Source organism: Chamaea fasciata, unplaced genomic scaffold (genome assembly GCF_029207755.1).
Source record: "Chamaea fasciata isolate MVZ Bird 193981 ecotype frontalis unplaced genomic scaffold, bChaFas1.0.hap1 SCAF_9, whole genome shotgun sequence".
Classification (NCBI taxonomy): Eukaryota; Metazoa; Chordata; class Aves; order Passeriformes; family Sylviidae; genus Chamaea; species Chamaea fasciata.
The window spans coordinates 9,143,769-9,287,947 of NW_027094094.1; the positions used below are offsets into that span (position 1 = coordinate 9,143,769).

A 144,179-nucleotide genomic window follows, 5' to 3' on the forward strand; every position below is an offset into this window, starting at 1 on the left:
CCTAGATCAGCTGTGCAAACATCACCTATGTCCCAGTTCTGAAAATGAGGAGCTGAAGGCAGACCCACAAACACCGAGGTTTTTGGGGGTTTTTTTCATAAGATTGGAAAAAACCCTCAGGTAATGAAAATAATAATTTTTCCCCTCGAGACTTAGTTATTAAGCAAATGGATGACAAATGCCAGGATGAATTGTCTGTAGGTTAGCAGGGGTTCCATTAATTTTTCAGGCTAGTCATTTTTTGAAGTCTGAGCAGGTTGTGGCTCAATATTTACTCAAACTATTACTTTTTGACAGAAGCGTCTGCATGCATGGGGTTTTCAAGATGCTAAGAATATGATTTTTCCTTTGTTATTTTTTACAGGTGACAGAAAGCGTAATAGTTTCCCTCCTTTGTTTAGATCCACTTTCTGTGCTGATTTAAAGTATCACTGTTCAGATTAACACATCTTTCAAATGCAGTCATTTGCCCCTTGTGCAATCATTTGACTCTTGAATAATGAAGAAAGGGACCAAAAGGGAACAAAAGCAATTTAAAAAAATGTGTCTTCCAGCCTTGTTCAAGCTCCATTATTGAATGCAGTATTCAGAGGTGTATTTTAGACACCTGCCAATGACTATACAACTGTAGGATATCCCTGAATGCTGCTTAAAAGGTATTCTTACTGAGGTTGTGCAACCAGTCTGAGCTGTGAAAGAGTAGAGCTAAAGGTCATTACCATGCAAAGCTGGAGTTTAATCACTTCTAGGTACCATGGAAGAAGCCTTTATTTAAATTGGTCTTGTAAAATCAAATGCAACAGGCTGTTGAATGATAAACATGAGATAAACTCTAATCCTTCAGCCTAAATAGTTGTCCTGACATAGTAAAATTTGGTGGCAGGATATTACAAGTAATTTTTACTGTATTAAAACATCTGTGCGAAAGGCATAGATGTGTCATTGAACTGTTTTAACAATTAAGGAGACCACGTGTATTTGCAGTTGCTCTGTGGTGCCCAAGAACAGCTGCACACTACTTTGGTTGCAGGATGTGGCTGCTGTATAAAATTGAAGAATCTGAGTGAATTTGCTTCTTCTGTGTTACCATTGACAATCTTGCATTCTCCTCTCTTCATGCAAAATTGAGTGGTGTGTGTGCCTGTGTGTCTCTGGTTTTAAAACCAGACAAAACAGAATGTTGAGATAACTGTAGGTGTTAAATACATACAGGTATGAATTGGTACTCTGTGCCTTGCAGGGAAAGAAAGCATCTGATTTCTATCTTGACCTGCGTCTCTAAGTATAACAACTGGCAGATAATTCTACTGATTTGACTGGAAGCTTTTTAATACGTAATAGAGTGTATTTACATTGGTCTATTTGGGATCAGAATTTGTCCTCAAAAGACTAATTCGTCTGAGCTCTGACACAAAAGAAATATTTGGCATTGATCACTTCTGTTCAATCTGATAAGATGCATAGATGATCCAAAAACTGAAGCTACTGATTCATGTGCTCAGTAGTTTTCAAAGTCCAGTTCTCTTATTCCATTTACACATTTGCTTGAATATTTTGCTGTACTTAGCCTCCCCTACTGCCAGGATAAAATGTGGGCAGCATAAGCAGACATGAAAGTTTATGAACAAAGACTTTGACTCTTGACCATTCAAACTGGAAGTAGGTAGATGGAGCAAATCTTTCCTAGTGACTTTGGACTTTGGATTTTCATACTAATAAAAGCAAAAAGCTGATGTTCAAAGTGAGCAATACCTGACGTGTAATATTTAGATGAGGAAAGTTTAAAGACCACTTGGATTGCTTCTAAGTATTATCAGTGCTGTAATTTCATTAGGTGGATAAATTCTTATTGACACAGCTGAATTCCAATTTTTTTTTTTAACAAGCTTTTGATGTTGCAGTGGTAAATACAATGGTTTGCTAAGATGTCTGTTAAAGTCATCTCTGTGTTGTGTCTTGGACCTCATCTGTCCACCTGTGCTTAACAGAAAGGATAAGCCTTGGAGTTTAGCTCTTTTTCTGATATTCTGAGGAGACTTGAGATCCATCTGCAATTTAGAAACTCTCTAATACAGGGGCTCTTTTTTTCCTTTCCAGGCTGAAATAATGCCGTTGATGTTGATTACCAATAATTATAAACCAATATAGGTTCAGCCTTTAAAATACTGCAGATCTTCTACTTATAGATTGTTATAGAAACAATGCAGAATGCCTGTAATTTCTGAAATCATTTCCCTTGATCTGTGCTTTAGCTCAAGCCTTTACTGAGTCAGCTTTGCCCCAGTTAAAGACTAAGTTGTGAGATGAGATGTCCAATGCTTTCATTATTTAATTCTCTGATTTTCATTAGATACATAGATTTAAAAGACCAATGAATTATGCTGTTGCATGAGTACTGGCATGGTCTTTAATTTCCATATATGTATTTCTTTAAAAATCTGTGTAAACAGACCACTGCAGCTAAATTTTAGAAGGTTTTTGAGATCACTGTCACTCAAGATGACAAAAAGAAGCGTTGCTTTGAACTGAGAATTTAGATTTTAATTAAGCCTCTCTTGTTGAAGTTGCTTATGTAAGGATTAAATCACTTGTATTTTGGTGCCTAAAACTAGATTCAGAAATGCAGAGACTGTGTTTGAGGTAGTTTCAATAGCACATCTGGGTTTTCAGGGTTGTACAGATAAAGAATTTTCAAATTCAATTTTGTGCCATGGGAAGCTACTGACTTTGAAAAAGCCAATTGCTTGACTAAAAATACATAGCTGTATATTGCAGTTCAGGGGAAACATTGAGGAAAAAAGGTAGTGATATTCAAATTCAGGCAATCAGTACTTCCTGTGGCTAAACCGTAACCCCTGGGTCATGTTTAGTAAAGGTTTGGAGCAAGGTGAGTACATGACTTTGCATACCTGATTCAGTACAGTGTCATTCAGAACCAGTGTGTGATGTATGGGGTTGTAAATGCTCCAATGCCCTTCTAAGGCATTTCCTCTGCAGTCACAGCAACACACTTGCAAAAGGGAAGAATCTGATGCTTTTTAGTCGAGCTACAGCAGATATGATTATCAAAAGGTACTGTAGGAAGTCATGACAAATCACTAATCAGATGTGTCATGGTGAGCACTTAAGTACAGACATTTTAGTTGAATTTCCATTGTGTTCAGTGTGACTTCTCATGTATTTTAAAACTAGCATGTTTCTCAGATTTGTTTTGGACAGAAAGGATCTGCAATAAATATATAGCAAGAACAGGGATTTCTCTTGGGTTAGGATGGCAGCAGAAGTGTGTGCTTTTCTGTCCAGGAAGAGAATTTCTATCTGTGCTGTATAACACAGAATGTTACTTCTGGTTTAGATAGAGAGAGATGAACAGCACTACCACTGAGGCAATCTTGCACTTCACTGCTAGTGGTGCTTGTCTCATCCTCAATTACTCTTTTACTGTATCACATATACCCAGTTGTTTTCCTTCCAGCTGAAGTGTGATAAACAATACATGATAAGCTGTAAAATCTGATCTGCCCTGGGTCGAAATATCTATTGAGGTTGCCACTGAAACAATTAAACCAAAATGCTCTGATTAATTAAAATATTTAATTAATATCTGGTGACACATAAAGAAGTGGGACCCAGCAGAATACAAAATGGAATAAGAGGAAATTATAGAGTCTGAGGTACGGCTGTGCTGCCACTTGGTGACGGCACGTCTCACTGTGCCCTTCAGTGTCACTCCTGCCTGTCAGTGCTGCAGTAGCTCTTGCTCTGGCGAACCTTGCCAATGCTTTGGTCAATGTGCCAGACATCTTCGAGCTTGTTATGGCATCTCAAGCACCTCAAAATGCTTCCTACTCACATTGCAGCCAGAAACTGGGCTCAGCTCTCCAGATTGCTGTCAGCAGCCATTTCTGACCAGTCGCCCTGAGGTAACTTTAGCCCAGCTTTTGTTTATTCTGATTGTGTTTGCAATGCTAGGGAGTCTTCGGATGCCTTCACCTGTCAGGTTCAGCAGGAGAATGTTTCATCCCTTTTGGACCAGGTTGCTCAAAGGCTGAGGTGGAGTATCTGTTTCTGTGGTTTGCTTGCTTCACCCCCCAAGTCCTGTGATTCTGGGGTTTGGGTCTTTGAGAACAGTGCTTGGACCAATGTCTCTCCAGTATCAGTGGGAAGTGCTGGCTGGGGAGAAGGCTTTGTCTAATTTTTAACTCAGACTTGCATTCTGTCTTCTTTGATAAACCCCAGTTTGACTGATGCCTTCCCATAGATGCTGTGTTCCATTTCCAGGCTTTTCTGGAGGAGTCTTTGGCTTAAGACTCTGAGAAACCAGGAGGATTTTGTCAGGGGCTCTGTACCCTCTGGCTTTGTTACTTCTGCCTCTGAGCTCACAGGTTACTTCAGTGCATGGATCTCACTTTCTCCCTCAGTATAAAATTCTGAAATTCCTGTGATGACCCTGTGCTCCTGCCAGTAGTTGCTAAAATGACCTGAGACTTTGGACAACAAGCTGGGAAATTTGGCATGGGGAGGAGATTGAAAATTGCTGCCTCTCTGTAAGTCTTTTGTGTAAGTTAACATAGTGTTAACACTGTTTTCCTGTGGCTTCTCATCTGCTTCTGGTGAGAACTTCCTTTGATACAGATTGCTTTGTGCCGGTGCCAGATCTGGGAGCATATTCCTTCTGCTGTGAAGTTGGTACTTTCTGTAAGGAAATGGGATGGAAGGGGGGTTTTTTTGGTAATTATAACAAATGACAGAAGGGTAAGCACTTAACAGCAAACCCAGGCAAGTAGTGTTCTTCAGCTGTACTGAACTCTTGAGTCAGCTTTTTTTGCAGCCAGCTCTATCATTTTCTCTTATGAGTAGCTGATGTGTGTTCAGGCTCTTTCCCACATTCTAGAAGACCTCAGAGCTATTTAGGAAGGAGTTTTATTTGGTCTTTAGCAGTTTCAGAAAGATGAACCCTATTTTGCTTTGAGGATCTTTCAAACTTTAAAAAGCAAGAGAACAGTTTTAGCTGAACAGAATTGCATTATTTTTTTCTGAAATGCTGAAGCACAATGTCTTCACCTAATTTCCATCTGGGCTTGGATATTTTGCAATATGATTTGCTGCAGTTGATAGCAGCCTTGAGAAATACTTTAACTAGTCAGAAACAGACTGCATTTTTAGCCCCAGTCTTGTACATCCTGGGGTGGCACTCCAGGCACTGGCTCATGCTGCCTTGAGTACCTTTTAAGCCTGAGGCAGCACTGCCAGGATTAATCTCTGTACCATGGGATGTTACTGTACTTGAGGCTGCTTGGAGCTCCTGAGTGCTTCCTGTTCCTTGGCACACAGCCTGCTCCTTTCTCAACCTTTCAAACACAACACCCACCATGGTATAGTTTGCCCCAAAACTGTGCTTTGAGCTCCTCTGGCAGTCTGCCCATAGCTTTAGATCAATTTGCTATGACTGCAATCACAGCATTTTGACTCACTCTGTAGCAATCCAAAGAAGGTGCTTCCTGGTAGAGGTATGCAATGCAAACACTTGAAAATATTTCTGCAATACCACATCTCTGTTTATAACTTGGAAACATCCAACTTGAAATCTTCCTTGAGGAAATGATGGCATTTAAGCTGGGCTCATGTCTATAGCACATAAGGAAATCTGTCTCTCGGTTGGCAGGAGCATGCAATAAATACTGTAAATACTATAAATGTCAAATCAGCATCATCTGTGAGAAATGGATCATTAATTACATGAGCTTTAGGCAGCTGATTCTGAACAGCAGAGGAAGAGTGTTAAACTGTTCAGTCACTTTGTAAATACTAAAAACTGCTTGAATATATATAGAATATAGTATATCTGCTCCATATGCTGTGCATACACTCCACAAAAAAGACTCGTTCTGTGGTAACACCCTCTGTTCTCTTCTGGCTGCTGACATCCCGAGCTTACTCATGTTTCAGCCCATGGTGTGGAGTGCAGATTGTTGCAAGACTTCTTCCTGAGGTGCTGTCACATGCCACACTTCATTTCATACACCCACATACTGTAAAAGTGATATCATTAATTATTCCATACTAGAGTAATACATCCCAAATGCATTTTGTTGACCAAATGTCAAGGAAAGGTTCTCATGTTCCTATAGAGCAGGAGCTACTATAGAAAGTGTTTGATTTCAGCCTTCCAACACAGCTGGAGGACAACCCAAGGCTGTGGAGATTCTGACAAGTGCTGGAAATGATGAGTCCTTCTTTTCTTTCCTTTACTTCTCTTCTGTTTCATCCAAAAGTGGTGCACACAGGTGTTTTAAATTTTTTTTAATCAAGTTTTTGCAAGAAGACACATTAGGAAACACTTCTGTAACACCCAGATGGATTTCATCTCATTTGCATTCTCATCTCCAGATTTTGCAATCTGTGTTTGTTTAAAAAAATTAATAAAGAAAAGGGAAAAAAAAACCCCTTGTCTAAGAAGGTATATCCAGGCAATAGAGTTGATGGCTTCACTTAGCTCTGTGTAGTCACTGGAGTACTTAATATTCTGTAGTACTACTTCATTATTTGAAAAAATAGCATCCATGCTGTTGCTGAGATCCTCTTTTTTTATCTTGTGGGTTGAAGTGCTATTTGCTTTCTTCCAGTCTTGCAGTAATTCCACATGCTCTTCAAAAATACAGACCAGTATACATCGATTCATTATCTCACATATTTCCATGTATCAAATAGTTGTCATGGAAGTCAAGATTTTTGAATTTTTATTTCTCCTATCTTCATCCCCTTTTTTTTTTTTTTTTTTTTTTTCGGATCTCCATCCCAAACGTGCAAATGCACCAAGTGATCACACAGTAGCTGTTAGTCAAGACCAGTAAATGGAACTAGATGTCTCTAGAAGAGAGGATACTCCTCAGACATAAAACCATAAAAATCTCCTAGCATCGTTTAATGAGCTTACTATGAAAGATCAAAACATGCATTGTGACACAAGAGAGAGCTGAAGAGATCAACAATATCACTGAAGTCTTAACTCTGTGGCAACAGGGAGCTGTTAACTTCAGTTAAGCACCTTTGCCCAAAAAATGGACAAAGCAAGCAATTTTTTAAAAAAATTCTTTTTCCTTAAGTTATTTTTGTCTTAAATCACTTACCCTTTCAGTAGGATATCAGTTGTTCTCTCTGTAATCTCCTTAGCACTGTTGTTAGCTTCCTGCTCTTTGCTATTCGATCTGCTTACTCAACCATCTTTTATACTGTGACAGCTACACCCTCACGTAATAATAACTTGTTTTTATGCAGTGCATTCACCTCAGTGATTTATCCAGCCTACTCACAGCCTTACAAACCTGAAAACACTGTTTTAATGGGATACTGTCTACCCTCTAGTTGTCTAATCTATTAGTGGTATTTTTTTCTGTGATTTCAAGATCACTTCCCATGTGGCTTCAAGGATCCATAGCAAATGGCATAGATTTACTATAGATCAATATGGTAAAGAATTTCAGTCAGAGTTTGATTTTTCCCATTAAATTGAAATGATTCATAAAAGAACTTCCTCAATGAATCCACTTTGACAGCAGAATTTCCATATGCTTGTCAGACATTGAAACTTTTCTAATGGAGGTTCAGTGCCCAGACTGAACAGAGAGTTTAAAATGGAAGTAAATTACCTTTTCATCCAGAGTCCTTGTGATTGTTATTTCTAGTCATCTTAAGACAATGCATTTAAGTGACTGCCGGTTACATGGGCTTTTACCAGAGTTTGGGGGGAAGACCCTCTCGGTTCTTCCCCAGTTTGCATGGCCAGAAGCTGGAGCAGTTGCCTATCACTGTAGAGATTGTTATTCTCTAAAAAAAGTCTCTCAGAGAGATCTTGCTGTTGTATTTAATACCCTTTCAATGAAGCCCAGCTAGAGATAGTCCAAGAGCAGCTAATGCAGCTGTTCCTGCTCATGTGTGCCTCGCTGGGCTCCTCTCAGGGCAGGGAGTGATCAGCAGTTCTCTGTGCTGCCACAGGGCTGGTGTAAAGAGCACAATGAGCTTCTATAGAAAAGCGGTTAGCTTTCATATTGCAACATTTTTGTTTGCTCAATTAGTTTTTTCATTCCTTACTGACCTTTTCCCAAGTCAAAAGATTTTTTTTATTTTTTTATTTTTTTTTAATCAGAGACTTGAGAGCAAAACCTGTCATCCCCTGGATATAAATCTTGATGCAGACATCCATCATAGGGAAAAAAAAATGATTTTTGCTGATTGCCTAATAGTTACTTAGGTAACACCATGATCCCGTTTAGTTAATTCTATCCGCTGATTTGGATCACTGTCATCTGTTGCATCCTTTAACTCCCCTGCCAGCTCCTCAGTTTCAATATAGTCCTTTTCAGTGTGACTATCAGACCAAAAACATCGAAATTTTTTGTTTGATCTAGGTATTATGGTATTATAAATATCAGGCATGTTTTGATAGAGGAAGTTAGACAAATATATGTTAGTTAAAGATTTGGGAAAAACACATAACTAGCTTTTTCTGGAGGTGCTGTGTGAAAATCCTTCTGAAGCTATCATGGTAAGGAATGCATTACAGAGTACGATAAAATATGCAAAAAACTGAAATCTGTGGGACACCAATAAATCAAAACTGACCTAGAAGAAAAAAAGAAGTCAGTGGGAATTGGAGATGATAACCAATTCAGAGGTGCTGTACAGAATAACTTTTGCCTTTTTATTTTCTGGCACAAAATAAAAGGCTATCTTGTTGTGACCATTTTTAGAGCACTTTTTTTGGTCTTCTGACTGAAATATCCCTGTGTTTTGGTATGGTCAGACCGTAAAGCTGGACAATGTCCTTCTCTGACACTTCTGTCAAAATTGTGTCCCCTGTGTAATGAGTAGCACAAGTACTTTATAAACATTCTCTGATAGCACCTCTGCTGCATTAGCTATAAGCTCACCTGAGGTGCATATTTGGGTTTTAACAGTAAGTAAATGCTTCCTAGTTAGTTATAGCTAATATACAAGTGCAAACACTAGGTCAAAGGCAGTCTGTTTTTAAGGTCATATGTGGGTCCCAAACACAATAGTATTTCCAAATCTGTGTGGACTCTGTCCTTGCTTTTAGCTATTTAGAGGATGATTTATATTTCTTACTAGCCCTCGCAGAAAGCCTGTGAAGCTTTACAAACAGGAAACGTTCCTCTTGTGCTAGAAAGCAGCTGTTAATGAACACTGAAAATTGCTACTGTGACTAATACAGCAACCATCCTCTTTGCAATTTATTTTATGGCCTTCATTGTGTTACACACTTCCGTTGCACAGCGTTGAGAACACTCAACCAAGGATTGCTGCATGCCTAGCACTGGCACCGAGATAAATGCATCTCCATCTACAGTAGCCAGTATCTCAAAAACACAATTCATCCACACAGGGCAAAACTTTGCATCTAAATACATACCTGATCCAGTTGCTGGAAAATCTCTAATTCAGATGCGTGTACTCAGGATCATTTCATAGCAATCTGCATCTGAGCAGTCTGTAGCCATCGGCTGTGTGCATCTTGCATGAGCACAGTTTTTGGAAGCTGGCCTCACTGAAGGTACGCCTCTTAGGTATTTTCCAAACTCATTGATTTGTCATTTTAAAAACGCATATATATTATCTTCTGTCATGTAACTTAGATATATAATTCTGTATTGCAGCAATAGGCAGCCCAAGCACAGGCCACTGAGTCTAGCTGGGGAAGAGATGCACAAATAAATGAAGATTTGACAGACTTCTTGCTGGCATTGTACTTAGCCCCAGAACTGTGCTGATAGCATGTGCTGCTTTCCCCTTTGCATCCTAACTCTGCAGGAGGAGGACTTTGCTCTGCTTACTATAGATTCAGCATTTTGCTCTTACCTGGGAGGAGGGCACAGGTAAAGTGTTCTCATGTGACACTAGGAATAAAATAAACTCTGAACTAAGTCACTCCCACACATAACATTATGACCTTTATGGGTCTCATCCACCTTGAAATACTGCATAGTTCTATGTGACTGCCCATTTCAGAACTTCAACAGGGCAGTGCAAATCATCACTCAAAGAAATGCTTTTCATAGGGATTTTAATCGCTTGATTGTTTTGGTTTGATATTCTGGAAATTCTTTTTCTGTACAGCAAAGAGAAGCCTGTGGCTGACAATCCTCTTGCATAAAAAGCAACTGTTTCTTTATTACCTCCAGGCACTTTACTTTCAAGACTATTAAGGGATAAAACATTGGTGGCAATTTCCAGCTGCCACAAAGCATTTAATTTTCCACCACCATGAGATACTTAAATGATTATCAGCCAATTGATATTCAACAAGCCAGAGGTTTATCTGCTGAATTACAGCCCATTGGGCTGTTCAGGGACATGTCTGTGGTTAAACTCTGTACATAAGTGCTCACTATGTGGTGATAAATAATTAGTATTATATTAGTACTGATCAATAGCTCTGTTTGTTTTATGACAAATTGGAAGGGAAGAGGTTGTATGTGGCTCTTCACTTCCTCTTCAGCCTTGCAGTCATTCAGGTGTCAGTCAATTCTGCTTGAAGTTAAACAGCTCCACTAAATGGGAAACTTGTCTTTGCTGCCTCACAGTTTAATGTCACCAGCAATGCAGTCAGTTTAACTTAACTATTTGATTGTGTACTTGTTGGTCAATAGGACAAAATCAACAAATATCCAGTGCATACAGTTCTCATAATCCAGCAGTGAGCTGACCTTAATGTCTAGCCTTTTTCAGGGAATTCACTGGATTAAGTATTACTTTTTGAGTTAGCAATATCTGAGTTACTAACTGGATGCCAGAGAAGGGGCATAGTTTCTGCGCTGACACCAGCAGTGTTCTCCTGGTGTGCAGGATGGATTCCTGGTCACCCTCAGCCCTCCTGGGGAATCTCCTAGGTATTAATATTTTTTGGAAGAGAGCTAGGAAAGATTTGAAGGAACCTTTCACAGCTCCTTTTTCTTTAGCGAAAGAGGTTTGATATTGTATTCCCTGCTTACAAATGCTTGCCAAATATGATACTGTAATTAAGCTTCGTCCTTTTCCCAGTCTTTGATTTCCCCAGATTTGTATACTCAAATAAGTTTATCTCCAATCAAAATGCATCTGAGGCATCTTTGTGTGATTTTCAGTCCTCAAAGACTAAGAAATCCCAAATTCCATGTAAGAGTGATGTTCCTAGGTATGTTTTTATTTCTTCCTATTTGAAGAATGATACTAGTTAGTTCTAGATATGGATTGGCAATTAATTATTGTCAACTAAAATCACAGCTGCATTTGGGACAAAGCTGGAATGTATTTATTGGAAATGAAATGTACTTTTAGCTGAAAAGGATTTGTCAAGTTCCAAAGCCAGGCTCGAGACTGCTGTATTTTTGCTGCATTTTGGTTTAGATTTGTTGGTTAAAGTTTGTTACTTAAGAAGTGTTCTTATGTGGCCTATCTGCATGGTGCTGTCCTGCTGTATACTATACCTATGAAGAAAATGTTAAACCATAGGGCTATATCTGTTAAAAAAAAAATAGTTAAATAGGGAAAGACATCTGAGTGAAAAGCACTTACTGTGAATCTGAAACTGCAATGAAATCCCTTTGTACTGTAAGCATTCAATGAGGTGATTTTTATGGCTGTATACACTTGGAATTAACCAAGACGATGCTTCCCATCACAGCTTGTAGCTGGAGGCGTGGTTGCAGGACTTGTGAACATATACCAGCTACAGGTATATTTTGAGATGGTAGCTAAATGTTCTAAGTGTCACCAACAAGGTTGAGATCAATACCTCTAAATCAGATCCAGGCAGTTCTGACAAAATGGCCTGGTTACCTTAAACACTTCTCAGAATAACCTTTTGTTTTGCCTTTTAACTCCAGGGCATTACAAGATTGCTGGGTTAGGGAGAGGTGCTGCTGCTTGAGGATAGACAGGCAGCAAAAGCTGAGTAAAGTACAATGAGTTTATAATCTGACCGGCTGTGGCAGCAGCATGAATTACTGGCCTGGTGCCAGTCCTGTGTGGCTCAGGCAGTTCATCAGGCAATATTTGGGCTGTCCCCTGCCTGGCATTCTAGGAAAATGATTTTTGACTGCCTGTTGTCCTTCCCTCTACGAATAAGCAAAGAAAATTCAACAGGGATCTGTCTGTCCATCCTGGGACTTTTCCATTGATTTACAAACCTTGCCAGAAGGCTCTCAGCAGGTCTACAGTAGCTGGTGAAGAATGCCCTGATGTAGTCCAAAACTGGGAATAATAGTGAGGATATCATGCCTTATCCAAGGCCATTATCCCTGTTGCTCTGGAGGAAGAAAACACATTTAGAAAGGCTGCTGAGCAGATGGGAGAGATGCGGCACCAGAACAGGAGCTGTACATCCTAGGCAGCCTGCTTTTGGTGCTATTAATGGGTGTGAGGAGGAAACTTGTTTCCCCATTTGACAAATAAATTTGTGAAGTGGTTGAAAGTCTGTCCTAGGTGAAAACACTGAAAAAAAAATCAGTTTAGTCTGGTGAAGGACCACTGACACCGTAACTTCAAAATATTTGTTTGGGTTTTTTTCCCCTCTGCTTTTCTTTACATATTGGAAAATAATCACTTGCAGGATAGAGGATTTGGGTTTATTTGCATCACGCACCCCAAATCTCAGATATGGAATACAATAGTTGTGCTCCTTTTGTTGCTAAAGGTATAAACCACTGATGATGCTTATAGGTGCAGCCTACCCCATTCCCAGTGGGATCAGCAACACTGAATCTGTTATGTCTGTGAGGTCCCTGAGTGCTGTGATTCCTTTAGAGATAGGCGGTGTACCCAGACAGAAGCTGAAACCGCATTGTTGGCCTTCACACAAGTGAAGAGCCCAGGTTTGGCTGGCTGTGAGGGTCCAGGTAAGTCTTTACAATGGAAGGTAAGGACTGCCACTCACTGAGGCACAGTAGCACACCTAGCACAAGTGTGGGGAAAAAATTGTTGATGTAAGCTTCTTCCTAGGTTATTAACCTTTGAGTATTATTTTATGCTAGTTATGGACACTTGTGATTTGTTACTGTGTGTCACCAGGTACATAATAAAATATGTATCAGAACCCTTGAATTTATTGTATTGATTTTCTGCGTATGTTGAGTTTCTCTTTCCAATACAGATAAAATAAATGCAAAATGTGCAAGTTTTCTCAATTCACAACTCATTCTCAGAAGTTCTGAGAACTCAGATCCATCTACCTATTTTTCCTTGATTAATATTCTGTTGTTCCAGTCACAGTCCCCTCTACCGGGATGAGTGCCAATTTAATATGACCCCTAGCCATGACCTGCTCATGACATTCTTTACATGTCAGTTTTTCTCAGTTTGTAAAGGGAAGATTAAATCTTCCAGATGAATCAGTTACTGCTTAGAGTACTTCGAAGTATTCTCTATAAGGTGCTAGCACAGAAGTGTTGGACATGGAGACAGTGAGAAGTGCTCAGAATGTTCTTATCAGCGCTGATTAATCACCATGTAAATTTATAGTGCTGGGCAAACATTTCACGGTGATAAGACATCTGTTTTAGCATTAGACCTTTGCTTTAGCATTAGGCCTCAGCTTTAGTGGTCTCCAAGCTGTAGGATCTACATGCCCCACTTCCTGTCATGCCTTACTGCATCATTTGCACTTGGCAGAATGTGCTTATGGAAAAGCAGAATGAAATTTAAACCTGCAAGATCTTCTCAAAACACATTTCAGGGCCATATTATTGACAAGTCTGTGCTACCTATGGTGGATTGTCATTTTATGATAAAGTTAATTTAATATACACCCTGAATGTCTGTGTCTGAGGTGCATTGATGTGTTTGCTCCCAGAAGAAAAATGCTGATGTTATTTTTCTGTCAGGAGCAGGTGAGTGTCAGTGCAACAGGTTGGAACCCCTTCCAGTGGATGCTTTGTGTCACAGTGTGTAAATTCTCAGAGAGAGATGGTCTGTGGGAGGAGGGTGTTAATGTGGATGAGACCACATGCAGAGAAAATTTAGCAGAGGAGGGGGCACAGGTTGCCAAGAAGCAATCTGGGAAGGCTGGAGACTGGTTGCACCCCAGAGCAGCAGTTTGCTTTGCAGGTGGGCTTCATACCATGGAATCTCACAATGTTTCTCTTAGAACCTTATACCTAATAGGTTCTAATATATCTAATATGCTCTAATATATCAATTGGGTTCTAATACCTATAGAATCAGAGCATGTCTAAGATAATTGTTTTTAAAGAGGTATGTTCTAGGTTTTCCCTGTAACAACAAAGGGAAGAAAAATGTATTGGAAAGCAGGGCTGGTCTCTGCTTCTCAGTGCAATGTGGCTTCAGATAGAGCTCAGGACAATTTTCTCAGCCCTGTGTGCCTGACCGCCAGGCTGCAAGAATTAGTGTTTATTTCTCTGAAGCCACTGAACTTGACCTTTGTAGGGCTGCAGTGATATGCTACATGAAAGGGCCATGGGGTCCAATCAATCAATAGCTATTTTTTCCTCTGCACCTGTGAGCTGCCCTTTGGATGGGAATAACTTGAAAAGACTTGATCTTCAGTACAGAGTGAGAGGTTCACTCCTAATACAGACCATGTACATCTATGATGTGTTTTGTATGTAGTGAGTCATGATATTATTCTTTGGTAGGGTTTTTCCCTGTCCCTGACTTGGACATTTAAACAAAATTTCATGGATTTACAGAATAAAGAGATGAAGTTGGTATTTAAATGAGGATTAAGACTGGGGAGTTTCTATACGTGGCATGTGGATCTGGGACATTGCCTGGGTTTATATTGTGTAATGTATTGCCAATTCTGGCAGCACATGCAATGTTTACCTCAGTGTGCTACAGACTCGAGATCCCCCTACAGAAAGGCTTTCAGCCCTGATGTGCTTCAGTTCTTGCAGGGCTGCCCTACAGGGGTTGCACAAGGTGGGCATGTCAGGTCAGTCCCAGCCTGGCATCTCTGCAGCAGCATCATGTGCATGTCCCCCAGTAAACACCTACTGAGGCTTCATTCTAAAGTCTGCATTTGAAACTGTGAGATCCTAGCACAGGATATGAAGCATTAATGATTGACCATAATTAATTCTGACTTGACAGTCTTGGTACCTGCTCTTTCTTCTTCACTATTGGACATGGGGTGGCAGGACAGGAATCTCAGAGCCAACAGCACTGCTTGTTTGGGAATACTAAGGATAGATTGTCCACAATGGAAGGTACCAGCTTGCAATGTGGCATACTTGCTCTTTTTGTGTTAGATTTGACCCATTCTTTCACTGGAAGTTTTTGTTGGACCTCTTCTGAATTGTTATTTGCATCTACAGTGACTGTCAAATAAAGGCCACCCAGGCTAATGCTGTTTACCATTCGCAAGTGGGAAGTGAACCTATATTTAATGAACAAAATATTGTGTAAAGTGTGTCACTGTACTGGCAACATTGTGCTGCAACCTCTGCTGTTATCATCTTGACTGCCTGTATGTGTTCATTTCTCTCCTACTTCTTGTCATGACCTCTGTGACCTTTGTGCTTCAGCACTGCAGTGCCAGACTGTGGGAAGGAAAGCATGCAAAAATTTATGTCTCATTAGAGTTCATCCAAATGGAAGAAAGAACTGGGACAAAACCCAATTGGAATCCTTGTGGAGACAAATGTTGGGTTCTAAACAGATTATCTGTTGTCCCCTTTGAATAACCTTTCTGTCCCTTTGTTTCCATGGCCAGACTTGTGTTTGCCTTTCAGGTGCAGAGATCAAGGCAAGCAGCTTCATGCCCTGATAGCTGGAAAAGATCCATCATTTTAGTCCATCTGAAGTGATGAAGTCTATCAAACTTCATCTTGTGCTAAAATATTTAGCAATCATTGCATTTTCTGATACAGGCAACATAAACAGTAGAATAAGTAGTGATGAGCCATATCCAGGTTAGGAAAAAAGGTAGATATTTTTAATGCAAACTATTTAGGAAGGACGACTTTTGCTTTCTTAAGAAGCCGTACTTCTGGAGATGTTCATATGTTGCTGCCTCCTCCGGCAGATAGACCCTTTCCACAGTCACCCCTGGCAGCTGTTTGTCAGTTGTGTTTTGATTGTTTGTTTTTGGCAATAAACCGTTTCTGAGCTGCGGGGAGATAGTGACCCAGAGCGGGAGAGGCAGGAGGGCGGCTGAGCCCCACTCAGTGCGGGAATACGGGCAGGAATTTGTGTGCCACAGGCTCCATCCCACGGCCGGCGGCCTGGGAATTCACAGGAGCTCCTCACAGCTGCTGAAATCCTGCAAGGTTTGTTACAAAGCCGCACTTCTCGTATAACCAGAAAGGAATTAATCAACCTGCCAAGGAAACTGGGTTCAAGGCTTTCTGCACAAAATAGCCCCGATAGGAGTGCAGCGAAATGTTGTAAAAGCGAGGCAAAAGAAACAGGCTTTGGAGAAAGACAAAGGATCTGAAGAGATAAAGCCGCTTGGCAGGTGCTGAAAGTCAGGGTGTCAGTAGGAGAAGAGAAGAGGAAAGGGAGGCAATGCAGCAAAGGCGGGCGAAGAAGCCGCAGGGCGGTTGTCCCGGATCGGGATGTCCGGAGGGGCGGCAGACGCGGCGGAGCCCGGCCCGGGGCGATGCTGGCCCCGCAGCGCCCTCTGCTGTGCGCGGCGGGGAACAGCGCCGGCCCCCCGCGCCCTCCGCAGCTCGGCAGGAGCCGCGGCCTGAGACCGCACCTGCGGGAGGGACAGGGCCGGGGAAATGGGCCTCGGTGTGCCTGTGCTATCGCTGTGCTGGGATGGACCCGCGCTCCAGGAAATGGGCTTCGGTGTGCCTGTGCTATCGCTGTGCTGGGATGGACCCGTGCTCTAGGAAATGGGCTTCGGTGTGCTTGTGTTACCGCTGCGGTGTGCTGGATCCGTGCTCTGGGAAATGGGCTTCAATGTGCGGAGTGATGGATGCCTGTTCTAGCCCTGCATCCTCTTCATTACGATGAGCTTTTACCAAGAACAGGGAGCTGAAAATCCTTCACAGAATTATTCAGCAGGCTCCCTCTCTACAAACTATAGCAAAAATTCTGTAATGCGCTTATTCTTCAGTGTGTGCAAACACAGGTACACCCACCGTGTTCATTAAATGGAAGTGTAACAACTGTAGTCATTCTTCCCTCTTCCACATTTAGGATCTGGAAGTTTCACGGAAAAGTTCTAAGAATGTTTCTGACACTTTCAAGAGGTTTTTTTCAATATTGCTCTAGTAACTAATAGAAGGAACCTACTGTTATGCTTGTTGGGGAATTGTTTCATGTCCTGATATTTCTGCTTTTTATAAATCATTATTTCCCTTTTCAGTGCTTTTGTCTTGTTGTTGTTACTCAGTTACAGACCTAACACCTGGACCCTGCTGTGCCTGCCACTGGCTATGTCTTCAAGGAAGTGTAAAGCTCATTAGCTTGTTCTCCAGCCTCAGATGAGCTCAATATGAACCACACCATGTAACCACCCAGCACTGAGCCTGTTCGGTCAGCAGGACATCCTACTCCTACAGTGTGCTCTACTTAATCCAACCAATCGATACTGACAACGCCGAGAATCAGGAAAGAAATGTCAGGTAATTAACTCTGAGCACCTTCTAATTACTGCTACACAAAAAGCACCCTTTCCTTCCATCCTTGACATATTTGGTTGGTTTTCATTTTGTTCAAAGACTTCACAGAACAAACTGGGATTTTGCAAGACCAGGCCTGGAGGGGAGTTTGGTACCACACTGAGACTGACAGGGAAGAGGGACCCTGAAGGTAAATTTGGCATTGAAAAATGCTGAGTTTGCACATCTCTATATTCTCTTCAGAAACAAGTCCTGTTACCATCACAGCTTTTTAAAAGGAGGTGTTGGCAGGATTTATAACCCAAAGTTTTCACTCGTTTAAAATGCCAGCAGAGACTTGGGAGAAGCAAATCTGCTTTGGGATTTTCCAGTATTTGAGGCACAAAGCTCATAGAATGTTTTATTTATCTGGTAAAATGGTGCACAAGGATTTTTTTTGTGGCTTTCCTTTTTCCTCTGTAAAATAAACATTTTTAGTAGAGAAGTCCAGGTCCAGATAGGACTGGGGAAAGTTATGAAGTACAGCTGGGCTGCATTTTATAATAAAACAGCACAAAATCCAATCACAAAGAGCAGGTGGAAGGTGATATCTGCAAGACAAACACAGGCTATATGTGAGCACTTCCCTGTCAGCTCCCTTTCACCTCCTCTTCCCACCCTGCTCAATAAAACTGCATACCCTAATGTGGCTCTGTCAACATATCAAATGTTAACAAGTAACATTTCAAAAGTGTGTTTCAAGCCCTTTCCAATCAGAAATGCTTTTAGACACTCCTGTGAACCCAGTAAAACACGATTGTTCCTTTTTGGGAAGAGGGTGTGACAATTAGAGAAAACATTGTTCAGTATTGCTGAAGTCATTGCTATGATTTTATGGCCCAGTGTGAGGGATGGACCAAAAGAAGGAAAACAAAATATATAACAGTGGGAAATAAAATCTGATTTTGAAATGTTCACTCTTCTGTCAAATTTACTGATATTTCAGGTTTTTTTCTTTGAGCTATGGATTTTATGTTGACAAAGACACTCAAAATCCATATTTATTATCCAGGACACTTTCATTGTCATACTTTGCTGTTTACCTGAGAGGGTGTAAAATCTGGATAAACCTTTGCCTGTATAAAAGAGGAGGAAAAAGATTACATCAGGATGATGTTTAAAATAGGGCAAAGTGCACCAGTGTGCTTTGTAAAAGCAGAAGAGAAAACATTTGTCATATTTTGAAATTCTGAATATTTCTTCCTCTCGGATTTACTGTTTGAAGTTATAAAAGGATCGTCAGTTGTTTTACCTTCTAACATCGATGGGGGTTTACTGGTGCAACATAATGGAATGTAATAATTCTACTCTATGTGTGTTTGTAATTTTAAATTGGCTTTCAGATTGGTGTGGATGCAGTCGATAAACGAGTATAAAGGGCTCTAAGTGAAAAACATTGTTCCAAGGACTTGTCTCAAAAGATGAACCAGTTCAGAGAGAAATCCCTGGTGCCTGCAGGAGGCAGCAGTTGGAGGGAGCAGTTGTTCTACAATGGGGAAAGGCGATGGCAGTGCTATCAGCGTGTCAGGAGGGATAGGCACAAAGCATCCCCACAACACATGAAGTTGGTGTGGATATGCTGAAGTACGGACCCACAGAGTAAAGAAAAACTTTCCTGCTGCTCCTGACCTCTCCCCCACTCCCGTGCAACCTGTCAGAGCGTGTCTGAGCTGCTGCTGAGGTCACAGGCAGTTGAGCAGAGCTTTCACTGCCAGCTCAGTGTCAGTGGTTTGGCCTTTTATCATAAATGCCAAAGGGGTGCCTTGACTCACTTGGCAAGTGAAGAGAATTCCACTGAGCTCTTCTGCCAGACTTGGAGGGGACCAACTTCTGTTCTAGACTCCCGCTGCCCCAGGGAAAAGGGGTCTGGCAGAAGGCTTTGGTTCCCTCTGCTTGCTCCTATGCTGCCAGATTCCTTGCTTCCCCAAAGGAGGAGCACCCCAAGAGCCCAACCACTTACTGCGCACAGTGATCTCCGCCACCAAAACGCCTCCGGTTTGTTCCGCGCGCTGCTTGCGTTTGTCACATGTCTCAAGAGAGCAGAGAGAAAGCCATTAACACCAAAAGAATTTAACATTATATATATATATATATATAAAAACACGTGGGCACAATTCTTATGTTTCCAAGCAAGAAAATTGCTGCATATTTTCTGGGGACTTTTTTTTTTTTCTGCCTGTCACTATTGGGGGTTTTAGCACGGGATAGATATAAGGAGAGTCTCTACAGTTCATTTTCTGAAGATTTTGGTGGGCTGCCTTTCCCACCCTGCCTTAAACAAAACTCCTGTCAAGAAGGGGGAAACTGAGCTCTATCTCTTTAACCCCTGACCTCTGCGAAGGCTTCTGTGGTTGTTTATTCCTAATAATTGTTGCCCATTAGGTAGAACCAGGAAGCACAAATCCTTTCCATATAGATCAGCGCATGTCCAGCACTAATGATGCCTGTCACAGCTGACAAGGTCTGTATTGGAGGCAGTGCTCTGCAGATTAAAGGTCCTTGTGCATCTCCTGACCTTTGCAGATCCCCAGCTGTGGGCATTTTTATTACAAACTCAGCATGTGGTAATTCTGGTTATGAGTTGCTTGTAAGCACAGACCACCAGCTTGGTTCAACCTTAATTGCAAGAGACCACCAGCTGCATTTTTGAGTGGGAAGTGGATTTGAGGGATGTCCCCTGATCGAGCAATTATCCTGCACTGAAGGGTGAGGTGGGAATTCCACACAGTGCCTGAAAGGATGATGTAGGTGTTTGACAGTTCTGCCAGAGGGGCACGTATGAAGTAATGGGTTTGTGTTTTCTTTTAACTCTGATCTGTGGTTGGATAAAAAGTTGAAGAATTCTTGAAAAACAAACAACAAAATCTACGAGTTTTTTCTGTTGCCTTTGAAACTTTCAATTTCTAATAATGCGTTTTTGTCAAACATGCAAATTTTGCACAAGTCAGTTCCCCCTGCTTAGCACTAAGGCTGTATAATACAAAATGCTGCCTTAAATGCTCCATGACTCAGAAAGGGGTTAGAAAGAAGAACTGGGCTCACCAGGAGTGATGCTTTCTGTCCTCAAGAAACATTTGTTGTTGAAATGACAGCATGTTGGCCAAGGAATATTTTGGACTTTTATTTCATGTTGAATAAAATTCTATTTCATTGCATGAGAGAAAGAATGGCAAAGCTCTGACTTGGTGAAGGGTGGAGAGAGAAGTCTTTAAAGAAAGACATTTTATGGGTACCAGCCCATGTTAAATTATGTGACTGTATAGCACCCTCACCATACTCCTGTCTGAGGATACAGGAATCCACTCTTCTACCTCAGTTCCTGCTCCAGAGACAATTTGTGTATTTGAGGCAGAGTGGAAGGTCTGAAAGAGCAAAAACTTACTGCAGCATGGCAGGGAGCACTTTTCTTGGGAAGGGGGACCGAGAGTTTGAGACAGGGAATCCCACTGCCCCCAAGGGTGCTCTTAGCACCAAAGTTACTTGGTAAAATGGAAAAAGCTCAACTTTCTCCTTTTTTCCGGGCTTGGTTTAACTGCAGCTGTTTGTCAGACAGGACTGTAGTCTGGGCTATCGACAGGAGCTGAGTTTTTCAATGGCTACCTTATTTCTCAATACATTTAAACAAGTTTCCCAACGTTTCCTGTGGCATGACAGGGGTCAGGGTGCACAGCTGGGCCACTCAGGGTCACACAGTGCCGTGCCTCCACCTGCTGAGAGCCCCGGTGCTGGCTCTGCGCCTGGCACACCCCTGGGGAGGGCTGGCCATCCTCTGTCTGAACGTGGCACCGTGTGTTTGGCCAGCAGGGAGGCCTTACCACGGGGCAGGAGAACTTCTCGCTGTCGCAGATGTGCGTCTCGCAGTGCAGCCAGACCTTGGACAGCTTGGGGATGTTGCGGAAGCGGAAGGCGTTGAACTGGAACGTGGCCCGGTTCGTCTTCCCGTTCTCGTGCACCAGGATGGAGTAGTCCGTGGCACACCTGTGTTGTGTGTGGAGAAGCAGTGTCAGAGCCCCCATGGCTTCAGTGAAACATCTCCTGAGGTGACAGTCTGATGAAAGCATTTGCCCTGCTGTGGGCCAGCTTTTCCTTTACTCCCTTATACCCCACAACCAGCTGAGTAGAGCTGCTCCCCTGGGTCCCACCAGCACCTACCCCTTGGTGATCAAAGGCCAGTGGATCTGGTAAAAATACTCTGAGGAGGGAGTTGCCCAGCAGTTGTTGAGAACAACTTTAAACCTGGGGAGATACAAACCCCAGATTAGCAAGGAATGTCCCAACTGCCAACTTATTACTCATTCCGCCTTCCGTTGCCTACCTGTCACTTAAGCCCTTGGCTTCCACTCCAGCAAATATGTCAGAACCAATTTCTGATGTTTCAACAACAAAGGGGGCTTCCTTTATACTTGAGAACTTGGCATTCTTTGAAAGACAAAGACAAAAGCATCATACATTACTCGTAACATGCAAAGCAAGGCGTGATTCAACTTCAGACACCACTGGAGAGATTGACGCCAGAAATATGGGTTCTTATAATCTGCAACCTCCTTTGCACTGGTAGTAGGACTATTGCAAACCCAAGATGATGTTTAAAAATCTTTTTGTTAATATTTGGCATATAATGGTGATCAGTGATAGAACTTGATGCTCTTTGGGTTATAGCATGTATTATATCACAGCATGGGTGGGAAGCAAGCTTACTGCTGCTGCTTCTGGTGGTGGAGAAAGCTGGTGGGAGTGAGAGAGTGGAGATGAGTGTGTAGAATGGGAATGGAGTTAGGACATGGCCACCTGTTGGAGAAAAGGAATGAAAACAAGCAGAAATCACAAGAAAAAATGTCTGCTGAGCATGGAGCAGTGTGGTGCTCAAGTGAAAAGTTTTTGTTACAAATACACTGAAATGTCTACTTTAAATCCCAGTGCTTCTTGTTGGGTAAGATGGTAACAAGGCTAGCACCAGAATTATACAAAGAATATCAGGTTAAGTCCTCGCATTATTTTACCTAGTGGTAAATACTCCTTTTATCTGGCCTATAATTTTATCACAGTATGTTCCTAGTTGTGTTTTTTCTAGCTGTGCTAAAATAGAGAGGCTGTTTTGGTGCTTTTGACTGTGCTTTTGTGGAGAAAAGATTCCATGATTAGGAGCTGGCTGCTCCAGGAGTGCAGTGGAGCCACTGAGAGGAGAGGAGTGCTTCAAAAGATCTGCCTGATATCAAGGGACAATATTTTGTTGGCAACAAAATTTCAGCATGACCTAAAGATCTGAGGGGTACATGAAATATCTGTCAGGTGAGAGGACCAGGCAAAAAGCTGCAAGAGAAATGCAAGGAGCTTTTCTGTGTCTATAGAGGCCATGTAAGGCCAGGCGTACATGCAGATTCATGCTGCTCTTGCAGTGGGACTACAAACAAGTTTTGATTTTTCTTATAAAAACGTGTCAGCAGGTTAGAAATGTACCTCTCAGCAGAAAAATCTGCCTGATTTTGAGGGATTAAAAGAACAGTTGGCATGTGTCTGCTCTGTTCACTTTAAGTATATCCCTGTTAATCAGCAGAAAGAAGAACCCCTGCCAATCCCACTGCAATTATCTGTTCCAGACTCGTAATGTGCTCCATGACATATAAAAGTCAGGAGCAGCAGCCCTGTTTTTTCCAGCTCTTTGGCTGAAGCCTTTGTAAGGCAAAGGTGAAGGTGTGAGTGGCAAGGAGCACTTACAGAGTAGAAGTTGAGGGACAGTTGGCTTTCAAATGAGCCGGAGCTCCCGTTCTTCACATGGACAGTGGCCACCCTGGGGACAGGACAAAATTCTGCATTAGTGAGGCATGGTGGTGAGGACAGGGTGAGACACACTCCCACAAGAGGATGTACCTTTGGTCAAAGGCAGCCTGATTCACCAGGTAGTTGGCATTGTATGTGCAGGTGAACGAGTAATTCACTGGCTGGCTCTTCACAATCACTGAGGAGTCATTGGAGACGATGGAGTTGTAGAAGTGATACATGGGATTCTTGAACTGTGGATGGTGAGACAGAGAAATGTGGGCAGTACTGAGTCTTTGAGGCATTAGAAATGTACTTTGAAACATGAAGACTCTGGTGTCAAAACGTCCCCCCCAGGAAACACAGTTTGGTAGCGTTTTATATGCTGTGCTGCCTATTCATATGCCTTACTAAGTTCTGTGTAATACAGGTGCAAGTGAACAGCAGACTAACATCACTAAGCCTGTGAGTATTTTGCCTGGAACTGCAAAGCACAGCTGTGTGATTCTTCCTTCTCCTTGATACTGCAATTTGTTTCTTTCTTCCATCTAAAGCTTACTTCAAGCTGAAGAGGACAGGACTCTCTCAAGCGAGCCCAGCCATTTCCTGAGCCAGAAATGCTGATCTTCATAGTCTTACCTCTGACTGTGTCCCACAGTAGGATTTGTTTTTAGGTGACAGGTCTGGGATTGTGAACTGGTAATATCCTGAATCGTGGATCCCATTGTAGCAAATGCCTCCAAGTGCCAGCTGATTAACCTCCCATCCATAAGGACACTCTGGAATTCTGGTAATGATGGTTTTAGGATAGCAGTATACGAGAATTACATCTGGAGGGAAAATGATACAACAAGAATTATTCAGTGGTAATATCCTTTCAAAGAAGTGAGTATGTCCACTTACTTTTCCATTTGGACTTAACCTTCTGTGAACAGGGGTGTGTGCTGGAAGGTCCCCTAATGAGAGCAGCTACACAAAACTGACCTTTAGGTTGTTAAATTCTGTCCTCTTTGGAAGAGTTTGGCCTTTGCCTTCTAACCAATGCAGAACTTAGTGTAAATTTTTTATCTTTCTGGAATAGCTGACTGAAAAGCAGAGACACTGCTGAGAAACCTGAATTAAAAAAGGTCTGCACTGAAAATTTTTCATTAACTTATGCTGCAAAGATGACTTCTGTAACACCACTGACTCTGTAAAAATAATATTGGTGAGGTTGTTTGGTAGGCTTTGGAGATCTGCACTATCTTGTACTCGTATATAGATCTTGGCCACAATGGAAATCCTGCCTTTTCTCTTCTTGGACTGGCACTGTAGTGCCAGCACAAACTGAATTTTTCCAATTGTCAAGTCAAAAGCCAAGATCTAAAAATGAACTGAAGAACCTAGGCCTGCTAACAGCTATAGGAAATTAGCCAAACTCCCAGCCCTGTTAACAGCAGTGCTGTGTGTTTCCAAACATGGTGATTGCTAACACAGACATGAATGTTGAACATCATGACAGACTGATTACTTCATGATAGCAGAATTGGATATTTTTTACAGGCAGAGCTAATTTGAACATCTGATGTAAATTTTAAGGGCAAATATTAACTAACCATTAGTGACCTGAAAATTGAGAAAGACTTCCAATTATTACAGTGAGAAAAAAAGGCACCCTCTCTGTAATTATTCAATTATTTCTTTTAAAGCCCTTGCCACTCTCATTTTTTTAATGCTAAAAGCCTCATTTTGCAGCATTTCCATGTCTGCTAGAGAATAATCTGGGAAAGTCAACTAGAGACCTTAACAATTTGCTTTTTTTTCTGATTAACAAACCTTCAGCACATGCAAACTGATTCTGCTTGTGTTAATGCTCAGCTTTATAACTGGCAACTTTGCAGCTATGAAAATTCCTGCAGTTAAGAGAAATTGCTTGTGCAAATAAAGGTACTGAAATAAATGACTAGAGGGCCAAATACTTTAGATATACCATGAAATGACTGACAGTAATCTGACAGCAGTCATGCACTAAAAAGCAAACACTAAACTGAGGCATATTCCAACACATTTCTAGAGCACATTTTGTAATTGTAGTGAAATTTACATTACAGGTCTTTCTGGCACCAGATCACTTCAGTTTCTAGGCAATAATCAGTGTGCAGTTCGAGCCTCACCTTCAGTGATTTTTGTATTTTTCTTGCTTTAAAATAACAGCGTGGTTCAGGAGTTCAGCCCAACACATTCAGTCACCACTGGCTACACAACTGTAGTCCGTGGGACTAAAGCCCAGTTTGGGCAGCAAAGATCTGCTGCATCTAGCTTGTGCTATTACAGAAAACTTCTATTTGTTTTTGTTTTCATTGTTATTTTATGCTTTTGTGATTAACTTTCTTGCACTATGGTTATTGCACAGAGTTAACTATATGCCTAATTCTTTGTGGGGCTAGGACTTGAATGGTACGTTCTTGACTGTGATAGCTCAAAGCAGATCAATAAAAGAAATGTAAGGATTAGCTCTACAGAATCCACAGTTTAACTTTCTGAAGGAAAACCTTTTGATTTTGAATGAGAAAACCCTTTGGTAGCTTAATTATAGGAGATCTTAGGAGATCTTAAGTTATTTTACCTGCTTTATTTGGGCTGCAAGGCCCCCCAAGAGCTCGAGCCAAGATGACCAGCAGATAAATAGCAAGAGTCACCATTTCTTGCAATGATCTGAGAACACAGGGAAAAAAAGCTGAAAATGTCTTTAAAAGTGGAAATAAAAACAATGCATTGTCTGCAATCCTGAACTTTTAGTAGCTACTGTTAAAATGTCCTTTTTGCAGAGAGAAAAAAGATAACATTACTGATATCCTGTCACCCAATGTAATTGCAGCTACAGGGTAAATCTTTCAAAGACCATTGTTATAACTGTGTCACTATTGTGACAATTTTACTATTTCAGTTTAGAAGTGGCTTTTAATTATTTTATTTTGATTTCTTGCAAAGAGTCTAAACCTAAAGTGTTAATATAACCAAATGAAACTGAAACCTTTTTGTTTCAAATCCAAAAGGATTTGAAAAAAGAGGGAATGGAAATTACTAGAAGAAATATGACAGAAGAACATATATAATATACTTTAAATTTAGTGCTGAAACTATTCTCTGTGGTGATGGCTATTCTGATGTATATAATCTTAACTTCACGTAGCTCAGTTTTGGTGAATTACACATTTTTCTCTTTTGCTGCTAAATATTGAATGTCTAGGAAAACATCCATAGAAGTTATTTACATTTACATATCAGGCCTCAAACCTGAAAGCTGTTTCCCACAAGGGAAAAACATACACAGCCTGTGGGACTGGGACTGCAGTTCTCGTATTTTCCCTTTGTAGACACTCTTCAGTATCAGCCCTCATACATAAATCACTAAGCAGACTAAGTCAGAAGTAAGAAATATAATTTATGGAAAAAAAAAATCATTTCAATTCATAGTTCTAACAAAACAAATCAATTTCAACATTTTCACTCAGCCTCTATTTAAAAATACATATTTATAAAAGAGTCTTAAAGTACATATCAGAGACAATTCCTTCTAATTATAATACTATGCATTCTACAAGAAATTAAGGGCTATACCTACGAGACAGGAAGGAGCTAATTATTTCAGATTTTCATTCCAGTCTTATTCCAAAAGCAGCGCTGTCAGCTCTTTCCAAGATGTCCTCTTTCAAATGAACCCAGCTGGTGTTATCTTCGCTTTATATAAGCAATCTTGTAAAAGGAGCCCATCTCTGGTTAAATCTCAACCCGCCAGTATTGTCCAGTGTGAGAGGAAAAAAAAAGGAGTTATAGAAAAGCAGTTCTCTTCTCCTAGATGGGTCTGCATTGCTGCTATTTGATTTTTACAAATCTTTCTACAGTGTTTTTTTACAGGTCGTGCAAACAAGTGAACAGAAACCTGCTGAAGGTACAAATTTTTTTTTGGTTTGTGAGTTTATTAGGAAAATGTAAAATTTCTGGAGGGGTGAAACTACAAGTGCCTGCTAGAATTCAGTGCAAATGTATTTATAGGAATTAGCTGCTTGTCTTAAATGGCTTATTGAGAATGTCAAGCTTTTGTGTCATACAAGTGGACAAAAGTAATGGCACCAGATCATATACTACTTTTGGAGATTTTTTTTTTTTTAGTTATTTTTTTCTAAAAGACCACAGGCAGGTAATCTGAATTTAGGTAGGCTCTTCCATGAGCCTAAGCATTATGCCACATAATAATAGTTTATAATACTAAATGCATGTAAGATGGTGTAATATACATTGAATATTAAACTATAGATTGTGTAAAATTTACCATTGCACAGAAAACTGAAACAAATTTACTTTTTTTACGACCATCAGTCATGAAGTTGCCTATGAAAGTTGGCTATGAAGTTGGCTACCTGGTAGGATTTTCTGGTGACCCATTACACCTTGTTTGTGTCAGCTTTTAGTGAAAGGCCTAGAAGTAGTGGGTACCCTACAGCTATTTTATACACCTGCTTAAAGAACATGGGCTTTAAACAGTCTTGCCATGTAAAGTGGCCCAGTCTCAGCTTTGGCACTGTGAACCCACCCAGTTCTGTGTGCTGTTGAACCACTTACGCTCTGATACCTGTCATGAGTCACTAAACACAGAGGATCTCACTGGCCTTGCCTGTGGGACCCAGCCCTGTGGGGCTCCTCACACATGGTCTGGTATCTCCTCTTGTGCAGAGCCTCATTCTGCCCCATCCATGGCACGACTTTGGGGTGGATCTGCTTTCTCTCAAGCAGGTTTTGTCATATAGGGAGGCCCAGTAATAAAGCTGTACCAGTTGTCAATAGTCTGAGGTTTTTGAAGGAGAAAGTTGAGTGGAAGCGCACAGTGGCCCTGACCTAAACCTGAAATGCTCAATAAGGAGTTTTTAGGTGTCCTGTGAGTGAGATTTATAGGAGCACCTTGAGCATAGCATTCACTACAAGAAGTGGCTCAAGCCAGAAGACCTGAGCAAAGCAGGGCCATGAGAGCACCTGCATTGTGAGGGCTGCTTGGCCATAGTTGTGTGCAGGTAAATCTGCAATGACATGAAGAATTAAGTAATCAGGGAGACTTCTGGCAAACTGATCCAAAGCCCTAAACAAAGGTTGAAAAGCCTATACATGTTGGTGCTTAATTTCAAATATCAAGTCTGAACCAAGATTGAAGCTTTGTAAGGAGTTGCTCTCACTCTTCTTGTGAGCCTGCAAGCCGTCACATTCTGATTCAAATGAGATTACTTAAAGATGACACATTGATAAAATCCTCTGGCCAGGGTTTGTTGTTATTTTAATTGAATTAAAGAATAATCCATTGAACAAGAACCAGAAGCTCATTAATCATTTGGTGTGATCTCTCTAACTAGAGATTATCCTCATCAGAAGTCCTAAAACAAGGAGGATTTAACTCCAGCTGTCTGTTTTATAGCCTCATCCCAAATCCTCCAGGGATTCAGGCCTAATTTTGATTTCCTAAGGATAAATCTAAATATACACTGTATCAACATGCACTCATCTTTTTGTCTTTCAGTGTGTGAGCGTGTATTTGGTCTGGAAGAAGAAACCAGGGTTTCTTGTGAGACTTTATGATCAACCCTGTTGTCAAGAATAGCCCAAAAACAAGGGGAGGCTTGCAGGAGAAAGCTTGTGACTTTGGGCATGAGAAAGGACTCATGGCTGTGTACAAGTTCATTCTTCAAACTCAGAGGATCAGATTTAGTTCTGGGGTTGGACTTGGCCTATCAGGCCTGCCCACACAGGGTTGATTTGGAGCATAAGATATTTGGCTAACCTTGATTAGGCATAGTGTAAATGCCTTGCTAAAAATTATGTAAGTGATCCACCTCACCATAACATTAACAAAGCTCTTGAAACACAGATTAACTTTTTACTGATGATTTTTAGCAAGTACTCACATTATCATTGGTATAATACTACAGGTTTCAGTGGAATTACTCCAGAATGGATCTAATCCAATAATTTTAAGAGAAAATAAATCTCTCACTATCTTCTCACAGAAAACTAATCTTCATGTACATAATACTCCTTTTTAGGCGAAAGGTAGAAAACAGAATGAAAACCATGAAACAAATTTGGCAGTGGTGCCAGCTGGTGTAAAGTAGTTTGCATTTGCATAAGAAACAAGCACAAAATGTACCTAAGTCAACGAGCATTTGATACCTGCACTGATCAAAAGTGAAGGCTTGGGGAAGGGTTAGGTTTCTCTCACTAAGTGCACACACGGAAAAAGGGAAGCCATTAACTTGCAAAGCAGACCATTGAGGATTGTTGCAGTTCCCTGAGTGCTTCCAAGCCCATTGAATAATCTCAGCAACCTAAGTATTTGTAAAGATTTCATCCAAGAGCAAATGAAGGCCTTATTGTGGATTTCACCTACAAGGGCAGCTTGTGTCTCCAGCCTTGTTCCTCACATTGTGATGGAAAGCTGTGTGAGTATCAACTGTCTGGTTCTTACATGAAGCAAATGAGGTTCTGCTGTTTGAACCTTCAAGGGATACTGCAACATCCAATTTCCACTGGTTTTGGACAAAACAATAAACCTGGAGAGTTCATTAGCTATATGGAAGGACTTATGGGATAATGAGGATCAAGGGAGACAGGCAGCTGAATCCAGGGGAAGGCAGATCAACTGACACTCATCTAGAGGTTGCAATGTATAAATGATGGTGTTTCCACACACCAAAACCTGACATACTCAATTTTGTCTGAGATAAGGGTTGTATTTATCCCACAAGCATAGAGAAATCCATGCTGGGTCTGGAAGCATAGCAACTGTATTTAAATTTGGCCTGATCTGAGTGGATCCTCTTGGAAGTGCAGCACTGTGTTGATACAATCAAATTTTCCTGAAGCCTAATTGAGCTATGCTGTGTAGACTTATTCCCTCAAGTCAGAAATACCTTACGGATTTAGGATTGTTTTGCCTTTTACAGTGTAAATACCTTTCCAGTCGTTTATTACTCATGGCACGTGGTTGGTCACTCAATCCAGCACATGACTGAGTCACCATCCCTGGAGGTACGTGCAGATGTGGCACTAAAGGACATGGTTAGTGGTGGACTAGGCAGTTTGGACAGTTGGATTTGAAGATCTTAAAGGTTTTTTCCAACCTAAATGATTCTGTGGTTCTGTTCTGTGGATGTTTTAGCCTTGTGAGCAGATTATAGAACAATTCATGCATGTACAGAGAGCCTGGGACCCACAGATCTCCTGCACCCCAAGTCCCCAAGTGGATGATATTCTTCAGTAACTGCACAAGGCCTATCAGGAGAAGGGGAAATCAGAGGAAATTGTCATGGTGGAAGAGTCACATAAAAATCAGAGGTGGACGTTCAGACCACTGGAAGAGAGAGTCTTCTGCTCTTGACTTCCTTGTGCATTAGCTCACTGTCTGTGCAACTACGCCAACACTGAATCATAATTTTTCAGCAATCACCTGCAGCCATGGGCTTGGTGAGACAATGCTGCTGCTGGTACAGGCACTCCTGGGATGTGAGAGAGGACAGTTTCTCAGCTGAAGAAGCATTCCCTTGATAATTCTGCTGCTCAAGACAGATATTTACAACAGCAAATCTTGCTGAACACAAAATTGTGGCTGAAGTAAATAATCATATTTCATTTCATTTGAATGCCTGATCCTTTTGCTGTTTAGCTTTGCCAGCATATTTAATGTACTTTGGATGCTTCTCCAGTAAAGTCCTGCCTGTTTTGCAGTTTGCTACTGCTGTAACAGAACATCAGTTTCCAGCTGAGTTTCCTTGAAGCCCTTGTGTGGGTAAGTGCTTTTTTTGGTGAATTTTTAGGGGATGTCTCGGAGCTAACTAGTTATGAAGAGTAAGAATTTGGAGCTTGATTTAGTAAGCACATGGTGCTTGATTTAATGAATGTATGAGACATGTAAAACAGATCCTGCAAGACCAGAACTGATGACTTACACTGGTCATGTGAGACCTCACTAGTCATTGGACTGCCTCTAGCTGAAGATGACTGAACTTGCCATGTACTTAATTAGTTTGTCTAAACAGGCATGTATTGCGTTAACAGGTGCTGTAAGGTGGCCTAGATACCTGCACAGATATCTGTAAGGTGCCCAAGATACCCTGTGACACAGGACCTCTAGGACACTTGGGCACTTTTGGAGTGGGAACTGGAAGCCAGGCAGGATAGTCAAGGACATCTTAAATGACACTGGATGTCTGTGTTGTGGGCATGTGAGTGGAGACCAGCCAGACACACTGCTCTGGTTGGCTTGACATTCATTTCTGCATGCCTTGGGAGCCTGAGCAGCCCTGCACACTCAGCAGCTCACATGCCCGAGCCTGCTCCAGCACCCTCCGATTACTCACTGAGTGCCCACGGACAGCTTCCAGGCAGAAGCTGGAGCATTTCTGGGGAAAGATAACTTTGATCTCAACAAGCAAGTAAGAATTGCATCTGGGTCTCCTGTAATCCTGGGCAAGGGCTCTGACCACCAGTCTGCTTCAGCTGCTCTTTGAAGAGGGTGTGGTTGTGGCTCCTGGGCTCCACCGTGTCCTGAGCTGCTGTCCCATCTGGTCAGAGCAGAACTGCAAGGATTTTCTGTTGAGAACACAGGGATTAAGTATTTTGTAATGGCCGGTTATTGCTGTGGAATAGCATTCTGTAATCTGAATGTGGCCCAAATGGCTTCTGAGGTACATGAGTGCTTTTTTGGATCTCAGTCATGCAGTCCTGTATAACACCTTGTAAACCCTTTCGTTCTAGTTATCTCAACAACAGGTCTTGATCTCTTGGCAGTGTGGGTGAGGATCTCACCTCAGTGTGGGGGAGGATTTTAAGAGGAAGGTGAGAAAAAAAGGAAGAATGGACTCGTTGTGTCATTCATTAGTTTTATCTTCTCAGTTTGGCAGCTGGCTCTGACACAGTGACCATTCTCTTCTTGCTCCAGTAATGCTCTCTTTTCTGGGCAGTATCCCACTGGTGCTGGGAAGGTTGCTTAAATATGATGTTTCTCAGTTTGGGTTGGGGTATGTCACCACAACTTTAAAAGAGTCTGCAGCAGATGTCTGATCTTCTGCCTGATTCCTGGCTCTGTGTGTTGGCCATAAATAATGCTGCTCACCCAGTCTGCGTGCTTTGCTACTGAAAACCTGTCAAAAAACAGGACTGCAGTGCAGTGAAACATAAAAAGTACACGGAAGGCAAATTTATCCTCTGGGGTCCGTCAATGGCAATTCCATTGACCGCTGAGAAACTGATCCTAAATGTATGCTGCTCATTTTAAAAATATGGTTTAAGAACAAAAAAACAAAGCCAAGAAAAACTGATAAAGAAATTTTAGAAGCAAAAGGAATGCTGAATTACATTAAAGGACTTGATTGCCACATAACTTGGAAGTGCCTCATATTCCCAAGCCCAGAAACTTTTCCTCAGACTTGCAATTTGTATTGCTCTGGGAGCCTGGAGTGCTCCTGCTCCCTCTTTAACACCTCTACCCTTACCTGAGCTACACAGCCCTTCTCCAGCTTCCTTATTTCCCCATAGTCTGATCCAGCTGAATTACAGACCTGCTCTGTGGGATCCAGATAGGAATGCACACATGAAGGACTTGTAAAAATCTTGTTCTTGAAATGCTCACCATAATTCCTATCCTTTGAAGAGTTAAGATCTATTTGTTTTCCCTATGAAATAAGTATCTGTAGTGCTGCAGTCTCAAATCAAACACAAACCTTTGCACTTCTATCAGTGGCAGCTGCTGATTAAAATCACAGTTTTGGTTTCCCAAGCTACATAATCCTGCTAGTTCATTCTTAGACCTACTTAGCACACTGTATCCATTATACCAGTGTTGTCCCCATTTTTGAAAGTTTGTGATTTTTTGGCAGTCTGATAGCATCATCCTTGGAGACAGTCTCTTTTGCTGTGAAAGGGATCTGTTTGTTGTAGAGAGTTATATGGCTCTGAGAGCTACAAGTATCAAACTTAGCTGCATTAATTAGCTGGTGCTGTGCTTGTAAACTGATCATAATAATGCTTATCACAACCTTAGTACCATTATCTCTGTTTTGCAGATAATGGAACTGAGCAACAGATTGGCAAAGCCCAGTGTAGGGCTCTTGAGCTGCCCATCCTGCTCTTACTTCTCCCTTACCACCGAAAGAGTAAGCAGGTTGGGGCAGGCAGTGTTCAAACAAACTCTGGATGGGTTTGTCTGTGAATGAGAAAAGCTTTCTGCGAAGCTGTGGAACGATTGCTTGGAGTGCCAGGCCATGTCTTCTGGAACAGAGGACTCACATCTCAGAGGCTCTTTTGCCACCTAAGGTAGTGGCAACTCCTCCGTGCTTGTAAGTTTACCATTCCCACTGGCCTTTATGGCTTTTTGACAACGATTTGTTGACTCACAGTTGATTACCAGTGGAGTGTCTCAGTGGATTTGCCTCTTCTGATGCCATAAACAAAGCTTCTCTTCTCACTTTTTCAGGACACATTCTTTAGCATTCAGCCTCCAGAAAGGTCACTTTCTGAGACTTCCCACAGATAACAGACCAATTTTCAGATCAGTTAAAGGTATTGTTTTCTTCAAATTGCACCAATACACTATTGATGACATCCACTGGGGTGGTTCTTTCCATTCACCACGTTTCATGGCAGTAGAGAAATGTAACAGCTTCATGCAATGGAATGGAGCAGAGCAATTGATCTAAAGGTTTCAGGCACTCAGTTGGGTTTTCATTTCCTTGTTGCATTATAACACACTCAACCAATACCAAATAAAATCCAGATCTTACTTTTTTAATTAGCTGGAGATACTATTTCTTATAGAATTCACTTAAACACCAAATGCAGGAGGTGGCTGTGGTACTGCCCATGTACAGCTCTTCAGAGATTTTCATGGGCTCCCTCTGATAGGTTTGAGAAAGCTGACACCTTTGTATTTTCTTCTGCTGAGCTGTAGCTGGTGTTGCACTGATCACTCAAAATCAATTCAACCATCCTGGGCAAAAGTACTATTTGCTAGCTTTTATAATGAGAGTTTCTTCTGATGTAGCTTACACTAATGTAATTGGAGGAAATACACAGTCTGCAGCAAACCATCATTTTGATCTAAGCTGGCTGAACAGAGCATTGTGGTCCTCTGAAAAATGTTTGCAATTATGATATACCAATGGCATTCATGTAGTATTTCCTACAAGCTATTCCAGAAAGTATGACACTGTAGTTCCCTTTTATGAAAATCCCTCAGGAATACAATAATTTGATTACCTTCCACAGGATTCATAGAGTTGTTCTCCTCAGTAACCCACTACAGCTCCAAGTACTCAATCCTCCAGGACAGATTGTGCTCAAGACTCTAGATTGATTATGCTGTTAATGACGCAGGAAGCTCTGCTGTTGTTTGTTTATTCTGAGATTAGCTAAAATTAGAAGCTGATCTTATGTTCCTGAATTAATTTAAAGACAAAAATTCAAGTTACTGATTCAGATGATTTCTTTTCTGGAAATATGATCTTGCAAGCCAAAGCTCCTTGAGCTGTGAGTCGGTTCTTAAGTGATTTTGAAATGAAAGGTGTCTGGCCCAATTGATATATAGGAGCAGTAAACCCTAAGCAATCTCCAAGGCAATGCCTTTATACATGCAACACTGGGCATCTACAGATATGTAAGATTTTGAAAGATCAAGATGTCAAATCCTTGTTTTAAATGCTTAAAAACAGCTGGATAAATTCAGTAAATAGACAGACCTTGATCTGTTGACTGCTTGGATATACCAAAAGCACATGAAGTTGAAGAGTTACTCTTTGCATCTCTGGATGGTACTGATACCTTAAAAAAAAAAAAAAAAAAAAGAACAGGGAATACTGAATCTTTTACAGCAATAGGTTGGGAAGATACATTATTGATGTTCCAGAAAGTGCATAGGTCTTAAAGTGCTGAACTTGAAACACAGGGGAAGGGTCTGTTTTCACAAGGTTTTTCTTAATATCAGTTTTGGCTTTTCTCCGCAGGCTCCAAAACAAAGTGTACCCAAATCAATAGTCAGTTCTGAAAATGTAAGTTGATTTGAGAGTATTCTGATACATCTTCCTGGAAACCCTTTGGAAAAAAAAAATGTAACTGGAATGCCCACAGTCTACATCTAATTCTGGAGATGGGTATGGTATTATTTTGGCAGAGGTGAACTCAGTAGATATGAATGTAGAGAAGATATGGCAACAATGGTATTTTCTATGTTTGCAATACCATTAATTTCAGGCTCTCTGAGACCTTTATAAAGATTTTAGTCCAGACACCAACTGGCCAGGAGATGGTGTTAGTGGTGTACTATAAACAGACACACGTGGCACAGAAAGCCGAAGTGACTCATGAAATCTGGTGAAGACATCTCACCCTCCTCTGAATGGTGCTCCATCTTTTGGACCCTTCCTTGGCCTGTTCTGATTATTTTCATTATCTATAGTAATTATTATTTAGTGTTGCTATTTCAATATGGCAAGATTTGAAGAAAAACATAATTTTCTTGTATCTTTGTCAATACATTCATTAACTAATAATGTAGATAATTTATTAACAGGTAAGTAAAATTAGAACAGATCAAAGCCTACATCACTCAGGAATAGCAGATGTGAGTGAAATAAGTTCAGTCATCCAGACCTTTTTTACTTCTCTTCCACGCCTTAATCTTGTGGCTAGTAACAAGTACTTTGGAAAGATATCCCTCTCTAGGACAACAAATGCCATATGTTCCTTTCCTTCTGCACCTCCTGTCAGGAGCCAACTCAGCTGAGATTCCCAGTTGCAGGGTGACCTCAAGCCTTTCAGTCAGCTTTGTGAATTCCTATACCAGCTCATTTCTCCACTTCTCAGTCTTCATGTTCCTCATGTAGTTGCAACCCTTACAGTCTGTCCAATATGCCACTAAACCCACAATGTCTGAAGGTGTTACTACGTAATGTCACCTTCACACCTCCTTCCATGTTTCCTGCCCCACCACCTCTCTGTGCAGTTACCCCTTCCACTGAGCTCAGCAAACACTGCTGCTCCATCAATCTCCTCCATTTCATGACTTTGCCCATGCTACTTAAATATGCTTGTGTGTGAAATTTCAGTTGTAAATCTTTCCTTCCAAGTGCTTCACTTCGTGCAGGGTTTCTGTGGGGGTTTCCTGATGGCTTTTTCACCTCTGCTCCTCTCACCAGCAGAATGACATCAGCCAGAATGGCTCTGCAGGCAGGAGATGGTGTTGGGCAGACAGTGGTGGTCAGCTAACCTGATTCCTTGGCAGCAGGCTGTTGCTGTGATGTCAGGTTATACATGCATGGATTTGCACTTTTAAAAGCTATTTTAATCAAGACTATCCAAAGAGAAGGAAATAAAGACTCTTGTGCTTCCTGTGTTACTGTGCAGTCACAGCCAGCTGTTACCCTTTAGTCTTAGTCTAACCACACTCTCTTGAAGTGAAGTGAGGAGGCCAGGTAAAGCCTGGCCCCAGGAGCTCAAAGCACGAAGAGGGAAACTGTACCTTGATATCTCATTTCTCTGCCTTCCTCAGGGAGGTTTCTGAAGCTCACGGTGCAAAGGGAACCTACCCCTGCCTTCCCTGAGGCGTGCCCTTGCCTCTCAAGTTGCACACAGGAGGGCCAGTTCCTCTGCCTCTCTTATCTCTTATTTGCCTCTCCGTGCCAAAGTTGGGGGCATCCTGACTAGTGGGCAATGTAGCTGAGGTGCAGGGACAAGCCCTGCTATTTGTATCTAAATGCTGTATATAGCCATCTTATCTACAATGACTACTATCCTTTAGATGTAACATACCGGACAGAGTGTCCTGGATGGCTTGGGAAAAGAGCCATTGGGATTAAAGGTCACTGAGATCAATCATGTTGATGATTTATTTAAGTGCTTGACTATTGTGAATTTTCTGCTTGGCCAGTATGCTAGGTTTTTTTGGTTTTGTTTTGGTTTTTTTTTATTATGTGATATTCTATGCAAAACTTTCTTTTTATGTGCAAATATTTTAAGTCTAGGGGGCTTGGCACCTAAGTACCTTTTAAAAATTGACCTATAGGATTAGATGCCTAACTCATATTTTTTAAAAGAAGTTAGTTAGGAATCTGAATCTAGTTATTTTTAGGATCGCAAAACTGATGGACTTTCCCCCAGTACCATCAGCACTGAAAAGGCTTCTTCCTTTATATTTGCCAAATGTGCCTATTGAATTTTGAGTTTCATTCACAAAAGCCTTTTAAAAATTAACTCCTATCTTTCACCAAGTACCTTTTCCAATGTAGCTACTTTGTCTGCAGTGACATTACTTTACAAGGAGGCTGTTGAGCCCACCATGTACTCTTTGGATTGGTCTTTATCCTGCAAGTACAGGAGCCTCTAGCACCACTGAGGGCAGCTTAGAGTTACTGCCCTGAGAATACTGGAAGAGAGGGCCATTTGGAAAAGCAGTGTTCACTCTGAAAAGGGTCTGTTGCCCTTAAGTTATTTAAAAATGAGAACTGGTAAGGAGATAATGTTGCATCCCATCAGGAAAGATATATCTTTAGGATATATCCATATTTCCATAGAATTCATTATTCCAATTTTTCAACCAAGTTCTACAAAGAATTAATGTGGAAATATTGCAGTGCTCTTCAGGATTGAAAGTTTGGTATTTGATCAGTTGTACTTATGAATCTGAAAGCACTTCTTATTTGGAAAATTTTCTCTGTCACAGAATTCTATGAAGCAGAAGCCTTTTCTCCCAAGAGTGATATAGACTGAATTTTTTACTAAGGAAAAAACCATTTATTTAGTGCATTTCTTTTTAAAGTTTGCTCTTTAAGAAATTGAAAATGCCTGAGAGAGAGAAAGAGAGAGAAAGAGAGAGAAAAAGAGAGAGAGAGAGAGAGAGAGAGAGAGAGAGAGAGTGTAAAATGGTGTTTGAATACAAAGGACTGGTTAATGCAAAGTGAATACAAAACTGGAAATTTGTGTATGAGAATGTAAAGAAGCAGAAAATAGGCAAATGTGGTCAGGGTACACAAATATGTGGAATCCTAAGGAAAACAGCAGTAGAATTCAGGAAATATTTAATCAGTGGTTTGACCATACCTTTGGCTCAAGCTTGGTAAATATGTGACTACTCAAGGTAAGGATGCCAGAACAAGAATATTTTTAACAGGTCACTGACTGTTATTTTAAATGGACTTGTAGCTTCATGTCTCTCTTAGATATAATGTTAAGAAATTCCTTGTGTGGAATGGCATCCTGTTCTGTTGAAATATTTTATTTTTACCAGGCTGAGAAATCTTTTGATTGCAATTTAATTTAATATAATTTAATTGTCAGGAGTAAGATACCCTTCAGGAGCCTACCATGCTCACTCTAGCTGGAATTTCTGTTGCTGTAGTGATGATGTTTTCCAAACATTGTTTTGGAAAAATAAATCTAGGGTTATCATTAATATATAATTATGATAATGAATTACGATAGCTTCAGTTTGCCTTCCTGTAACACTGTGTGCATAGCTACAATAAGATAAGAGTCTTTAAGTAGCATTTACATTGATTATATTAATTAGAGAGTTGTTAGGGTAGTATTACTACTTTATAGCCCTTGTACTGACTATTTTGATAGTCCACGTGCAAGGACACTGCTTCCTCTAATTTTGGTGAATAAGGACAATCACAGTTACCCAGGAAGAGGACTGCGAGTGCACCTATGGCTGTGCAGCAGAGGATCCCATGTCCAGTCATCCAAAATGACCGGTTTCAGGGCATGGCAGCCTTTATTTTCTTCCGCAAACATAATGAATGTGAAATATATTTCTGAGAAACTGGAAGAAATTCAAGAAATAAAAAAAATTGCGTGGCCAAAAAACATTTAATTGCATAAGACCCCAAGTGAGACTGTGCTTGTGCTTTGCAATTGTGACTTTTCTCATTTTGCTTTTTACCGTTTATCTTTTAGTGCTCATACTTATTGAACTTGAGAATGTTAACTGCATCCATTCAGACAGAAATTAAAGTGAAGAGTCCTCTTGTTTTTCTATTTTATGGGTAAATTGTCACAGTGATGTAGGGTACACATCTACATGCAGAATACATTACAATTTTGGAAGATGGAATTAGTCCATTACTTTATTCAACTCCCTCTTATTGACAGTGTTAAAAACACTGCAGGATCAGCACCAACATTACAGTTGATTGAATGGCCTTGGTGACACTTCAATCACAGTTAAAATAGATTCTGTTTCATGAAAGGCCAAGGAAAGGAAATTACAGAGCCTGGTACAGTGAAGGATTTAAGGGTGATACATGTCTGCATGTATCACCCTTATGAAGAACTAGGGTGCCAAAGCAAGCTGGAGAATTCTGGAGTGGTCTGGTAAGCTCCAAGACAGAACTGAATTCAGTGGTTGTGTGCAGATTCTAATAGCTCAAAAAATACCATTTTTAAAATTATACAAAAGAAGTGTGGTTCCTTTAATCATTGTAGAAGGCTCCGAGAGGAAGAGGTAAAGGAGAAAGGGGCAGGCTGATCAGCCAAGGCACTAATTAGGGCCAAGGTCTCTTTTGGAAGTTAATGAGTGTCTAAATAGCTAACGAGTAGCTGATAGGGATCGGAAGAACACTCAGCCTCTGCATCCTGCTTTTATTTCTGCCCTAAAATGAGAGATACCTTTAGGAGATACAGACGGTGTTTTGTGGTCAAAATATAGAAATACCTCTATAGAAATACCTGCTTCTCAGGTGAAAATCCTTTTCTTACACAATGCAAAGGAAAATTTAAATGTATTTCTAGTCTCCTGAGATTTGGAATGATTTACATGAATATTTCTTGAGCCTTACTGCAGTGCTCAGGATAAGACTTGAGTGATTTTAACTGTTCTGGTCTCTGACCCTGCCTTAAGCTATGCTTCCGAAAGTGTCTGACATAACTGCTGTTGTTTGCACTTCTCCCTCACCCTCGTATGCCAGAGAGATTTTGCCATTTTCCTGACCTTGCTGAGTAGACATTGCACTGACACAGCTTTTGCACAGCATTCATTTGAGTTTGAAAAACATCGAAAGGCAAAAGAAATGCAACCAGATAAGTGAATGAGGGAAGAGAAATAAGATGGGAGGCCAAGCGAGCACAAAGCAGGGGGGGGTTCTGCTCTTAGGGCAGACCAGAGAGGGGGGTATGGGCACTTCTTCAGTGTGTGCATGGCTGTGGCAGACACATTACCCTGAGCCAAGCCAGAGGTGCAGCCTGGCATGTGTGTGTGTTGAGCTGTGGGTGTGATACAGCCTTAGGTAAGCACCCACCTGTGGATACAGGAATCAACCATGCAGAGACAGTGGGGATTTACTCGCTCCAGTTCTCAGCTTAGAAGGGTCTGGTCTTCCTGAACCACTTGCATGGCAGATCTGACTTCATCAATTTTTCGCCCCACAAGATTTTCTGCTGCTCATGTCTTAATAGGTATTTAATAACATGAACGAGTTAAGTAGAATATTCTTTTATCTGCTGTAAGATTTCCTTTTATTTTCACCACCTTACTACTTGGTGGATCTGCATCAGGAAAGACCAGTGCATTTCTTTCCCGTTTGAAATACTTGTCATTCCTGTGGTGGCTCTTTTCTGAGTCACAGCTTTTCTAATTAATATAGAACTAACATTAATATAGCAACAAGTAATTAAAAAAACCCCTGGAATCTATTTGGCTCACACTGCAATTGAGTATGATTCCACAGGTGTAATTAACTAGGCAGTGTCTGGAAGTGTGTTGCATCCATCACCTGCCTCCTCTGTGCTAAATTTCTACTCCCGGTGTTGTTCTTACAAAGAGTAATGAAAAGCAAGGCTCAGAACAGAGACATTTCTTGATTGAATGTTAGTCCAGGAATCCTCCTGTGGTATGTTGGAATGTCTTGTGCTGTTCTTCAAACAACCCACAGTGGTGGCTTAAGTCTTAGGATCTTCACACTGAGGGCATTCAGCCTTTCCAAAACAAATTGCCTGCCACCTTCTTTTTGGAAAAAATTAATACTCCCCCACCTGTAAACAGGTAGCTGTTAATTCACCTAAAGGTTATAGTCTGCTTTTATGTGATGACTGTTTTTCTTAGATGTAATAGCCTAAAGATATGGTTTTAAGTATGGCATGCTCATCCTTCTCTGGTAACTGCTTTTGGTTAATAATCTTTGGCTCAAGACTCCAGTTAGTAGACAATACACCTCACAGCCAACACCTATATAAACTGGTTATCTGAACAGGATGTAGATGTCTGTATGGGCAGAATGTGATGAACTTCTATATCATTCCCTTTAAATTGGCATGTGAAAGGGAATTGCCAATGAGTCATGTGCTATTTGCAGATTAGTACTATCCAAAACCTGGTGCCAAAGAAACTGATTTATTCTCTGTCATTACTTTGCTATTCCTTACATTGTGCAATACATCAATTGCAAACATAAATACACTCTGCAGTCCATGGATAGGAATAAATCTTGTTACGTTCAAGTACATACATGCTAGGTGCTAGCCCTGGCACAGGGAATCACATCAATTGTGCAGTTGCCTTGGATTTTTCATATTCTGTTACTAGTACATTGAGGGTTTGGTTTGGCATTTTTGTTTGGTTTGTTTGTTTTTTTTTTCATTTGGCTGCTTCATTTTTGATCCTAACTTTGAAGAAATAACTTGAATGAAATATTTTGGACTTTTTTCTGAAGCTCACAGTGCTCACTGAGAGTCTCTCGTGTATTTACAACCTCTGGGTATCTTTGACAGTTGCAAAAATTTTTGGGAGGACATAATTTCCCCTTGACTTTCCCACCACGGTTCTTCAGCTAAGGTACGTTTGCTTGTATTGTTTTTTGTATTGGTTAAGTTTTGTTAGGTGTGGAAGACAGAAAGACTTTGATATATTATGTAGAACATATTTCTGTTTTTTACATCTCCTTGTGTTCAGACTGGAAACACTTGGGGAACTTTGGGGTAGTACAAAGCCCCTTTCCAGATCTGTGTGTACAGCTCAGGAAGGACTGGTGCTTTTCCTTGGATTTCTCCTAAGGCTCACTCCTGATTTGTGCAATGGTTTCTGTAAAACAGCTTTCTGATCCAATTGGAGACTGCTCCTAATCCACTCCCACTGCTGGTTCCATTAGTCCTTGGTCGGTGCTGGTGGGATCAGTCATTTAGCAGCAGATTCTGCCAGCTGTGCCCTTGCACTGATGGTGAACTTTGGCTTCATGTTACCTTAGGACAGTGAAAGACATCATTCCATGCAAACTTTTCTTTCCCTACAACCTCTGAGGCTTTTTTCATTTTTACTGTCACACTCTGGGATGTATTGAAGCAGTGCTGTGGGGACAGAGAACAGGCCCTGGGCAAAGGCCAGCTGTATGACCACAGACATGGAATATCACCCCTGCTTTGGCTGCCCTTCAAGCCTCTGCCTTATATTTTTAGCTTTCAGTCTCCTTGCCTAGAGAATTGTCTCTTCTTACAATATTTGTAGCACACTGGGTAGATTAGCAGTTCTGCTCACTCCTCCTCTGGTCTCTAGTAAAAAGGAAATATTCAAAAATTATTTCTTAATTTTGATTAAGGAAGAATTGTATTTCCTAACACTACATGACAAAGCATCCTTGTTTAAAGGACTTTGTTTGAACTGACACCTAAGCTTGGATGTCTCTGTCACACAGCAGGTGCTTTAGATCACTAATCTCCTGCAGTCCACACTCCTGTTTATTCCTGTCCACTCTCAGATCCTTTTGCTTGGCGTAGCAAAGCATACCATGGATCCCACAAATTGTGCTGGTGAGCATATTTAATTGTGCATCAGCAGATTACCTATAATTAGCTCCATCACAGTGAGATCCTTGGAGATCCTCAGTGAGAGGATTAATGTCTTCTCTAAGGACAGAAGCAACCCTGCAGGGAAGATGGAGCTGCAAAGTTCTGCTGGAGGAGATTTGAGCTGGTTAAAGCCTTTGATGATCAATCTGAAGTTGTTTACATTTCAAAGTCCAGGTTTTGACTTCCTTGAGCTGTAGCACTGGGTAACTACAAATATCTCAGGGTTTCCTATCAGTCCTGTGCATCTAGATAAACTCTTTATTGATTTGCTTTAATACCAGACTGTCAAGGTTTTCAGCTGGGATGGGGTTTGGCATGACCAGAAGTCAATGGTTTGTCTGTATTTGGAATAGTCAATTTAAATTTTATATTCACTGCAGAGAAACGGGGTCCTTCAAAGCCTGTTCAGAGTGATGCAGCTGGATGCTTGAAGCATCTGCTCTGGGATCAGAAGGACTATGCCCTAGAAATGAATGTTTCTTCCTAGTGTGAGAGACAGATGTAAATATCTAGGCTTAGCTGGGTGAAGCTCATCCAGTGGGTTGGTCCATCAGTCCAGTTCATCTTTTTCTTAGCCTCCCAGTAGTCTCTCAGTATTAGTAGGACTCAGCAGGACTTAGGACATTTTTTTTTCTAGGTTGTAGAAGGCACAGATAAAGCAGATGGAAGAGCAAATCATTGTGTGTGGAAAATCATTTATATAACTTGTTCAGACCTCAAAGTCCATTCCAGTTTTGTGCTAATAATGCTTAAAAAAAAACCAAACCCACTCAAAATTATCACCCCGACTTGACTGTACTAGAGCACCACCTGCTACCTTGCAGACCCAGGGAGGCAGAATCACAGCTCCTCTCAGGCTGGGGCTACAATTGTGGTCACAAGGTATGCAATATTGCCCCAGATGGTTAACTCCTCTAGATTAGTAACCCACAGTGGTTTTCTGTGTTGCTATTTCAGACTTTCCCTCCTGATTAGCACCATGTCTGTTTTCACTCATCTGAATATCTACCAGATCTATCAGCAACTGGGCTTTCCTATACAATAATCTAATTTCTTATAGGGATACATTTAAGAAGACTGAATAATAAATCTTCTGATTTAGAGTGAGCTATGTCTCTCCTTCTATCTTGTCTTTTAATGCCGTTGCATCTTCAAACTTATTCTTTCCAAAATGAGTATTGAGGGGTTGAAATGGAAATTTCAAAGGTGTGTTTTGAACACTTAGGCATGCTGATGTAAAAATGTGAGCTTTCATTCCGGCCTGTTTCCTCTGCATGAAAAGTGCTGCTGGTTTGAAGTATACCACAGCAGCAGCCCCAGCTCATGCCAGTTGCTGTGGAGAGGTGTTTGCTGCACTACATTGCTGTTACACTGCTGCTGAATGGCTGTAGGCTTTTGTTACCCCACCTGCTCTATAGCTAAAATGTGTCTATCTGTGTGAACCTGCCATTAGGACAGCTGAAACCACACACACATAATGAGCCGAAGGTGGATTTCCAGTCTTGCACCATGGCTCCTGTGAGTAATACACATCACAGGCCTCTTCAGCATCACTGAAATTCCTCTCCTGAGAGGGAACAATTCAGCTCAACAAGTGTTTGAGAGCCAGACCTTTAATTTGTATTAATATTAGTTCTTTTCTGCCTCAAACTGCCCTGCATGTCCAAACTTATTGGAAATATTGCCCTGTGCATGTGCAATGCTGTGTATGTAAATAGAATAAAGAAAAGTTAGTCTGATCACAGATTCATCCAGAGATTTTAAAGAGAGAAAAATGAAAAGCTTTTCTATTCAAAAATGTCCCTACAGAGACCTGGGGAGATGCATTTAGGTGCATGGACTCCTATCTCAGACAAAATCTCTCAAGGTGCATTATTCCAGGGCACATGTTGCAGAACATGTAATCTTGACAAGGATCCTGGCATGGAGAGGAGAATGAAGGCAGGAAGTTGCCTTTGCACTGCATCTCTCCTGAAACACAACAATATTGTTGATATTAAGCTATCACTATTAAACTGTGAGCTCATCCTCTTTCTCCATAAGTGTTGAAGTATTTATGAGCTGACATCTTCATTTTTCAGCAAGTGATTGGGACAAAATTGCTCTTATTTTTAGATTAAATGAGAGATGATTAACAACAAAAATTCCCCATAAAGATTAACTTTATGTAATAATTCCATCCATTCTTTCATGCAAAAATATCCAATCAGCTCTAGTGCAAGACACTATTAAAGCCTCTTAAAACACTTGATTTGGTTGGCGCCTACATCTGCACCATATTAAGGTTAATGCATTAAATTAGTCTTAAAGCTGAAATTGGTTACAGCAGAAATAGCCAAGATATTTCAGCACGATGATATGAAAGGTCGAACGTATAACTTTCCAAAGTCACCTGAGCAGATGCATTGTGTGAAACTCTCTAGCATTGTTGAAATCAGTTCCAGTCCAACCCCTCTGATTTTTATTAACCTCGAATTGTCACCAGTAAAAGTTAAAATGTATTAAATACATGCTGAAAACATCCTTCACTACATTGCTGCAACAGTGCTGCTTCAGAATGTGTCTTTGGCACACTTGGTGCTCTGGAACTTCCTGACATTTGTTCTTGTACGCTTTTTCCTTGGTACCTTTATTGGTTGCAGGTTTTCTGTCATGAAGATTTTGTCTAGGTAGCTACAACATATCCTTGTGGCTTTAGAATCAAGAATAAAAAAATAGAAGTTGTCTTAGTGAAATTATTTTAAAAACATTATCATGAAGTCTGAAGCAAACTACTGCTGCCTAAGCTTATTGAGCATGAGCTTGAATTGGTATCAGTAAAATCATTGAATCAGAGAATAGTTTGGGTTGGAAGGGGGACCTTTAGAGGTCAGCTAGTCCAGCTTCCAAAAGATGGGCAATACTGAAATCCATTGTGTTAGAAAGATGGTACTGGATGAGAAATGTTTAGATGAAACTGTAAAATTAGGTACTTTCATGGAAAATAAGTCAACATACAGAACACATTACTTTTCATTGACAGGTGTTATCCAAACCTATTATTAATTGGGCAATCCAGCCTAGCTTGTTTCTTGCTGTAAAGGCTGCAGAGGTGATGACATAGGTCTGTGTTAATCAAGTGTCAGTGGATCACATATTTCTCTCTCTTGCAGGACTTAATATTCATCAAAGAGCATCTCCAAATAACAGTTAATTATCTTACCCAATATCCTACCAGACTGGTAAGTATTCTGCAACTTTACAGATAAAGATAATTATAAAAAACCTAAAAATTTCTGACTGGGAATCATAAACAATTGCATAAAGAACATAATTCCTCCACTTGTGGTAAAGCACATGTATAGGATTTATAGACTACTGTGTTACTTAGCCCAGCAGCAATAGGTACCTCTACAGGAGAAGCTACCAGGTGACATCCAGTCATCAAATTCAAGTTACATCACTCAGAGTAGATGATAATATCTGTCCCACACAGAAATGTCACTGCTGGCTTCAGTAAATTATCAAGATCATATTCATATATTTATAGTTTGGGGATAACTTCTTCATTCATGTAAACAGGGATGTTTTGATTCCAAATTAGTTTCAGGTATAATGTTACATTAAAGCATGATCTGTTAGTCAAACTGTGAAAACCTAGAGGCATGAGTAGCTTAACAACATCTTCATGTAATAGAAATTAACTCAGTTTTATGACCACATGGACAATGGGGGAAATACAGCCTTCCTCATCACTGTATGATTAAAATGATTGACTGAAATTGACATTTAGAAGCCTTGTTATGGAATATATTTATCTTGACAACCATAGCAGAAGAGCAGTTGTCCTGCACTGAAAGAAGTTGCTACAAGTCATTTCAGCCATTGGTTCATGTCCAGTAACATTTCCAAGATGGGACTTCTGGACCATTTTAGCATGAAAGCTTGAGAAACACTTGGATGCTTTGGGAATGAGGTTAGGTGGTGATTTATATAGGAACGGTCAATAAACACCGTCTACCCATCAAGAGCATGTGAAGCTTGTGCAATGATCTTCTTCAAAGTTCTGACCCAGGATAACCCATGTAATATGTCCACCCCATTTGAGTGTTGTAAGAACAGCTGCATGTCCTTATATATTCTGGCATCACAGTAATGGGAGCTGTAAATGCCTCAGCAAGACAGATAAAATAGCAGGGGACAGAGATCATCCCTTGCACCTCTCCTGGGTACCTCCTCTCTAGGCACGAATTATTCTTTATCCAGGTAGATTTTTTTTTATGTCCCCTCTCATGACCACATACGTGGCAGGATTGGCAGGCCATGGTAATGCACTGGTTATTTTGCCATATTTTTTACATAAAAGAAAATACAATTAGAGGTGTCCATACAGTGCTCAGGATACTTGCAGGCTGGAAAATAAATCTTTCTCAGGTGTCTTAGGATGGAGCAATATGTGAAGCAGAGCAGCTAAATTTCTTTCAGAATCACTGCCTGTTTTACAGTTATCTTTTTACGTGCTCCTTTTTTGCAATTTTTTAATTGAGCACAAGAAATCCCTGATTAAAAGTAAGTCTGTGGAATGATGTTTGTATGTACCTGTTAGTTAAAACAATACAATTAGGATGTTGTACATGACAGTTCCAGACAGTTCTGGAATAACCAGTACAAAGAAACATTAAAAAAAAAAATTAGATATGAAGGTCAGAAGAGGATACATAAGTGCTTAATCACATTTCCCAGAATTTTTTCTGTACTCATAGATCCTTTAGTTTGTAAGTAGAGGTTTAACTGGGCATATAGAGATAAAATGGCAGTTTGCCAATAGTAGGCAAGGAAAGAAGACATCCTACATGGCAGCACACTGGTTTCCAAACTGTAGGTGGTAGAAACCACTTTGGAAACCTATTTCATTAGGGAAAGAAAGATGTTCCTGTCCAACACAATTACAGTGCTCTCAAGCATGGCTGAATTGGATGTACCTTGTAGCAATACCTCAGGAAAACACCTTGATCAAGAAAAGAATGCTTTGGTGATTAATCCCATTGACATTACTGTGGCCTAAAGCGTTCTGACAAATGCAATGTAGTTTCAATTAGGGAACTAATACAAATATATTTTGGTAAATTGAATTGTTGGCATGCAAACAAACTGGATTTCTTTATTTATTTTTCTTTAACTGGGAATTTAAATGAGAGAAAAGATATGTTATTAGTATTTAAGCTATTTTCCTTTTTTTTATTCCCAGAAAACAAAACTAAGCCCTAATCTGGATAATCATGTAAAATATGTACTTTTTAAAGCCACAATTTGACATCATTCTCCATGAAATCTGTTTTCATTCTGGGGCTCTCCCTCTCCCATGTTTACCCTCTCCTTCAATAACAGGAAACAGTGCCACTCCTCACAAGCAATGAGATGTGACTGTCTGAGCACAGCTCCCCAGACACTTCTTCTAATGGCTCTGCTACTCTGCACAGCTCCTGCCCCTCCCTCAGTTATTCCTCACACCCTTCCACTGCCACTACAGTTAGACCAGTGTGATGGTTGATGAGGACTTATTTTTCAGGTGGATCATTTCCCCTCTCTAGATCACTGCACACCTCCCTGATGAGGGATATATTTTGCCACTAGCATGTTTTAACCAAAAAATCTCAAAGGAATAATGGGTTTTCTTTCTGTTGAGAGAGGCGGGAATAAAATGGAAAAGGTGAACAAGGAAGACTCAGGTCTTCAGGTGACTCCTAAACCTGGTCTTTGGGCTTTGTTGGCTAGGCTTTTCAGGGACTGAATGTATTTATTTCAGCATTTCCAAGTTATTGTGTTTGGAGAGATATAACACTAAAACAGGATACACGACAGGGAAAATAGACTGGTGGGTTAGAGGGAAAGTTGGATGGGTGGATTTTTATCAGGCTGTGAAAAAGGTAAACCCCAAACTTCTTTCAGCACTCCTACTCCCCTTAATGCAGCCCAATCCTGCCTGTCTAAGTTACCCAGTATTACTATTTTATTGCTGTTTAAATATATTTGATTCAAAAACATTTCCTCTTTATCCATTAGGAGCACATCAGTCAAGGAAGCAAGCAATGCCATAGACTAAAAATCATCACCTGTGTCTTATCTGAGGCCTGATGATGTTTTAAATATTTGAGTGTTTTCTAAAGATATCATCCAGTTAAACTGTGATAAACTACTCATCTTTCAAAGACATCTTGTTATGTCTTGCCATCCTTGTTCTTGTTGGCTGAGGAAAAAAAGACCTACTTTGTTATACCATAGGTAATCTGGAGCCATCCCAATCTCTATTGATGTAAAATGGACCAGAGTCTGTCTCATATAATACTTTGTATAGCACTTTAACTTCTGCAATAAGAAGTATCTAAAGTGGGACTTGGAATGCTCCTTTCATTAAAAATGAAACATATTTATCAAGAAATTACATCAACTTTAGAAAATATTCTGAAGGTAGTGCAAAGATAACAGATACCATTTCTTAGCTTAGAATAGAGCTGTGGATAGCCAAAACTGCCTGACTTTAGGCATACCCTGTGACCTAAGTTAACCTCTGAGATTAAAGTATTGCCTGAATTCACAGTTTTAATGAAAGGACACTAATAAACTTTGTGCACTAAAAAATGGAGTATGTTCTACCTCTGTACTAAATTTGAGAAAGTTGCAGTGCCCTGGCATCATGAAGACATGCTCAGACATCAAATTCTAAGTGTCTGAACAGTGAGTGAAAATGGAACGACAGGAGGAGAGAGGCCCAAGTAACCTCAGTGCACAAAAGTATCTGTTTGCTAATCACCTGTTTGCTTTAGATCAAAAGTTTATTATTGCAGTCAGTAAAGATATGAGTTGAATTGCACACACATTTTCTGGCAGCGTTGGTCAAAGTTTGTATTAACAGGTTTTGAAGAATAAAAACTTCACAGTGAAAATCCACTTTGTGACAGACTATTAAGACTACCAGCACCAGAACTACAGAGCATCCCAGGAAATGAATTTAACACAAAAAAAAGTTTTCTGCAGGTAGAATTTGCTTTCTGGCACTGCTTTGATGATTACTCAAGATCCTGTCTGTGCCGTGGATTTTCATCTGCCGGTGGTGTTTGCATTAAGTTGTGTAACTGCTTCTTAATGCCTGTTACGTAAGGATGCATAGATTGCAGCTCATGAGGTGTCCTGCACAAATCACAGCTGATAGTGTGAGCATGGTTTCAAAGGTTACTCTCGGCTGAATAAATTTTACATTAATTAAGTCCTCCTTGCCTAAGTTAAGTGCTTGGTTAATACAGAAGTGTGGAGTATAAGCTCAAGTAGGGCTCAGAAAGTGCCTGTAGTTGTCCTGTAATAGAATGTATAAGTTTTGTGATATTTGTACCATCCACCACTGTGATGCAGCTTTCCCGGTCAGGAGAAGATCTGCCATTGGCTTTTGCCATGCTATGGTTTTACCCCAAGGATCTCAGGCTATATGAGCTGAAGTACAAATAACATGTGGATAGAGAAGAGATCAGAAGACATAATCAACATTCAAAAGAGGGGTATTTATTTTATTTTTAACTAAGTTTACTGTTTTAGCCCTGTTTCTTGTATTTAATTTTAATTAGGCTAAATCGGGATCTGTACTGAGGAAAAAGAGTCTAAAGATATCTTGGACACTGCACTAAATACAGAACGTAGCATAAAAAGGAGAAATTGAAGAGAATGGAGATGAGAAAAGGAATCTCAATTTAGCAAAAATGAAAGTTTAAGTCTAAATCATAAGGACTGTAGGCACAGTTGGAATTTAAAATGTTTTGCCTATTACATTACCTCCTTTCCTTCTCTATCCTTAATTTAACACCTTTCTAAATGATTCATTTGAATTCCCATAGCAAACACAAGTTACATTTAAGGCATTTCTTCACTGGAGGGCTCCACCAGGATGTATTTTCTAGTGTGGTCCTCTGAAAATGCATACCTTACTTTGTATGGAGCCTCTTAAAATTCTGAATATTAACTGGCCACAGGGATATCATATATATCTATGGTCAGGAAACATCTTACATAGAGTCCCCAGAGGAATAGAAAAAGCAGAGAAGCAAAGACAGAGTGGATCATGCTACTGACCACAAAGTTGCGAAATGGCACACAAACTCTTTAATTGTGCACTGTTCTGCTTCCAAATATTTTAAGTACAGACATGGATTACTTTTTCTCCACATCTGCCTTTTTATGAGAATCAAACATGCCCAGATTAGAAAATAAATAATATTTCAAAATATATTTGCTCTTATTTTGAGGGCTGATCAGAAGCAGATAAGATATCTATGCCAGTCCTTAAAGTATTAGTTAAAATATAGTAACCAAGTTATTTTTAGTAGCAGGTATTGCTTGAGTAAACAAGGTATGAAATTTTGCTCCATGTTTCATCATACTGGTGGCCCATATATACTAAAGATCTACCAGAGGAGCTAAAACTGAATGAGGAATGGTCAAAAATGTCAGATGATGGCATGATGTAGGTGGGACTTGGGGCTGGTATTTGCAACATAATTCTCTTGGAATACTGTTCCAGAAATTACTTGTTAAGTGCACAGGAGCCTTCTCCAGTTTCCGATCTGGCCGGTGCTTTTCTGAGTATTTTTTATGCAATAACTTAATTAGAATATTCTAAACATGTGTCATGGAAGAAATACTAAACACTTAACTATCCGCAAAAATATATCTGAAAAATGTCACAGGTGAAAATGCACAGAAAGTTCTTTTGTGAAAAAGTCTGGTGGGGAAACACAACCGGGGAAGCTCAGTTTGACCCTGCAGTAGCTCAGGACAAGAAGAAAACTTTTGCAAGGAAGACGCAGATGCATGCCCAGATTTCTGAATGCACATTCAAAGTGCACTGGTCTGCTCATTACCTTTTGTATTTTATAATATAAATATAACATTTATTATCATCATCATCACCATCATCTTTACACACTGAAAGAGGAGAAACTTTGGCTAGATATTAGGAAAAAGTTCCTCATTGTGAGGGTGGTGAGATACTGGAACAGGATGCTAAGGGAGGTCTGTGGATGTCCCAATCCTGGAAGTGTTCAAGGCCAGGTTGGATAAAGCCTTGAGCAATTTGGTCTACTGGGACGTGTCCCTGCCAGTGGCAAGGGGACTTGGGACTAGATAACCTTTAAGGTTCCATCCTAACCCTTAAGATTCTATGATAAAATTACATCAGTATAGTCAGTCCATAATGTTCATTTAAAATTTCAGTCACAAAATGCAGAGGTGGTTATCTGCAGTTTGCTAATGTTTTTCCTCAGAAGAAATAAGACATTGTGGCTGCAGGAGGTTCCTCTTCTTGTCTTTCAACCTGAGTTCTATTGCCTATTAACACCAATTGTAGTTGACCTGAACTACTGTGATGCTTTCAGTAAATTATGCTGATAAACAGGTGCTCAAATTTGCTCAATTTTTTTATGCTGGATGAAATGTTTTTTTCTTTGTAACTTTGTGTTTCTGAAAGACAGGGCTTTTAAAGCCAAAATCTGATATAATCTTCACTTCTACCTCAGATTAAGCTGATGGCAAAGGCGCCAGTCACTTCTCTCCCTCAAAAGACTTGGCTCAGAACATCCCTGTCCTACAGCCTAGGGTACTTTGCTGCAGGAAATATTTAGTCTCTATCTGCAGGTAGAGGTAAAATAAACAAGAACCCTCCAGAAACCACTCTTGCTTTATTCATCCTGTGGAAATAATGAAAGGGGAAAGTGTAGTAAGAATAAAGTAGGCATGTATGACCCTTCATCATCCTAAATCTGAAAGAGCTGTGGGGTGACTTAGCTCACAAGCTGCTTTATAAGTCCAACCTGTCATGCTGTGACCCAGGTAATTTTCCTGAAGCAATGGCTGGTCATGTGTGAAATCCCAAGTTAGAATACGTTCTGTTGTTTTATAAAGGGGAAAGACAGGACCTGCAAAAACATCATCTCCTAGGAAGAGATGATACCCTTTTCAAGGCCTCTGCCACTTCAGGTGAATATCCCACAATAATTAGGCAATTTAAGAGTTTAGGGTATACAAATAAAAAGATTTCTGTTCTCATGAAGGTATAAGGTGCTTAGGAAAGTATTAGGTTATGCTTCAAACAGTGAAAAAAAAAAACCTGTGTAAGATTTTATCATGATATGAGTTGAATATCTGTAATTTAGTAACTGAAAAAGTATGTTTTTGCTGGGTCAATTGGTATCATTTTGGTCAAATGATCACCACCGTTATTGAAATCTAGCACTGCAATACAAGTTCAATGGTTGGCTGGGTCTTAGGATTTAAGGACATTTTTCTGCAGTTCCCAGATGCAAGAGACACATAAGTGGGAGTGGGAAAAATGCCTTTGTTTGGGAAACACACTGTGGGAAAATTGCTCAACATGATTTGAGTGTCAGAATTGGAATGTAACAACTGGTGTAGCCAGATTAGTGCAGAGAGAAAGCCAAAAGCAAAAAACTGTTTTTTGTCAGGGTTCTCAGTTAGTTTTGTCATGCTGAGACAACATTTACAGTTTACTTTTTATGGATTGTGTTCATAGATAAAATTTCAGTTACATAAAATTAATTCTATATACCTATGGTAAACTGAAGCCTGAAGACCTACTTTTTAGCGAGACTGACTCACAAATAGGAAATATATCTAGACATCTATGGGGAATTTTAATTCCTTTGTGCTTTTTGCAAAGCCCAAAATCAACAAATCCAATTTGTTTGCTTGGATAAATTGGGGAGCAGGGAGTGTTGCCCTTTGGAGGTGTCTCTCTGTTCATGTATAAGAGATAATCATATAAAGGACTGGAAAATATTTGGAGTGTAAATCCTTCATTGGAATATATGGCAGACTGCATGAGGACCGTTGCATCAGAGCAGAACTGATGCCCAGGCACTTTCATAACTCACCCAAGTTGTTTCAGGAGATGTCTCCAAAATTCCATGAAAATTTCCCAACCATCAGGTCTTGTGTCTTTCACAGCAAAAGCATTAAGACTCTTCCAGTGTCCCACCCAGCAGTGCCTTGATTATGGCCCCAAATAGCTGAAAATGAGAGGTGGGATATCATGTGATTCAACACCTGGGTCACACAATCTCTTGCAAAGCCTCTTGTGCACTGTTGTTGAAAGAGCTGTCTGTGATCCCAACCTCCCATATCTACAATACTTTACAAGATGTGACAAGTCCTTCTAAAGCCAGCAGCTGCACAACAGAGTGAACCTGAGCAGTGAAAAGTGCCTCCTTTTGCCATCCTTACTGATGAAACGCTTGCCTAGAACCTCATAATAATTAGGGGTTGTGTTATTCTAGAACAATTCAGTTCTATGACTCAAGGATGAATCACATAAGCAAATTTGATAAGATCACGATTTTGTGATTTTTTCTATGAGATGCCATTTTTTTCAGAATGGCCCATAATGCCCTTAGTTCTTAGATTTCCCTGTTTTCTGTTATATTCCTTGGTTTCTTGTTTGGAAGGGCAGAAAGCAGTTCTGGATTCCTGGAGAGGGAACTAGATGAGAAGAAAGTCTTTACTTTTTGCAGAGAAGTGGACAAGTACAAATGTATTGGGCCTGACAATAAAGTTATTAGTGAAACTTGAAATACCTGCAAATGCAATGTATCCTATAAACACCAGAGTCCCCCACACATACCAATTCTTAATGATTTACAAATGGATAATAATTTGGAATATCCAACAGTATTTAGGGCCTACATGCAGTGAATTAGTTGCTTCATCTGTTGTTTTTTCACATAAAATCAGCTCTTGGATAGAATGTCAACTTTGCAAATATCCTCAAGAAACAAAACTGGAAAAGTGTAACCAGCCTTATAACACATCCCCCTTGCTCACAGCAGGCAGGGGGAAGCCTGCATTGTTATGGCAGATAATTGCTCAAGGCAGGAGTATGGCAGAATCTTGTTCCAAATTCTGCAATTCTGCATTGCTAAATTTAAAATGCTGGAAAATACCTTTGGATAGTTAGGATTTTCTGATTTGTCCAAAACACAGCTGTGAGTGTAATTTTTTGATAGAAAAATGATGGTAAGTTTGAAAGTGTAAAAGTTAGTTATACTGGTTTTAACCTAGTTAATTATACTGGATCTTTCTGTCAGAACAAAAGCCTTTTTTGTTCTAATGTGAGTAACAAGTTCAAGAGAAAAGCTAGGAGCAGCTTGGGCTAAAATGCCCTTATCTTTTAAAATATTACAGAAACACAATATAATACATAGGAGAGAGTCACTGTACTCTTAATGAATTTTTATCTGTTCTCAAGATAAGGGGGATGAAATAGAAAAGAAAAAAAAATCATTTGTCTTGAAAGGCAATATAAAGTATACCCAAACCATTTTTACATACAATCTTATCGGCCCACTTCGTGGCCACTTGCCACCCTCAAATGCTCTTAATATATTGTATACCAAAGGCAATACTGCTGAGACTGAGTTCTGCCACTGCCAAACCGCATATTCATTATTGTTCATAGTCATGTGAGGTCAAGTTCGGTCACCGCAAACAAAGAACCTTTGTCTCGATCTTTACTCCCTCCTCACACAGTTTTTGGTTTCCTAACTTTTGTAACGCTCCCCAAGTTGAAAGTTTCTTTTTAAAGAGGATGCTGTGTACTCTTTTGTAAACATGTCTCCATTACTAAAAGTGACATCATGGGAATCGCTAGAAATGAGCTCAGAGAACAGACCCAGGGTAGAGCCGATGTAAAAAGAAGCCCCCTTGTCCCTGCTCCCTCCTCCTCTGCACAGAATTGTCCAGCAAACAGGTACTTTGTTGAACTCCACTGGAAGCTTCATGAGGAATTTAAACATAGGAAGGACTAATCATTATTTCAGAAAAAAAGAGTCCTGCCAGCTCTTTCTCCTCTGCGGGCTGCTATGCACGAATGTGGTCAGCAGCTTATTCACACAAAGCCGGGGTTCTGCTCATTTGCCATCGTATGCAAATCACTTCCCCGGACTCATTGGCACGGCAAACACTTCAGTTTGAGGACTTTAAAAAGATGGATTGCAAAACTCAGGCATGCTCCTGCTCCTACTGAGATCAGTGGCAAGCCTCCCATTGGCTTCAATGGAAGCAGGATAGAATCTCCCTTTTCTGGAAGTGAAACTCAGCGGTATTTGGGCTTTTTGGAGCACATGCAGCTCTGAAAGTCTGTTCCTTCAGGGCATTCCAAAATTTTTCCTATTTGCTTGATTCCATGGCAACACAACATCACCATCAGGCTTTCAATACTGAAATGAGATTTTACTACTGAGCCTGAGGATTTATACAAGTGTAAAAAAGATCTTGCTAAGCTACAATTCCCATTAGACTAATTCAGGATCCTTTACAAATGAGTGATGAAATTACCTCTGGATTTATTTTACAATAAGCCAAGAATGTTTTAAGGCTAGAAAAATGGGGAAACTGCTCTACAGTCATACAGGAAACATTCTTTCATTATTACACAGAACCACTACCTTTAAGTAAAACACTGTATCTATTTACTATCCCTTTCAAAACAATACCTAACAGTATTATAACAGTTATAAAGTTACAGTTATGAAACCATAGCCTAATAAGTTTTCTTATAAATGATACTAAAATCAGACCCTAGAGACTGCACAAAATTATGATAAAGCCACTGAAGCTTTTCTTCTAATTTTTGTGTTACTTATATCACAGAAATAACTCTTTTGCAACCAGAAAAAATATACCAGTATAAAAGTGTACAATGAAAAAACACGTCCAAAGCTCCATGTTAGGTTTTAAGTGTACTATAGTTCATCTTTTATAGTGGGAAGCAAAGCAGACAAGCTGGCTTTACACTCAGGGGCTGAGAGTTTGCTCTGAGTTACACCATAGCACACTGAAAACAAGTGCCCTCTTTGATCTCCTATTTTTATAAATGGAAGGGGGAAAAAAAGAAAATCAGTGTGATTCCACACCTAGAGAAGGTTAAATTGTGTGTAACAGTATTGAGGGTCTTTTATACAGTGCCTCCTAAGAAGTTCCCAAATAACACAAATGCAGTGAATTAATTAAATTATTTGACATTAGTAAGAATTTTAATGCCCTTATGTTTCCTGCATTTTCTTAAACTCGATATATAAGCATTCATTGCCATTTCTGCCATATTCAGTTTTCATGCAATCCAGCTCTTGAATCATCTCCTCCAATGTGATTTCTAAGATGATTCAAGCTCTAACTTCCCTCATAGACTCATGCTGGAAGCAATGATCAGGATGTGGGCTGCAGCATTTTATTGGGACTTTGCTTCTGTGATCAACTCCTTATACAAAGGGAGTTACAAAAACACGGGATGTAACACTGGATTTCACTTTCCTGATGCTTCCAACACCCCTGGGTCAAACACCACGCAACCCGGAGTGTGGGATGTGGCCCTGCTGCTGGTCACCAGATCAAAGAAGGCGTTTCCTTCTCTGGCTTCCTCTAAGGCAATGAGATGCTCACCGAGCAAGCAAAGCCGAGGGGAGGGTGTAGGGACAGGGAGCACAGAGGTGACAGTAGCACTGTGACTGTCGGTGAAACATTTACGGCCTCTTGGCTTGGCTCTGATTAGCGAAGCAGCTACAAATCTGCTCTTAGCTGCAGCAGAGACAGCTGAAAGCAGAATCTGCTCCCTCTTTCCCAACTGACCTCCAACAAATCACTCCAAGAAAAAGTTGAGGTCAAGTCAAAAGCTTTGTTATAAAGCTGGACAGCTAAGGGCTTGTATTTTAGAAGTGGCCAGACATTCTGGGTATGTTCCTTTGCAAGACCAAAACTAGAAAGTGGGTGTTTGGCACTACTTCACCTGCTTCTCCTTCACCAGAATTGACAAATTTGAAATTCGTGCCCCAGATTATGAGAAAACTGGATGAAAACTTTAGTACGTGAATGTGGTCTAAGAAATACAATTACAGATTGTCCTTTCCTTATACAAAAGGTGACGTTTTAGAAAACTCTTTGATATGCACAAATACTGGACTGCTTATTGCACAGAAATACAAACTTTATATGAGTTGTACATTTCACTAGCTCATATCTTGTATTTTTTAATTTGAAAATTAGGTGTCTTTTATTCCAACATCCACGTTGCAACGCAATATTTTTTTTTCCTTGCTAAAGGAGGGAAATTCATACTCAAAATCCCTTCTGACCCATAAACTGCAAAATGCTCTCTGTAAACTACCAGCTCTAATACTCCAGTGGTATTCCCTGGAGGCACTCCGTTGTGGGAACTAGGGCAGTTCCCCTATGCATGCAGCAGTTATGTTTCTGTCTATCACGTCTCATGCATTTTCTTTTATGTGTGAAAGGCAGTTTTAATTCTTACTTTACAATTCTCATCTGTAATAATTTCAAAACAACATCTAGAAGGAAGGCCTTAAGGGGAAAACTAACACCTTGCGCCACTTAAATCTCTAAGCAGAGTATTTGCATTAATATAAGCGGTATATTTTATTTTGTCCCTTTATTCCTGTATTGCACTGCTCTGATTTGGACTTTCAAAGAAGAAATGTAGGCACGAGCCTTCCTGATGGGCTGTAACTCAAGCCACAGAGAAACTGTCTTTAAATAGCCCAAGAATGCCAAAGCCAAAAGATATTCTCGCCCTTGTTTGGTTATGTGCAGCAATCTCAATCAACATTTACTTTTGCGCTCAGTAGAAGGCAAACTGGCACTGCTGCAAGGCCGGGCAGGCAGATCGATACCTGTCCCGAAATTTCCGCAATTGTTCTCTGCGGCAACTCTTGAGTCGCTGCAAACCCATTAACACACAATTTCAAATCACTTTTTCAGCGTTTTGGTGTTTCGCAGCTCAGATTTGAGAGCTAAAGAGCCGTGAGTCGCTGCTCTTTCTGGGCTGGGGAGAGGGGCGGTGGAAGGGGCTGTTGAACCACGCGGCGGCCGCAGCAGCGCCGGGGCGGCTCCGGGCAGGGCCGGGCACGGGCCCCGCGGCGGTGCGAGGGCTGCGAGGGCGGGAGGGCAGCGCCGGGGCCGGGCATGGCCGGGCGCTCAGGAAGTCGCGTCAGGCGCGGCGCCGCCGCGGGCCCGGCGGGAGGGCTGGGGCAGCAGCGGAGCCGCGGCGAGTGCGGGCCCGGGCCCCGGCAGGGAGCACAGAGACGCGCCGCGGAGCGGAGCGGGCAGCGCCCGCGGGGCAGGCGGCGGGCGGCGGCGGCGCGGGCCGGGCCGCGCGGGCGGTGCTGCCCCCGGCGGCGGGGCGGGGCAGCGCAGCGGCTGCCGCGTGGCGGGAGGGGCGGTGGGGCCCCGGCAGCGCGGGCGGCCGGCGGGGCAGCGGCGGCGGCGGCGGCGCGGGGGGCACGGGCCGGCTGAGGGGCGTCGCGGGCCAGGCGGCGGGCGCGGGGCCAGGTGGGGCAGGGGAGCCTCGGCCGTCCCCGCGGGGCTCCGGTGCCGGTGGCTGCCCGCGGCCGGCGCCCGCCCCTCGCGGCGGCCGGGGAGGCGCGGGGCGGCCCCTTGGCATCGGCGGTGCCCGGGGCGCTGCGCACCCCCACCGCGCTCAGCGCCGCGGTTTTATTTATAGCAGGTCTGGTGAGCGGCGGGGCTGGAGCCGGGAGCGCTGCCGAGAGAGCCCTGGTGAGCCCGGAGCGCTGCTGGAGCCCGCGGGGATGGCGGTGGCCGGCAGGTGAACAGCGCCAGCGCCGCAGCGGGGAGCGGGCGCTCGGGGGGCGGGTTGGCTCACAGGTAGGTATGCGGCTGCTGCTGCTGCTGCTGCTCAAACGGGCTTTTAATTGCGTGTTTTTAAAAGTTCATCTTTGGTGTATACTTGGTGCAGCCAAGGTCACCTTGAGCACGAGGGGGACGCATTTCGGTTCCAGCGTTTGAGGTTTCTAGGCTGGTTTTTTTTGTATTTATTGGGAGGGTTAGATAGTAATTTGCCTGAGGACTGATTTAAATAAAAGGCGGATTGAATGTAGGAGCCAGCAAAGATAAAGGGATGACTTAGGTACTTAGGCTGTGCAAGGATATCCATGGTCTGCATGGTTATACTGGCTCGGGCTCCAGTTTGTAGCGGGTGGGAGCTCTCTGCGTGCGGGTATTACGGGATGGGTTTGTGGCAGCTTGGGGAAGGCACTAAAAAAGGCAAAAACGTTGGACTAAAGTTTTAGGTCTTGCTGTTGCAGATGTTAGCTTAGCATGCTGGATGGGAACAGTCTCATTCTTGATGGCCCACAGCTTGGCCATGATAGAAGTTTCCTTGCAGTGACAGATGGAAGAGGAGGAATTGCCTCCTTACAGTTTCTCTTGGTTAAAGTGGTGGGATTCCTATTCCAGTGGCTTTCAATAACAAAGCAATTTAATTTGTAGTCTTTTTAAATACACTGTACAACACTAAATTGTTTTAGTATGTTTGCCCTTCCTTTTGTCTTTGGCCAAGGGAGAATTATTTACTGTGCTCATTATATAAGCAACAAAACTTCCATTTCGAAGTAATAATTCAAGTTTGGATTTCTTTGCTGCTCTTTTATCCCACAAGACCGAAATATCACTTGCCAGCAGTGTGTTCACATTTAGAGGTGTGCTTTTTTATAGAGCACTCCTTCTTCCCAAGGAATTTGCAAACTGGTTGGACTACAGCTAGACCAGACACATAAAATATACTGTGAGATAGGATTAGGTGGGGACATTAATGACAGTTTTTGTAGATCATAGGTGTCCTTGAGAAGCAAATTATGAAAGACCAAAGTCACAGAGTGCAAGAGAATAGTAAACTTATGGTAGTGCCAGACGTGTATCTTTACGGCTGCAGCGTTTAAACCATGCAGTAAAGAAGAGTGGAAAATTACAAAGGGACTGTAGTGACCTGTTACGGGAAGAAGAGCAGGGAGAGAAGAGCATGCACGAAGCTGATTGGTGTGCTGTGTTTATGGAAGTCTGATGTGCTGGGGGTTTTTAGCATATTAAAATCATGCTGGTTTTTAGCTGTGAGGAAGTGTCTTTGGAACTGAACTTTTACTGAAGGGTGAAAAAATACCGGTTTGCTAATTTATTGTTAGATGCCCATTACTGAAATTAGGTGTGTGTTTCTGTGCATGCATATAAATGTTGCATCCATGTAAATAAATGAATATACGGATAAAAGGAATATATATGCACATGTTATTATTTTTGCAGTTTGTGATCTTTAGTTCAATTCCTGTGTCATGGATGAAACTGCTTTGTCCCTTGGAACAATAGATGTTTCCTATTTGTCCACCTCAGCAGATTGCAGCATCAGTAGGTGTAAGCATTCCAGTGAAGAGTGGGTAAGTAAAAATGGGGAATACTACTGTCTGTATTTATCTTACTATTTCTTCAAGTTGAAGGTGGACTTTTTATTGTTGTGAAGAATGAAGATAAGGAATTATATCTCTCCTGCATGATACAGTTTGGTTTAAATTTATTTTGCAATGTAAGGGGGCAACAGCAGTTCAATTCTGTCCTGAAAAATAATGTTGCTTGAAAAGAAAAATCCTGTCAAAATCTATTGATAGTCTTACAGTCTTCTGGAGTGATGTTGCTAATCATTTTATATAGCAGTAAATGTACAGAATCCCGTTCTGGAGTAGCCAAACAGAAAGTCAAATAGGAAGCTTGTTGCTCTGCTGGGTGATGTAGTTTGAAGCGTGCAGGTGAAAAGGAGCTTGATGCTGAAGTTGCACAGTCACAAAGGCATTGGAGCTGGAGCTTTCTATGCAGTCCAGGAAGCAGAAAAAAATTGGTGGATATAAATAAGGAGCCTATTAAAAGTCTGTGTCCTCCATTGAGTGAGTCTTGGGATTTGGAGGGGACAAAGGAGGCACTGAACAGAGTGGTCTGGGTGGAGCCAAAAGAGCCACATGGGGCCTGGAGTGGTGGTTTAGCAGCTTAGGTCAGGAGGAGTTAGACATGGATCTGGAGAGGAGGGGTTTGAACTTGATACAGGAGAAGAATTGGAAACATGGTCAGAGTTGAGGGAAAGGGCAGATGTCTTGGCAGCTGGGATTTCTATCTAGCTAGATCAAAGTTCCATGGAACAGCAAGCTGCAGTAACCATGAGGTCTTCAAGAAAGTGGAATAAGGGCAGGCAAGTCAGAAGAGATAGAAAGGAGGTTTTGTAAGAAAATGCTGGAGTGGTACATCAGGGGTTGGACGCAAGCAGAAGGGAGAAGGCATTTTTACAAAGTTGGTTTGTTCTGGAGTTAACATTAAAGAAGGTGATAAAAGAGGGATTATGGCCGGCTTAGCATCTTGATACCTGTTTATTTCAGATGGAAGATTTAACCTTGGAATATTTGCCAGTTCATGCTGCTTGCCAAATGTGATACATGTACAATTTAGTTCTTAAGCACGTTCAGCATTGCTTTTGACTTTCTGGGAGTTTCTCACTGGGCTGAGTATGTGATGATCTGTATTTGTGTCTTCCAATCTTGGTTCTACCCTGCTGCTCTTCCACTTAAAGAGTTCTATTTCAAACAACATTTTGGGTTTGGTTTGTTTCTGTAACTTCTGTTTTAATACTGGGAAGTAACTTCGAGTAAAATTTATGGTTTAAAAATGGCAACCCAGTTCTCATTCTCAGATAAGCAGTAATTCAGTAGACTTTATTGGAAGCAATCAAGGTCTTTGAAAATACACTTAACTACAATTTTTGCATTATGTCCTAACATAGAGAATGAGTTCTGTGAATGCAGTCATGCTGGATTTTTTTGTTCTGTAATCTTCAGATAGACAGAAGGCACAGGGGTTCCTTTTTCATATCACTCTGCATGAAACTGCTGAAAGTGCCTACAGAGTCCATGGAGTTAATATTTTGGATACATTGAGTCTTCTTGCAATTTTACAGGGTGATATTCAGTTGAATCTTAAAATACATTGCTCATATTGCAAGCACCCTTACATTATTGAGAATGTGCTGTGAAATTCCATCAGTTTTCTCAGCTGGCAGTTTCTTTGGTGTTTCTTAATTACAGTTATCATTCCTTTTAAAATTTTGTGTGTCAGCCCATGCAGCAGTGCTTACATATGTAAGTACAACACTGAGATTTTGCTTTATGTCTTTTTAAACTTCAGAAAAACGTTGGGAAAATTTGTGCTCTAGGTAACTGAGGGGTCTTTTTTTTTGTGTGTGTCTGGCAACTCCTCTTCCTCAAAGCTTTCACATACACAGCAGAACACGTATTTGTGCCTATTTACACAGTGATCTTTTGTTCTGCAGGGGGAGTGTAACTCTCGTCCCACGCTGTTCCGATCGGCCACTCTAAGATGGAAGGAGGCTCTGCTGAGCAGGAAAAGGCCGTTTGTGGGACGATGCTGCTATGTATGCACTCCCCAGAGCCGGGTAAGAAGATTATGGGATGGATTATGTTTGACAATAATGCATAGTTGCAGCCTAATGAAGTTGCAGTAGTTTCCTGACTTTCAGAATTAAGGTCACAATGTTTTTACATCATCAAGTGCTGTGGTTTTTTGCTGTTGTTTGCGGTTATGTTTAATTTGTCGTGGAATTAAAGGATGGCACACACCTGTTTTGATGCTTAGTCTCACACCTCTCATCAGTGCGGACTTCTTCCATGCACAAAACTCTCCAGCTCCTCAGAATTATTACTGGGAAATGGGATAGCAAAGTTATCTGATGTGTTAGACTGATAATGGGAATTTGGAGCATATCAAAGTGTGAAAGTTTACTTTTAGGACACTTTAATTCTCTAGCCACAGGACAGATAAGCAATATGCTTCCTTTGCAACTTGCTCAGTCCTGTACTTGAGAAAACAAGTTAATTTTCTACACCTGGCTAATGCCTTACCTCTGCCCAGCCTGGAAACAAGGACTGCCAGTTGTGATAGTGGGGATATTTGTCTGCTGGGAACAGTGTCAAGATGGTGGCTCTAGAGAGGTTGTGCAAGCTGATTTAAAATGTGAACTTTATTAAACTGCATTGGGCAGTCTTTCTGTAAGCTCAAGATGCAAAATGGCACAAAACAGTTTGCAAACAGTTCGTCATGTAATTTGGCTGTGTGTACACCCCGGGCTTTCGATTGCATTCAGTTACACCTTCATTGGCTGGGCTAGAGGGAAAATTTGCTTCTCTCTTTGACCAAAAAGAAGTTGTTATTTCACTTTGTTCCTGTGCCAGAACAGAAAATTGCAGCAATGACATACAAATGTGGTATAGAAATCCAGATGTACTGTGAAGGCTGTGTATGATCTGGGCAACAAGACAAACAATTAGATAAACTGAGACAGTTTCAGACAGACAAGTCAAGCATTTTGACTTATGGAAAGGTGCGTGTGAATCCTCAGCTTAGGGCTTTATACATTTAGTAATTAGCCTGTTAGTAATTAGGCTCAAAATGGGAATTATGCTTTAAAAATAAAAATTTTGTTCTGTATTTTGTCCGTTTGATAAGAGACTAATTAACTATCCTGAGATCCCACTTAAGAAAGGGGCATGACCTATTAAGCTCTTCGTTGTCTTCTGTAAGGAAAAGAATACCATCCTTGCACAGACAGTAACAAAGATAATCCTCTCTTTAGATTCCAAATACTTTTTTTGGAGCTGCCTTTTTCATTATTTTTCTTAAGGAAAAGGAATGAATGAGGCAAATTTCCTGTGTGCTGATCAAATTAACAACTTGCCGATGCTGAGAGTGGGAAGTCTTGCTTCTTCCTCTCGTTTTCCTTCCTGCTCTCCTGAGGACTGATCAAGTTCACTAACCAAGCAGAAAACTACCTGCTTTATTAGTTTAGGTTTTTTGTCTTGTCTTCATGAAGTTGGGACATTAAAGGGTGTAATGAATGCTAGAGGTGCTGTAAGTTTGTAAGTAATTTTGCTTCTCTTTGGCAGTGCATGTCATCAGCTTATAAGATCCACAAAAAATCACCAGTTTGTAATCAAATAAGTTAGTGTAACATTGAAGTTTTCTCTTAAGACCTTAGAGCAACAACTGGTTGATTGTACAGCACAGTTGTGCTTTAGCAGGGAGCAGAAGACTCTCTGCTCTCACTGTAGCACATAATTTCTACCCGATTTGCAAATTACATAGGACAGTCATATATTTTAATTTTGTGGCAAATGGTGTGTCCTAAACAAAATACAAACAAATTACTCTTACCTGACTCCCATTGCAGAATTGGTTGTGAGGCTGTTCTGCAGCTCTGCTGTTGCTGGTGACAGTCTTTCTTCTTTGCTGTTCTTTTTTTGTCTTCTTTGACATGTACAGTCCCAGTAGTTTTAGCTGTAGTTCACTGCTGGCAAGGTACCAGTTTTATAACTGTGTATCGTTTGGGTAGAAAGAAATCAGCCTTTTGATCAAGGTATTCACTTGGACTATGGAAGAGTAGAATTTAGGTCTCCTGCTAAGGAATATTTGTTGTGGAAGTGCTCCTAAACTCATCCCAGTTAATGCCTTGGCATGTGGAGTCTGTAACAAGGCTCTACAGGGCTGGACTGATTTTGTTGTTCAGGCAGTGCAGGAATGTGGAGATTTGCCTCCTAACTGGATGGATATCCTGACCCTTGAGCTGTTGTTACATGATGCTTGATCTGCTGGCAAACTGGATGCTACAGACTGGGCGTCAAGTTCTCGTGGTTACACTTATGCCCAGTGTGGCTTCATAAAGTTCTGTCTTGAAGAGGAGTTCTCTATTATGACAAATCCTATTTTATATTACGTGAGAATCTGATGAAATGTTGTGGCTTGAAGAGTGTAACCAGTACAATCACACAGTAAAGCCTAGAGAATGCTTTGAAAGTATTGGACTTGGGAATAGTGATTGGAATTCCATTTTCAGTTTAGAAGTTTGTGTACTGTATAGGCAGGTTCAACACTTCTCTGGTTTTGGCTTCGAATAGAGTACAAATGAAAAACATTGCATTATTGTATATGTTATGATGAATGTAACAGACAGAGCAATTTTTGTGTAATGAAACAGTCCTTCAGTCTTTTTTTTTCCTTGGTTTTACAGGATAACTTCTTCAATTCTAGTATTCCTTCTTTGGGTCTACGTAATGTCATATACATCAATGAAACACATACAAGGTAATGTAGCAAGTGTTTCTATTGCTTTTAAAATTCAAACAGTTCTGATTTTATGACAGAGAAATCTCTATTATGGTCTGGACTGAGTTGATATATATTGGGGTTCTAAAATGCAGAAATTTGGTGCTGACTTCAGTAATGTGCTTGTTAAATTTGGCTGTGTGTATTTGGGAATTGAGTAAAGTCCTTTGGGGTTATAGACAAGGAGTGTAGGTGTCAAACCTGTAGCACAAAAAACCTGGAATTTTTTCACAAAAAAAATTCTTTCTCCTTTTGTGCAAGTGGCAGCATCTGTAGCATAATATTGAGGGGACCCGATTTATTCCCTTATGCAGAATGACTTCAGGCTGCACTTGAATTCACTGAGCATATCTGGCTCATAATTTAGATGTTGACTATTACCACTTAGAGCAATTAAGCCTGAATATTTCTTATAAATCTGTCTCTTCTCTGCCTCAGCAGCAGAGTGCGGCTTATGAAAAGTGTAGTATAAGTGAAAAAAAAATCTAAAAAATGAAGATGTGATTTTGTACAATTGGAATCATATCTTGTGTTCTGGGATGAAGATACTTGATTTGAACAAAAATATTCTGTTCTTTGGAAAGTTAATAATGCTTGCTAGGTTTTTTTTACAGTAATTATTAGCATAAGCATGTCCTGCAGTGTTTGTTGAAGAGTCAGAGCAAACAAAGAGAGGCCAGCAGCCTGACAGAAATGAGCCAAAGTGTCTGAGTAGAAGAAAGGCAGCATTGTGTGTGCTTGAGAGGGAGAAAGCTAATGTTCGAGGCTGTTCTTTATTAAATTTGAAGTAATTGTGGGGTTTTTAAGAGTTGAGCTTGTATTTTGGAGTACAGAAAAATAACAGTAAAACCGTTTAACTTTTTTGAAATTAGTTTCAAAAGTCTGATGCCTGAATGGTCGAAGTTACTTGAACTGGAAATATAAGAAGAAAAAAATATGGGTTAATGGATTATTCTGAAATAAACACATCTAGCTCAGAATAATGAGAAATATAGTGTCATTATAGTGTGAAAACTGTGTCATTATAGTGTGAAAATGGACAACTTTAATGGAGTTCTGAGGTCTCATGAGGCTACATAGTCACAGTTTCCTGCTCTTACTAAGCAAGAGGGGTTCTCTTTAACTGCCAGCATGCTGTAACTGTATTGACAGCCTTTATCTGAGGTACCACTGCCAGTTTACAGTGTCTCTTGACTGGTCCATTCTCTGTAGTTTCTGTCTTTTCCCATTGCTACGTGATCAGAAAACAGATTTTTTCCAATTAAACTACATTATGTCTAAGCTGTAAAACGAATGTAGAAGCCTTCATACCTTGACAGATCCCTGCAAATAGCTGTGTGCTGTTCTGATATGTTCACAGTTACCAAAAAATATTGTCAGAAAGAAGCATCTTTGCTTTCTAGAACAGTCAGTAATTCTCTCAGAGTCCAAAGAGAAGGGGGATAAAGGAAAGAAAAAAACAATTAAAACAGAGTCACCAGTCGTCTTCTCTGACAGCACAAATAGTTGGTCTGAATATTTGTGTAATTATTCTGTGCCACTCTGTGCCCATGGCTCGTGCATGTGCACCCATCTTAATTACAGTGTACTCAAGGGCTTTGGCCTTTTGCAGTGTAAAAGTTCTGTCTCATCTTTCCTTGCTGTTTTTAACCCATGTATAAATGTACTGAAATGGGGTAGAGAGGTTTAACAGCCAAGATCAGTAACTTGAGTGATGACAACGGGCGAGACATTGGCGGGGCTCCAGCATGGAAACCACCACTACCTTTGTCACCCACGGTTCAGTTTGGGATACTCACTGGAGCAGCAGCCAGGCAGTGCACCAGCAGGCCTCAGGACAGGGGTTTTGCATAAAACTTACTGCTCTGGCCTTCGGAATTGCCAGAATTTAATTTTTCATCCAGGTGTTAATTCTGCCCCATCACATGAGCTTTGCTGTTTGGGGGTCGCAGGTGTTTGGTTTGTGTAAGTGGTGGCTTGTCCACTGCTGAGCTGGTAAATGAGGGAGGTGAGGAATAGTGATGAATGTCCACTGTGGGGGATGGATGGGGTGTAAGCCATTATTCCTTGTCACATGCATCTTCTGTGATGTTTGATATTCCAAATAACAATTTCTCAGGTGATTTCTGCTTGTATGATTGAGAGAGTAGAGGACAGGGTTAATTTGAAAAGAAGAGACTGTCTTTGTAAGTTACCTTAAACACTTGAATTTGTAGTGAGATTTACTGATTATTTTGTGGTTATACTCTTGCTGAAACTTTGCTAGGAGAAGGTGTGAAGAAGACACATAGGACTGGGTGTTTGAAAACAAGGAAGAAGAGCTAACTAAAATAGTGGGTTTAGTTTTGATGGCTAATGCAAACATATTTTCAGAAGTGTTTGAGAGTTTACCCTGCGCTTACGTGAGCAGCTTTCCCAAGAGGACTTGGTGTTCCTTGAAGTTGACAAACCTCTTAGCTGGGCATTTACTTTCCTCAGTGGAAAGGGGCACCAAATTGGAAACCAACACTATCACTTCTTTTGGCCTCGCTGAACTGGCGAGTTCGTTCCAGGGGACAGACAAAATGTATATCCTGGTTTGTTCACTACATTCCTGTGATCTGTGGGTGTTTTAAGGCCATTGTCACCCTGAATTGAGGGGATGCAGACCCCAGATATTTTGTGCTATGCATCGGTTGTTTCATCCATAACACGAAGATACTGCCAATTTACTAGAAGATACAGATGCTTTTAGGCAGCCATTCATAAAATTTTACTTACTTTTGCCTCTTAATTGTATTTTTAATTGTTTTTAATGCTATTTTTTTGGCAGAAAAATATTTCGAAGATCACACTGAAATACCCTTCATGTTTTTGTAGGTACAGAGGGTGGCTTGCGAGACGCTTTTGTTATGTCCTTTTTGTGCAAGAGAGGGATGTTCATAAGGGTATGTTTGCCAAGAATCTGACAGAAAATGTGCTGAATAGCAGCAGGTAAGATGACACAAAATTAACTATTTTTTAAATTATTAGTACATTAAAATATGCCTTAATTTAGAAACTGCAAATTTTGAAAATCAGACTGTTTAAAATACTAGAAGATGCAGTATCTTTAGCACAGCCTTTCTGGAATGTAGCTTGCAATTTCTGCTGGAATAGTAAAAGAGGGAGTTTAAGGATTGCAAGTCTCTAAATGAATGGTGTGTAGTGGGGGAACAGCAGACAGTACACAGAAAAATAAATTGCTACACAAGAGCTCTTCAAACTTCTGTTTATCTAATTCATGTAAATCATTACCACTGAAGTAATTCTGCAGTCATCGAAATTGTCAATGTTTCAGAAATAATAGGAAAGCAGCATTTTGGAGTACCCTGAGTGTACACCTAGAGAGTGCAGCAAAAAATGGAAAAAGGCTGTAGAATTGAGTACCCAGCCTTAACTTTGTGGAGCTTGTTTTCTGTTTCATATGCCTCATTTTAAATGGCATCTTGAGTCCCTGATCAGCTGTTCACGTATCAATTTTCCATGGACACAGAGAAATTCAACCACATGATTGCTCCTTGAGGCTGCTTTTGTCAGAGGGCACACACTGCCTACATTAACATTCCTAATTCTCTTGAATTTTTAAAGCTTGAGTCCCATCTGAAGATGATAGTGTTGCCTTTGAAAAGTAAAGCAGACTGCATTGTGCTACAGTCGTGGTGTATTAAAGCCACTTACTGTCTCTTGGGTATGTTTTAAAGGGGGAAAATAGCCCTTATAAAATTTTGTTAGGCTTGGTAAAACTGAGAATTCAAGGGCAGTAATAAACTAGAAGTTCAAAATAGCAACTGCATAAATCTATCTAATGAGGTAAGTGAAATTGCTGTGGCAGGAAAAAGAAAACATTCACAAAAATGACATTGCACTTGTTCCCCTGAATTTTCAACTGTATTAACCATTTCAGAAAATTGGCACTTAATATTAGTACCTGTGAATTGTGTACATACTGTTTCATGTAGTCACCTTTGAGCCCATTCAATCACCACCTGCCTCTTAAATTAGAGCTTATAAAACTGAATTAAATTTAATGCATTTGGAACACACAGTAGTTCAGCATGGGTGCTTTTTATGTTTGCAAGTTACTCCTGTAGTAACACGCAGCTCATTCCAAGCTCTTTTTTCTATCTCTTTGACTCCTCTGTTGTGGGGCTGTCTCATAAACTTTACTTTTTTAATGTTAGAGTCCAGAAGGCCATTGTCGATGAAGCTTCTGAACCAAGTACTCCAGGTAGTTTTGTTCAGACGGATCCTAAAGCTATCAACAAAGTGAAGAAAAAAGCCAGGAAAATTCTCCAGGAAATGGTAGCAAATGTGTCACCTGCTTTAATCAGGTAAGAGAAATGTCTCATTGATACTGTCAGTGAGTGGAAGGATGGACAAGTTCTTTCTGCGAAATACCAACAGAGCTTGTAACACATGATGCAGAAATAATAATTATTCTAAAAATACATTTTTCATAAAAATCCCCTTTTTAATGCTAGCTAATAAAATAGTAGTTATTCTTCATTTGCAGATGCAGCAGAAACCCTCTGCCTTTCCAAGGAGTATATCTTATAATAAGTTTCAATACAAATTTTTCCTTTTCTCCCAAAACTAGTTTTGGTGCTAGCGCTTAGGCCAGCATTGGCATCATTTGTTGTTTCAGGCTCATGTGGGCGAGAGCAGCTATCTGCAGTATCATAGACTGAAAGATAATTTTTCCATTAGCCTATTCAATATCATAATTTGTAGATATAAATATCTCAGGGAGATAAGCAAAACATTGCTTAGCAACTGGATTTTATAGTAATTTTATTTGAATATAAGTTATCAGATGAACTGGCTTTGCCTTTAGTTGTACAGAAGCAATATAAAACAGAGGCAGAAATAAATGGAACTTTTTGAGTTGTGTTTGTTTTTCCTTAGGTTGACTGGCTGGGTGTTACTGAAGTTGTTTAACAGCTTCTTCTGGAATATCCAGATTCACCGAGGTCAAATAGAAATGGTCAAAGCAGCAACAGAGGTAAGTGAGGGTGGGAAAATACACTAAGATTTCTGAAGGAGTTTCTAATGATGTGAGAGTTCTACTTAGTCTGTATGAAATGCAATTGTAGGTAGAGCAGTTTTGTATCTGAAGTACAAAAAGAACACTGTGAAATAGTGTTCTTGATTAAATATATGCTCCCAGAGTTGTGTAACCTAAAATACTATGTGAACTCTGGGTTTACCTTTGATTCAGGATCAAATTTTAACTATCAGGCTGAATTATTATCTCAGATAACCTACATCCAACATCATTGCTGGGTTTTTGAGTTGAGGCAGCCAGCAATAAATCAGTAGATCTAGTCAAGATTTTTCACTTTTACTTTCGTTTGGATTAAAACCTTTTGTATTTCTTACTAGCAATCTGTTTCCAGTTTTTCAATATTTATTGAAATTGGTCAAACAAACGCCTAAATGCTACCATTTTTTAAACATCCGAATTAATTAACTCTTCTTGCAGAATTTACCTTAGAAATATTGATTAGATAAATTCAACAAATAAAAAAGTTCCTGTTCTTTTCTGGGTTTTTTTTTTTGAATACTGTGTTTGGGAAACCCACTATTCATAAATCCTTGCTAATATCTAATAGAAATACCAGCATTTTGGTGACAGTGAGGATTTTTCCACATCCCTTTAATTGTTTGTTTAACACTGGGAAATACAGAAACTGGGAGTACTAATCATTATTTCTGTAATGGATACTATTGAAAACTACTGTCCATGAAAACTGAGACTACGGACAAGTTGACTAAAATGTTCTCTCAATTGTCCCAGCTGAAGAAAAACCAGGAGTAAACAAATTCAATTATGGTAACTGAAAAATACCATCAGTTCAGATAAGATGATGCTAGCAATCTCAACAGTGGATTTAAGAAAATGAATAATATTCCGTGTTTCTTGCCAACTGACTTGTTTCTTTTTCCTTCTCTCCCCACCATAGATGAATTTGCCTCTTATCTTTTTGCCTGTTCACAAATCCCACATTGACTACCTGCTTCTTACATTCATTCTTTTCTGCCATAACATCAAAGCACCCTACATAGCTGCAGGGAACAATCTCAACATCCCCATCTTCAGGTAATAACCTCTCCTTATTTGAAAAAAGATTGAGGTGGTGGGATCTGACCTATTGCACAGAATGTCCAAGTGTAAAATTATCTGGCTATTATTGGGCCAGAACTTCTTTGGTTCCTATGACATGTTCAGAGAGGGAGCATCACAACATCCTTCTGAGAAGCTCTGTTACAACCTTAGTAGGGTAAGGAGAAAGGATATTGACACTTTTTTTGCAGTGTCAAAGTGGGTAGGTGACTTCAGGAAATATGATGTGGGTGAAAGAGTTGTGAATGGACAGCTCTTCATGCAGTTTAGTGAGCTGGCTCATGAGCAGCAAGAGCACTGGGTGAATAATACTTTGTGGAAAGTATTCCATTTGAGTCTGTGTTGAAATTATATTTCTGGTGGCTGAAGAACCTGAGGTATTCTAGATAATATTTTGCCATTGAGACAGAATTTGGGCGTATTTGATACCTAAAAAGCAGATATTCCTAGATCTTATAGGAAATTATGAGGAAGGAATACCTTGACTTTGAGGGTGTTTTACACCAGTAGGTGCTGGTCTGTAATAATCCCAGTGAAAAAGGCATCCATATAAATTATCAATTAAAATGCTAGTTCTTAGGGCCAGCAGAATAGAGTTTAGCATAGACGATCTAACATTACTTTAGGCACTGGGCACCCTGACTTCTGTAGCATTCAGCAGGCCCATGTCCCACACGTAGCACCCTGTCTGCCGAAAGGGGTACTCCTGTTTGGCTTTTTGAGCCAGTAAAGGATTTTCTTGCTAGAAAACAGCCCTATTTATCATTGCTTCTGTCATGCAGAAGGGATGTCCTCATGAGAACTTCTTCCTACTATGAGATAAATGCAGAACCATGCAGGTGGTGTAATTGCTGGTGCCAAGTGGGAGCTGCCTGCTGTTTGCTCTGTTAAAATCAGCTGGCTGAGCTGGTTCTGCAGCTGAGGGGAGTGTGCAGCACACCATGGTCATGCTGGCCGTGCAACCTGCAGCACAGACTGGGGCCAGCTCAGGTTAACTTATATGGGTCACCAGCATCTCAGTGTGTAAGAATCTCCTGGTCAGTGGCCTGTCAAGGCAGTGAAATGAAGCAAGACAGTGTAAAGAAGCTTGTTCATAAGAGAAATAGAGTCCCATCATGTGCAAGTAGTGTAATACAGTTTAGTCTTCAAGAATTTCAGTTATTTGAACCCCTGTTGTGTGCAAGGAATTATTTGTTGGAGGTGTAGTAGTTCCCTGCAAACTGCAATCAATGAGTATAATCCTCCTTTGGTGTGCAGCACATTGATCCGCAAGCTGGGAGGATTTTTCATCCGTCGGAAGCTGGATCAGAACCCTGACGGCCGTAAGGATTTCCTGTACAGAGCTTTGCTCTACGTGGTGGGTATTTCTTGTCTGCCTTTCTTGTAGCCTTTCACTTGGGTGGCAAGTGGGGAAGTGACTTCCATCACTCTGGAGATGTATTTATTGCTTTGAATTTGTCTTGAATTTCATGCTGCAAAAAGGGGATTTGTTTTTTTTTATGAAGGTTTGAATTTATAAAATGAAGAAAATTGCATGCTCGGGCCCTTTGAGGATTAGCAGATACCCACCTTGCATAATCCTTTATTAAAGAATGTGGAGTTAATACTCTCTGAGTTAACTTACGCTTGTTTCACTGATGTCTTTTGTTGTGAGGCATCTCTACACTGATTCACTTAACACAATGGAAGTCTCTGTTCATGGTGGGTTGATGTAATCATTTGTGCCATTCAGTGTAGTAGCTATTTTTGCGTCTTGGAAGATGGGATGTGCTGGGGAACCAGAAGGAAAGATGAATGTGTATCAACTGCATCAACCATGGCTAGAGATGCTTTTTCAACAAATGTCATTATACTGCTTGTTTATTCAGGCAAATTCAGTTCCACATAGGTCTGGGATTGTGTCAGGCATTAATTAATTACTGTTTTTTTTTTCTCACAAGTACTCATGCCAAGTCATGATCTTCCAATGCTTTTAAAAGGAAATGGTTGCCAACAATATATTTGAAATATAATTGTATGTTGTTGTACATATGTCTGCCAATATAATTAGATACTTATTTGTTCTCTTTTCCAATCTTTTTGTATTTAGCACATAGAAGAATTGTTGAGACAGCAGCAATTTCTAGAAATATTCTTGGAAGGCACACGGTCTCGAAGTGGAAAGACATCTGGAGCTAGAGCAGGTCTTCTGTCTGTGGTCGTGGATGCTCTCTTCTCCAATGCTACTCCTGATGTCCTAATTATACCTGTGGGAATCTCCTATGATCGCATAATTGAAGGTCACTATAACAGTGAGCAGCTGGTAAGAGCAATCCAACAACTTGTTTTGCCTAGGGGATTTTCTGCTTATGTGCAGGGGAACGTGTTACATAGTGAAAGGTTCTGCTAATCCTCTGTTCCATGGACACAGGGTTTGTGTTGAGCTATGAATCACAAAATGTCTCTGATGGGGAGAGCCAAGGTGCAGGTGACACACTTCTAAATGCAAATTCATGACATAGCAAGTAATATGTTCAAGGGGATATCTATGGAGAAAAATAACTCTAGATTTACTTGAAGTTACAAGGTGTGTCAAAAGCTTTGGCCTTGCTTTGTCTGCTGTTGCATGCACTTTAATTTTGAACATAACCTTTTAATTGCAAAGTGGAAGAAAAGCAAAACAACCACCTGTGTTTTCTAGGGCAAGCCTAAGAAGAATGAAAGTCTTTGGAGTATAGCTAGAGGAGTCTTCAGAATGCTGCGGAAGAATTATGGGTGTGTCAGAGTAGATTTTGCACAACCATTTTCCTTAAAAGTAAGTTTGGTATCTTGAAGGTCTTTTTGAAGGTTTTGACATTTTTGGTCTTTCAGTAGTGGGACGCATTTATTTTGATTTTCTCTTTGTGGGTTATCATCACTAGCATTATCTGCTGCAGTCCATTCTGGCAGGACAAAAGTATCCCTGTTTTTGATGAATGTATGAGTCTTTGGACACATTTGTATTAAGCTGAAATAGTCTCAGAGTGGATATATGAATTTTGAAATGGTCTAAGTATTCATACTGGTGGGGTTCTTTGTTTTACAAGCAATCTTTAAAATGATCCTTATACTATCTAGTAATTCTTTGCTTTGTAGAGACATTTGGAGTTGAAGGAAGTTGAATGCTGTTTTCCAGTTTAATTTAATGACATCTGCAATAGTTGAGGAAGGGCATTTTTCTTGCTGGATTTTTAAAATTGCTGAGCAAATTAGTAGCTATAAAAGTGTCATGGGTTATATATCATAAAAATCTGTACTTTGAAAGTCATCATTCATTATTAGTTCACAACTGTTACCTACAGTATTTCACCATATACTGTTCTGTAGTTTCCCAGGGAATGGGGTAGTGTGGTAGTATCTGCCTTTACTCTAAATTTTCTCTGATCTCTTTGCAGAATCTGCTGGTACTAATCTACATTTCACTAATCTGTATTCTGCCACAGTATACCTTATTTTTAGTGTGACTTTAATAAGATTAAGCACTGCACCAGCAACTTACTAGAACATTATTCAAATTAATTAGGTGTTCTTCTTTCTGCCCTACTTCTCTCAGAAAAAGCAGTAGGGTTGGAGAGCTTTGGAGGGTTCAGTTACCACAGCATGAAATTATTGTGACCGGCTGCACTGCATTATAATTAGTGGAGTAGGGATAGATACTAATTCACTTCCAAAGGAGAAGGCTTGGGCTATTCTTGGTAGGGAGTTAACAACTCTTCTTGGATCAGTGTAAGGAAAAGAGGGTTATCTGCCCTCTTAATCTAGTGAAATGCTAATCACTCTGTACCTTCCCAGCAGCCTCTGTCAGGTCTCATTTGTACCTGTGTTCCTTATTGTGTGAACGGTGATAAATGATATAAATTGTTGAAGTGTGCCTTAGCTCTGATTTGCAGAAGTGTAACTGTAGTTGTGTCACTGCAGGTTTTTCTAAAGCCGAGGAGCTTTGGGGGTTAATTCTGGGCATCTGCAGTTCTATGAGCACAGGCTTGGAAGCAGAAGAGAGTGTGAGAGGCTGTGGAAGTCTTTTAAGCAGCTTTCCTGGGAGGGAACTGTTTTCCTGACCAGCAGGTTAAGTGGCTCTTTAGTTTCCCATTCTTTACAGAAACTGAGGGAACACAGTGTCCTGAAAACAGAACAGTGTAAATTTTAACCTGTAGGGAGTGGAGTCTGGCTTTTGAGAAATTTTGAGGGATTCAGGAATTCCAAGCATGCAGTACCCTGCCTGCTTCCTGGGGGCTTTAATTTGTGTCTTGCAACTGGAGCAACTGGAGTTTTGTACACTACTGTTTTCCCTAGGAGAAGTTCTCTATCCTGGCATTTGAGTAAGGCAGGAGTAAGCAATAATTACAGTCTCCATGTTGGTTCTGAATGGGTGCTAAGCTTTGCGCTCACTCATGTTAATGAGGCAGTTCTCATTAATTTAATTGTAGAACTCATCTCAAAGGAGTTGTTCACAGCAGGGTGCTGACAGAGGTTATGTGTTGTTTTCATTGCAAGTTTTTTTATGAAGTACAGATTCCTTGCTGTGGGAAGTCTGCTTTTTGCATAAAACAAAGTCAAAAGGGAATAAGCTGTTGAAAACTTTTAATATCTCTGACCTTGTTACTGCTTTTTTAGTGTGAGCTATTTTTAATCAGTTGCATTTTTGAATAATTGCCTTTTTCCTGCAATAGTATTATCAGTTGAATGCAAGAATAAGGTGGCAAAAGTACAAAAAATAACCAGTCTTTTTTTAACAGGAATATGTTAACAGCCAAAGCCAAAAACCTGTGCCTGCTCCTCTTTCTTTGGAACAAGCTTTGTTACCAGCTATACTTCCATCAAGGTAGAGATCTTTTGGGGGTGCTGCTGAAAGGGAGGACAGGTTGGGATTTGTTTGTTTGTTTATCTTTTTAGTGTTCTACATTACATTCCATGCAGTGCTTGAACTCTCCATGGATAATCTAATTGTTTATAGGAAAGTGCAAAACTTAGGCAATTACAACTGTGCAATTTATTATAAGAGTTACAGTCTTCCTGATGAGCTCTGTTCAAATAAATTCAAGTAGACTTTTTTTCTTTATTTTAGTAACCTCTGTTGGTTTGTAAATAAGTTTTATGGAATAATTTAGGGAGAAAAATTACATGCTTAGTGAAAAGTAAAGGATTTGCTTTGACCCTCACAAACATTTCACAAGATTTTTTGGAATAATTCCAAAGCAAATGGGACCTGTGAGTGAGTCCTCCTTGTTTTTAAGAAGGTGACTGTCAGAACTGCAGAACTGCTCAAGAGTTAGTTCTGCGTTTGTTGCATAGATACACATTTTAGTTGGTTTTTTCAGGACTTAAACAAACCTGGGTGGTCCTGGTGGGGGCAGAGTCAGTCCTGTACCTTTAGAAAGTTGTAAGTCCATACAAAAGACTATTTCTAGTTTGTAAAGAGACTGGGCTCTGTCTTCTAGGCAAATTCAGTTTTTCTGCTGTTGTCCATATTTGTTGAAGGAAAAAGAGCAATTGGTGTTACAGCAAAGTTGTGAGTCTTATCATGGATAAGATTACCAAAAGAAAAATGTTGTGCAGTGCAAAGAAATAATCAGGAAAAGTTGGTAGAGCTTTTTGCTGATAACATTTTCTGCCCTTACCAGACTGTAATTGTACTGTGGTTCAGTTAGGGTGTATATATATTAAAAAAAAAGTTTATATTATTTTACATTTTGATCAGAATCTAAATGTCATCATGTTAATTTTTATTCTGTATTCAGACCTAATGATGCTGTGGATGAAGGTGCAGAGGCCTCACTGCCCAACTCCAGGGATATCACCAGCGAACCCTTCAGAAGAGAGCTGATATCCAACTTGGCTGAGCACATTTTGTTCAGTAAGTGTTGAAGGGTATCACTACCACAGAATCATAGATTGGTGTGGATAGGAAGGGACCTTAAAGATCATCTCATTTCAACCCCCTTGCCATGGGCAGGGACACCTTCTATTGGAGCAGGTTGTTGTCAGCTGCCTGTTTGGTTTTGCTGACAGCATGCGTTTTCTGTGTGGTAATGTCACACTTCCTAATTGTCTCCATTCAGGTGATCATTTCATGACTTACGTAATCTTGACAATTCTCAATCCTTTTTCTCCCTCCTTCCTCTTCAAAGTTTAATAAACTTTTTCTGATCAAGTAGAAGATTGTTGTTCTGTTTGTTGGACTAGAACACTAAACTTTCTGTGCTCTGAAGTGCTTGCTTGTCATGTTGATACACTCATTGCCTGTCTCTTCGTGTAATGAGCTATTGGAGTGTCTTAATGGCATCATTTAAGGTCATACATGAACTCATCTAGCTGCATGGACCAGTGTTGCCTGGTTTTATAGGTATATGCTTCAGTCAATAGATCTGTGGTTTGTGGTACCAGAGATACACAGAAAACAGTACTTACCTTAGTAAATAAGCTTTATTCGGCCTTCTTAGTCCAAGTTACTTTGATTACTTTAATCTTGTTTCTAGACAGACATAATACACTTTGTATTTCATTCCATGGGTACAGTTCTGTGCCCCACATAACTGTTACTATTTTTTAAATAGTGGGCACTCTTTCATTTGTAATGGTGTTCTGAATGTCTCAGGTTCTTCACAAATTTATCTTGTTCACCTCTAGCTGCTGACAAGTCCTGTGCTGTGATGTCTACCCACATTGTTGCCTGTTTGTTGCTGTACAGACACAGGCAGGTAAGGCTTCTGTGCTGCTTAAATAGCAAAACATTGCTTTGGTCTTGTTAACTTATTAAAAAAAAATTTAATGGATTTTAATATTGCATGGTACTGATAAAAAAAAAGAAAGATGCATTTAAATTAAAGTGGATTTCAGACAGTCTGAGTGCTGATGTTTTAGTTAGCAGTGGATGCTTGAACACAAGCCATTATTGATGGGATGATAATAAATGCTTATGTGGAAATAGATCTTTGTAATTCAAAATGTTATGCTTTTTTAAAGATTACATGGGTTTCATTTACTGTGTTAGGGTTGGTTTTTAGATCTCAAAACACACTCACTATCGAATACTCTAGAAACTGTTCCATTAATTTCCGAATTGATTTTACTGTTTCTCATTTCTAAAATACTTCATCACAATGGCAGAATGATACTAATGTTTACCTGAAGTCTTGTGCATGAGAGTTGGAAGAATTTTTTTTCTCCTGCAAGTTTGTTTTGCATTTTTTCTAAAATTCCTTCAAGTCCAAAGCTTTTATTGCAAGTAAATGGAGAAAAAAATGGAAAAATATTGCTCAGTCGTATAATCATCCTTGTGGAGGAAGTGTCACCATTCTCATCAGCCCAGCCTTTCCAATTTCCTAACACAGTGGAATCAAAGAAGCATTTTACGATGTAATCTGACTCCATCTTGATGGAAAACAAGAAAAGGAGGTGCCTGAGGGAAGGGTTTTCCTCATGTTCCAAACCAATTGTTGAGTTCTGTTAATTGCAATATTCCCAGGTAATTGAACATTCACTTTATAGCATAGGTAATGGAAATGTGATACCTCTGACGTGTTCTCGAGGTATCTAGGTCTCTGCAGGCTGTGAAATAAACCAAGAAACAAAGAAAAACCTTGCATTCTCAAATCGTTCCCTGGCTGTAAAATATAATTGCATGTAATTAAAAACATGTGGATCTACTTCATCAAAACCTCAGTGAAAATCAGTTTTTCTGATACGACTGTTGTGCTTTGGATTATTGACAGTTAGTGTATTGTGTTTGATATATACCTGATTGTTTGGTTTGCTGATAGACTCCTGTGCAGAAAAATAGTTTACTGTGTGATTCTGTGTTTATTTCTAGGGAACTGATCTTTCCAGACTGGTAGAAGATTTCTTCTCCATGAAGGAGGAGGTCCTAGCCCGTGACTTTGACTTGGGATTTTCAGGGAACTCAGATGATGTTGTCATGCATGCCATCCACTTGTTGGGGAACTGTGTAAATATCACAAACACGAGCAGGAACAATGAGTTCTTTGTCACTCCCAGCATCACAATACCTGCTGTCTTTGAACTCAGCTTCTACAGCAATGGAATACTTCATGTATTCATTAAAGAGGCTGTTATTGGTATGTTTTGGGGTTTATCAAGGAAAGACTTTCTTGTAACCCTTGAAGTCAAAGTATCTGCATATACCTCCCCATCAGTTTCTTGTGTTATTTACTTTAATATATTTTTTGCTTCCTATTTCAATCCCCATTTACGTTAACAAACAGTTTTAAAGCGAACTTGTATTTTCTTTGAAGAATGTTTCCATTCTTTTTTCCCCTCATCCTTTGTCTTTCTTGGAAGTGTTTGTGTACTGGTCACTGCCTTAGGCAAGGCACTATCAGAGTTCTGAGCCAACATGGCAAAACCTGTGCTTTGGTGTGTTTTAATGAGATTTTATTTTGATCTAACGTTACTGGACACAAAATAGTTGTTAAGTCTCTCTTTATTCTTGAATGGCATGTGTAACATTTGGCTGCTTTTAGCCCCAGAAGTGGACAAAACAGAAGTTTGATGTTTCTTTTGCCATAAAGCTCTTTGGAAAATGAAACTTTGCCTGTGTTTGTTTCTGCTGCAGCCTGCAGTCTTCATGCAATTCACAGCAGGAGGTACAGAAATGGTGCCAGTGGTGCTTGTCATGGTTTAATCAGTCAAGAACACCTGGTCCGAAAAGCTGCCAGCTTGTGCTACTTGCTTTCTAATGAATTCACTGTATCTTTGGTAAGTAATTGCATTAATTGTCCAGTTTTTGTTCTGCTTGTTACTTTAAGGTTACAGGATGCTTTCTAGTGTCACACCTCTGATCCATTCACTGTCAGTGATGGTGGTGGGTATCAGTGGCTCACACATTGAGTGCCACCTGCTGCTCCTGCAAGTGCTGAAGTGGGTGATGCTGGGCTGGCCCTGGGACATTTCTGCTGTGTTTTAGGCCTTTACTGAGAAAGGCAGCATTAAGAAGCCCACCTCGAGTTGTGGGAAGCTGAGAGAGCAGCTTCTCTAATATATTTTGTCACTCTTGTCATTAGATCATCACAGCTGTATTTGCATTCTGCCCAAACTATTTTTTTTTTTTTAACCTAAAGAAACAGAAGTCTTTGTGAGTACCCAGCTCCTATGAATTTGCACAGGTGATTGAAACTATGTTGGGAAGTAAGGTTCCATATTCTAAAGACATCTCTTATTTGCATAGGAGTGCAGTACTCACGTTGTGCCACACCTAGTACTTAGTGGCAATTTTAAACATGGCCTGACTTCAGTTTTTGTTGTTACAAAACACTGACAAGAGCTGATGTTATCTCACTTTTCAGACACTGCATACTTTTCGGTTTTAAGTCCTAGATGTTCTTTTGTCTTATGTGTAGAAGTTACTTAAAATTCTAAAGATTCTTGAATTAGTTCTTAGAGTTGTCGTCATATTTGATTTGTGCGTTTTTACAGAAGCATAAGCCAAATTTAGTATTTTTTTCTGGGTAGTGACATTAGCTCATATACTGGAGTTCTTTAGTAATATTATCCTTCTGGTTTCAGAGTTAGTAATTGATTATTATTTTTTTAACTAAGAAAATACTTCCTAAATGATTATGAATAATGTAAAAGAGGTTGGGGTTTTTTTAATTCAGCTTCAAAATATGTAAGAGAATTTCTTGAAATTGTAGTTTCCTTTAAATTCCAAATAGATCACTGTTATGAGTTTCAATAACTTTAATTTTATGATGATTTTATTCCACAATTGTTAGCAAACTAAAATTTGGTTAGAGGCTTTTGAAAAGGGAGAATATTTAATGTGGCTTTCTACCAGTGGCAGTGCATTTTGGAAAAATCTTGGACATGTTTTAAATATCCTATTTCACTATAATTTTTTTTTAATGTCTGCCAAGATAAACACAAGAGTGGTGCGTGGGGATTCGCTGATAAAAGTTTAACGGTTTGCATAAAAGAAATAATATTGCTGTATCTAAAACATTCATACTGAACAGGGAATGATGGTGCTGTAATGGGTGTAATGGATGTGACTTTTTCATTGCATTCCTTTTATGTTGTGCAGCCTTGCCAGATGATCTATCAAGTTTGCCATGAGTCTGTGGAACGGCTGATCCAGTATGGCATTCTCCTGGTGGCTGAGGTAAAGTGGCAGAGATACTGTGGGAGTAGTGTGCTGTACTATAGGTGGTTTATGCTCCTTAGTTGTGAGACTTGTTCTAAGTATATGTTGTTACTGAAAGCTTGTAACAATGTGCCCAGGACTGAGACTGCTTCATTCCTCTGTTCATAAGTGTCAGACAGTTGGGTTCAGTCAGCCTGTGATGCTTCATGACTCTGTGTGTAATTTCATTTTACCTGTAAGGCTACTAAGGAAGACACCTGTTTTTCTACTGTCATGAAACTTGTGATTTATTTTATTATTGGAGCCCTTTCCAATGTAGCATGGCTAAATGGGTTTTTACTTTCTACTCTACAGGAGTCAGGAGTCTAGACCTTTTGTCATTCTTCAATTCCTTTGCATTGATCTCAGAATTACTGTAAAACTCCTCAGCTTGCAGTTTCAGGGCTGTGGGAGAGTCGCTATGTGGTGCAGTTTGCCAGAGGTGCACAGTGCAAAGAAAGCCTTAGGAGTAGAGGCAGCTGATTCAGCATATCTTTGCTTCATGAGCTTCTTTTTGTGCACAGTAAACAAACCTTAGCACCCAGGAGGAAGCAAGGAAGAAACCCAATCTTTTTCACCAAATGTCTCTTCTCTCTCCTTTTCTCGATGCCTATAATTGACTCTCACTTGCTTCCATTAAATACTGGTTAATAAATGCATTGATTAAGTCAGATGAGGTTATAAAATGTATCTATTGCTTGCCTGGATTTGGAGTTTTACCTATTTACCACCTTGTTTTTGAAATTTAAGCAGGATGATCAGGAGGATGTTAGCCCCAGTCTTACAGAACAGCAGTGGAATAAAAAACTCCCTGAGCCATTATCTTGGAGAAGTGATGAAGAAGATGAAGACAGTGATTTTGGAGAGGAGCAGAGAGATTGCTACCTGAAGGTAATATTTGCCTTAGGCTACTGATGCTGAACCCTCTTGTGAGAGATAGAAATTACTTTGCTTATTCAGGACAAGTACTGATAATTTTGGGGGTGGGGTTTTTGATTTGCAGTGTTAGTATTTTTGTACAGTCCATTTGCCTCCTTAACATGAGGAAAACAGCTGAAGAAACATAATCTTTACAGGGAGGTGGAAGAGCAATGGTTAGAGTCCTGAAAACTGTAACCATAAAGAGTTGATAAAGACTCAAGTGTCTTGGTTTTATTCTTTACATGCAGTCTAAAAAGGACACATCCAGGTGTTATTTATATTCAGCCTATATTTCGCTTCATAGATTGCTTATGTTGAATTTAGATATATTACTAGTTTTCTCAGAGCTGTCACAAAACACTCCTTAGGATATCTTGTTAGCACTTGAAAACTTCTGTCCCTCTGTGAATGCAGGGCAGCCCTTCTGTTGGCTGCAGATCAGTGTGATGTCTTTAATTTTATCTTGGGAAAATAGTAATACTCTGGAGAAGGAAAAAATAGCATTGATCTGTTGTTCAGTGCCTGTTTTGTCCCTCATGATAAACCTCTTTTTGCTATGGTCCCATACTGTGCTGTGCCCCCACACTTGTTTCTTTACAAGTTTTTGTGCTTCTGTTTTTATTTTGGTTGCTGTTTCACCATGTTATGCCTTGCAGGTTGTTTCAAGTTTCCACCGGTCTCTGTCACTGAACCTTTTGTTGCCTTTTCTTAGGTGAGCCAGTCTCAAGAGCACCAGCAGTACATCACTTTCCTGCAGAGGTTACTGGGACCGTTGCTGGAGGCATACAGCTCTGCTGTCATCTTTGTGCACAATTTTAGTGGTCCTGTTTTAGAGTCTGAATATATTCAGAAGCTACACAGGCATTTAATAAGCAGGACGGAGAAGAATGTTGCTGTGTATGGTATGTTAAACTGGTTTTGGAACTGAGTTTGATAGATTCTGTTTTTTCTACCACAAGGTAGGCCAAATTGAGCTTCAGTTTGTTTATCTCTGGGTTCTTCTCTCTTGCAGCTGAGAGTGCTACCTACAGTCATGTGAAAAATGCAGTGAAAGTCTTCAAGGAAATTGGAGTAAGTGTTTGGTGCTCAGAGCTGGTGACTGTCAAGTTTCACATCAATAATGAGCACAGTTTGGACATTTCAAGGAATCTGTTTAGTGTCAGTTTAAAATCAGGGAATGTGTCTGTGGAAATGTATTGTGGGTTTGGAGCATTTTGGTTTCCTTCAGGCTGAGGGCTGTAACAGAGAGCACAAGCTGCAGAACAGGGCACTTCTTGCCCCTGGGGAGGCCTGTCTCCATGGCTGGGTGACTGGACGTTTTTATTCACAGCACATGAAGTTCCTCTGTTCTACTCCATTTCTCTATTGAACAATACTGAAAGGCTTGAGAGCATGTTCTGTGCTCAGTAACAGCTAAATTTACTTCTGAAGTCTACTTAAATCTTTAAGAAAGCATTAGTTATTGAATTTTGGCTTAGCGGTGATTGATGCTCCAGAAGAACCATCCTTATACACCTTCAGTGTTCACGAGGACACAGGTGTTCTTTAGGATAAACATTCAATTTCGTACTTTACCACTAGTATTTTGAATTATAAATCACCCATCTAGATTTTGCAAGTGAAGTGTTTTTCTTTCATCAGACTGGCATGGCTTCCTGAATGCCAGATAAGATACAGCATTATAATTTTGAAAGTATTGACATTTAGGCAAAACATTGCTGGGTTTGGGTTTTGAAGTCTTTGCCTTTAAATTCTGATGTACTGAATAATCCAACAACAGTTGGCCTAGTAAAGGTGCCTTTCTGTAGAATCTGAATAGCTGTGAGGAAAGCACATACTGAATCTCATTTTCCAACAGCAGGATAAACTAGAATGAAGAGTGGGACTAGGTAATGTTTGCTGAGCATCTGTTACAGCATCGCTTCCGAATTCTTGTTTTTAGTGCTTACACTTTCAATTGGATGCCTTTGTTTGCTTGTTTTGTCCCTCACTGTTAAGATCTGGCTATTTATCACGTACTGTACTTATTTTTCAATTTCTTCTCTTGTATAACCCCTGAAGGGCTTCCACACTGAGTGAATTCTAACAATACCTAAAGGCATTGCCATCTAAGCCTTCAAGAAATGAGAAGAAAAAAGTCTTGTAAATGAGGGAAAACATAGTACAGACCATAACATTTAAATCTCAGAAGAAAGGCGATTCCTTTAACACAGTGATGCTTACATATGTTCATGCTGTGCCCCAGGTTTTCAAGCAGACTAAGCAAAGGAAAGACGTCATTTTGGAACTCGGCACTACGTTCCTACCTCAGAGCAACCGGCAGAAACTACTGGAATTTGTCATGAGCTTCATGGTGTTATAGACCACACACAGCACCTTTGTCCAGGGACACGAGGACAGGTTTTGAGACTGTGGCAAAGCCTGGGGACTTTTGCTAATCCTTCTAAGTGTAAGGTGCCACTGTCTGGGTAAGGCCTTCTCTGACTTGAACTACTGGAAGACAAGTGCCTTCTTACATGTGCATTTATGGATTTCTTACAGTCCCAGTCCTGTTGTAATACAGCGATACTCAGATGACACTTTCGATACAAGTAATCAAATATGTTGCAAAAAATAAGATGAATTATTAGAATTAGAGGTAAAAAAAAACTTTTATCAGTGTTACATTTTAAATGAACTTTTAAAGACTGTAACAGATGCACAAGTACACATATTGGTGTTCTGTAGCTAACCCTGAGATCTTGAGTTTAGTGGCAACACAGCTTATGGCTTAACCAAGTAATTTTCATTCCAATTCAGTTTTATTGTTCTAAATAAATGGTTTAAAATTTTTGCTTAGGTAGGCTATATACTTTATGGATAAAGCCATAGTTTTTCATAAGTGTTAACATAAATGCCAAAATTCTAATGAAAATTACAGGTACAGGCATCTGAGAATAATGATCATGTAGCAGGTGATTGTGAGAAATGTCAGCAGGCATACCTTGCACTATTAAAACTGTAGTGCAGTGGTAAATTGCACTAATCACTGCTGTCAGGAAGAATGTGAGAGTAGTGTTCTTGTTTTTATTGTGGCATCTGTCAGATGAGTCAGGAGACAGTTGCCTGAATGTGAATGTCTTGTAAAAATCTTAGGTTATTATTTAATTGAAAAAAAAAAACCCTGATAAGTTCGGGAGTTTCTTTTTTTTTGTTTTGTTTTGTTTTCTTGTTTTTTTTTTTTTTTTAATTAATAGGACGTCAGATTTTTTTTAAGTGGAGTAAAGACTTGATTTGGTGAAATAAGTTTTAATTTTGGCCCTAAAAATTTCAGCAATAATTTTGTCAGTTTTTTGGAAACAAGTGTTCATATTATATTCTGTTGTTGAGCAGACCTAAATTGGCATGAAGTAGTACCTCTGGAAACGCAGAAATGTAAACAATGTACTTTTGACTGTGATCTAACTGACCTACAAAAAAATTAATTCATAGGTAAAACTGAATGATGCATAAATTCTGTCCTATGAAACAGGACGCTGGTGTTGCAATTTGATCCTTTTTCATGGAGGACTTGCACTGTAGATTTCACCTTCTCTTCATGTGAGGGCAGATAAGATTGCAACCTGTAGTCCTGTATTTTAGTACAGCTGATATAGCTGAAGCAATAACTTGGTGGTATGTGAGGCTGCTTTGCTTGTGAAATGTGTTTTCTCTCCTTTATGCCTTCTAGATGAGGGAAATACAGCATTTCCTTTGCTGCATTGCTTTGCTTGATTCTCACATCCTGGCCTTGTGAGCAGAAAATCCCCCAAACATCATCATGTAGTCTCTGTTGCTTAACACAAACATGGAAAAGCATACTTGAATCCCAGCACTTGCACTGTTATGCCAGCACAAAACTGATGCACACAATTAGAGGTTGTGGCCAAGGAGCTTGCATTTGTACCGCACATTTGTCAACAAGAATATTTCTGTAAATTTTTTTATTAAATGCTATTAATATTTGAAAGCTGCAGTTTATAGTTTATTAGCATTATACTGTTAGCACTGTGAGATGCATGTGTTTTGTCACTAAACCAGGTGCTCTACAACACTTAAAGAATTTCTGAACCAAAGCTACATTAATATGGATAAACACTGACCCTTGAGTCGCTTGTGTTATGTCCTTCTGCTGTCTCAGCAGGACTGACTGCATCACACATAATTTGTTTTGTGAAGGCTACCAGCTGTTCAGAAAACAGTTTCATCTCATACTGACTGATGTGCACTGTTCGTTCACCTGATGAATTCTCCATACAATGTTTGTTGCTGATGGCTTCCGTTTAATATCAAAAAAAGTCTAGGTGCTTCTGAATAACGAGCTCTCATAGTTTACTGCACTTCAGCAAATCTGAAGTGTACTAACAGCAAAGACTGTACACAAAAAAAAAAAAAATTAAAAATGAAGCAATATGAAGCAAAAAAAACTTGAGTAATTTTATTAAGAATGTTTTGCCAACGGAGGTATTAGTTACCATAAAACCCAGGTGTACTGTGGTCACTGGAGTGTTCTGGCTAGGTGTTGCAACTAAAATAATTTATGGCTTACATTTAAAAAAAAAAAATTAAAAAAATAAATCTGGTTAACATAAATCAATGAGTGGGTAATAATGCATGTGAATACACATTAATGGATACTTATGTATGCAGGGGGAGGGGCACCTCTAAAACTGTTTTGGTTTTGTATGGAAAAAAACCCAACCTGCATGTGATAGATTGGTACTATGAATCAAATGCCACTGGAAGCCCTTGCATTCTGCAGCAAGTGTGTATGTATACATGTATATATGCTAGTGTGTATGTTCTGACATACATCTCTGCTTTTCCCTGAAATTAAAGCACAGAATGTAAAATTATCAGGCTGTAACAGTCAAAAAGACTAAAACCAACACTTGCACTGTATTTACACCTTCAGTGTCTTCTGATTTTATTAACTTTTCATGTTTGCTTTGCTGTTAGAATTCCAGGTCGAGTTGATTTCAGTAAAGTTAACCAGTAAAAGAGAAAGGACTGGCCCTGAATTACCACAACTGTATTTTAAGACTTTATAAAAGACTTACACGAGTCTCGTAATTCTTATGAGCATAATACTCAGGTGTGCAAACCTTTTTGGGCCAGTGTCTTTCATGCTGTGAGAAACTTCCCCCCTCCACACCCATGCTGTGGGTAGAGTCCTTTTGGTAGAGTGATGGAAGTGTGGAAAGGCGCTCCCGGTGCGGCCGCAGCGATCCGTGTGTTTCCTGGGCAGCACAGGGCTGCACTCAGCACCTCTGATCAGGAATCACACACACGCCTGCATTCAGCTGCCTGCCTGCCTGCTCCTCAGAGAAGTGCCCCAAGCACCGCCTGGAAGAAGGTTGAGCTGGGAGGTGATGTAAGAAACTGTTGTTTTCGTGTTTCTGGGGAACTGCTGACTGGAGGATGTTACTGTGTTTTACCTGTTATGTGTAATGCGTGTCTGTTGTAGAAGCACAGAGGTGTACTGGAGTCATTTTAATAAATTAAACTGTTTGCTAATATGACATTTAACAAGCTCTTCTAGTGTTCTTTTGATTTATTTTTGTTGTTGTGGTTTTTTTTAAATAACTCGCTGAGATAATTCATTCAACAACTTTGTCCCACTGCAGGTAGTTTCTGAAATTAAACCATTAAAATTTCTCATTGTAGATGTATCTCTACCAGTGTATAAGCTGGAGCAGAGACACTTAAAAAGCAGGTTGAGGTGACATCCCAGCTCCTGAGACACTGTTTTGTTGCAAAGTGGAGGTGCCATTTTGCCTCTCCCCCCATACCCACAAGGTTGTTTTGCAGTTCCTCTCTCCTCATGGGGGTGTTTGTGTGTCATTCAGGAGCCTAGGGTGGTTCTGATGCTGCAGACTTCCCTTCTTACAGTGATTTCAAACTGACCTGGAGTGTAATAAACACCTGTCAGCAATTGTGACAGCATCTGGCAAATGTGAATTAATTGGAATGGCGCTTTAATATAATAAAACCTGCACAGATGATCATTACCTAAATTGAGAAGGAGGGTTGCTGCTTCACTCTTCAGGAAAAAAAAAGTTATAATCAGCTGATTCTGTAAGAGGCCTCTAGCAATGTTCACATGCAAGCAAGGCTCAATTAATTGACAACTCTAGGCTGAAGCAGGAAACTTAGAATTCAATTATTGTCAGTAGCTTGAATTAAACCCAATTCTTGTTGGTGATGACCTTACATGTTTTTTCTGTAAGTGTCTTCCTATTTCTCAGTCTTTTGAAATCCCAAATGTCAGATAAACACTTATCTCTAGTTTTTGCTTAATTCAGTTTTTATATAATAAAAGCTTGTCAGGCTAATGTAGAAGGATCATTTGAGCTCTCTGCTTTGTTCTCTTATGGTACACCATGTTTTCAGTAGTCCTATGTTTTCAAGGTAAGATCCGCATTGATCTGAGTTGCTGCTTGAAACATTTTCTTTTCAGTCTTTATTTATAGATGTTCCCTGTGTTTTGCAGTGCTGGGTGAGATTTATTGTCCTTATTTATTCTCCTCTAAGTTGGCCAACCTGTTAATGTAATTATCCAAAAGGCATTATCATAGTTGATGCTATCTTTAGAATAAGGGACTTGCTGTCTTTTCTGAAGAAACGTGTAGGAAATGTTCATCACTGTGTTGTGCCAGAGTTCAGGCCTGAGAGACCATAAACCCCAAAAAATTTTCAGTTTTCATCTGTCACAAAGCATTGGCAGTTAGGGAAACAAAAGCTATGTAATTAATTCCTGAATAACTACTATACAAATCTATTTGCATGTAATTATGCAGTGCAAAATTTCAGTAAAAGACACATAGCATAATTGCTGTGAGCAATTTGCCTGAAAAGGTGCTTCTCCAGCACAGTAATAATGTTGGTTGTTAAACTGATAGTATTTGCAATGTCTTGGTCTCAAATGTTTTTCCAAAGAGTGACAGTCCCTGAAAGGTGAGGAAACTCAGATATGGAGATCAGATTATGGAAATTAGGCTCAAAGATTCACTGAACCATGCATGGTCTTAAGACATGTCACTTCTGACAGTAGTTTTCTGTTTTCATTAGCAAGTAATTTGAGGAACTGCAGGTGTACGGTGAATGTGAATGTGAATGTATGAAGTGGATTTTTTTCCTCTCCTTGAAACACAAGTCACAGCCAGAATGAAAGAACTTTGGAGTTGAAGGATTACAATTAGGAATGGGCAGGATTTTAGATCTGTTCTGAGTCTTGTCTGTTTAGTATCTTCATTAGTGACCTTGGGAATGGAAGAGAATTTGCTCCTTTACATTTGTAGGTAACAAGATCTGGGACAGCCAGGTAGTCCAGTGGAGGATATCATAATCCCAGGGGTAATGATACGTATAAGAAAGATCTGAAAGGCAAAAACAGGAAGGCCATTCCAACCCGGAGAGTGCAGTGCTTTATGTCTGAGAGAAGACCAACTGATGTACAGGCACAGGAGAGGAAATAAACCAGCTGTGCAGCAATTCTTTGGAGAAAACTCCAAGTTACTGGCAGACCACAAGTAGAACGTGGTTTAGAAAGGTCCTGCTGCCCTAAGGGAAGGGCAGGTGTCATGTAATGATCCCCTTACTCCTGCACATGAATGACAAACACAGGGCAATACTTTGCAGTCCATAAGGTCTTAGCTGGGATACCGTGTTCTTTTTGAGTTCTGTTTGAAGTATGCTGCACGATGGAAGGGGAGAAGAAGTTTGAAGGCACGATGGAAGGGGAAAAGAAGACTTCTCCTCAGCCCTGTGTATGGAGAAGAAAATCTGGATTATCCCCTGGCTATGGGAGTACCCAGATTGGATAAAAGCAGTGAATTTAGTCTTCAGTTGCACTGAAAAGAACCAGGATAGATTATGTAAACATTTTTTACTGTGTGCAAAGAGAAGTACTGAGATAGATGGCCTGGGAGGGCTGTTGTTTCCTTTTCCTAGGAAACAGTGCTTCCCTGTCCCTGTTGGTTGGACCTTGCTGTGTGGTGTGAGCAGAACAGGCAGGTGAAGCTCTGCCCTCCTGGTCTGGGCATCATTCCTAAGCAAAGTAGAAATGGGTACAGAAACAGCTTGGTCTGGCTGCTTTGGCTGGTGGTCTGCCTGATTCTTTGTTTGAGATCAGGAGTGGCTGTAGTATGAATTACGCTTCTTGTCCCTGTATTTGTTGAGGAATAAAAGATATGAGGGTTTTGTTAAGGTTGTTCTTAAAAATGTTTTCTTAGCGTTTTTGCTGGTCAAAAAACTTATGGAGTGCCAGCAGGAAGCAGGAAAGGACTGGGGAAGAAATCAGACATGACATTGTCTTACTGTGTTGTGTGAGCCTTTCAGAGAGAGAGGTGTAGGAGTCTCCTACCTCTGCCAGCAGTAAAATCCCTGGTGACTGGAAAAAGGGTGAGGAATCCTGCCCCTGGCATCTTCCAGAGTGTTCCTGGCTAATAATAATAAATTACAAATTAACTCTGAAATCTGTTAACAGTTTACAGTTTAACTCTGGCGCTGCTTTGTAAATACCAAAAGCCTAGTGATACTTCCTGAGCTTTGGGTTTACTGCTGGCTTGACTATTGCATTGTCTCAGGAGTTCAGGCTCCAGTGATTGTATCTACACAAAGAAAACGTTTATAAATGCCACAGAATTGACAGTGGCACTCTTTAAATGCATTTCCATTGGAACAGTTTCCAGGATCCACCCAAAAGTACAGCCTCTTTGGGAGAGCTCTGTGCTGGGTGAGGGCTGCTGTGCCACTGGTACCTGGGATGGTTTGTTATCTGCTCACTGTGGCCTGTCTGTAAAACCAGTGTCACACCTTTGATTTGGTGTCCCTCTTCAGATGAGGCTGAGGAAGGGCTGAGGTTTTGTTCCCAGTTAAACATTTTGCATATCTGTGGGAAGTTTCAGGGGCTCACGTTATGGCCATGTTAATGTACTTGTTTTAAATTTAGCTGAAGCCTAATTTTAACCATGCTGTTCAGCTCTTTTTAAATCAGACTTCCTCTTGTCTCTGCAGGATGGGGAAGGCAAATTAAACTACCACCTGTCAGAAGGCAGTAAGAGTCTTTTTCTGTGTTTATATTTCCCCTTCATTAAACTAAATTACCATAGTTCAGAACCTTTGCCTGCAAATCTCTCCCTTTGTCTCGCTGGCTGGCTGGCCATTAATAGCCTCCAGTTTCCTTAGTTTATCTTTGAAAAAATGCTTTTTAATCCCCCAAAAGAAATCATTGCGTGTAATAAAATAAATCTTCCCTTTTCTAGGAGATGAGGAAGTTTAAACACGTTTTGTTGTTTACATTTTTGTAGTAGTTAGATATGATATGAGTTAATTCTGGTACTGGGCTTTAAAACTCCAGGTTATTCCCTCAAACCTACAGATTCTGCCCCTTTTACCCCAAAATGAATGTTTCTTCTTGTCCAAGAGTCTAGGAAAACTGATTTAGATATTAGAAGAGTTCTGTCCCTTTACCAGCTGTAATCATTAACCCAAGTTGTCGTTTACAGAAGTCTAGAAGAAATATTCTAATATTCTAGAAGAAATATTTCTAATAGACATATTAGAAACTGGTATTTCTGGATATACTCCCGAGAGCTGGGAGAGCAAACCGGGGCAGGAGGTTGGGTGTGTGTGTTTTTGTCTTTTAATTGGTTTATATGAAGTTACCCCTCTGTCAACACAGAAGGCAGTAAAAATGAAAAATGTTGGAATCAGTGACACATGCAGTTAATTTTCTGAACTAAATAAATTAAGTATGAATCGGTTACTTATAATTCAAAGGAAAATGCTAGATAAGGAATTGGAGCACCTTTTCTATCACTTTCAACCTTTAAAAGATTAGCCTGAGCACAGCAGTCCAAAGCTCCCTTATCTCTAATTAAAGCCTCAATTCTTCATCTATTAAAGAATCAGATCTAAATGATGCAGCAGGCCTGAGATGCTGCTGCTGCAGTAACCAGGTGTGTTGTGCTGGGCTGCAGATTCAACTGAGCTGGAAGCTGAGCTTGTGCAGGAAATTCTGGGTATGCAGGACCTCCTGAAGGTAACTGGCACACAGTGACACTCCTGGTCCAACTAGCTAAGGGTGATTTCTTTTTCAGCACAGTCTCTTTCTTTCTTCAGTTCTCCCTGTTGCTGCTGTGTGGCCACAGCAATGTCCTCTGTCCTCCCTGGTACGCTGATTTCTTTCTCCCAACTCATTCTCACACAAGGGGTTAACCCAGAGTCTGGCTGCTCACTGCTGTGTAAAGAGCATAAAGGGGTTCTCTTTAAATTGCCTAAGAAAACACTCCTTCCCCACTGTTTGCCTGCTTTAACATTCAGGCTGTACTTTCACAAATTGTGTCTCAGATCTCTCACAGCTACCATAAAATTAAATAAACCGACTATCCAAAGGAGATACTTAGTTGCCACTTATGTCGACGGGTAGAAAAATTTCCTGATGCCTGTAAAACGGGATTAAGGACTTTGCATTTTAAACTTCTTTTCTTCAGAGAAGTATTGTCATTTTGCTCATAGCAAGACACAGATGAGCCCAGCTCCATCCCCAGTGTGTCCAGCAGATGGTGGTGGAGTTTCATCTACAGCTGCAGCTCCCTCTCAGGGACCGGGCACCACCGTTCCCGAACCTCAGTTCCCGGACTGTCCATTAGAAACAAAACATAATTTTTGGCAGCCAGCTGAAGTATTTGCTAGACATAGGAAGCACTTCATTTACAGTTGGTTTTACCTGCTGCTGTGTTTGATTTTTATAGTTTCAGGAGCTGGGCTGTGTTTGACACCTGACACAAACACCACCTTGAAATATTGTGTGGAGATTACTCGTCTTCAAGTGAAAATGTACATTAGGAGAGCAGCTCTTCACCCATCTTCCTGCATTCTGTGGTGGATACAGGCACTGTAAAGAAATGAAACCATCACTGCAAGACCAGACCTGAGCTTGGCTCAAGTTTGAAAGTATCCCAAATGCAAGACCAGAGTTCTGGGTTGAAGATCTGTATCAGACCCCCTCCCCTTACACCATGTAAACAAACAGCCCTTACAGCTGTGGGAGGCAGAGAACTGGATCTTCTGCAAGGCAGGTGGAAAGGAGAGGGATTGGCCAGGCTGCCAGCTCAGCTTATCCCCCTTTAGATATAAACCTTCCTCTGATGCTGCAGGGCAACTCCAAGACTTTGTCTGAGTATGGGTGCAAGGTGTTATGACAGTATCACATCATCTTCATAAACATTCTGCAAAGCATTACAAACACTAATTTAATTTTAAAGTATTCTGCAGGCTTTTCCTAGTGAAGATAACCTTCTTGATCTCAAGCATCCCAGAAAGAAGTCATTAAAACACCAGTAAGCATGCTAATTCATCAGCACACAGAGGTTTTTTATTTAAAAAAACCTCCTCATGGCCCCTCTAGTGCAAAGCAGATTTGAACCTGCCCTAAATAAGAACTGAGGAGCCTACTGAGCTTAAGAAATCCTTCAGGTGGGGGGGTTAGTGCTGTTCACTGCTGCACAGCTCCCAGGTGTGGGGCTGGACAGGGAGACAGCTTGGGCCCTGCTGAGCATCTTTGTCCCGGTGTGCAGGTGGCTTTGTGCATCTCAGGAGATGTCACTCACGTGCATGTCTTGACAAGACTGTTGATCCCAACAAATCCTGCTCTTTCCCCTACCCTCTCCCTTCTTAGTTCCTCCCCAGTGCTGTGTCCCCTGTTCCTAGGTAGCTAACTTGAGGTTTCGCACAGCTGAATGAAATTCTGCACCTTCACCCCCTCCATCTCTTTTTCTTTCTGATTGTTTTTCAGGCACATCAAAGTCCCAGCTCAGCTCCCTGCAAAGAACTACTGGTCACTGTCAGGATGTCTGTGGGACAGAAACCTGCTGGAGCTAGCACCAGGGGAGGAAAGTGAAGGCAAGGTGGGCCCACCTGTGTCCCACACTTCAATCAGAGTGTGCTGCCGAGGCACCATGGTTTGGGAGCTTGGTCCAGTGATCCCTTGACTTGGGGCAGAGCAGGGACAAGATCATTTGAATGTCTGCAGGAAGCATTGTACGTCAAGAAATAAACCAAGTTCCACCTTTCTGTCTTAGAAGCAGCTCATGCCACCTCTCATCTCCTCACGAGGCTTGGGAGCAGCACTTGGATCAAGCAACAGCAGGTGGCTGTGGGGACAAGCAGCCACATCCCAAGGAGCCCTGAGGAGCCTCAGGAAGCCTTTCCTGAGGGGCTGGAGGATGTCAGCAGAGGCTGCCTATGGGAGCAAGAAAGCCTCAGGTTACTTGCTAAATTATGCCACATGCCATTTAATCATTTCACATTAGACAACTCCCTGGGCTTGTTGATTTCCCTTTTTCAGCACAGCCGAGTGGAGATGCAAACACACAGAACACATTCTCTTCCTCTATAATTTTCCTCTGTGTGATAGATGTGATCTGAAAAAATAAACACATTTCCCTGTGGGCTGTGATGTTTCCCTGACTGGTGATTGTTTGCCAGCTGTAACACGTCTCTTCCAGTCCAGTGCCTTTGCTGTTGTCGCTGTGATCCCCACTGCATCTCTTTGGTGGCGCCCTGCAGCAGGGTGGGACAGTTTCCACTCTGCTCCAGCCTCAGTTAAACAATGCTTTATTCCTCTGCTGGCACCAAGGGCTGTTTGTAAGTGAGGCAGAGGTAGAAGCCTGACATCATTGAGAGGCCTCAAGAGCCTCAGTCTGGTCTGATCTGCTTGTGGCTGTGCTTGGCAATTTTAAGAAATTAGGTTCTTCAGACAGCTGGGATGTCTGTCTCTTTTTCCAGACAATCTTCAACCAACTCTCACAAGCCAGGGTGATTGCAGATGTTCTGAGGAGCTCTCCTGCCATCACGATGCTGTTCAGCTTGGTCACCCTCTCCAGATGCAGCAGTCAGTGGCTGAACTGCCCACACTGCCCTTGGATCAGCCCTTGCCTGAACCTCCCTGTGCCTGTGGCAGACCTCAGAGGGCTGTGGGAAGATGTCTGATGAGGTGGTGGTTAGAGGAGACAGAGCACGGATTCACAGGAAACAACATTTCATTGGTTTTGCTGTTCATGCCCTGCCACCCCTTACAAGTATAAAGAGGTTATCCACTCTTTAAATTCCCTGTGTTACTGGCTTCTGGGCATTGGCTGTATCCACACAACCCATAGGGGACACAATTGCTGCTGGAAAATGAAGGGGAAAAATGAGTCTTTAATTTGACCTGCAACATCAGAGAATTTGAAAAATTGTGAGTGTTTTTATAGAGCTTTTATATCATCACCCTTTTCAACTGAGCATCCTGAATGCTTTATAAATATTAATTAAGTCCCATGTGGCTCCTCTGAATTACGTAAAGACAGAATTGCCTCATCCATCAGAAGAGAGGATTCAGAAACTGCTTAACAATTTGAGACACCATTAACTGACACCAGTTCAGTGAATAAGAACCTAACACACACTTGAAACTTCTGAGTTGGAGAGAAAATGAGGCAACAGGACTATATCTTTCCACCCTTGCAAAAAAGTAGTGTTGGGGCATGACGATCTTTCTTCCTCCTCTTCTCTCCTTCTTTGTGGAAAAACCTTGTCTCCCTGGGTAAACTTCATCTAAGAGTAGGGTTTCAGAAAGGAAGGAACCCAAAGGGAAAATACTCGTAAAATCCTCATCCCTTCTCTCTCTCCTAGGATGCTATTGATGGCTGCCACCAGGAGCTGCTGGAAGAGAGGGCTGGTTCAGGAGGGTGGAGATGTAGTAGTTCAGGAGTTAAGGGAACTCCATGGAGCAGTGTGGAGCTGGGAGCAGGATGGTGAGGCCAGGCATGGTGTGCGAACCTCCTCAGGCAGCAGAACAGAGGGGTTTAAAGAGCTGCCAGCACAGTGATATCAAGTATGCTGGGGATGCTGCTTCTTTGGGAAGGAATTTCAAGATTATTCCTCAGACTCACAGAGACTCACCCAAAGAGATGAGCTAAGAGCAAACTGCAGGCCAATTACATACCATGTGTTAGATAAATCACTTACCACGGCCAGCTGAAGAACTTGGTCTTGACCTCTGAGTAATTAAAACACTTAACTCATAGTACAGACTGGCATTTAATGAATTCAGAGGGGCATCAGATATTTAGTCAAATTTCTCTTATTCTACTGCAATTATTCTCACTTTCTTTCTCAAATGCCTGAGAAAGGTACTGGATTTCTGGATTTCACATCTGGACTTCTCCAGCTGTGTCTTCTAAAGCCACTTTGGATAAATGCTTTCTAAGAAGACAACAACAGACCAGGGTAAAAGTGTAAAATAATGTATTGGAAAATCCAGGGAATTATTTTTTATGGTATGCCAGATACACCAAGACAACCTTGAAAGGTTCTAAAATTTCAGTGGGTACAGAGGCAGCAGACACAAGCTGCAAGGAGGAAAATTCCTGTCAGATACCAGGGAAAACATCCCCAGTGAGGGCAGTGAAATCCTGCAGCAAGGGCACAGAGAGGCTGGTGAATCTCTGCCTGTGGAGGGGTCAAACACCAGACTGGACAAGGTCTGAGCAGCCTGGACTAAGCTGGTCCTCTGTCGAGGCAGGTGGGGAGTGTTGGATTACCTGACTTCCACTGGTCCCACTCAACGGAAATGATTCCAATATTTTGCTCCTGTTGGGAACTGGAACAGACCTGTGGAGTCTCTGTTTTAGATCTCCAGGCCATCGTCAGACAAATTAAGAGACATGGGCAGCCTTTGAGACACTTAGTTTTGTGTTGGTGTGAGAATTATGATCACTGTAAGGTCGTGATTGCTCTGCGTTTTTAAAAATGTAAAACTGCAACCAGTTTTCTTATTGTATTTCCTTTCTTCACCACATATGAATTCACCCCTGCTGAGTTTTAATCTACTATGAATTTTCCGGCTTTGTTTCTTTTGAAGAGCCCTTGTAAAAAATTGCATGGACTTTGAATGGAAATGAGAAGTAATTCGAGGCATAGATCTGTTAATCCTGAGAGCCTCTGTGCTACTTCTTCATACACATCGGGAAAATATGCAAAGTTTCAGCAATCAGTTACAGCATGGCTGCAATGAATCTGTTATTACCTCATGCAAGGCACAATACATGAAGACTGATACAGGAGGAAGGAGGTGAAAGTGATGGTTTTTTATTTAAATGGTCCCAGTTCAATCAATTCTCTGTCTTCTTGGCACGATAACCCAGTCGTGGTTGTCTCTGTGAAACAAGAGGATTGACACCATTTTCATGTATTTCATTTTACAGCAGTTGTTTTCCACGACATAAAATTCATAAAGAAAAACTAACAAAACTTCATTAAATAAATGAAAATAAGGTTAATTATTAGGTAGATTGCTCTGTCTTCCTCCTCTATAGCAGTTGTATGCCTTTTTTGGCTTTTGCATTGTTTTTAATTTTTACTTTTTAAAGAAATGCTACAATATAATGCTGAAATAAATAACATCTAATGAGCACCACTCTCTTGCCTTTCCAATCAGGAAAAAAAGGAGTGTGTCAGTGCATTGCAAAGAAACAAATGGTAACAACAGTGTGCTGGGAGCAGCACAGTCAGGTTATAACTTTGTCCTCATCCAAAGGAGGTTGAGAAGAGCACTATAAATTTCCAGTGACATGAAGGAGGATTTTGCCAATGACTTACCATTTGTCTTTGTTTCAATTAATGGTTTGGCTGCCAGGTAAAATAACAGAAAACACAGATGTACTCAGAGTACCCCAGAAATTCTTTTATTTCTTTCCCCTCTTCCTTTTTTAAATCTTGAGCATCACATATAGTTAACAATGTGTCAACACTGCCTTTAAAAACCTCTGGTTCTGTTTTTATATATGTGAACTGTAAAAAAATTTGCTTCGGGCTCCAAATTTGCAGAGTCTTGCTCATGAGATCCTGTAAAACATTTTATGAATTCATAAAATTGTGTTAGATTCTGCTCCAGCTCTTGGATTCAGTCTCTTGAATCTTTACCACAAAACTTTAATAACGTGTTTTCAATGCACTTTTATTAGTGAATTTCTTACAGAACCTATCATAAAATTGTGATCAGTTTCCTTATAGCTTTGTTTCTTCTTATCACAAATTAAAAAGCAAGCTTGCTGTTTCTGCTGTGTTAGAAATTGATTCTTGACTCAGGTAATCACCACTCTCTTTTTCTCTCAGAAATGTTGTCACATACTTGCACACTTGCACAACTCTCATATTTCCCTCACTTCAACCTCTCCACTCCGCTTGTTTTAAATAGTTGCAGAAGGATTTTGGATGGCATGGGCAGCCTGGTAGTGATCTTTAAGCACTGTTACTGTACTTACAAAGTCTCCCTGGGGAGGATTTTAATTCAGCAGAGTACCTCTCCAAAGTACTTGAGGGAATTAGGTTTCCAGAAGGGAAGAACCCAGGATTTCCATTTGCTCAGCAGAGCTGAAATAAAGTGAATTATCTGTGATATTGTAGAGTTAATAAACGGAACCCTTAACATGACTCTTTTCTTTCTGTGGGGTGTCAAAATGCAGGATTTGTCCTGCTGTGAGAAAACCATGTCTGTGTCATCCTGCCCCTGACAGCAGCTTGGGGCATGGGCTAAGACATACATCAAAAAAACCCTCACAGTTAAATAACTTCCCTCACAAATTAATTTCCAGATCTCCAAGTTCATGCCTGAGAACACGGACTGAAATGCAGGATAGCTTTTATTGTGTGATCTGTACCCCTCAGTGGTGCAGCATCAATGAGTTTCAAAGGCTCATTAGTGTTTGCATTAATTGCTCCTGCACGGTGAGGCATTTCCTCTGACCAGGGTTGCAGAGGGTTTCCAATCCACATTAACTAGATTGTCTCTTTCCTTTCAGAAGGATACATGCAGAAGAGCTCTATTTCTATGTCCCACTTGATATTTTACAACTGTATCTCCCCCTCTTCTCTTTTAACTGCTATTCCTGCTCTGCAGCTGCTGGTTTGGATTAGATGCTGGGGTGTCCATCAGTGTATGTGAAAGAGATATTCAGTGTGGACTAGGCCTTTTAGTGGTCTATGTAGAGGTGAAATTTATTATTTATTGTTTCTGATACCGAATTATGTTGTAAAGGTTATTTTTTCTGATGGTCAGTTCTGCTCACAGGCTGCCTTTTAGTTGGGGGGCACTGCATCACACTCTGGATAATTTTTAATTCTCCTGATTAATCACAATCAGGATAATTTTTCCTGCAGTGGGATAATTTTTAAGCAAATGTCAGTATTATCCCTCACTTCTACCACAGAGAAGGATATAAGGAGTGGCAGGCAGTGAAACTCAGCCAATCAAAGAAAACATAACAGGAATCAGCTCCTGCTCCATGGTGAGGTTTGGGGAGTGTGGATGCGCCCCGCATGTGGAATCTGTGTGTGTGCAGGAACAGAGAGGCCCTCCTAACCCCTCCTTGGCAGGGTGTACTCTGACCCCGTGCACTTGGGCTATGTTACACTTTTGCTTTCATAAAGCTGCTGCCAGATTCGGGGAAGAAATTAGGACTTTCAAAATGAGGACTTTTCCTTCAAAAATTGAAGTTGAAATTCAGAAACAGGTTGTTGTTTCATCCTTTTATTTCCCTCTGTCCTAACAGGCTGCAGAAGTGCCTGTCCTCCTTCCCAAGAGCAGATTGTCAGTGTGGGTTCCAGGGTCCTGTCTCTGCCTGGTGTCCGGCCAGGCACTGAGTGCATCCCTCCTGCTGATCTTAGCACTGTCCTAAAAGCCTAGAAGAGACTTTTCTCCTTACTCATTCAGGAATTAGGCTCTTGGGTTGCTTCATGGCTTGACCACTGAACTGGCATGTACAATGACTGTAATTTTTCATGTGGAGAGCTGTGAAAACCACCCAGGGCACTGAAGGTGCCTTGAACCTTTTTTCCTGAGAAAGAGCTTGTGTGGCAGAAAGATGGAGTTTTCTTGTTACTTTGTTCTGTAGTAAATCCGTCCGCAGATGTTTTAAGAAAGGATTTTCACTTTTTTTTTTTCTTTCAATATTGCTCATGTATGAAACTGTCTGAAAGCAGCAAGGAAAATGACCCTGAGAAGAAAGACATGGGAGCAGATTTCTTGTCACCTGGATAAGGAAGGTGACAGGAGGGCGTTACTGCCCTTTCAATATCCGTCTGCTAAGGTTAACAAGTGCTCCAAATCACATCCCAAGTTTGGTCTCCTGTAGAATATTAAAAACCACTTAACTGAATCCTGCAGAAGCTGTGTTCTTTAGCAAGCTCTGTGGCTGCTGGCACCAAAAATGTGCTCTATCCCTGCAGGCAGAGGGAAGATTACCCTGGAGAGGGACCACAGGGTTGGAGGGGATGCAGAGCACTGGTGAACAGAGCTTTGGACTTCAGAATTCTTTGTGCAGACCTGTACTACAGGAGCCCTCCAGTGAGTCTCTGTAGTGTGCCAGACTGCGCAGCAATTCAGAAAGATCTGCTTTATGTAGGAGTCATCTCTCTGCATCTGCACTGGGACAGACAAAAGTATCACAGACTGAATTCCTGTGAAATCTCCTACGACTGACTTGGCAAATGATGTTTACCTGGCTAATCCCCATCTTTAGAACAAGCTGAAATAAAATCTGAGGTTTGAACACGTTCCTTGAATCATCAGGATAAACATCTGAAGGTTGTAGTGGCACCTTGGGTCCATCAGTAATAAAATATGTGTGTGAGCTTGTGCTGTCATTTATCTCATTTCTAGTAGCACTTTCCCTGGTAGAAGCAAGCAGAGTGACAGAATGGCCAGGAGTGATAAACTGCTGTGTCAGAGAATCAGTAAACCTTAGCCACAGAGTCCTTCTGCTTGTCATAAGCAAGTGATTTAAACTTTTATGCCTTAGCTTCTGCCAGCACATTTTGCACAGATTGTCTTTCTTCACCCCACCTTGCAGCTGTCACCTCCAACGGAGAGCTTAGAAGTGATAAAAAAAAATCACCTCTACAAACAGGACTAAGAAACCACGAAGAAAACTCATTAACTCATTGCTTGTTGTAATCAGTTCAGCAAGAGCTGCAAATCAGTGCTTTCCCCGTGGCATCTCTTACCAAAAGCTTTCCTTTAAAGGAAATCTGAGACATGAAAATGAGGGTAAAATGCTTGATGGTCCCTAAGGTTTTGGAGCACTCAGTTCCTTCTACAATTAACGGAATTTGGGCCTGTAAATGCCTTATGTGGCTTTGAACATCCTGCTTGACTGATATTGAAACTGCCAGAGCTCATCACAAGCTCCCGGGGGTGAGCACTGGCAGGGCCTCCCAGGAGAGGAGAATTCCAGCAGCCAGCAAGGAGGAGGAGGTGCTCCTTCATGTGGATACGAAACGCTTTGCTTTCATAGCTGCGAAGACACAGCACTTACAGATCTTCAGTGGAGCCTTCAAGTCTTTAATTTCATGTCTTCACATGTTCCAGAAGTCTTCAATTAATTAATTAGTCAATTATCTTTTAATAGCTCTTTTCTGCTGCTCTGGGCTACACATGTCCCTTTGGTTAGCTGCTATGTGATTTTATCCAAGGACCAAACATTCTGTTTCTAACTTTAGCTGTGCTCAGAGACCTCCTTTGGCCCAAGACCACCTTGTCTGCAGTGCTGGCTGCGTCTACACAGGGCAAAAAGTGGCGTTTGTGGGGGTAACTGTGATCTGCAAGGTCTGGCCCCAGCTGGGGAAATCAGTGGGCACCACTGCCATAAAAAGCAGTGGGGCAATTATTCGGGTCACATTTCATGTAAGCTTTGGAATGAGAGCTCATATTGGGGGTATTTAGGTACCTACTGGCAACTCTCTTGTAGCTTTCATGAAATCTACTTAAATGCCCACAGTAATGGTTATTAAAATGCTCCAGCTCATTCCACGTGAAGTGGGAATATTGCATGTTTGTTGTGATTCCTGCTCTGAAGATGTGTCTTGTCTGGTTCCCACTGGTGGAGGCTGCTGCAAAGAGAAATGTGATGCTCAGAATCGCTCGTTGCCCAATGCGAACTGCAGAATAAATCCCGGGAAAACTTGGCAAAAATAATGGACTTTATTCTCCAAGCTGAAATGTGTTTGTTTTAATAGCTGATCTGGGAGGCACACTTTGAACTTCTTCTGATAAAAAGCTTTTTTTTCAAAATTGTGAAAGACTCTACCTCTGCAGATTTCATATTGATCTTCTGTCATTTGAGGGTTTAAAAATAGAATTGTTTCTTTTTGCTAGTTATAAAAACTAAAGATTTTCTACTTCCAGAAAATCCAGGAGCAGAAAAAATCAACAGCCCTAGCATGGATCATGCCACCAATGGCAGACTCAAAATAGGACATTTTAAAAAGTGAGTTGTTTGGATGCATGAAATTTATCTGCTCACACCAAAGAGAATTTTCTTTGGTGCAGCTCTCTTTTAGGAAATCTTACAGTATTAAACCCACAGTGATAGACAGGAATTTTTTCCATCCAAACACTGATGGAAATTTTGAAAAAAGCAAACAGACTGTGATGAACTGTACAAAATCATCCCTGTAGCTGCCAACTTTCTTTTTTGCAGAAGAATAGGACTATTAGAACTGAATAATAATATTTTCCCATTTAATTGGTATATCTCAGGTTTGAAAAATGTTCTACAGGTCTTTGCAAAATGTTGCTAAATCTCTTTTTCCCATGTGATGGGAAATGAATATGAGTGGCAAATGTAACCCCACGTGACTGGTAAATGAAGTCAGTGATTTGAGGGATAGTAGAGAGGCCTGAGGATGCCTGGAAAGTCAGAGGCAAAGAATGAAATCCAGCTTCTAACCTCTGGCTCATACAGGTCTGCCAGCTCTCAGGAAATCTTTGTAAATCTTAAAGAAGTTTTTGGCTAGAACCCTGATCTAAGAAAGGGGAAAAGAAAATCAGCGTAATTTGGATTGACCTTCCAGTTCTGAGAGAAAGCTTTAAAGGTGTCAGGGATCTAATTATTCCTTAATTACCTGTATAATGGGACACAGTTACTTTGGAATATGCATTTCAGTCCAGCTAGGGGTTGTAAGAAGCCATGTAAATTATGCAAACCCTATAAAAGAGGGTAGAATAAAGCATTTCTGTGGGTCCAATTCTCTGATGTTTTACAATTTAAGATCAAGAGATTTCTGTACAATGATTCAAACAGCTCAAAATACCTCACAAGACATAATTCATCCAAAAGGACTTACAAGCAATAATTGAGTCAGCTGATGAATTGAGTGCTAACGATGAGCAAGGAAGACTTCCAGCATTTGAGAACTGTTAGCTGGATCACCTAATCTGGTACTGAAGATAATTGCCTAGCAATATTTTTGAAAAAAAAAAAAACCAAACTGAAAAAAGTTTAATCCCAGCAAGTTTTCATGTAGCTGAAGGAGTGCCCAGAAAGCTGCTGAGATCGTAAGACTGAAGTTTATTTTTTGTTGGCTTTTCTACTGCAGTTAACATTTGCCAATGTAATCCCTCAAATGCAGGATGGGTCACACTGGCAGCCCCGGAGGGCATTAATGGCCCTTTGTGTCCCTGCCCAGCTGCTCCCACACCTGCCCACGGTCCTGGAGACCAACACCAGCTCAGGCAGGGCTGTGACTGTGACCCTGGCTCCTGGCTGCACCTGGACTTCCCTGTAAGGAGCCTGTCTCCCAGGTCGAACTCTTGGAAATATCTCCTAGCTTTGTCTCCAGTCCAGTCTTTCTGAAATGCCCTTTTCTGCCATATCCCAGATGTGAAGTCATCCACTAAACAGTATCTCCAGTGTTTTCTTGGACGGTTGGCTGCTTCTGCTCGTTTTTCACTTTTTGGGCTGAGATGCTGTGGAGTGAGTGCTCCTGAGTACTGTGGAAGGAAAGGCAGCAACCAACACCCAGCCCTCACTGTTGGTTTGCTGTGTATCCCTCGGAACGGGAAACAGTGGGTCAGCTGAGAATCAGGAATAAAGAAAGAGATATTCTCAAGGTTTCCAAACTCTGGGGAAATAAATCAGTTGCTGAACATTCCTTAGCCAAAGAAACACACACCTGGCCACCTCCAGCACCCCTTAGGGGAAATTCTGACATCCCACAGCAGGGAACTGCCCTGACCAAGTAATTTGTGCTCTCCTGTTCTTCCTTTAAGGTGAAATGTGATGAATCCACTTCAGGATGGGATCTTACCAAACGTTTGGCAGTATTTCAATTTACATTTGGGCTCTGGGAAGTTGATCTGGGTCCGTGGAGCACTCTTCAATTACAGTGGAAAGTCAAGCATTTGCCTCTGTGCTGGAGACACCCATAGTACCTGGGAAGAATAGAAAGTTTCTAAAGTCTCTTAGGGAAAGAAAAGGAAATAACCAAATAAACACTTTATTCATGAAGCAGAAAACTAGCAAGCTAATCAAAAAGTGACAGCTCCACACCAAAAAAAAAAAAAAAAAAAAGGCAGGACAAAAGACTGAGAGGAAGGGAAGTGTGTTTGGGATTTTTTTGTTTATTTGCTTGTTTTTCACGCTAAAACTCAATTTTTTTTAGTGAAAGATCATACATCAAAAATACAGCTTTTTCTTCTATGGCATATTAAATGCCAAAGTACATCTAACAATGCATCTCCTTGCCCAGTTGCTTCCATGGAATTCCTGGGAAGTTGGAGAGCTTCATTTTGGTCCAAAACCAAATGATAAGATCTGTATTGGCAGGATGGAGAAATACAAGTTTTTGTTGTTTGCCTGCAGCTGTTGAAAGTGTCTCTGAGCTTCCTCTTATCTTCTAGGAAGGAGAAAACTTCAGGTGCAGGAGATTTAGACTGTGTAGCTTTGTGACCACAGGCTATTTATTATCATTGCAAAGCAAAGAAAGATTCTGTTTACTTTTCATTTAATTACAGTATATTCCCACATGTGACAATACTTTAATGGGAGTTCACACCAAATCTCTCTGGTAATTTTCTCCGCCTCTTTGGGCTTAAGATCTTATGAAGATTTAGGTGATTTGTTTCAAAATCCATTCTCTTGTGGACTTCTAGGGGTTTTGTGATGCCAATTGCTGTACTAATTCTTAGTCGCTGCACAATGCGCTAATTAGTTTTGAAAACAATTTCACACTTTACTGGAAAAATAAAAAAGCAATAATTTTAGTTACCATTAGAAAACAGTGTGGACAGGAATGGTGACTGAAGCTTTGTCCACAATACTTAAAGCAACACGTGGAGAACCTGATGCGTTTCTGTTATGTCATCAAAACAGTGCACCCTGTTTTAATTCAGCAGCAGTAACAACCAAACAAAACAAAGCCAAACTCCTGGATTAATGCATAGTGTGTCATGACTTTCCTGACTGATAGCACTGGTGTTAGTATTGCTGCAATACTAACAAGTTTATATTTATTATCAATTCTATTTTGTGTTTCTCCACATTTGTCAGACAACATCCAGAATACACAATGCTATTCAGTAGAAAACACCAATAAAATTATTGTATAGTTTCCTCTTTCCCTTTAATTAACCAAAGAACAGGCTCTGGATGGAACAGAGCTAATTCTGCCTGAGGGACAAAGAAGAAACATTTAACTACCCCATTAGATAACCTCAACCAAAGGCACATGAAGCTGAATGAAAGCAGTAGGGGAAAGCTTCTCGGTAAGCACACGGAAAACTTAAAGTGGAAGTCAGCTGAAAAAAAGAGTTGTGTGGGCTGAGTCTAGAGGAGCAAAATTGTTAACTGTAGTTTGGTGGGGGTGGAGACTTTAGGGCTCTATTGTGATCTTCTGTGCTTAATACTTGGAGATCAGTCCCAACCAAAACCAAGTTCAGTCTGATATGGAAAAGTTTGAGCTGTTCTTTACTGTAATAAATAAACTTGTAAGGAAGAAAGAAAACATCTTGGTGGGAGATGAGAGAAAAAGACCCACTGCCACTTTTACAGGTAGAGAACCTGAGCCTTACTCTGAGATGCCACAGGCAGCAGATGGGGCATGAGTTCAGGGAGGTTGAGGGGTCCCACAAAAACTGAATCGCTTTCAAAGGGTTTCAAGGAGAGTTAAAGACAGCTCAAAAATCCTCCGGGTTATTCTGGACTAAGATCCAGGAAAGTTTGTGAAAAAGCTTGCTTTCTGCAGTGGGTTCAGAAGGACACCCAAAATATTTCTTCTTACAAAACCTGTTCATGGCACATAAAAGAAAGCATGCAGCTAAATGTGAATAGCCACCTGTTGGAAGGAAACCTGGAGAATAAGGATTTACAGGGCTGAATCACAGCCTACCCACTCCTTGTCTCCTGTCTTTTATGCCCAGACCTAAATGTCAAAAACATCATCTAATCACATAACCTGAGCTGTTCTTATTGAGCTTGTAAACTCCATCTGATCAACTGGTTTTGTCACATTGCTCTGATTTAGCTGCTAACTTCATCAAAAAAACATCTTCCCTGAAGAGAAAGAATGTGCAAAGTTTTCTTGTGCCAGTTTTTGAGTGATCAGCTGCTCTGGGAACTTCTTTCTCTTTAGTAAAATTCAGTTAGTCCTATATCTCCTAGGAAGGGCACATCCATACCTAACTCATGTATCTTAAGTGCTGCAGATATTAACAATGGCTGACCCAGTCCTTTTCTACTAAGATCGCCTTCCATTGCATTTTTCCTTAGTTCTGTAAAAAGACTCATGTTTTACCAATGTTGCATGATTTGTGTGATTCCTTGCTCACACTTGAAGTATGAGAACTTCTCCATTTGCTTCAGGTGAAGCTGAGTTGCTGGCTTAATCAGCCTGTTCACTGAAGAAGATAAATCTGAAAGAAGAAGCTAAGCTGGGAGTTGTGTTTTCTTTCTGGATCTTTGTGGGAAGAAAGTGCTCTTTCAATGAGGTATTGTCAAAGGCAAGTGATTTTTCAGGATCCTGATGGGGAAAGAGAAGAGAAATCCAGAAGTTGGCTGAAGTGGTTATGTGCCTGAAGATTAGGTAAGTAAATATATTGTAGTTCTGATTACTCTTAGGATCTACTGATTTCTGAAAGTGTTGAAGCTCTTTGGTTGAATGGCATGTCTATAAGAACTGTGCCTTGGTTAGGTGATAGTGGTGAACTACACCTAATTCAACATTAGTCCTGGGGAAAATTGGGTGCTAGATCTTACCATGGGATCCCTTTAAAAGGCTGGTTTGGGAGCTCTTTATTCTGTGTCAAAATAGTAATCAGCAAAACTCCAGATATGAGTGTAGGCTTCCTACCCTGCTGAATAGAGGTGATCTAGTTCACTTCTTCTTTCCTTAAAACAGTAACTTCTGCAGAAGGTGTGGTACTTGCTTCACATCACATTTACTGGAGGCTAACTCTCTTGCAGGAGATGTTGATGCCTGTAACAGGGCTCTAGGCAAACGTGGCAGAGATTTGGAGCATTGTATTTTGTTTCTTAATGTGGAAGAGATTCTGCAGCTAAAATCTATTTGTCTCCAGGTGCTCTTCATGGTCTACTTAATGTAAGCATTTTCTTGTTACATTACTGCCTGCCTCTCTGCACAGTTCCAAAATAGTGATTAAAACCTGCCGTGACTCAAGGCTTTCCTCTGGAAAAAAACCCAACTAATTCTAATAAGAGTGTTTATACCAAGATTCACTGAAGTAGTTCTGAGTCTTAGTAAAGTGCAACTGTGGAGGAGATTATGAGCTTTACCCAAAGCTATGTGGGTTGGCATCCAGGATTAGATGTTTTGAATCCTCCTCTTAGGAGGGTGCCTCCATGCTTCTGGAAGGAAATGTTGGATTTTTAATAAAAGTAATGAATAAAATTGTCTATTTGTAAAGCACATGGCAGGAACGTCATAGGAACTTCTTGCTCTCCCACATCCTTTTATTCTCTCTGCCTGGGGTTTATGACAGGAACTGCAGCAGTTGTTCTACCCAGAGATGTAAGCCTTCACTATACCTTGGTGTGACTGTTGGATTTGTACTTCAGTTTTGATTGAAACCTTTGCTTGGAAGACAAAAGATGCTGGAAGATACAGGATGAACTCTCACCTGGAGATTTACATGGTTCCTTGTGTCATATGCTGTCCCCTGCACTTGGCAGGTTGAAACTTATTCTAGTTTCAGAGTGAGGATTGTAAAAGAGTTTAAGTTAAGCTTTATAGGCCACAATGAGCAAAGAATGCCTCAGACTTCTTTTCAAAAAGTGAAGGTAGAATTCATTTAGTGCAGATTGCTTAATTAGTGATGGACTATTTGGTGATAGAGAGCCTGTAGTGTGATAGAGGTACAAATTTTGTATGTTATGCTGTTAATTGTTTTTCCCTCTCGTATTTAAATGACACTTAGCTCTTGTGTTTGTGAATCAGGAATTCATAGCCAGCTGAACACTTTGTTTTATTGGCATGCTGGCTAGAGTATCAGCCAGAGGTTTTTGTTTAACTGAAATATGAGAAGCCAAGACTTGTACCCAAATTTTAGTTTAGGGAAATGCAATAGACATCTTTCATATCAGTTCAATTTGAATTTTCAGACAATTTACAGATGAAAGGTGATATGTTAAATAGTGGGTTCAGTACATGTATTTGCACTTTCTCTGCAGCCTTCAGAGTAGACTGTGGTTTGCTGCAACAGAGAGCAAAATCTTGATGCAGGGTTCTCTGCAGGTGGTGATAAATGGAGTGTATTACTCAGCAGGGAGTGGGTCTTCCTCAAAGAGTTGGAGGATAATGCAGTGAGAGTGGAGGGAAACAAGGCTTTTTTGTGTGTGTATGTGGTAGGGCTTCTTTTAGTCTAGTAAGTGTCAAGTGGCCCCAAAAAATAAATCAAAAATCTCAGCCTTATGCCCAATTTCAGGAAAATGCTGTGCTAGACTAAGCAGGAAAAATGAGGTGTTGGAAGAGTGAGGTTGACTGAATGGAATAACTGTATGAATAATATATTTTTTTGGTTTCTAACAAACACTGCTGTGTGAATAATGGTCTCTCACTGGGTGAAGACCTTATTCAGCAACCCAGCTTTGAAAAGTTGAGCAAACAGGTAAATGCTCAGCAATACCTATAAACCAGTGTGCTGCATGAAGAAGTGAATGTGTGTGGGTGTGGCTGTTGGACTTGCACAGGAAACTTGGCAGATAATTACATGTGATCAAGAGGGGCTTGCAGAGCTGCTGGGGGACATGTCCTCCCACATCTCTATAAAGGGTCACACTGGAGCTCTTTCCCCTTGTCCCACACTGTGGGCCTGTAGCTATTCTGGTTTATCTGCATGACATCTATGTAGCTGCTTCCATCTGATCATCTTCATGCTCTTTCACAACGAGGGAGGAATGAAAGGGGATTTTTGTTTTGTTTGTTTTTTCACAGTGAAATACTCCATCTTTTACTCTTACAGTATAGGTTAAAGCATTCTGAAGTATTTTAATCATCCTCCTTAAAGGGCTGTAAGGCATCAACTGGCCTGTGGAAAAACTTACTGATGGTGACCCACGAGGCCTGGCTGAACAGGGAGAAGACATAATCTGTAAGAGTATCTCCAAATGGAGTATTGGGTCTTGGCTCAACAGTGGATCTCTGTTCCAATGTCTTTAGACAATTTGACAATGATGACTTACTGGTATCCACCCTGCATGTGCCTCTTGTGACTGCTAGGCTCAACTGAGTGCCCCCAAAGTGGCTGTGGAATTCTGGGCACAAATTCTGAGCAGGCATGTCCAAATAACCACTGTTAAACTCCAGTGCTTCAAAAACTGTCCTTAGTGCTCACAAAACAAAAAAATCCAAACCCAACAGCAACAACAAAAAAAACACCAACAAAAAACCCACAAAAAAACTCAAACAAACAACAAAAAAAAGCACACAAAAAACAACAACAACAAAAAAAAACACAAACAAAAAACCCCACCTCCTTAGGGTGATGTGTATTCCTGCAGGCATTCAGGCCATTCCAAAGATAAGTGAAGCCTTGCAAGCCTGACTGGGACAGTACAAACACCCACATTGGCTTCACTGCTTTGGTGATAAGAAATGTCAGTTCCCTCTGTCCATTGTGAATTCCAAGATACAGCATTGTTGTATAGGATTGTTTTTCTCTTGAACAGTCATTTTCATTGTGGGAGATGGTCCTGCCCATACTTAAAGCAAATGTGACAGTTGCCTGCAAGCTGTTGGAGCCCTTTGCAGGTGAACAATTACAGATTTCTTTCCCCTTGTAAAAGGTGCTGTGTAAAGGACGCATCGTGTACCCTGTCAGACAAAGACCATGAAATGACTCAGAGTTCTGCTCTGACCTGCTGAGCTGATGTGAAGACTGGGCTGAAGAAACATGAAAATAAGTTATTGTGCTCTGTAATGTTTTTATTTTACTTTAAAACAGCCTGCCCTATTGATCTTTGTTCCTCGTTGTTGAGTCTGTGCTATTTTGTTTCTCATCTGGAATTACTCTTATACAACATCAAGCTTCAGATTTGTGGTTCAGATTTGTGTCTTTGGGACCCTTCAGCTTTCTTGCATCTGATTGTGTTTTGAGGAGATGCAAAATCTGCTTGAATACAAGTATGCTTTAGGGGGTTTGATCAGAGCTGAGGCAGTGTGTGGTGCTGGCAGTGACGTTCATGATCTGCCTGCACTGATGGGGTGTTTGATATATAACTGTTGTAGTCCTCTGCTGGGGACTCTATATTCCCATTCTTGTTTTCATGCCCTAAAAATGTGTTTGCCTTGACTTTGAGAGCAGCTTTTCTTGTTCATTTTTTAGTCTCTTTCATCTGGTTCACAAGAGATCTATTGTTATTGAGATACTCTGATGGCAGGGCCCTGGGGTATGTGGTTTTTAATGTATGACAAAACCTTACGGTGTGTTTAAGGGAGTTATGTACTTTAAAGAAATTAAAGAATTTCAAGCTACTGTGGTGGCTCTGTGGGAAGGAATAAGATGAAGGGTCACTGAAGAACTTGTTGGAAGGTGATCAGGAATTCTCTCCTAACACTTGGCAGCATTGAGTGCTTGGAGGTTTGCTGTGAAGGTCAGGGATGATATTTAAAATCCTTTGACTACTTCTGACAATGCAGCTCTGTGTCTGAGGAGAGATGACCACCACTGGAACAGTCTGGGTGCAGCACTGGGTGCTGCCCAATTTGTCTCAGTAGGGTGTGCGGGCAGAGGGACAGATTCCCTTCACAGGTACTTTCAACACTTTTTGTGTTGGCCTGCTTCAAAACTGAAGGAATTCAGTACTGGGCATATTCAGGGATTGCGTGGGTGTGCTCCTCACATCTAATGGACATTAAGTCTCGTGGTCTGGGTGTTAAATACAAAGTTGCATTAGGAACTTTTGAGTCTGGGCTGAGGGAATTTTGGTAGAATTTTCTCACACTGGCTGCCTTGGTTTTGATGGAGTTACTTGTTGGCTTTTATTAGAACAGGATAAAATGATGTCATTGACCCTGGTGCCATGGGTTTGTTATAGATGTTGAAAAATGCAGTACCAGTATCTTGCAGTCTTGCTTCTGCTTGTTCTCTAATTGGTCTCAATCATATCACGGAATAGAGGCCTTTTTTTCCCTTCTGAAGCGACTGGAAACACCTGCTCAAGTCTATTTAGCACTGCAGGTAGAACTTGGGGAAAAAACAAACCCACAGAACAGCAAACCATTTCATTTTTTCTAGCCTTCAGTATGAGAAATTGGCCAATGGACGATGTTCTGAGAAGCCTATTTGTCTTTCCTTGTTTTAACCTACCTCATGGGGAATTTAGGTATTTGTCTCTTGTGAGCTAAGCAATGTGACTCAACCTTAAGCAACTTCGAAAACATCGTGTTTCAGCCTAGCCTACAATGAGTAGACAGCTGATGGGGCTTCTTAATTTTTAAGAAAGTAATTGTCATGAGAGGTAGCCCTTTCTACTTGGCCAGGGGATTGGTCTTGTTTTCATCAAAACACTCAGACTTTCTGAATTATGTCCTGAAGGGAAATGGGTCTTGGCAAAAGAGTTCTTAATTACATTCTATTTCAAATTTATTTTACATTCTGGTCTTTATAGCAACCAAGTGTAATGGGTTGCTTCTGAGAAACTGGCATTGTGGCCTGCCCCTTGGGGACTTCTGGGGCGGCTCAGAGAATTACAGATGCTATTAAACTTCTTGCAGTAATCACAAATTGAAAACACAAGAAGCCAGGAAAAGTGTCTTGCAATTATCTTTGAGTCACAAACTTGCAGCAATGCCTAATTCACCTCTAAATTAGAAAGGAGATGTTCTAGTGCTGAGAAACATGCCTGCATATTTTAGTGACATGATGAATTGCTTAGATGCTTTCAATCTGCTGTCATTTAGTGTTGACACTATCTGCATACAGTATTTTAATTAGTACAAACAATAATTAGGTGACAATGGTGAAATCTTCAGCAAGTATGAATCAGTGTCTGTCTATATACCTTACTAGATTCACATGAGAGATAGTGTAGGGAATACTTAATAACCTCTGAAAGAGGATAAAAAACCCCTCCAGTTTGTATATATTTACTAATAAGACTGGTGGTGATGCAAAGTGTAAATAATGGATGTAGTACCTTGTCTTGAACAACTCCTTTCACGCTCTGCTGGTGGGAATACTTTTTCTGGCAGCTGGATAACGAGCATCGTACCTTCCCCCTTTGAATGCTGCACCTATGCCAGGGAAAACAGTTTGTACTCCAAATGCAGCTGTGGTTCTGGAAATCAGCGTAGTTTTCCTTACAGAGGGTCAGCTGGGGCCAGAGGGGGGACTTGAATTTCCTGGCAGGGGTCACCTGGGCTGTTCCCAGAAAAATCCCTTTGCTTGGCAGGGGGTGGTGCATCTCAGGCTCCTCTCTGGGAAGTGCCTTGTGGTAACAGCGGCTCCGGTGAGGGGCAGCGCTCTGACTTTGGTTTCAGCTCTCTCTGGGCCCCAACTCTTGCTGTGTCAGCAGCGGAGCTCCTGCTGCGTGCTGGGCTCAGCCTGGCGCTGTGGAAGCTGGAGAACCTGGAGGGAGCTCTGTCTGTGAGCTCTAAGATGTCGCTGGGTGAGAAGGACAGCCCTGCTCCTGACAAATGCCCCTGAGGCTCAGCATACTCTCCCAATGAGCTGGACACTGGGACATTTAGAACAACTCCAAAACCTGAATGACAGCAGCTCTGCTTTCACCTAAAGTGATGTGAATGTGAATGACGTCCCATCATGCCTCATGTGAGAGTTTTCCTGCTTTTGTTTCTCTGGAAACAGCTCTTCCTGCTGGCCCTGGACTGGCACCATTTAATTTCTGCTGCATGTATGGTGTTAATGAAAGCTTCCCAAACAGAAAATGGCTTCTGACACTGAGAAGCATACAATTCCCTCATTGTCCCTCTGTGACATATCTAAAGCTATGCTGCCAGTCTGTGTGCCCTGTCCCTGCATGAAACTAAGTTTTTGAGTAACCTTCATCTGAATTTGGTCAATTCTGTAAATTGCTGGTACCAAAAGAAAATTCCCGTCGTTTGTAATAAGCACAATGTTTATATTTACGTGGCGATCAGGGACATTTTAATAAAGACTTGCCTTGGAAATCACTGCTGAATTAGGCAAATTTGTGCATTTGCTGACAACTGTAGTGCAGAATCATTAATGCCTTTTGTGAGTTACTTCTTAAGAGTATGGGATTTACTTCTCAAGAAAAAGAAAAATAGGAATAATAGTCATTACCAATTCCCTGGGCAACATCTAATTTCAAGCCTGAATTTCCATGTATAAAACAATACCTGAATAGAAATAAATCTTTAGATGTACTCTGGGAGGACTCTGCCTATTAAAGCAATTTAAAATATAAGAAATAATAATTAATGCTTTCATCCTTTTAGTAAAACTCTGCATGCCCATTAACTAATTACTCTCCTGCCTGCTGATATTAAACTTAATGCTGAAATATTGCATTTGTATCCACAGCTACCATTTTGGTCCAGAAATAATTGTAATTATGCACACAGAAAATTGTAAAGCACCTGCATTTTTTCGCACTGTACTGAGATTTAATTATTACTTGAGTACACATAAAGAAGGCATTTGGGGTAAATAACTCTAAAAACCTCAACTAAAGTATATAATAGTTCTTCTATAAAACAAATCTTTTCATACCCCCAGTATTTTAGGTCAGACTGTGACACTTGATGCTTTTATTTACTCTCTCCAATTTGACTACTTTCCAGGCAAAATTTTAGACTGTATTTTTCTGCTAGAATTTTCCTACTGAGCACCTAAGGTAAGCTCTGCTGATCCCAGAGCAGCCTGAGGTTCTTTTCTATGGCTCTCTGATGTCTAATAAGATGTGAATTTCTCTCCTGAAGCTTTTTCATAGCTGATTTTCTTGTATCCTCTTTCTTCAGGGCAGATTCCAGAGTCCTTCACCTGAATGCACCATAGCAAGTTTTTTTTACAATCCCTAGGTGCACTTTTAAGTCTCCTACCCTTCTTGAGGCACTATCCCCCCTCTTGCCCCAGCCCAGAAAGAGCCACGGGAGTGTCCTGTACCACTGAGCTGTCCCTCCACTGCTTTGCTCATCTGTGAAAGCAGCAGCACACTGCAGAAGTCGGCAAAGTTCTTCAGTATCACCTCACAAGGTAGGCAAGCGCGCTCTCGCTCTCCAGGAGGAGTAAACAGGACGTGCTTTAGTTAGTGCTCCAGAGCTTTAGGTCTGTTTTGGACTCACTCAGCAGCGTTGCTCATTGTAGGAACAGGGAGTTCTTTCCTCAAACTACTGGCTGGATTCTGAGGAAAGCTAAAAAGTTGAAGAAATTTAAAAGTGTGCTTTTAAGAAATTATTTCTGTTACTTGCTTTCCTATTTAATAGGAGAAAAATATTTCTGTTCTCCATCCTTAGTAAAATTGCCATTGGGGCAGAGGATTGTGCACAAAGTCTGAATAGTTGCTCTCTTCCTGATTTAGAGCGCTTTTTGACACTTATAGAATGTCTGCTTATTTTGGTGCTTTGGCTTTTCTTCTGAGTGTCAGAGCAGAATTGTCATCAGAAACACTAAGCTGAGGATTTGTGTAACCTGTTGGAAATGATAAATGACAGGCCACTTCAGGTGGAGCCTGATTGTCTAAGATCTTTTAAATCAAAGTAGAGAACATAAGTGGAGAGCTTTTTCCTTTTATCCTCTATCTTGGCGGCACAAATATTCAGGGTTTTTTTTGTTTGTTCATTTGGGGGTTTTTTTGGAGGGGGATTGTGGGTTCTTTTGTTGTTGTTGGGTGTGGGGTTTGTTTGGGTTTTTTGTTGTTGATGTTGTTTTGGTTTTGGGGGGAGTTTTGTTTGTTTGTTTTTGTCAAATACGATTTGTTTCTAGGCCCAGCACAGGGCTTGAGTTTGTAGTCTGATTTATTTCTGACTACTCTGAAGTGTGCTGATTCCAAGGAAGGCCTAGGGGATTCTTACACTTCTCTTATTTTCCAGAACTGTTATAAAATGTTTCCTTGTGGGCTTTTGGACTGCATTCCTATGGGTTTCAAATAGGAAACCTTTAGGTGAAACCATATGTGACTTCATGCATTAAGTTGTAACAGTGTCTTGATGTACATTTAATGCTCCAGTGATGCTAAAATAAATACAATCTTTCAAAACATAATTTCTATTTATAAATAAATATTGTAACCTATTGGTTTCAACATTTATTTATAATAAAACATTTCCTATGTTGCTGTGGAATCACCACCCTTCAGTTTTAATTTAATGCAACTTTGGGCTGCTTCTGTACAGGGCAATATTTCCTGCTGTGTTTTGGAGTTTCCTCCAGACTCACCAAGATCCAAGCCAAGCTAAGAAGACATGCATACATATTGATGAAGCTTCCATGATGAAGATTTGGAGAGGACCTTATGTTAGGTTATGTTGGGAAGATGCACCCAGGATTTGAACCAAGCTCTTGTCCCTAGGCAATACTTTGCCATCAGGAAAGTTCCCCATTTCTTAGTGACAGAATTTTTCCTATCAAACCCACATTTTTCACTTAGCTGACCTTCCTCTGTGGTTCATTTTGTAGCTTGGTTTAGTCGGAGACCTTTTTTCTTCCATCTGGGAATGAACTAATCAGCTGTCAGCTGCTGCCATGGTTGTTTTTGTTCAGCCTGCAGTGGAGCAGCTGCCTCTGGAGTTGGGGGGTTTTCATCTGTGTGTAAATCTAGAGTACAGCATTTAAATACAGGCCTTAGGCTTTGACTGGCAAGAAATAAATTGGAAAGGGAGCTTGTGGTTTCTTCTGGAGTTGTGAGGATGGCCGTGGGGACTGCTGAACTCTGCCACCTGATACCACAGCAGAGGCTCTGCTGCAGGTGCTGCCTTATGGCTGAGCTTGTTGGTTTTGCTCATTAGTTACAGTTTAAGTGAGACACTTGGGATGCAACACAGTGGGAATGGAGAGGAGATGAAGCACTGCTCAAATTGATTTTGGAGACAACTTCTGCAAACATCTCTTCTTCCTGTCTCCTCTTTTTTTTCTCCCCCTATTTCTTGCTCCCCTGAAAATTGAATTGTTTGTGGAGAGATGTTTGAGTTTGCAATGAGTGAGGAGGAAATGCCTCAGCAGGGAAAGAAGGAAAAGTAAAGTGACTCAGTAAAAGTTGATGTTGAATCCATTTTAGATGGTATTATATCAGTTGCTGAAATAAAGGAAAAGACTGAAAAGTTAAGGAATTAGATAAACCAGCAGTGCATCTGTTTCTCTCTGAGCTGGATGGAGAGTTGCTGTTGTGTTGCAGGCTAATGCACTGCCCTGTCCAAGAGAGATTTGTGAGCCTCAGTAGCTGTCACTCCTTCCTAACAAACTGTGGGAAGGAAAAGTCATATTATCTGCCCCTCAAACCCTGGACTGAGTTCTAGTCGTAACCATGCTCATGGGGGGAAACTCAGATTTCTTTATTATTATTATTTTATTTTTGTTTGTGTGTAAAATGTACCTCTCCTGAATTGCTATATCCATCATGAGCTGGGTTAAGGCAATGTTATTAAAAAAATCTTTATTTAGTAAGATGGAATAATTAAATCACCAGATTTGAAACATTGTCATTTCTCTTTGTGGGCAAATTCATCATGAAGCTTGCAATAAATATTTTAAAGCAATTTTGTTAGTCAAACATTATCAAAACAAGTAATTTTAATGCTGCTTCATTTAAATATATTGTTTTCAAAGATTTTCTTTCATCAAAAAACCCAAAACAGTTAATGAGAAGCTGTGCTCTGCCTGTATGAAGTTTGATGGGTTAGTGAAGGAGGCAGTCAGCCCCTGGGGATTTGATTCTATACAGAAAATGGATAGCTTGTGTTCTTGCTATTATTTATGATTTAATTAGTAGGCAGAAAAGGCTTTTTCTCCCTCCAGATCCCCTCACCCTGCCCCAGTTTTTCACTGATTATGCAAGTCAGAACCTGAGAAAACAAGTTGTCTAGGTGATATGCAGTATAATAGATTTACAAACTTATTCAGGCCCATCAATAATGACTTTTCTAAGGCTTTAGAGTTCCTCCATAATAGGGTTGGAAAACATAATACTGTGCTTTCCCTGACTGAAGTAATAATTGTCCTGGCTGCTCTGTCTGCTAAAGTTAATTTCTTCCTGGTGTTAGTGGCAGCGGGGAAGACAACAGGCAGAGACTAATGCCTTTACAATGTGCTTCAGGCTGGGAGTGTCAGGAGCTGTGTGGGCTCAAGGATTGGGTTTTACTGGCAGAAATTGATTGATCCTGGTGAATTTGATGTTTAGGGAACAACCGGAGGAGCCTGAGACTTGTGCCGATGTTTGAGCAGCGTTGTGTGCCCCATGGATGGCTTATCTAGCCTTGAATTCACCAAAAGCAGCTCTAATGCTACGTACAGGTGCAGTCCGTCACTGTCATTGCACTGGGCCTTAAAAAAGAGCAAGAACTGTGTGCTTTGGTATTGTGCTGAATGAAGGCCCAGGTAAGTGGGTTGACAAATAGCTGCCCAAACCAGACTGCTGGGCACAGGCAGGGGCAAACTGCATGGTAAAAGCAAGTGACTGAGCAGCACCTCTGCTCCTCTTGCTTCTCACATGCTGCTGGCTGGCTGAAGGATGTAATTCTGCCCCTTAGACAGAAAAGATGTAATTGCAGATTTGGCTCTGTGTGGGGTGCTGTGATTCTCCTAAATAATCTTTGTAGGGTTCTGCCGTGTTGCCCCATAGTGCTGGCTTCTCTAGTCATTCTAAGGTGAAAAACAGCATTGCAGACTGGCAGATGTACCAATTCCCTCTGAACTTTTCCTCTTGGCTTAGCTGGGACTGCATCTCCAGGCCTGCATGAGGATTCTTTTGCTGCCTGACCCTTTAAAAGGGGAAAATAACCAAGCAGTCTCTTGCTTGCAGGTAGCTATTTGAGAGGAGCCTGTATTAGCTTCTAGCCTGCTATTTCTGTGTGGATATACATCAGCAGAAATTGTCACAGAGGATAAAAATATCTGGAGTAGAAATTAGGAAAAACCGTGCGAAACATAATTGTCATCCTTATCCTGAAAAGTCTCCTGAGCTTGTGATATGGCCACTGAGTTAGTCAGCACAGCTCACTTCTGTAGCTGTCCTAAATGTTATTGATCTTTTAATTTCAACCAAAATGTCAGAAAATTACATCTTCCTGTGACTTCTGGAGCTCTTGCCTCTGATCATGTGAGCAGCTTGCAGTGCTGAAGGCAAGTAATGAAGCAGCACTTCTGGATGCCTAGTGAGCACGCCATGGAATATATGAAGGCAAAGGAAAAAGGGAAAATGATATTCTAAAATAAGTGATTGATGTTCAAGACTGCACTGAAAAAATATCACGAAAAAACAGATGCTGGGATAACAAAACCCACAAGTAGTGGGTGGGAGAGTAAAAAAGAAGACTGGAAGGGTACAAAAGAACAGAATTTTTTTCTATTGAATGAAATAGAAATTCTTTTCTGTATGTATTCTATGAAGGATATGAGAAAAAAGATAATTGATGGTGATACACAAGGTAAAGGGGGAAAGGACAAGATGATTTGCAAATGCAGCGTTAAGAATCTGGCACTCCCTGGTAACTAAACGTGTCTTTTAGACATTAAGGATGGAAAAAAAAAAAAACAAAAAAAAAGCAGAAAGAAGGAGAGTGAGAAAAGAGTGAATTAAATGCCATAAGATCCTGCTATAAAATAGTTTAATCCTTAGTTTTACATATTCAAGAGTCCATGGGGTCATAAAGACCAGCAAGAAGTGCTTCTCTATGAAATTTAGATGTGCCTCAACTGACTCACTTGAGCAGGTCAAAAGCTGTTCACTTCTGTGTTATTAACAAGTTGAAGCTGGAGTTTGATCTTCATCAGGTTGAAACTGATTGTCTCATGGAAGAGATGAGCAGAACAGCTGGTGCTTTACTGTGTCCTGATATCCCTGGGAGGGAGATATTCAGTCACATTTGATTGAAAGTTCTTGGGACACTTCCAGCATGAAAAAGGAGTGAGGATCCACCTCACAAGCACATTAGGATGTGCAGGGGAAAAAAAATGGGTCACAGAAATGTGACTTGGGCACCAGATTGATGCCTAGAATAGGATGTCATGTAGAGGTCTTCAAGTGCACAGAATAATCTGTTTGTAGAGAACTTGAGTCCTCTGCTGGAAGAAGTGAAAAACATTAACTTGTTGGAATACCTGTGTTGACTTTTGACCCCTCAAGATTCATTTACAGTAGTGGGGACTGAACACTCTGCTACCTGTAGTCTCAAATAGTTGAGTGGGATCACATTATTCTGACTAGTCTGAACATGGAGAATTGATCTGAAAAAAAAGTAGAAATTCAGCTTGTAACTGGATGACATATTTTGGTGGAAAAAACCCCAAAATCTCTCCTTTATCAGAGCTGACAAGTACATTGGTCTGCAAAAATGCTGGGAAACAAGGCAAATTGTTTTCTAGATCCCATCAATAGCTCAGCTGGATTATACAAAAGCTTTGTAGAAGATGTGTAAAAACTCAAATCATGTAAAGGAAAGGAGAATTTTATTTTTTTTTTTGTCATAAATTTTAGTAGGTCGTTGCCCTGGCTTGGGTTTGTAGGCAATGAAAAACACCATTTTGACTCTGGTAGAATTTGCATCAATTTAAATGACTAGATACCTTTAAGACATAAAATGCCTGTCAAATCAGAATATTGATAAATGACCTGAAGCATTTACTGAAGCTTTTTTTTGAACCAAGGTGACAGGTATCCTTTTGGCTTGAATTCTGGGGAAGGTCTTGGGATGATTGCGGTAGATGACACCCATACATAAGAAAAAGGAAATGTTGATAATTTACTAGGAGACTCTAAATTTCATTAATTGTGTTTTGCCACTAATGTTTTTTGTTGCACTTTAAGTGAGACATTGTTACTGAAATCTTGGGTGCTATTTCTTCTTCTCATGACAAATAAAATAAATTATCCCAGTTGCATTGAAAAGGGCCCTTCAAATTGGTTGGTGTGGCATCCTGCAAACCAGGCCTTTGTGCAAATTCTTGAACCTGTATGCCAGATTCTAGAGTCCAGAATCTGAAAACCAGGTTAAAAAGTTGGTATTTGTATACCTGTGGTCATGGTCAGGTGAAATTTGAGAATACCTGAGGTTTTTGGGAGGTACTGATATAACTTGCGGAGTGTTCCAGACAAATGCTCCTGGTGTGCTGTGGGAAAAGATTGCTATTGGGCTTGACAAAGCAGCTGGAAGATGTTAATTTGAGGGCGAATTCTTGCAAGTATTTTATTTGTCTGAATTTGATTAATTAAAAATCAAAATTTTTAATTTGATTAGCACCTTGCAAAAAATATAAATGTTAGCTTTGGAGCATATCTGGCAACAATTTTTTCTGCCTGGGGTTTAGTTGTGATTTTTTTTCTTGCTTTTCTTTTCCAAACATGCTCTTTCTCTTAATTATTGGGATTTTAAAAAAAAGGGAGAAATCAAACACAGAACTCATGCTGCTGATTTTGCAAGGGATGAGCTGGATCTATTTAAATGTCATGGAGGCTATCTGTCCTTGAGCCACAAAATATTTAAGCAAATATATCGCACTAGCTCAGCTCAACAAACCTGTGCTAATGTAGCACTGAGGCTGACACGAAGGAGAGTTTTGTAAATGCCATAAAATTCAGTCAATCTGTGTCAACCTCTGTGAACTCTCTCTACTCTGAGATTGTTTTTCCACCCCAAAGACTTGGGAAATGTTTAAAATCTATTTTCACTTGGAGTCACAACAGGAGCAGTTAGGATTAACAAACCCTTCCCTTTTTTTGTGAAACTCTTGCAGCCCTTAACTGGATAATTCCCTTCCCTTTTTTTGTGAAACTCTTGCAGCCCTTAACTGGATAATTCCCTTTAGGGGAAGGGGGTTGCCATCCTGTTGCCTGAGGTGGGATGTCCTGTGTGAGCATTCCATTGCTTTCTGGCCATTGCCTTGAGAATTCTGCTTTAGCTGAAGCAGTTCAGCTGTGTTCATACAACTCTGCTGCAAGCTTTTGTCCTCTGAATGTTGCCTCAATTTTTTCCCTTTCTTGGATTTAACAAATCATCTCATTTAAATGTTTCATTGAGGAGCTTTGTCATGTAGTAATGACACGTTCCTGTGGCTTTATGGAGGAGAAATGCAGTGGAGAAGAGAACCACAGAGAGTCAACAACGACACCAAATAAAACCATAATCACTATCCCGTAATTACTGTACTCCTTCATCCAAGCAATGATTGTCTTGTATTCCAGAACTTCAGGAAATGAAGCTTTCAATAATTGATTCTGGGTTTGGGCTTCCTTTTGAGACGATGAAGCAGATTCTAACTGCTATGTATGTCTATGGGATGGTTTCAGGTAGTGGGCTGCTCATCTCCAGTCAGCTGCTGTTCAGAGGGGGCATCACTGCCTCAAGGCATTAACCTGCTCTATGATCCTGTCCCAGTTCTTGTAGCTGGTGGTATTTAGTCTTTTCCTGTTCTGCTTCTCACTCCATTGCCACTGTTCCCTGTGGGGAACAGGACCACCACTTCTCCCACCTTGTGTCTCAGGTGCAATCCTGTTCCCTTCCTGCAGCAGAGTGGTACTGAAAGAGTTTCCAGGGACTTTCTGCAGCATTCTTCTTGAGTTCTGAAGTGACAACCTTTCCTTCTAGACTGATAATAAAACCTTTTTACTTTGGACCTATGCTTCAGTTGTCCTGATTAGAAAAAGAAATGCAAACCCCACAAACAAAAGCAACGGCAAGTGTTCTCCATTTGCTATAACTTTTCCCTGGGATGTTTCTACTCAGAGATGCTATCTAAAGGTGACTCTTTGCTACATCATCCAAGCTGATTCAATTTCTCCTTGACTAGATCAAGTCTGATTTTTCTCTGCTGCTTCTTCCACTATCACACTTTAAAGAGTGGGAAAGTGCAGGGTGCATGGAGAATTTAAAAAATAAAGTTTGAGAAATTGCTCTGCTTATTATCTCATCCTCATCTTTTGTTCTCTGAGTAGAAAAAGCTTTTCCCTGCCTCTCATATGTGGATATAAGAGTATGAAAATAAGTGCAGGTACTTGATGTCAATTATAGTCATACTATTTAAATGCAAATTTTGTTTTTGTCAGGCTGATCCAATAAGATGAATAGAGGGCATTTATGTAAATAAGCATATTGTAATAGGACAACGAAGTATCTGTAATTTTGGTTGTTAGCATTTTCCTTTCTCCTGGAGGATGAGTTGACTAGGTTTTTAGGAACACAGGTGAGGGATGGGAGTGGCACTTGACATTTAGTGTTCGGGATAAAATTGTATTGAGACTGCAGACTGAAACAAAGCAGGTTCATTAGAAGCCCAGCAAAAGAAATGGCTTGTGATTTCTCATTTTCAGCATGCAAATAGGAAAACTGTAGGGAAGCAATGTAATGTTAACCTTCAGAAACATGAAACAAAGATGATTTTTAGAGTATATTAGCACTTCACATTTTTTTAGAGTTGGGAGGTTTTTCCCCTCTTTGGATATTTATTGTTAATGTACCCAGTAACAGTCATATGAATTAAATCATTCTTATACACATTGCCTGTGTATGCCAAGCAAACTACTTTCATACTGGAAGATAAAATTAGTTTTAACATAATTGCACCACTAATGAAATATCAAGAAACTTCAGATGTTGAGGTCTGCTTTATTTGAACATAGCACCCAAGCTCCCTCTGTACTCAATAGAGACCAAGTGACACCTCCAGAGAGACTTGGAGTGGAACAAATTTCTCTCAAGATCTCTCATCTCTCAAGATGTGTTTTCTATTTCCATAGATTATGGGAAGAATCTGGATTAGTTATGTAATTTAGATACCTATCAAATTAGCATAGGAAGAGGAATTGAATCCTAAAGGGCTTTGTAGCAGTTCTTGCTGCTATAAAAGCCACCATGCATGGAGTTGGGTTAAGTGGGTTTCCAGTGGTAGCAGTCTGGGATTCAGTTCTATAATGGTGGAATTCCCTCTGAAATTAGTAATGCGGGATCTGTTCAGCACAAATAAGGTAATTCTACCCTTTTATCTGAGGATAAATCTAGGCAGGAGACTAATTGCCTGTTGGTACCCTGTAAAATACTAGATTTAAACCACACCAAAAGGATTTACTGGTCTTTTATCCCAAGGTGTATCACCTAATCCATCATACAGTACTTTAAGTTTGCATTTGACTTTTTGAAAAAACTTCTTTTTTTGTAGGCCCTTCATGTACTCTAGCACCGTGGGGTTGGGGGTGGGAATAATGATAGTTGCTACCTAAAATCAATCATGATTTTGCATTAAATGTTTTGCAAATATTTGGTGCCTTGAATGTCACCACCCTGTGCTGCCATGCTGCTGGAAACAGGTGATTGGCCTGAATTTTGATGTCAACATAATTTCAGATATTGCAGGCTGGACATAACCTATAAAATCTCCAAGGTATTTCAAAGAAGACCAGTGTTAACACTGTGAGTGGTCTGACTACAATACTGGTTTAGCAGTGCCATTGGGCAGTTTATGAAGCTGAGGGTACCACTGCACTCTGGCCATTTACATAACACAGAGCACTGTGCTTGTAATGATTGCAGAGTGGCTGCCAGAGATTGTTACTGGCAATGTGCAATGTTCGACCACTCAAACAGCAGGGTAGGACTCCACTTTCTTATATTGACTTTCTGTATGTGCTCAATATATGAGAGACCAAACGAATGACTTATACAACCAAATTCTTTTGATCTACCTCCCTTATAGGAAGAGTTTCCTTTATATTAAGACTGTGATGCTTCAAAGGCACTGGTGTCTAGTACCACTTTACTCCCTTTGAAGTGGAAAATTGGCCCCAGGAGTTCTGCCTGGAGGCAAAAGGCACTGCACTGGATTAAAAATGTCCATTCATTTTGGGAACTGATGAATTTGATGTAATTTTCACTGGTAGATTTGGATGTATCGTGTGGCTGTTCCAGCATGTAAAACCTCTTTCCCATCTCATTTGCTTAGTAGGTAAAGGCCAGTTTTTATAAAAAATCTGTACATAGAATGAGAACATAATGTATCTTTCTTTCTAACCCCTGAGGACTGAATAAGCCTTAAAGTTCTGAAACTTTTTTCTGCTTTGTTCTGAAAAGAACTGTCTGATACAATTTGCTACAGAAGTAAAAAGTAAATTTTACCATGTTTCAGTTATAGAAGCATGCTGATGGCTCAGTAGAGCTACAAAAGGGAAGTAATTTCTTCTAAACTACACAGAGATTTAGAATAACTGTTACACTGTCCTATTGTGTTACATTCTATCTGAATTTTCTGTGACGGTATGCTGAATAAATAACTTGCAGAAAATAATCCATCTGGCAGTTCTGGCTCCCTACATCTCTTCCTGGAACATCTACAGCGATGTTGTAACTTTTTCAAACTAATTACCAGAACTGGGCTGTGAATGTTCATAGATAATTGAGACTCTGTGCTGTAGACACAGGGATATTCTAGTTCTGCCATCTTCTTGATATTTGAAATGTGCCTGGTAAGCCTCAATTGTAGGAAAGAGTGTGCTATAAGAACATGTCAGGAAGGTGACCATGACCACTCTCTTGGAAACAATGGAAAAAGAGAACCCAGAAGTGCTTTGAGGGAACTTTTTTCTGATGTTCACCAGCTGCTTCTCACAGGTGGCCTAGAAATGGAATCATTCCTCAGAGATCAGTGACAATGTTCTCACTGAAAAAAAATCTCATCTTATGGTTTGAAGTTCCTGGCTTTCCAAAGGCTTGTCTTTACCACAAATTGCTTCCTAGAATGTGTCATCTTGCTGTTTGTGGAAAACCATGAATCTAACTTAATAAACATTTGATCAACAGTTAGGGAGAGTTCTTGGACCCAAGTGAGGAAGTTGATTTCTTGCATAACTTCACCATAAGGTAGAAGTGGACAGCAAGAGGAAATCAGGGTTTCAGTGCCTGTTTCATACTGTGTCATGTTGCCTCCTCTTCTGGGGGTGAGAGTTGTGCCTTCAGGATTTAAAATGCACACGCTGCTCCTAACAGCTGGACAGAGTGAAGCTTGAGAAAAGTGAGTCTGTCTTCAAATCTTCAAAGATTGTTTTGTCAAGGTTTAAAGACGTGCTTTACCCCAGTGCAAAGCAATAGTATTGACCAGGGGAGACAAAGTATCCTGTTAGACTTAAGGAACTGGAGGAGGGATGGGTGGAAGAAACAAACTTGGGAGCTGTGATGGAACTGTGAAGCAGGATAGCGTTCTTTAACCAATATTACCTTCTTTCCTCTCTCTGGTTGAGTGACTCCTGTGAACTTTCACTATGTAAAACGGCAAAAGGCTTCTTTTGGTAGCTGTAACATATTGAGACGTGGATATGTGTCAATATGCCACAGCTACCGAAAGAATACTGAATATATTAAAAAGTTTCCAGTCTAATTGGAAGCTGTGTGAAGTCAAGACTTAAAACAAAAGGTGCCCAACCTTCCCATGGAGTCTTTGAGGTGACCATGAATTTAAAGTACTGTGCAAGTGGAGGAATTGCAGAGCTGTCAGCCCTCCTGAAGATGACTGTGATAAAAGCATGGAATAACCCAGCAAGGCTTATTTTCCTGCAGCTGAGACCTCTCTGTCACATAGCTCCTGTATTTACTGTTGGAATTTTGTTCTAGCACAATTTAGTTACTGCTCTTTCATTTCCTAAGAGGTTTTTATAGGGTATAAGATTAGTTTTGATCTTTCTTTCTGAATCTTTTTACTATGAAGTTTTGGATCATGGGCCCCACTACACTCATTTTAGTGACAGTGGTCAGCCTACAAGAGAGGATTTGAGAGGAGGTGTTTTTAATATTTAGCCTGTAATGAACACATTAGTATTATGAGTCAGGTGGAGTTTGGTGATCAAAATCACCACCCTTTGGAAAAGTTTTCTCAGAAAGGCTCATGCTTTTCATATAAAGATTAATTCTAATAATGTCAGGAGATGGAATGAGTACCCTTAAGAGAATTATGTTTCAGTGGAGGCCAAATTTATTGTGAGTGTATTAGAAGAGGAGATATGAGTTGTGATATTAAAAATAGAATAGATGATGGTTAACTACTCAAAACTCCGTAACTTCCTTATTCTGCAGCATGTAAGGGAGTATTTTTCCTCTGTGATTCAAACTCAACTCATCCCTACCAGTGGTCTTGGAGCTGCTACCATCTCCACAGCTGGTGGGACTCAGTGAGGGCTGAATAGAGCGGATATCTAATTTAGCTCAAACCCCTGGTAGCAGCTGTATTGTTCAGGACTAGGAAAACTTCTAGGGAGCATCAGAGTGTTGTAAGTGGAAGGGAGGGATGATGTGCAGGTGGCAGATGATAACAAATGCACGGTAAGGGTAGCCTGCCAAATTGCTTCTCTGGCAATGGTGAGAGGATGTCCATGTGTTGGTTACAGGCTGCAGAGGAAACATTAGCCTGCTGCTTCCCAATTTGGGTCCAGGTCAGCTGGAGCTGCCTCGGGTTCCCTGCATCAGTGAACCTTTTATTTGGAAGCCCCATCTCTCCCGTGGGGCTTTCACTACTCATTGTCATGATGTTCTAATAATAATGAGCTAAGGGTTATGGGACCCTTAGGGCTTTTTTTTCCCCCTCACTTCGGCCACACATGTCCACACTCAGTTCAAATGTTCACAACTGTAGAAGACATAACTATTTGATGTGCTGGTTGTGGGTCACATGAATGTTGTCTGAACAGAGGCAGGGCAACACTGAATTAGTCATTTCCTGTCAGTTCTTGCAGGAAGAGAATGGCAATTAATCTCTTCAGTCAGTTTTATCCTGAAATTTGAAGCAATTGTGAAATGTCTGTGCCATCAGAAGTGTCAGAGGTGTTTTGGGGGAACATTCCTTTTAGACATCGTGAGCTTGTAGTAGCAGAAAAAGCCAGTTTTTGGGGTTTGTTTTTTTTTTGTTGTTGTTGTTGTTTTGGTTGTTTGGGTTTTTTTTAACAAAACTGGCTAAGTAGTGGAATACCAAAGGTCTCAAAATTGACGAAAGCAGGTGGCATCAGGATCACTGACTTCACTTTCCATGCTGCCATTGGAGCTCTGAAATGGAATATGCTCAGGCTTGGCAAAAACCTTATGAACTATCTTCAACCTCTCTAGATCTGGAAGGTGTTGTGCCTTTGACCATGAGTTCAAGTTCTTAATTCTAGCAGTATTCTCCAGAAGGCATGTGATGTGTGGGCCTTGAAAGATATTTTTGAAACTGGAGAGTTTGAACTTGTAGTCCTACTGCAGCTTTTTAGGGAGGCAGATGAAGTGTTTAGTGCTTCATCCTGTTACTTGAAGCTGTCAACCCATGCTGCATTTCTTGGTCAATGTGAGACACAGCAACCACTGTACAGCAGTTTTAAGATGTTGAGCTGTTGAGACTCTATGCCAAAATGTTTGTGTCACCTCAACTATTGCTCTTCTGGACTCTAACCTCTAATCTGTGCCCTAAGGTAGCTGGAAAGAATAGTTGCAGTCCTCCTTGGGCTGTTAAAAGAGATGCCTGATCCTGGAACTTCTCCTCTCACATATGGCAGCTTTAATGAGAAGATGGTAAGACTGCAGTATTAGTCATGATGAGAAAAAAACCTCAGATGTAAAGGAAAGCAGAGGTATTATTAGAAGCAAAATCTAGGACGTCTGGATTTGGTTTCTAGTTCCTGCAATTTATAACCATATCATCAGTTCTGTGGTTTTGGTGAAATGGTGTATTCTCTGTAGCTGTGGTGTGTTTTGAGATTGCAGTAAAAAGACAAGGAATAAATCTGTAGTTAGCACAGTAATAGATGCAAGAAGTGATTAACATAAGGCCAAAACTTTTGTCCTCTTTGCTGCAGGGAGGGAAAGCCTGAAGTGTTAGGTCTGAAGGAGAGACTAGACTTGCAGACACACAAGGAGTTCAGTGACAAGCAACAGGATTTTGCAGAAATGAGCCTTTTACAAGTTAATCCACTTTACCAGCAGTTTGCATGCTCGTAGCTTAATGCTGATTTTCTCTATATCTAGTGAAAACAGGAATTACTCTAGTGCTCCTTCAGCTGAAAGCAGCAGCCACACTTGTGCTAGTCTCTGTTTGAAGGGAGCTCTTAAGTTAAAAAGTTACAATCTAGTAGTATTTCTGCTCAGTGTTTCCTCTGTGAAGTGGCATCATTTAGAGTGTGAAAAAGAAAAGAAGGTGAAAATTAATAGCCTGTCTTGTTTGCCAACACTAACTTACACTTTACAGATCACTTATTTATCAGACTGAAAATAAGGCATAATTTTTTGCAGTAATGATTCAAACAACTTTCTAGGAAGACAAAAATATCTAAAATGTGAGATTTTTGTGACTGCACAGATGAAGAACACAAATTTTCCTGAAAAAATCCTTAGCAATACGTACCTGTGCCTATAGAAACAAAATACTTTTGGAATTCAAACTATGGTGACAAGGAGTTTGAGGAGAAGAGTCATTAATTCTGAGGTGGATTTTTTTTTTTTCTCTCTAGCATATTGTCTAATCAGGATGTCAACTTCTAAATGCAGTAATTTTGGTGAAGTTCTTTATGAGCCAAGGTAAATGCATTTGAAAGACCTGACAATGTGAGTCAGAATGACTGACTACTACAGGTGAATTTTTCTGAGCATTTGATCATATACTTCAGTCATGGTCCGTGAACATGAATCTTCCTACTTGGTGCCATTGCCTTGTGAGATGCAAAGGTATTTCAAAACTTTATATACATGTAAATGCTAACTTCTCTGGCAAGTATGCCACTAAAAGCATTCCAATGTCTTTGCACATCTGACTTGAAAATTGGGAGTAAAATGTTAATGAGTGGTTGCTCCTGAGGCCTATGCAGAGACTAGAGATTTGCTCTGAGCATTGGAATGTTTCTTGTATTTTATTAAGGGACAGTTCTGACAGCAAACAGCTTGTACAATTCACAGTAAAACAAGTTCTTGAAAATTGTGGAATTACCTTTGTGAGGAACATACTGGTACAAGAAGATATTTATTGAGGACTTGCTGTGCCTCCTAGGGCCCCATTTTTCTTTCACTGACACTTTGGCCTTGCTGCTAAGTAGAAATTGTGACCAGCAGCAAGAGGTGATATGAAATTAATGGCAGCAATATAGACATAACTTACTGCTTTCATGTGAGTGTACCAAAAATTTCTGTCAAGGGTATTTAATTTTAGTTGTACTGATCTTGAGTGGTTGTACTAAAATTACCACTTTGCTCAGAGCCCCTTCAACCTTTTGGCATGCTTAAAAGTGAGTACGGAACAAACTTATTTCTAGAAAAAACATATTGTGGCTTAAGCTGGGTACAAGAAAACTGTTTCTAATGTATCAGATGGTTAATGGGCTGTGTCAGGCTTGTGGGAAGTAATGCACAGAACCAAGCTCATATTTTAGCTGAACTTGGACTCAAATAAAGACACTGTTGAGTAGATTTCTGTGGTATGATTGAAATGTTTACAAGCAGAATTCCTTATATGCTTTTTGACATGTTTCTATGGTTCAGAGATTTTACTTAAGTCTGTTTACTAGAACTGTTTGGCTGTGCCTTGGTGTTTTGTTGTTTTGTTGATCTTGGGCTTCTGGGTCTGTAGAGAAGTTACTGGAAGGTGTTCAGGCTGATATTTTTTTTAAAAAATCTCCTATGCTGCTAAAATTCTTGTCTTGTAGGAAGACAGGGGAGAATAAAGAAAAACCACAATAATTTCTAAAGTTTTACTTTAATCCTACAAATGGCTGCTGCCTGACTGGAAAAGCCACTGGAGCCATGGAGAACCTGCCCAGCCTATGGCTGTGCTGGCAGCTGGACCTTACTGAAAAGTCATTTATCTAGAGTCATTGGAAAAAAAAGCTTTGAAGATTGAGATAGCTGGGAGCTCTGGGAGAGAATGAATTTCCGTTGCCAAATGCCATTCTGAGGAAAATGAAGGAGAGAAAGATGTTTGGGGAACTTCCGTTGGCAAAGATTCAGTCCTTTTTTGGTTTTTCCCCAAAGTGACCTCTGAGTTTTCAAAAAAAATTAAATGGCATTTGAACAAAACACTTTGGTCTTATAAAACATCATGTCCTACTTCAATTTTAAGTGTTTTAAGACACTTGTAAGGGCAACTAAATGGAAGTGTATACAGACAATATTCTTGGGAAAAAAGGCTTTTATTTCTGCGCACTCGACCTATGTAAATTAGCATTTTCTATGCCATAAGCCAGAGTTTCTCTGTGTAAACTTGCGTAGGAACTGTGAAACTTCCAGATAATCGCAGCAATGCAATTCTGATAACTAATCAATAACAAATTACTGATTCCACTCTAAGAATGTAGGTTAGTGCCTGTTCCCCACTACCATTATACCAATCACTGGCAAACATAATCTATGGGCACTAATGTAGATATGTGCTTTTCTGAGCACTTTTAGTAATCAGAGATGAAAGCTAGAATTTCACCCCTGATCTGATTCTGAATGCTCACTTTCTTTAATAAACTAAATTATTCCCATCTAATGCAGCTTTTATCTAAACACTTCTACTCCAGTGAGAAGGAACTGGACAACCAAACATCCAAGTAGGTGAATTACTGGTTTTGAGTAGGTTAACATGCTGTCTTCTATGTGTCCTTTCTGCTTGACACAGGTACAGCCTCCATTGGAGTGACAACCAAGTGGATTGCAGGAGTTTGTTGTTTTGGGGGAGGCGGAACAAAAAGCTCTATTTGCCCTGCTCTCTGCATCCTGACAAAGATAGGAAATGACACTGTCCTGGTTTCAGCTGGGATAGAGTTAATTTCTTCTCAGATGGATTTATTACCCTTATTTATTCCTTTGTAGAGCATCAGAGGTGTGAACAACACCACTCAATAGGTGGAAAAGGGCTAAGAAAACATGTCCTCACTACAGACCCTATAATTTAGAAGCAAATTGTGCGCTCACAGGACAGTGCACTTCATTAAGTTGTCTTATTGGTCTAATGATTGCTTGTCTAATAAATGAGCTTGCTTTCTATGTTAAAGTTCTGTTCTTTGAATAGTGACCTCATTCTTTTGTCAAGTACAGTGTGCAGGGTTTACCTTTTGTGTTCATACAATAGTGAGTGACAGCTCTCCTTTCTGAGCATGCATCTCTATTGCCTTTGCCAGAGAAAAATGGTGAAGAAAATTACATTCTCTATCATAAAGGTGCATTGGCTCATTTAGGAATAATTTTGAGAAGTACCTATCTCATATTTTTGGGATTAATTAAGTATTATCTCCAAGTAGGTAAATGTGCCTGTTACACAGGATCCAGTTGCAGATCAAGGTCTGCAACCATGATTTTCTAAACCTTGCACGGTTGTACTGAAACTAAGTCTGACAGCTGTTGAATTACATTTGGTACATTTGTACTGCTGCAGAAAAGCATGCTATAACATCTCCAGGGATGGGCAAAATTTTATGCATTGTTTCTACAGCTCTCTAAACTGCTTCCATTGATTTTACAATAACCAAGAAAGGAAACAAAGCTGCCTGCCTAGCAAACCAAGGAAAGCATCCATGACCAGTTGGATCATGTTCTGTCCACATTCCTGGTTTTACTGGCTCTCCAGTAAAGGTCTTGCAAAGATCTCTGTTATTGTTTGAAGACACAGGAAATTTTCTGAAAAGCGTGTAGCACGATGCAGGCACCACAACAGTGATGTTCATGAGCCTGTGAAGTCTGGAGACCACAAACAATGAAGCTTTGCTTCGTGCCATAGAATGAATTAATGGGCAGATGAGAGACTGCTCTGGGTCGGTCACTCCCATGTTTAGCAGGAGCACTTTTGTGAAGAACTTTGCTTGTATCTTGCTGAGAAACACCAGGAATGGGTAGTAATATCAGGCAGAATCCCCTGCTTGTGGGACACCCTGATGAGATGGCTGAAGTGTAAAATCCCTCTTCTGGAGTGGATTTTTACAGCTACTGGGAAGGGTAAATAGTACGACAGCTTTGTGTTGCTCACTGGGATTTCAAGTGGATAACTTGTGTAACTTTCTTGCTGTATTTTGTGTTCAGGCCATCTGTGCCACAGCAGTCTGCCTGCTTGGATTCTCCTCTTCTCACAAGAGAAGGACCTGAAACTCAGACTTGCAGCTGGAAATCAGAGCATTTTTCTCACTGCTTGTCAGCTGTTGTACGATAATGTTGAATGATGCCTTCAAATTTATTTCAGGGGACTGCCCTGAGAGGATTAACAGAAGGTGTAAAACATGCATTTGGAGCTTATGAGAAAGTGGCAGTTAGGTTTTGGTATGCCATTTGAAATTTTAAAGCATTTGCTGTGTAATGAATCCCAAATCTTCTGAATGGTTACTCATCTAATATTTTAATAAGAGAGAAAAAAAAAAATCTGGGCAGTGTTAAGCATTTAAAAAGGGAGGGGAAGCCTCAGTAGCCAGCAGAAGCATGGTAACCTGAGCACAACCCTATTTACCGCAGCTGATTGAACTGCAGACCGATGTGAGTTAATTAGAGCTCAAGCAGAAGACGTGTGTGCTGTGAAACAAGACTGGAACATGTGGCTTCTTAATGAAGCTGTGGTATCCATCATGGACAAAGTGCTCAACAGACAGCAATTTTCTGGTTCAGGGACTCTGTAAACTGCTCCTCATCTACTCCTTTCCTGCTGCAACAGCTAATCTTGCTCAGCTGTCTCAGGTTAATTTTGCATGTGTCTCAGGGCGGTAGCATTTCAGATACCTGCATAAATTGATCAGAATGTATAGGGTAGCAAGACAGGGCTCATAGAAACGAAGCACATCAAATGAGAGGCTTTGGGTGATTAGAAACCTGTGCTTTGCAACGCCTCTGTATCATTCTGACAGCTGGTGCGTTTGACCTACTTGAACACCCTTTGGGGGAAGGACCAGCTCAGTGTCAGCACGGCTCTGATGCACTCTGCAGGTGGAGGAGTTTCATGAGGAAGAGCCAAACCAGAGCTGAAGCTTTGAGCCATGCAATTCTTGCTGCATACCCCAACTTTACCTCCATCTGTAGAAAGTGATGCAGTGAGAGCCAACTCGGATGGAGCTGGCACATGGTCTTCCTAGGCTTCTCTCTGAAGTACTGAAAAAATCATGGTGGGAGCTTCATGTCTTGGGATGGTCTAAAGAGATGGTGGAGCCTCAGTGGCTGCTAAAGCAAAGAGATATTGGTACTCGATCTACAAATTCCTGAGACACTATGGGAGGATGTTGAACCAAAAACGTGGTCATTCAGATAAAGCACTTTCTTTCAAACAGTTCTTGAAAAATGATAGTTTTAACTGCTACTGAGTGGTCAGCATTTATATTTCCTGCTACTGCCAGGCTGGATCAGAGACGCATAGTTTCAGAAGCCGAGGCTCACTAGGCATATAACTGTTCTTTTGTCGACTTCACTGAAATTTTTCCACTGAAGTATGTGAATCTCCACATACCAGAAGTAATTCTATCACTAGAGAGTTTGACCTTTCCACTGCAAGTGAAGCGCCTGAAATCCAGCTAAATAATGTCCTTAAGGTTCAGTAGATTGAATTAAAATTGTCTAAGATTTTTTTTTTTTTTGGTGTCTGTTCAACAGGTTAGGCAGCTCAGTATAGATTAAAATGGAAACTGCACATTAGAGATAACAGGATTCAAATTTTATGTCAGACACTCCTCTGAAATTTGCTGATCTAAAGAATATTGGAGTCCCTGCTCCTTTAAGGGAGGCTTTCCTCATGCTGTTCCTGGCATTGATGCTTCCTCCCTGGCTGAGGGGTTTTTGGTGTCGCTGCACATCCAGCATAAGACATAAAACATTCTTTTTAAACTAAAGTGCCTCCAAACAGGGACACTTTTGAGAGCACTGGAGAGTTTGCTTCTACCTGTCTTTGGTCTTCAGTTTCTACCAGTGCAGAATTAAGTTTGGGATTTGTTTTTGGAGAGTGATCCAAGAGGGAGGTGAAACAACATCCCCTTGCTTTATATACAACAGATGTAATTGCAACATGCAATTCACTAATGGAAAGTGTTTCTTTAATGAAGGTAATGAAATACCCCACAGAGAACAGAGTAGGCATCTGCTTGAGTGGGTTGGCTCAGCTTTCTGCTTCTGAGTGGCAGAACACTTCAGCAGTTGTTCTGAAGTTATGCAAGAAATAATTTTGGGATTGAATGGCATTGACCTCCTCCCCAAAGCCAAACTAAAACCTTCATGCACCACTTCTCTGTAGATTTCATACTAGATTGAGTCAAATATTTACACTGGGCTGTGTCAGCAAATACCTTCCCAGCTGGAAGTGCATAGCTGTGCCTGTGTGAGAAATTCAGTTTTCTCTAGGGTTTTGACTATTGAACCCTGTGGTGCCTCTCATGGGATCAGGGCTGGAAGCTGAGCTCTTCTTCACTGATCAGAGAAATTGTGGTTGAGCAGCACCTTGCATCTGTGAAGTGCTGAAGCATTTACCTTTTCAGATTAATTCTGATGGGAATGCTGTATGAGGAAAAGCACCAAACTATGTCTAATATTTTATTCATTCATTGTAAACATGTTTTTGGTCTCTTTAGAAAAAACAATTACTTTTAAGCTTACCTGTGCTCATAGAAAATCTCAGTAGAAGTTGAAAATATAGTAATTTATAGCAAGCTTCATGCTGTCATGTAAAATTTAGCAGGCTGGTGCCAGCACTGAAAATTTCTGGAATGTAATTATTCCCTCAATTCTACTTGGTAGTTTAAGGAAAAGTTATAGAAACAAGATTATACTATATAAACATTCAGAAAGTACAACTGTTTGTTTAGGACATGTTGCACTTCTTTAGGGCCTATTTCTTTTACGCTTGTTGCAATTTGGAAAGATTTTCTGGGGAAAAGGGAAAATGTTTGTTTTAAACCACCTCTACTTCCAGCATTTAAACTGCCTAATACTCACAGAAAACATGCTTTTAAATGTCACTGAAAGTTATTACACAGTTTCTAGCTGTTATATCCGTGCTGGAGAAGGCAAAGGTATCAAACAGGATAAAAAAAGCGGAACTTGCACAAGCTGGTTTTTATTGTTCAAACTAAAAGAAAAAATAAGATACACAATGGAAAAAAAACCCCTGCTCTTGAACACTAAGCCTGTTGTCATACAGGGGCTTTATTTTAAACTAGTACCGATTCTTTGAAGCTTTGGAAGTAAAGCAAGGACTCTGAGGCTTAGGCAAGATGAAGCCCACCTGTTCAGCTGAAGTTCAGACGGTGTCTCTATAAGAGCCAACAATTGAAAAGCAGTTTGAATCTAATGCTTGCTAAATTGAAAGTTAACTGGCATGTTTTTAAACAGAACCCAACCTATGCTGTGTTCTCTTTAAATGTGTTCACTGAGGAGTAACTGAACGTGTGTTTAGGTGGAAATTGGATCTGTGTCGGTATCTGACTAATTTAGCATCTGTAGATGCTAAAAGTAGTTAACTGTTCAGGTGCAGAGAGCGCAGAGCCCATTTCTACAGGAGGAAATGAGGTGTTTTCAGTGCTGAGAAAGGTGCTGCTTTTTCTGGTACTGCTTGCAATTAACTTTAATCACACCTTTCTGTTGAGTGGTAATGAGGAACATGGTCAGAAAATCTGGTTGAAAGAGGAAAGCTGTCTTTGCTTTGCGCCACTGTCACTCACTAAAACTGCGGGAATCTTTGAAGAGGCTGGATGAGGGCAGTATTTTCTAACTGGAGAATCAGAAGAGGTGTTAGGATAAGGTGGGGTTGGATGTTTAGATGAAGCGAAGAAGAAAAAAGTCACTCCCTACAGCTAAGTTTGGAGGCAAGAGGGGGAGACTGTGGAAAATTTCTGCAAATTGACAATAAAATCAAGACTGGCCCAGAGCTCAGGAAAGTCAATAGGAGCTCTATAGAAGCTGAAGAAAGTGTATGTCCATCCCCCCCCCCCCCCCTTTTTTTTTTTAACAGTTGTTTATAGTGTGACAGGGACAATAGGGGCATACATGGAACTGAATCTCAAGATGTAACTTTGTGTTAGACCTGTGTGGTTGAGCTATTTATCATGTACAGTTGTGGAGGTGATCTGTGTCTGGGTGTTCATCAGGCACACAGAAAGCAGCCACTAGCTGGGAAGCAGAGTTCATGCCCATATGAGAAGAATCAAGAAGCTGCAGAGATTTTTAAGGTACTCTGACACAAGGAGGCCACTCTTTCTGTATTTGGATTTGAAGAAATTTTCAGAGCATTGTCATGGTAAATAGGAATGTAAACAGAACAGATCTGAAAGGTCTCGCATCACAAAATGCAAAGTGTGCAAACAAATTGTCACTAATTTCACTTTTCTTGTTGTTCTGACAGGTTGAAAAGCTCTTCCTAAATTCTTCTAAATGCTCATGTTCCCTTCTCCCATAAACCTGACTTTTATAATCCTGTATCTCCTGATCCTAGGACTCTTAGAAATGCACAACTTTGGCAGTATCAGACCAATAAAATCTGCAGGAAACCTGACTATCACTATCACAGCTGGTGACATGAGTGTTAATTACAGAACAGCAAAAAAAAAAAATTGTCTGAAAACCTTTTGTCCTATGTCTTAGTTCACTCCAAGAAGTCAAGATGAACAGGACTATACTGTCAACCGCAGTTAACCTTTCTTATATGCCAAAAAAAGTTGGAATTTGCACCAAGAAACTCATGGGGAAAGGAAAACTTAATTCTCCATCTGTGCAGACGTAATCCCAGAGCTCCTGCCCTGGGGTGGTGATGCTGGTGGGTGGGTGAGAGGACTGCTGAGTTTGTGCCAATGAGCAAGATCTTTAAATAAATCTCACCCCATAGGTGAGAGAAGGGCTTGGAACAGGGGAGGTGTTCACCCACCTGCTGGCCTTGTTCCCACCCTTGTGACAGCGCCCTGAACCAGAAGCACTGGAGGGAACCAAGGCAGGGCTTGTTTGGGCTGGGGATGAGCACACCAGCTGGCCCAGGGACGAGGCAGCAGTGATGGGGTGTGGTGGTGATCAACAGCCCAGGGTGGTCAGGCTCTACTGGCGGCAGCTGGCGTGGCACCTCTCGTCTACACCACTGTCAGGCTCATCTGAGGTGTGCTGGGTGCACTGATGGAAAGAGAGAGAATCCCTGAGTTGCTTTCTCTGTCAGCAGGTTCACAAGTCTTTCTGCAGCTGAGAGTATGGGAGGGAATTGCTTAGCCTAGCTGCTGATTTCCGTGGATTTTCCTCCTTAAGAGGATTACTCTGGTCCTTGGTGGTGTTTGTTTCTCCTTCCAAGCATCTGAATTTAAGCAATGCAAATTACAAAGTAATATTTTTCTACTGAACCACAGGGCATAACGTGCCTTACCATGAGAAAGGAGAGTCTTGCTCTTAGGGTTAGAAGACATACTTCATTCATCAGGAATAATGGCTGCTTAAGTTGGTTGGTAAATGCACAGAATTTTGGGGACCTGCCTGAACAGGACTACCTTTTCCTTTAAGTCACTCAGTATGGGAGAGAATGTGATAATTTGAAAATTAATGTGCTTTTGACTAAACAAATCTACCATCCTTGCTCTTTTACCTTCAAACACCTTTGTATAGTGGCATATTGAGGGATCATTTCTGGTAATTGTTATTACACAGAATAAATCTGCTGAGATTAAGGTCTAAGGCAATAAGAAACAATTATGAGGATATGCATGATGCCCCTGTGGCCTGCCCACTGAATGGGAAACATTCCAGTGAGTATCACTATTGATTCTTGGCTCCTAACCTGAAGGAAAATTTTTGAAGATTGTGGTTTTGCAAAGTACCTGTTTGAAGAGATGGTTTCAAGATAAGAAAAATAAATTATTTTAATGAGTACTTGAACAGGAGGCGTTTATTGCAATTGCTGTGAAAAGGAAGCAAGGAAAACGCTGTATTTTCCAGGAGAGTTCTCAGTTCTCCAGTTTGTGCCTTTTGCCATCCATTATTCATGGGCTGTCCTACATCCACCCTTCCTGCAAACTGTATTCTCTCTTTCCTCTTCCCCTATGCTGCGTTCCAAATTTGGCCTTTTTTTTTTCCCCTGAGGTACTGTCATAGCATATACAGTACATAAGGCTAGAAAAACTTTAGAAATATAATTGACCTCTATGAATTATTTTCAGAAAGGCCCAAAACTCACTTACTCCACGCAAAGAGAAATGGGGAAGGATATGGGTGTGTTGTAGAGTGGTCGAGGAAACCCTGACTAGTGTCTATTTGTTAATTAGAATCTCCCTTCACTGATGAGATGCTGTCTGGACTGCTTAGATCTGCCCCTCCTACAAGTCCTCTGAGCTTGGGGAAGTCACAACAGTGTCACTCAGTGAGGAGAGGTGTCCCTCAGAGGTCTGCAAACTGAGACCTTTTGGCTTTGAACCTAAACAGGGTAGATTCAGGCTAGGTACAAGGGATAATTTTTTTACATGGGAAGTGGTGAAACACTGGAACAGGTTGCTCAAAGAGGTGGTAGATACCCCTGGAAACACCCAAGGTCAGGCTCGATGGGGCTTTTAGTAACCTGATCTAGTTCAAGATGTCCCTTCTTGTTGCAGGGGAGTTAGACCAGATGACCTTTAAAGATCCCTTCCAACCCAAAGTCTTTAATGATTCTGTTTTATTTAAAGTGAACTGAAGAAGAAACTGTCATTGAAATAATGCGCATATGGTCTTGCTAACAAAAATGCATTTACTGCTTTCCCAGAGTGTTTACAAAGGATATGTCCTGATTATTTAAGAACGAGATGATCAATTCTGGAAACAGCTTTTTGGACTAGGTGCTAGGAATCCAAGCCCTTGGTTTATAATGCTTGACTAGCCGTGCCTTGTTGCCTTGAGTGCACTCTACAATAGGAGAAGATGCTGAGCTCAGCTGCTCTCAGCTCAGTGCTGTCTTCAGATGGAAGCACTGATGTGTGCATGCACATGTGGGCTGACAAAGAGAGGCACAGATCCTTGAAATCTGCTGGCTGCTCACTGTCATTAGCACTTCTCTTGCTGTCTTTAAGACCAGAAGTATTGTTGATTTTGACATAACAATATTTTGTTTTGAATGTTATGTCTCACCTAAAATGTCTCATGGCAGCCTGTGTCTATAGCAAACACCTCTGTGCTACAAGTCATTTTAATGCCTATCACTAGTGCTTTTTGAGGTATTTATCCTATTACTCTGGATATTTTTTATTGTTGAGTTGTTCTCTGGAACAGTTAGCACACTCTGATTTGATAAAATGTAATACATGCTCTCTTCTGACTGATTGTTGTTGTCACTCACTACATGTTTGTAGTTTCTTCAAAGCACAGCCCTCTGAAATCTGCCAGGCAGTGCCTAGAGCTTCTGGCTGCCAGCTTTCATCAGCAGAGAGTAGAGAGAAAGCTGCCCTTTCCCAAATCACTTTACTTGCACTCATATTGCTTATATAATTTGTTTCTCTTAAGTGTTCATCTTTTTCTCTGGTGATCAGAGAGCCAGAAGCCTGTACTGCTCACTTCAGTTGCTGTTGTGTGAACTGCTGAGAGCTCTGGGTCTGAACACACAACAAACACCAAAGATTTCCTTTTGCTTCCTCGCCTTTCTCTTTCATATAGCTATGCTCACAGGGTTAGAAAATCCCTTTAATCTAAAGAGAAAGGAGATTTAAATATATTCTCCCTCATATAAATAAAGTGATGTTTATGGGTGTCTGCAGTTCAGTGGTCTTAACTACTTTAATCCAGATTTGTGTGTGCTGGAGTCCAACAGTTGTATTTTTGCTTCATAAAACCCCATAAGCTGCCCCTACTAAACCCCCTCCTGCCACCTCCCATCCCTCCATTACTCCCAAAAAATCTCACACACTTCTCTTTCCACCCTATCCTTTCCCCCCATAGCTTACTAGCACTCTAATTATCATCCTCTCAGAGGAAGTTTCCCTCAAAGCCCTTAGGTTGTGTGTGCTCATTCATGTTGTCTGAGCATTTCAGAACCAGTTCTTTTAAAGGAGTGGTGTGGAATACAGGTAAGAAGACAGCTCAGACAAGAAATTCATTATTTGTCCCATTCACAATTGTCATCCAGCTAGTTACAAAGGAGAAATTATTTTAATTTTACTCCCATTATTCAGATCCTACAACTTTACCCTTGTTAACTTCAAGGATTTGCATGCTTAGTAAAGAAATACTCTCTAGGTGCAATTCTTACAGGCTCCCACCAGATGCAAAACAGATTCCTTATTTTGTGTACAGATTTTCCTGCATGTTTTGGGAACTGTGGTGGGGTAGTTTTTGTGTTAGTGAGAGGTGTCACCTTCTCCACCTTACATTACATTATTATCCTATTTCTCTTTGAGTGGATCCCAGCCCTCATCAATGGGTGAGCCTGCTTCTGATGCCAACAGCACCCTATCAACCCTTCCACTGTTTCTCAAATAACTTGGTTACAATCTCACAAGTTCAGCCAAGCACTGTTGAAAAAATAAGGCATATGCAACGAGAGAAAAAGAAACTGATTGTAGTTAGCAAGAATGTATATTTGGACATATATTTGTCAAAGGGATCTAAAGGTGTGGGGTTAGATCTGTTTGAAAGTAGCAGTGCACAACCTTCCTGTTTCAGCCTGGGAGCTGGGGCTGAGATGAATGCTTATGTTAGGGGTTAGAGGTTGATTCTGTACAAAACTCCTTATCTTTGTCATGAGTGCTACAAGGACACAGCAATATATTTATTTTTCTACCAAATCTTTCTGGAACGTTGCAAATGGCTGTCTCCTTGTCAAGTATCAGAGTCAGAGCTGGCGCAAGAAAATCCATCAGAAACCCAAAGCACAGTGGATTTCTATATAAGGCTTGTCAAAAGTTGCCATCAAAGTGCAAGAAGGTCATTTAAACTTATATTGCTTTTCTTTTCTATGGTATGCATACTTAGCTGCTTTTAATTTACTTTTCCCTCTTCCTTATTTTGCTGTTTTTTCACTCCCACACAGGTTTTTATGATTTGATAAAGAACAGCCTGTTCTTACTGGAAATAGAAAAAACAGGCTTCTTTTACTGGAGATAAAAGGACTACCCCTCCCTTCCCAAAAGGGAGCAAAAAAAAGTTCTAAAAAGGTTGAGTGGCTATATTGCCACTAAGTGTCAATATTGGGGATGCTTGACCAAGATTTCAAAAAGAGAGAAAATGCGGATTTATTGAACTACTGATTTCAGTTTCAACACCACAAGCCCGTGAAAAATAGCTGCTACTTGTTATCACAATATCTGTCTGTTAATTTTAATGTGTCCTTTTGGGGAGAAGTTGCAATTCTGAAGGTCTGAACAAAAATAACTTTGGAGGCAGTGTCAACAATATAATTATGTGTTATGTAGAATGTGTTTTGAAGGCCAAAAATACAGATGGTTTGAAAAGGCCATGGAAGTAAGATCCATCAAGAGTTCCTAAGGAGAGGATGGCAAAGCAAACCTCTTGTGCTGCTTTTGGCTAGGGCAGTTTTCTTCAAAATAGTGGTATGGAGCTATATTATGGATTTGTGCTGAAAAGAGTGTTGATAATTAAGATATTTTTGTTACTGCTGAGCGGTGCTTACACAGAGACAAGGCCTTTTCTGTCCCCCACTGCACCAGTGAGCAGCCTGGGGGTGCACAAGGAGCTGGGAGGGGTCAGACCCCAGGCAGCTGACCCCAACTGAGCACAGGGATATTCCAAACTATGTAGCACCTTGCTCAGTATATACAGTTGGGGAAAAAAAGAATGGAGAGATGTTGGGAATGATGCTTGTTCTCCCAAGTAATCAGCCCTGCTCTCTTGGAGATGACTGAACTGAACTTCCCATCTGCTGATGGGAAGCAGTGAAAGAATTCCTTGTTTTGCTTTGCTGATGGGTTTTTCTTTACAGGTTGAAGTGTCTTTATCTCAACCTGTGAATTTTCTTAGTTTTATTCTTCTGATTGCCTCCCCATCCCACTGATGGAAGACTGAGTGAGAAGCTCTGTGGTACTTAGGTGCCAGCTGGGGTTAAACCCTGAGAATTCTGCTCTCAAGTTTTCCCAAACAAGGTCTGCTGGGAATGTAGATTATACACCACTAGGCATAAAACTGCTTCTTCAAGCTTGTGTTGGGGGGTTTAGTACTTAACAAACACTCTTGTTTGTTACTAGTGGCTGCTGGAAGGTTAAGAGCCTCTTTTGTTTGCCAAAAAAAAAAAAAAAAAAAAGGCCAAACTCAATTTCTTCATGCAGGGGGTATCTGGGAAGGGTTGAATACTGTGTTTTCACAAGCT

The 144,179-nt window shown here is 40.6% G+C and overlaps 2 protein-coding genes and 1 long non-coding RNA gene across 4 annotated transcripts; 2 read left to right on the forward strand and 1 right to left on the reverse strand.

Moving 5' to 3' along the window:
* Positions 1 to 17,387: 17,387 nt before the first annotated feature.
* Positions 17,388 to 89,052, forward strand: GPAM (glycerol-3-phosphate acyltransferase, mitochondrial). 2 transcript variants are annotated; one of them, XM_066190928.1, is made up of 23 exons: positions 17,388 to 17,588; positions 46,382 to 46,450; positions 59,779 to 59,939; positions 61,371 to 61,501; positions 63,433 to 63,555; positions 66,184 to 66,257; positions 69,138 to 69,251; positions 70,481 to 70,630; positions 71,205 to 71,301; positions 72,263 to 72,399; positions 73,681 to 73,780; positions 74,513 to 74,725; positions 75,104 to 75,217; positions 77,178 to 77,263; positions 78,180 to 78,295; positions 79,069 to 79,139; positions 80,252 to 80,516; positions 81,014 to 81,156; positions 82,481 to 82,558; positions 83,330 to 83,470; positions 84,213 to 84,402; positions 84,513 to 84,571; positions 85,746 to 89,052. In XM_066190928.1, exons 4-23 carry the CDS (start codon positions 61,400 to 61,402, stop codon positions 85,860 to 85,862), a joined length of 2,490 nt encoding a protein of 829 aa, XP_066047025.1. In that variant the 5' UTR covers positions 17,388 to 17,588; positions 46,382 to 46,450; positions 59,779 to 59,939; positions 61,371 to 61,399; the 3' UTR covers positions 85,863 to 89,052. The 2 variants fall into 2 exon arrangements, with proteins under 2 accessions (XP_066047025.1, XP_066047026.1); XM_066190929.1 differs by lacking the exons at positions 17,388 to 17,588; positions 46,382 to 46,450 and adding an exon at positions 59,573 to 59,606.
* TECTB (tectorin beta) lies at positions 18,077 to 26,062 on the reverse strand. The gene is made up of 10 exons (XM_066190931.1): positions 25,987 to 26,062; positions 24,021 to 24,211; positions 23,493 to 23,635; positions 23,340 to 23,412; positions 21,940 to 22,043; positions 21,777 to 21,860; positions 21,440 to 21,602; positions 19,585 to 19,654; positions 18,668 to 18,700; positions 18,077 to 18,175 (listed from the first exon to the last, which is right to left on the reverse strand). Exons 1-10 carry the CDS (start codon positions 26,060 to 26,062, stop codon positions 18,123 to 18,125), a joined length of 990 nt encoding a protein of 329 aa, XP_066047028.1. The 3' UTR covers positions 18,077 to 18,122.
* A 19,242-nt stretch (positions 89,053 to 108,294) lies between the features above and the next one.
* On the forward strand, positions 108,295 to 118,508 carry LOC136293638 (uncharacterized). The gene is made up of 5 exons (XR_010722204.1): positions 108,295 to 108,427; positions 108,808 to 108,943; positions 115,628 to 115,680; positions 115,805 to 116,039; positions 117,179 to 118,508. It is a non-coding gene; the product is annotated as an uncharacterized lncRNA (long non-coding RNA).
* Positions 118,509 to 144,179: the final 25,671 nt, after the last annotated feature.

What these genes read in the sequence shown, in the direction of transcription:
- GPAM (XM_066190928.1), top strand. Translation starts at nt 61,400, where the DNA reads ATGGATGAAACTGCTTTGTCCCTTGGAACAATAGATGTTTCCTATTTG. An exon ending in GTGTCACCTGCTTTAATCAG is followed by an intron (nt 70,631 to 71,204) that starts GTAAGAGAAATG and finishes GTTTTTCCTTAG; the next exon opens with GTTGACTGGCTGGGTGTTAC. An exon ending in GCATTCTCCTGGTGGCTGAG is followed by an intron (nt 82,559 to 83,329) that starts GTAAAGTGGCAG and finishes TTGAAATTTAAG; the next exon opens with CAGGATGATCAGGAGGATGT.
- TECTB (XM_066190931.1), bottom strand. Translation starts at nt 26,062, where the DNA reads ATGGTGACTCTTGCTATTTATCTGCTGGTCATCTTGGCTCGAGCTCTT. An exon ending in TGGCCTTTGATCACCAAGGG is followed by an intron (nt 21,603 to 21,776) that starts GTAGGTGCTGGT and finishes CACACAACACAG; the next exon opens with GTGTGCCACGGACTACTCCA. An exon ending in AGAAGTTCTCCTGCCCCGTG is followed by an intron (nt 19,655 to 21,439) that starts GTAAGGCCTCCC and finishes TGCTCTCTTGAG; the next exon opens with ACATGTGACAAACGCAAGCA.